Source organism: Scyliorhinus canicula, chromosome 5 (genome assembly GCF_902713615.1).
Source record: "Scyliorhinus canicula chromosome 5, sScyCan1.1, whole genome shotgun sequence".
Lineage (NCBI taxonomy): Eukaryota > Metazoa > Chordata > Chondrichthyes > Carcharhiniformes > Scyliorhinidae > Scyliorhinus > Scyliorhinus canicula.
In genome coordinates this window covers 76,211,688-76,355,866 of record NC_052150.1, presented here as the reverse complement: position 1 = coordinate 76,355,866, position 144,179 = coordinate 76,211,688, and the positions used below count along the sequence as shown (strand labels likewise).

The 144,179-nt window shown below is 45.8% G+C and overlaps 1 protein-coding gene and 1 non-coding gene across 6 annotated transcripts; both read right to left on the bottom strand.

The window, feature by feature from the left end:
- Positions 1 to 31,678: 31,678 nt before the first annotated feature.
- snx10b (sorting nexin 10b) lies at positions 31,679 to 114,203 on the bottom strand. Of its 5 annotated transcripts, none has more exons than XM_038797249.1 (7): positions 113,873 to 114,041; positions 62,893 to 62,938; positions 52,020 to 52,106; positions 50,698 to 50,798; positions 48,391 to 48,489; positions 34,423 to 34,630; positions 31,679 to 34,041 (listed from the first exon to the last, which is right to left on the bottom strand). In XM_038797249.1, the coding sequence occupies exons 2-6, from the start codon at positions 62,920 to 62,922 to the stop codon at positions 34,456 to 34,458; spliced, it is 492 nt and encodes a 163-aa protein (XP_038653177.1). In that variant the 5' UTR covers positions 62,923 to 62,938; positions 113,873 to 114,041; the 3' UTR covers positions 31,679 to 34,041; positions 34,423 to 34,455. The 5 variants fall into 5 exon arrangements, with proteins under 5 accessions (XP_038653177.1, XP_038653179.1, XP_038653178.1 ...); XM_038797251.1 differs by lacking the exon at positions 113,873 to 114,041 and adding an exon at positions 112,287 to 112,304; XM_038797250.1 differs by lacking the exon at positions 113,873 to 114,041 and adding an exon at positions 70,209 to 70,227.
- trnav-cac lies at positions 90,728 to 90,800 on the bottom strand. Its single transcript has one exon. It is a non-coding gene; the product is annotated as a tRNA-Val (tRNA).
- Positions 114,204 to 144,179: the final 29,976 nt, after the last annotated feature.

Below are 144,179 nucleotides of genomic sequence, written 5' to 3'. Positions count from 1 at the left end.
AAAGAGGACCTGAAGGGTGAACATACCAACCACACTATGGGTTGGATTTCATAGGGGCAACTGGTGTCTCACCTGCTGACTGTAGAGAGCCAGCAAGAGCTCAAAATTACCACTTTTTGGAAAGGCCTACCGAATGAAATGCAATGAATGCTGGCCTAGTCAGTAAGGTCTGCACCCCTTGAATGAATTTTGAAAAATTAAGATTAATTGCCACCCAGGCACTTAATTGGGCAGCAGGGACCCTCCCTGGAATCACACTTACAGAGTTGCCAACCAATCAGAAGCCGGCAGCTCTATTGAACAGCAGCACCATGAGGGAGGCAGTGACTGCTGTCAGTGCTATACCCATCTAAGGCCGAGGTTTGCTTCCCTTGCTCCCTGCATGCCACCAGCCATTGGATTAATACCCAAGGTGCGATAAGGCCCTTAATTGTCCACTAATTGTCCATTTAAGGCCTCAATTGGCAGCAGGGCTGGAAGGCCATATATTCATTGTTCCAGCATGGCTTAATATAGGAATGCAGCCGGGGACACAGCTGCCACCCTCATGCTTGATTAAATACCTCCTCCACCAAACTCACCCCAGGGAAGGGCATTAAATTACAGCCTGAAACTAGGGGCAGTGGCGAGCACTTCTCTCAACTTTAAAGCCATAGGATCCATTCATGTACCCAGAAGCACGTATTTTACAACCCCAAACAGTATTAACCAAAGTCCCACAAAAGCATTCATCCAGCTAAATATATTTCAAGATTATCAAGCAGCTGATTAGCCATTGCAGATCAGGTAAAAGGTATAAGGAAATTCCTGCCCAGTCCTTCTAGTGAACTCAGCAACTTTATTACTTCCTGTTGGACATTTTTTACAATGGTAGTGCAATCTTTTGCTTTACCTGTACATGCCTGCAGAACACATGTTCTTTTGAACTTACTTTTGAAAGGAACACTCTTGAACGGTAGATTTTACATTTGGGTAAGGTCCTTTACATTCTTGTGATGTCCCAAAGTGCTTCACAGCCAGTGGATCCGATTTTACAGTGAACAACAAATGACCAACACTGTGGCAAGCACTGCTACCTCACAGCGCCAGGGACCCTGGTTCGATTCCGGCCTTGGGTGGCGTTGTGTGGAGTTTGCACATTCTCCCTACATTTGTGTGGGTGTCCACCAGGTTCTCCTGTTTCTTCTCACAGACCAAAGATGTGCAGGTTAGCTGGGGTTACAGGGGGAGGGTGGGGGAGTGGGCCTGGTTAGGGTGCTCTTTCGGAGGCTCGGTGCAGAGTCAATGGGCCAAATGGCCTCCTTTTGCACTGTCGGGATTCTATGAATTTGTTGGACCACTGCTAGCCTTTCAGTACACTTACACTTGTGCGCAGGTTTTCTGTGGCCTTTTGTATGGAGCATGCTGTAATTAGTAACCATTTCAGTGCAGTGCCCCCAGAGGGCACCTTGAATCTGTGTGAACCGAGGGAAGAACTTTGTATCTCCTTAAGAAGATTGAAGAATTGTTCATGAGGCACACAAAGTCTGAACCAGGAGGTTCCATTTAGAATTCAATATGAAGTCAGGTACGGAAAGCAAAATTCAGATAGGAGATGAAAGAATAAGAGGAGAGAGAGATCAAACAGAAAAAAAATTTAAATATTCATCTTTGTAAACTTTTTTAAAGCTCCACCAATAATTTAAAATCTCAAGGAATGCGACTCCACACTTATAAATATTAATTCTCTGTGCAAGAGAAGTTGTTTTATCAGAAAGGCTTTTCATGGCTTTAAAAATACACTTACACTGGCATGGTCAAGCTCTGCTTTATTTGATATTTGTATTGGGTAAGTATCACAACTTCATGCCCTTCATGTGCTTGACTGCTGATTCCCTTGGTGAGGTACGATTAGAGCGAAGCTTCTGGAGCAGCAGTACAACTCGGACAGTAACATCTGGATTTCCATGCTTAACTGCAAATGTACAATCATCATAAATTGCTGTCCAATTTATTCTTTAATAACCATGAGTAGTGAAGGCCTCACTGTTGTCTCCACAACAAATCTGAGCGATTGAATTATTTGCTGAAGCACCAGTTTCCACAAATGAAATAAACAAAGGTTTTACTTTTTGTACAGATTGAAAAAATAGACTCTGTTACAATTGTGGAGTTTATAAACTTGTTATATTTTGGTACTGAGTCATTACATTTAAGGGAAAATGAAGGGGGTCATATGACCTGTCTGATGCCAAGCCTGGGTGGTTTGAGTGTTAAAGATCAGAGGGAGGCTTAGATTGTATACTGGGAGGAAGAAGCAAGGTGTAGATGGTTGGAGGCAATGCAGGCAGCCTGTTTGTTAACAGTAGCGATGGAGCATCCCAAAATCCCAGAAAAGTGTTCCAAATCTCAGATTGCAAACAATAGTGCCATGAACTAATTATTGGTTCCAAGATAAAAGAGAGTTGGACTCTCAAGGATAGTTAATTGGCATTTCCACCTGGATATATGCCCAAGTGATACACACACTATGGGGAAGCCATCGTAAAGACCAGAGACTGAATTTTCCAGGCCTTCCCACCAGAGGGATTTCCTAGTCCCGCTGAGGATGTGACCCTTTCCCCGCATGGTGGGTTCCCCAGCAACGGATGGTGTGAGTCACACAAAATAGCGCAGACATCAACGGAACAGAGAGGTCCCCCCTGGCGACCAATGGGAAACTGCCTGTGCCACCAGAATACATGCCGGGGGATCTGAGAGGTACAGAATATCCCCCTCCAGGTTACAGGCTTTCTTAGAATATCACTGAATATGACACACATGTTTTGAGTCAGCCTGGATCCAGGAGAGAGGGCGCAATGAGAAGCCACAAAACAATCTCTATGATTTGCTGCACAGGAATGCAGATGGAAGTTGATGCTCACACTGAAAAGCCCAAATTTGTGGAGAGTTAAAACGAGGCTGGAATAACCACCCAGCTTGGGTTAGAGGGGGAATATTTGGGAAAAGGAAACCTAACTGTGAAAGACATTTTTAATATTGCAAGTTTCAGCCTGAGAAAAGAAGAGGACATGAATAAACCCTTGGGAGCCAAGAATGACTTTGGATTAATTCTGGGAAAATTGAGTGTCCATGTAAAGAACAGTGTAAAGTATACCCGTGTAGTGATTTTTTTTTCGGTTGGGCTAAGAATAAGGGGTATTCTCTTCGATAGTTTAATGTATAGGTTGCCCACAAAGATGGAGCGTTGTTAGTGGTATCTTTAGTCATTTGTTACACTAAGTGTCTTAAAATGTGAAATCTTGACATTACTCTCTTTTAGCTATTAACTGGAAATTTGAATTTCTTTTTATAGTTATCAATCTCTAAGGGATTGTAACAACTGCAAGGCAGAAGAGAAGTAAATACTTTTAATTTTATACCTCAGTTCATATGATATATATGTTTAGTTGTTTGGCAGTTGGATTTTCTTTTTTTTTATATATAGAGTACCCAATTAATTTTTTCCAATTAAGGGGCAATTTAGCGTGGCCAATCAACCTAAACTACACATCTTTGGGTTGTGGTTGTGGTGGGCAGCGAGCAGAACAGGGTGGCACGGCGCCACCTGGGACACCCAAGCAGCAGCCGGGCACATCCAGGCTAGGTCGTCCGAGAAGACGGCCGCCACAGGGGACCCAGGTTACAGGATGGGAATCATAGCAGGGTGGCTCCACTCCTGATGTGCTGTCTGGGGACCACCTAGACATAGTTAAGTACAGGTGCAGGGCATAGTTCAGCGATAGGGCTAGGGCACGTATCTGCATACATGTTTTCACATTAAACAGCTGGGCACAATGTTACAACTTTTCTCGGTGCTCTTTCGGAAGGGTGTGAGGGGTGGACTGGTCTGGGCTGGCAGCCCCCCCCCCCCCCCCCCCCCCCCCCGGTGGTTAATGAGCGGACATGGGGGTGGGCTTGGCCCCGGAACCGCAGGTCAGTCAGTGATCATAGTTCCAGTGCCCCGCCACCACACCCCGTGCTACCATTGTGAACCAGAGCTCAATGCGGAGCGGGTTGTCATCAGGTATGTATCACGGAGGAGGTTGCAAGCCAGGCGAGGGGGCTCTGGGGCTCTCCCCAACCCCCCCAACCACACCCCCACCCCACACAGTCAGCGAATCTGGAGAGGATTGTTGTTCATCCTCCTACTCCAGCACATCACTCCTCTGTTGCTCAATGTTGTGGAAGACCAGTAGGCCACTACGATGTGGGAGATCCACCCAGCGCTAACCTGGAGGGCTCCTCTTCAGGATACCAGAGCCCCTGTTCGCTGCATGGGCATCATTGTAGTGGGTCTCCACATCAGTCTGTGGCCTCAACAGCCACCACCCCAGTGGATAACCCAGGACCCAAACTCCCCAGCCATGGAGGGTGCCTCGAGGAGGCCAGGAACTATCGAGTGTGCCAGAGTGAAGGCATTGTGCACACTGCCCGGGTGTCTTGCGTTGACATGCATGATGCTCATCTGATGGTCACACACCAACTGCACATTCATCGAGTGGAACCCCTTTTGGTTTGTTAATAGCGGTCTGTCAACTGCAGGTACTCATATGGTGACATGCATTCTGTCGATCACCCCCTGGACCCGAAGCATCCCATCGATGGTGATGAACCCCACTGCCTGGGCATTGTTGTGGGCTTGGTCCACATTGAAATGGATGTATTATGCTGACTGGGCATGTAGGACCTCCTTGATGCATCTGTGCACCAGGCTCTGAGAGATTCCAGTCAGGTCCCCACTTGGAGCCTGGAAGGACCCCGTTGCGTAGAAGATCCAGTCAGCCGTCACCATGACGGCCACCAGGAGCAAATGTCCTCCCCCATTTCCCCGTGGTGCCATGTGCGCCATCATCCAGCAGATGTGTCGCTCTGTCCCCTGCTCAGCCGGAGCCTTCGACGGTATGCCCGGTCCGACAGGTCCCCGAATGACAGGCACTGCCGGTACACGCGGTGCCTTCTTTGCACCTCCTCCTCCTCGGCCTGTTGGACGGCCGGCTCTCCGTCCTCACTGGCTGCCTCATGTTCCTCTGGGGCAAGCTTCGCTGCTGCATCTTCCTCCTCCTCGAGGAGTTCCTGCTCGTGCAGCTGCAGGGCATCCCCAGGGCTGCGGCAACTATAAGGAAGGCCACTATTGCTGGTTGTATTCCAATATCTATTATCTGCAGGGGTGAAAAGCTGCCATGTTAGCATGGTGCGTATACCCATGCCCAACCAGGTCCACTGGGAACACGGTGACCCTGGACCCTGCCCAAGCATATCCCCCCCTCCCCTTCCCCATCCCTTCCCCATCACCCCATCCCTGGCCCTGTTGGTGCCCGGCCCCCTGGGGCCTTCTGGCTGTGGCGCCTATTCTTGTTGCCAGGGGTACTGTCAGCTGGCACTGCCCTTGCCAGCGGGATGCTCCACGCTTCTCCGTATGGGCTGTGGGTGGGCCATGTGATGCTCCTCCGGCGAGTGGCGGCAGGTTGGGTGGTGGCATGTGGGAGAGTGGTGCATGGGGCTGGGATGTGGTGATCGTGGGGTGGAGGTTGGGGGCTGGGTATGTGGATGGGGTCACCCATACAGCCAGTGGCACTGCACAGGACCATGGGCCAAGGTGGGTGGTCAGTGGGTGGTCAGCAAGCTGGCTGCCTTGCAGGCTGTGGTAATGGCAGTCTGTGCCTGGACACCGCCCCAGTCCCTTTGGGGGCCACCCAACGCCATGGCCCTTCCCCTCCATCACCCACCCAGGCCCTGACAGAGCCCTGCCACTCCAGCGAGTCCAGCCAGTGTCAGGACCGGCAGCCCACGGTCGCGCCTCTCCATGTCCTACCTCCTTTCTCTCCCTCATCAGCCATAGCGCCCATTTCCCGATTTCTAAAAGCACAAGTGAACCTCGCCGCTGAGAATCTCGGATTCCCCAGGGAATACCGAGTCAGGCCCACTAATGATATGCAAATGGCGTTTGATATGCAGAGTGGAATGCATTGACGGCGCTGTCAAGGCACCGGAGAATTGTGATTTGGCGTGAACCTAGCGGCCGCCACGATTTCGACATCGAACCCGATTCTCCGCCCAATCGCCTTTCCCGATTTCGGTGCCAGCTGATAGAGAATTCCGCTCTATGTGTTAGTTGTTGATGTGTCTGACTACAACAGGCTCAACTAATTGAAGAACAGAATCCATTACTTATTTCACTCTGAAACTGAGTTCAACCTTTGACTTTAAAACTGAACACCAGATCACTTGGATGGGGCGGCACGGTAGATCAGTGGTTAACACTGTTGCTTCATAGCACCAGGGACCCGGGTTCGATTCCCGGCTTGGGTCACTGTCTGTGTGGATTCTGCCCGTTCTCCCTGTAGGCGTGTGGGTTTCCTCCCATAGTCCAAAGATGTGCAGGTTAAGTGGATTGGCAATGCTACATTGCACATAGTGTCCAACTGTTAGATGGCGTTACGGTGATAGGGTCGATGTGTGGGCTTAAGTAGGGTGTTCATCCAAGGGCCGGTGTAGACTCAATGGGCCAAATGGCCTCCTTCTGAACTGTAAATTCTATGAATCTATGAAAATAATGTGATTTGGTCCAAGAAACCTTCTTCCCATGATGCAGTCTTTCCAATAAGGACATGCTAACTATTTTACATTTGTTTACTAATTTCACTCGCGCTTTACTCAAAATTATTTTGAAATTTTTCCACATAGGTGTTCTTTACATATCATACCAGAGAAACTGAAAGTGGAAAAATAGGCCATTTGGCCCATCGTGAGGTGTGGCCGACAAGGAGCCATCCATTCTAATCTGATTTTCTGTCTCTTAGTCCAAGTACTTTTTAAATCTTGAAGGTTTCTGCTTCTATCACCCTTTCAGGCAGTGATTTCCAGACCCCAACCACTCACCCTCTTCACCTCCTACCCTAAACCTATGCCTTTGGTTATGCCCTTGGGGTAATGGGGCCTATATATATACATTATATATATATATATATAATATATATTTAGGATCTACTGTCCTTCATTTCTTGTTCCGACCTATAGCTTCACAATAATATGATGGTTTGTCTTTGTTTGTGCTGCTTTTTTTTATATACATAAAATGCCTTCCAACTTTGATCACAGAAACAGACAGATTTGTCAACACAAAAGGGTAGATTTTAATTTTCCATTCTCCCAGCGCACACATGGCCCCCTCTCTCTCCCCCAAGGTTTTGTTCCATTAAAATTGATGGATGGAAAATCACGGGAGGCAGCTGGCCTAAATTCTCAATGTGCGATCCTGGCAGGCAAAGCTCAGCAGCAGTGGCATTGGAGGCAAAAAATAACCCCGCAGTACACCTTGTCTGTGACAGCCCGAAGATTGTGCTGTTTAATGAAGTTGACAAGGACACGTCGCGTATTACGGATAAAACAAGCTTTTCAGATTTGCTGCTCGGCCATGTCACCTAATTCCTGAGATCTTTACCATTCATGATATTTAAAGGGAATGGAAATTGCTCGGGAAGCATAAAGAATCATCAATGGAAAAATGTGATGCAGTGAGACACAGGCCAGACACAAAATCATTTAAATACAGAGGCGGGATTCTCTGTCGGCCGACGCCAAATTTGGGAAAGGCGATTGGGCGGAGAATCGGTTTTGACGCCGAAATCATGGCACATACAGTAAATGCCGTTTGCATATCATTAGCGGCCCTGATCCAGTATTTTCCAGGCCTCCGCGATTCTCCGCCTCCACCGGGGGGAATTCTCAACGGCGAGGTTCACTTGTGCTTTAAAAAATCATGAAACAGGCGCCGTGGCTGCTGCGGAGGAGAGAAGGGGTACGGAAAGTGTCCAACATCACCATAGTGTTCTGGCAGTTCTGCCGCTGGCTGGGGGGGCTTCTGGCAGGTCCGGTGAAGTAGCCAGGGGTGGCCAGGTGGGCTGTTCGGTCGGGGTGAACGGGCACGGGATACCATTGCCGCAGCATGCACGGCAGCTATGCACACGGTTGACTGCCCACTAGGAATCTAGCGCCACGGGTCCTATGGGGTCCCCACCAGGCCACCCTTCCTAGGTGCCCCTAGCCCAGGCCAACCCATCAACAGGGTGGGCACACTCCAGCGCAACCAGTGCCATATTGTTGGCTGGGAAGATGTGTGTGGGGAGTGAGTGTGTATATTCGTTGCAGCTTATCAGCCTCCTGAGTGTCAATCACGAATTCGGCGAATCGCACACCGTTTCGCATTGGAATCAGTTGTGTTCCATGTGGCACCGGTGCTAGCCCCTCAATGGTGCAGAACAGTTTTGCTGTCATACAAGTCCACAAATCCTGCCCCAGCATCAACACTTTGCCTCAGGAACGAAGAATCCTGCGGTAGGTCTATGATGAGAAACCAACAGAGAATTTCTGAGAAAGTAGAAAAACAAACTGCCGTGACAGTTCTGCTGGTGAGTGGAGCGAAATCTCCGCGGTGCAGTCAGCATCAAAGTGATGGCTGCCATTGCAAATTATGTTCTGGATGATAATTTTGACTCCGTGGTGCAGGTTTTTGGTGCTGACATTGGTCAACTGTGAAATACCCTTGAGAAAATAGTGGAAGCAGAGAAGAGAATTCTGTTGTTTGATAAAGCAATTTCCCTGGTGAAGGCACTCCTTCAGTCTTTGGAAATCCTGCTGCATGGCATGTCGTCTATCCTGGCTGACCCAGGAGTAGGGACTATACATGGAGTGTTTGTGCACCCTGTCTCTTGCAAGGAGTGGAGAGCGAGTTCTTGATTGATTCTGGGAGTTGGCTATCATGCTTCTAGAATCTTGATTTGAAGGTTGGACACTGCAGGTTCGACAGAGCACATTGTATTCAGTCTTCAAGACCTGGGGTCGTTTGGAGGCCCCAACCACTGGTCTCATGTTGTCCTGCCCTCAATGCTTGCCATGCGGGGTTGGAGATAACTGGTCAAGTCGAATCACCACTTCCAGCTCGCGCCTGGGTTCCTTGTTGCCTGTGCATTGGGGTGACAGCGTTGCGGAGGTGAAGATGCTTCTTCTGATGGAACTTTGGAAAAGTTCTGAGGGTTGCTCGACGATCCTGTTATGGTTTTGGCATGTTATTATCCTACAGTTCATGAATAATTCTGGACTTTATTTCCTTGTGATTATGCTGTCGATTTCATGTTATTGCATTTTCTCCTGACAAGTGTGTACGATATGCCAGCACAAGGGTGAAGATCACCTGTTATCCTGTTCTGGCAAAAACCATACTGAGTCAGTAATGTAACATGTGGTTTGTGCGTATGCTTGCATTTATGAGAAGGGAGTGCATTTTAGACACCCTTTACCTCGTTTATACAGGTGATGATGGAGCCACGGCAGGGCAGTAAGATTAGATAAGTCCTAACTTAGATTAAGGAAAACCTCTAGTGTCCAGTATTTTATTTTGCATTTTTATTACCTCAGTCTTGAGAATCCGTGCCTGTCTCCGACAAAGACCTGGATAGATCATTGTTCGGATACTGGACCAGATCCCAATTTTTGTTAAGATACTAGACGAGAAACCCCAAACAATTTGCAATTTGTAAAACTATGAGGAAAGGATCTTGACCCCAGGAGTGGTGACTCTGACCAATAGGTATCTTTTGTGTTAAAACAAACTTCAACTTAAACACAGAATTAACCACATTAACATCAAAGAAATAGCTTTACAATTAACAGTTGAGAAGTTATTAAAGAAAAGTAAACATTTTAAACTGACTATCTCCACCTGCCACTATATATATTCCAAGAAAACAACCCAATAAACAGCTCAAAATCCACTCATAAGTAAAGTTATCAATCGGGATTAATTGCTGCTCTCGTGCAGACCTTTGGAGAGAGACCTTTTCGGAAACAACCTGAAAATCTTTCTGTCTTGTCAGACTCAAATCCTATTAAAAAACTGCCAAAATAGAAACAGATTGGACTCCTTCCATTAATTACATTATCTGTATTCCACTAAGATGTCCCATGGCCTGCTTAGCTGAGACAAAACACCACACCCTCATATATTGGGCCTGATTTAATGACCAGGCTGCACCCGAAAAGCAGCTCACCAGGGTGCAACATGGCCGATAAAAGCTAGGGACCCGGCTCCTGGGATCTACCCAGCTCGCATTGCCTCATGAGATCTAACATGATCTCACGAGACGTTACGATGTGAATCCCCCCCATTGTGGACGGGATCACTTTTTAACAAATCTGCAAATTAAAGCGAGACAGCTATATCACGGAAATGTGTAGATTCCGGAGTTACCCGAAGCATGAGTTCAATCTCCCTTGCCTCAGAGATGTAGGGAGAGTGCTGTTTGGTACGGTTCTCCACAAACGGGGACCATACGTAACAACACATATGGGGGGCTTCTAGTGGATTGGAGGCCCACAATTGCTCTTTGGGAAGGGTGCCACCCTGGCACTGCTGGTGCCAACTGAGTGCCCTAATGTACCAGCCTGGCACACTGGCAGTGCCACCTGAAGCTGCCAAAGTTCCCGTGGCACTGCCAGGTGGCAAGGGGACTGCTAGGGTGGCAGGTTGGCACTGCCAAGATGCCAAGTTGGTATTTGAGTGGGTACAGTCATGCTGGGGGTGCCCTGCGGGTGGGGGTGCCCTGCGAGAGTGGGGGGCCTGGTGGGGGCTCAGGCGTCACTTCGGGGCCTCCAAGATCTGCAATTTAAAATGGCCTCTTGATCTCTCGCTGCACTGAGGAGCTCCGGCAAGCTGAACTCCTCAATGTACAAAACGGGGCCATGTGTGGCCATGGCCGCACATTCTCCGTTGAGGCCCCTTATCAAATGCGAGTCGTGCTTTCTCACCTTGTGTTTCCTGACCCTTGCAGCTAAACGCGTTTTCCATGGGACTTTGTTTCCATTTTGTTAAATCATGCCCATTACATACCCCAGGGAATCTCATTTCCATAAACAATATTCCATTAGCCATCTATATATAAACAAGTAAGTGGCTAAAATCAATTACTACCTCCCCTTCCATGACTCCTTAATCACAATTTTAGCAGACATACTGCCTATATGTATTTGAACCTAAGATTTTAATAACATTGCAACAAAATATAAAAAATATAATTTATAACAATTTATCACATCCTGTATCCCAGAAAGGACTGGGTACCTTGTGATTTTTCTTTGTGATTGGCATCTCTGGAGTTGTTGGAGTAGAGGGAAATGAGTAGTGGTGCATGCATAGATGTGGTTAGTTTGTCGGGATGCGCTGAGCACACTGACTATAATCCAAACCTATTGTATGAATATCTGTTGGCCCCTCCAGTATAATATGTAGAATGATGATTGTTCTGTAATGTTCCCAAGGTTGAGGTTTTGTTGCCTGTTGTGGTATATGTAAAATATCCTCGAAGAACTGGTGTTCTCGTGGATTTTAGAATCCTGAGAATGCAGAAGGAGGACATTTGGCCCATCGAGTCTACACCAAAAGAACGGGAATGGTACCATTTGGCCCCGCCATTTTGGCACCGATTTTGTGGCGCCGTCGTTTTGGCGCCATATGTTTTGGCGCCCATGCTTTTGGCATTCAACGATTTGGCGCCGCCAATATTCAGTGCTGACTAGCCCACTACAAATTTTAAGTTACGAAACCTGCACAAACAATTTAACAATTTAGCCCTTTTTGCACAAGTATTACTCTGGTGAATGTATGCCAATATTACCTAGTTAATGCTTATTAAGAGTATAGGAACTGCCTAGTTAGTACTAATCACCTAGTTCTGTAGCGCAACATACTGTTAGAATTTCACTTTTAGAATTTCACCGGTCAGAAGACTTGCCGTTAGAACTTCAATCGTTGCTTAACTGGTTTGAAGGTAATTACGTAGGGCGACCAATGAGAAGAGACAATGGCAGGCGGCCCCCTCTTTTTCCTTCAGAGATGTGGAACCAGTACAATCGAACAATCAACGGAGAGGACCGAACTAACAATCACGCAGAAGCAGCACATAGAAAGGTATATGCGGAATTAGGAGTTCACCACCCCATTATATGGAAATTTATTGATGGACTGAGAAAAATTCAAAAGAACCGAGATGCATATTATGAACAATTGGTTGCTAGCCATGCTCCAAAACAAAAACTTCTTAAGTATGTGAGAGCTGACGAGCGCATTTTGAATATTGTGCACCAGTTTGATGAGAGAGAACCATTAGAATATTTGCGTGGTATAGCCCACAATTACGAAATACATTAAATTACTGAGTTTTAATTATTATTTTCTTTTACATAAATATTTTAGGCCAGAATAAAGGTTTCGTATTTTTATCCTAGTTTCATTTAATCCATTTATTACATGCTTTAATTTTCATTTTGGCGCCAAACCGTGGTGGGCCAGGAAAATGAGCGCCATAACAACTGAGCGCCAAAACAACGGCGCCAAAAGATCGGGGCCACAAAGGCGGCGCCAAAAAGCACCCGACCCCAAAAGAACACCCTTTAATGCACACTCCCCCAATCTATCCCTGTAGCCCCATGCATTGATCATGGCCAATCCAACTAACTTGCACATCTTTGGGAGGAAATCAGAGCACCCATTGCAATTTTTTACTTCTGTTATTGTGGGATTAAAGAATCCATCACAGGCTTCTGCAAGGTTACAGACAGGTCTGATAGCTGAGAAGGACATTACAGTGTGTTATCAGTGTCTCTCGTGTTGCTGAAGTTGAGGGAGAAATGTTCTGGTGCCCGCCTGCATATGGCGCGAAGATCTTATCCTGAGTTCTCGTGGTTGTTGCGAACAATCGCAGGGTGAAAAGATGTGCACCATTTTACCATGTTTTCATGGCCTTAACATCCTCTCCCTTGTTCTCTGGTGTTGTGTATAGAGGTGCCAAGTCGAGTCTAATGTACTGAGCCAACGGCATTGTTGTTCTCCTGTCCTCCTCTATGTCTATGTATGTTAAGATATTTTTGCTATGCTGTATAATTCCTGTGGTGTTGTTGTGTATTTGTTAAAAGCGTAAAACTTCAATAAAAATATTTTTTTGTAAATAAATAAAAAATGGACAATTATGAATATTTACATATAGAAATAATTACATTGCAAAGTGTAGGTCTCCTTAATTTACAGAATTAAAATGAAAGGTCTATCACACTCTGCATTTTGTAGTAAAATCCTGAGATCACATGTTGTCAGGTGGAGTTGTTAAATTCGCCATGATATAGGTAGGGGTTGTCTCATAGTCTATTTGTTTGATATCTTGTTTGCGGGTGGTAACTTTTCTTTTTCATTCCATCGCAAGTCTATTGTGTGGTTGTTGAGAGATGGTGGCAATGGGAGATGGGATTCCTAATGCAAAACATCAAGGAATGATACAGCACAGAAGGAGGCCAATCAGCCCTATGTCAAAAATATGCATCGAAAATAGAGAAAAGTAAACCAAAATGGTGGCCTCTACATTATGTTAAACTTAAAACTGTATGAGGGATTGTGCAAGAGTACAGCACGATTTCATAAATGTTTACAATAGAGCGGCTGGTTTAGCACAGTGGGCTAAAGCGCTGTCTTGTAATGCAGAACACAGCCAGCAGTGTGGGTTCAATTCCCATACCAGTCTCCCCGAACAGGTGCCGGAAGATGGCAACTCGGGGCTTTTCACAATAACTTAATTGAAGCATACTTGTGACAATAAGTGATTATTATTATTATAAATATGAAGTTGCATGTCGAAATTCTCTCCTACTCCCTCACAGTTTTAATTAAATCGTTAATGCAAGGTTACGGAGTATGCCTACATTTACTTACGGTGCGAGTTCTTGGCCCTAAGTGAAAGCTTCCACATAATGAGATGGGGTAAATCAATTCCACAACTTGCCTCAGACAACCTTAATGCAACGTCCATTCGGCTGGTTCAAGACTGATATTATCCAAAGTCTGCAAAACCTGCTAATCCTTGCAAAAGTACCTAAAAAGTGAATACAGGGGAAAAAAACACATTCAAAACAAAGAGGGGGAAATAAATAAGCTGGTTGAAATATAGAAATGTATTTGTGTCACCTGAAAGTCATTCCAGAACTATTTGTTGTCTTTCGCAGCTATTCTGATTACAAGGTCAGTTTGTATGCAATCTCTATTTATAACACATTAATGGATATTTGATAATCATGGGCGAGATTCACCCCTATCCGGCGGGGCGGAGGGTCCCGGCGGGACGGAGTGGCGTGAACTACTCCGGCGTCGGGCCGCCCCAAGGGTGCGGAATCCTCCGCACCTTCAGGGGCTAGGCCCGCCCCGGCGTAGTTGGCGCCCCGCCAGCCAGCAGGAAAGGGGCATGGCGCCACGCCAACCGGCACCGAAGGGCCTCCGCCAGCCGGCGCAAGTTGACCCATGCGTGGGAGCACCAGCACGTGCTGGCGTCATCACCGTGCATGCGCGGAGGGATTCGCTTCCACACCGAGAATGGCGGAGGACCACAGCCTCCGTTGTGGAAGGATAGAGTGCCACCAAGGCACAGGCTCGCCCGCAGATCAGTGGGCCCCTTTTGCAGGCCTGCCCACCATTAGGGCACCTCCCGGGGCCAGATCGATCCCCCCGCATTCCCCCAAAAACCCCGGAGCCCGCCCGCGTGGGACGGGCAACAGACAGGTGGGACTTCGGCCCATCACAGGCCGGAGATTTCGGGCAGCGCCGGCGCCCATTGAGTCGCACCGGACCCCACAATTCTCAGAGGCGGGCGGCGCGACTCACAGCGAGCCGGTTTTTGTGGGGGCGGGAGAATTAGGAGGACAGCGGGGGGCGGGATTCACGCCAATCCCAGGTGATTTTTTTGGGGGGGGGGGGTTGGGTCGAAGAATCCCACCCCAAGTATTTTTACTAACTGCAGCAAACAAGATTCCATGGATAATCCATGTAAACAAGATTCCATGTGTAATCCATGTAAACAAGGTTCCATGTGTAATCCAGCCAAAGCATTTACTCAGCAAGATTTATAGGCAAAAGTTTTCACTTAGTGAAATGAAAGTAATTGATGCAAATAATTGTTTGATACAGTTAGTAAAAATACTTAATTATCAAATATCCATTAATGGATTATAAATAGAGGATATGCTGTGGGGCAATAAAATGAATTGTATTTCAATAAGTAAGTTATGCTTCATCTCAAGTGGGAATTAAAATCATATTTCACTGCTGGCCACCGCATATTCTATTTATAACATTCAAGTAATCTTATAATTAAATATTTTAGAATTCATTTAAGTTTTATTTAGTTTTAATGAAGCCCATTACAAGCACAGAGGTCACTTAATGCTTAATGTGTTGCAAGTTGCCTCCTCCCCCTCTCCAGAGACAGTTGTCTACAATATTCAAAATCCCCTTAACCAAGATTACATATTTCATCTATTGAAATGTCCTGGCACAGAATAACTCGTTCAACTTCTGAGTCGTGAAACCGATATGAAGAATTATATTTGCAATTTACAGCGTATTAGTGTACAGAAAGAAACTGGTGTCTCGCACCCCACAACACCCACCATGTAATACTTTGATTCATTTAGTGAGTCTCAGGACCATGAAGAAGCTAAAAACAAGCAGAAGGACTGCTGCAATGTTCAGTTACTGAATAGGCTGCTTCTTGAGGAAATGGCCTTGCTTTGTTGACTGATGATGTGATAACTGCTAAATGTAACTCCCATGTTTTGATTGGCAGACCACACATGCTGCGATCAATTTTAGCACTCTGAAAATACGGATAATAATTTGCTCTCCCTGAAGAGTTTACCTTCATAAAAACGTAATTGGAAGGTGATCTCAGAGTTTTATGTACCCACCAACATGCTACGATGTAACATTAACTCGGGGGGGGGGGGGGGGTGGGGGGGGGGGTTCACAAAAGCAAACAGATATCTTAACTATACAGCTCGTGATACCTTACATAGCCACAAAAATATAGAACAAATGAAAGAATTATATTTTACAAGCTTTTGACAACTTTATTTTTGATGTATAGACAAAGCATAATGTTAAAGAAACTGAGCAGCTACCAGTTAGTGGAATTCATAGTGAAAGGAGTGCATTGCAGCAGCCTGTGAATGACAGCCTGGAGTGGAACATCCTAAGTGATGTCATGTGCGGCAAGGTTCACACCAGGTACATTCTCCTGCTCAATTTTCGGAGCAGAATGAAGCTGTACATCCTGTCCCCTGACCTACGAATTGACTTCACACTTCACCAGTGAACCATACTGTCTTGCAGATATCTATCCATCACACATTAAAAGCCTGGTTATGTCACATGCTTTCTGTAATATTTCTCGGTAACACTTCTCAGTCACATTTAATCAGCCACGTATGATGTATCCGCACTTTCTTTAACTTCACTGGATCAAATAAAAATTTGTTGCAACATAATCAAGTTTCTTCCGTTGCTCTACTCATTTAACATACTATACAAAAGGGGGAAGCTGAGAGGGAGACTACCGGAGCACTTTTAGCAACTTATTCCAAAAACCTATAAAAGGTCCCACCAGCTTTGCTTTTCTCTAAAAAAAAATTCAGAATCTCAGATTAACCTTTAGGTTAGGTGATTCATCTACTGCATATTACATTTTTCTGATTAAGACAATTAAATTCTCAGTAAGATGGAATTTTGTGTTCTATTTATTGCTTCATTTTCCCCCTAAAGCATGGTCCTCTGCTGGAATCCACCAAAACAAACAGGTGCCGGAATATGGTGACTAGATGCTTTTCACAGTAACTTCATTGAAGCCTACTTGTGACAATAAGCGACTATTATTATTACAATTTGCCCTTGGCTCCAGTGTATCAGAAGTTTCTAAACTCTATTTTCCCCTTTTCAGTATACATGTGCACTATCTGTGTGCGCATATTTCCCCCATCATCACCCTCCTCCAGTTCTCCCACATCACTTTACACACTTCACGGCACACTTACTCTTTGATTCAAAGTTGATGTCCACAAAACCACACAGTCATAGAAACAATATTACTTAGTATTTGCTTCAATTGTGCAGGTACTATTGAGCCCAAGAATCCGTAATTCAACCATTCAATCAATTGTAACAATACTGAGAGAAGAGGACACACTGCAGCTGCATTTGATCGTTCCAAGCTAGTCGAAAACCTGATGCAAATCACTGAGTTAGTGATTTCCCTGTTGTTATCATCCCCTTTCTATCCTTTTCAGCTGTCCAATTCCCAATCCCATATTAATCACTTATTCTCTTAATGTCACTGCTCTTTTCCTCTTTCAGACATTCCTCGTCAACCGATCTCTCAGGTCCCACCACTTAAGCAGACAAGCTCTGGTCAGTGGTATCCTTGGAGTTTCGATCACCTGACCTTCAGCCCCCAACCAAGATTTGCTTTCCTATCCCAATAAAAGGTGTTTTTAAAACCCATTTTTAATGGCCCAATGAATTCCCTCCTGATCTGTTGGTAGTAGTGGTATCTGGGAGATTCAGTTCTACTTTCTGGAGACTGCCAGGTACTCTTGGATATTCAGCAACCCTCCCCCTCCTTATTTAAATCTTAAAATATCTCCATTCAGTATTAGAAACTGGCAACCAGCACAGATGGATAATAACATTAAAATATTAATTAATGCAACACAATTTATCCATTTAATTAATTTACAAACAGGCAAGAATCTCTTTCTCCAATTACATCCGATCTGCAGCATACACAACCCTCAGAATTGGAAACCATAGGCAACAAAGCCAAGCTTACAGCCACTTTTCTCAAACAACACTGCAATCATTCACATGTTAAACAGAAGCAAATATTTGTTTCTTCCAAAAGCTGTCCAAATAAAGTTTAATTTATAATAGTCATTAGCTCATGTTGATGATGTGCCATTGCTGATTGCAATGTGCTCAGTATTTTTCCCCTTTTTCCCTGTAAAGTTGATTCAGGAACCCAGCCACCACAAACACGCTGAGCACTAGATCTTTAGAATAACAACCTGAAGCAAATCAAGCATGGCTGGCATTAAATACTGTGGTAAAATACATGCCTGCAACAATTACATACATTCAATAATTTCAGGTAGGTTTGTTTTTGAAAATGATATGAAAATATAATTTTTCTTTCCCTCAGCTCTCCTAAAGGTGAATCACACTGATAAGTAGATGCATTGGCACTGTAGTTGTTCTCTCCCAAGTGGCCATTATTCATCCATAACACATTTGCAGTGACACTCGGTAGCCAACCATGCAATGGCCGGATAGTATCACAGCTAATTCAGTCCTAATTCTAGTTCCACAGGCACACTTTCTAGTAGGGGTCACTGGACACCAATCACAAGCAGGAACCTTGGTTGTTTTTCTTCTTCCTACACTGAGAAAATTGGGACCAATTGTGCCACCATTCCAGTTGACCCCAGCTAGCAATAATCAAATCTAGGACATTTAGAATCCCACAATTATATACATTTTAGTTGAAAAATACACAGGCCTCCAACTCTCCTTGGGTCTGCTGCAAATGTACGCTTACCTCATTCTCCAAAATTGCTTTTTACTACTTTACCAGAAGGATTATGCCATTCTAAATGAACTAATTAACACTCGTGCTAAAAGGGAATAGGGGAATTTCAGACAAATAAATATACATTAATACAATAGCATAGTTTAGGGCCATAGTTATTTTTCTCACAAATTGTAATTCAAAACAGGTCAACTCTGGACTTGTTTTGTTTCAAAGACAATCTGAAGTAACTGAAGTTAAAACAGAAAGAACTTGCACTTATGCAAGAGACTTTAATGACCTTTGGTTCTGAAGTGCTTCGGGATATCCTATGTGTTTCTTTTAAAATGTGATCACTGTTATTACATAAAGATATGCAACAGGCAGTTTGGACACAAGGTCCCACAAACACCAATATCTAAGCAAAGGGTTTTAAGAATATTGGATCAAAGTTAGCCAAGTCATCAGTAGAACTCCCCTGTTCATCTCAGAATAATACCATGGATTTTTTTACACCCATCTGAAAGGGAAGCTGGGACCTTGTTTTAAAATCTCCATTCAAAGGAAGCGCTGCATGTATCAATAATCAGTTTATTAAATTAACCACATGCACCCTGGACTCTAACCTCCATGCTAAACTGCCATCTTGATCTAATTAGCTGTCCAGCAAGTGTAAGATGATCATTTAGCTACACAGTATTTATGTGAACTTAGATTTTGTGAGACAATACATTATTTTACAAAATGTTCTAATTATGATGTTGCTGTTGGTCTCTTTGTTTTGTGTGCAATATTTTATATCCATGAAATTTCAAATTTAAAAAATGATTTTTTTGTTTCAGACAATGTCATGCCCCTGTTAAATTTTAGTATCAAGTCTTGACAGAGTGTGGGCAAAACTGTTTCCTGTTTAATACACTGATCATAACTAATTTAACCCTGAGGAAGTGCAGAGAAATCTATTCCAATCTGAGCTTAATTTCCCCCTGCACACAAAGCCAAAGGTTGACAGGAAAATGACAAAACAGTATAAATCTAATCTAGTGATAGGAAAATGTTCAAGGGTAATTCTGTTTTATACAGCAACACTTTATAATCAGTACCTGCTGATACTGGTCCATCATGTTATAATTTGCATAAAGCTAGGACGCAGCATGCAGTTAGTGAATGATGTATAATATGCAAGTAATATCAAGAAAAAAGCAGATACAGCATGCTCATCTTTCAGTTTTCTGTCTGGAGGCCTTAACTCTTGGTCTTGTCTCTTTGCCGAACTTCTGGTGTATTAATACTAAAAATTTGCTTTCCTTTGGTGGGGCTTTGTTGATATAGCCAAGTAATTCTGGAATAAAGTTTTGCTCAGATTTAGTTCAAATAGCAATATTTCCTCACTGGTACAACAATCTAAAAGAACTGTGACTACTATGCATGTCTATCTTTAGATTATGCACTGTCCGCTCCAAACAAAATGGATACATTTTTACTTGACAATTATAACATTTTCAAAACTCACATACTGCATTTTTTTTTAGAATAATGTAACATACTAAAGGATTGCTAACTAGAAATAAGAAGAGGGAAAAAAAACAGAAAATTAACTTCAGTTTCAGCATTGGTATGTTGTGTCTATTTTTTTCTAATTAGAAAGGCTTGGCGCAAGAGTTGATATGACCCTGCTGATTGCCTTGAGTAATGTTGTGATTAGCCTGTCAGGAATAGGGTACAGATCAACACTTCATTACTTACAAATCCTATTCATTTTAATATATAGCGAATACAGCATCACACTGCAAAAAAAATACAATCAGGACAAAAGTGGCAGCTGCCCTCTACTGGTCTACTTCCCCTTATTTTTAACATCAAGGAATTCTGTTATTATTTTCTGCCTTTTTCATTACCTTTTATTACCCAGCAGTGCTGATGATTACAGGCTAGGCAGCTATACACTGACACGGGGTCTTTTTCTGCTAAACCTCACTGTCATGTAAAATTCTAGCTGTTACAAAGAATGAGCGTTCCAATCCATTTTTGCCAGTCCTAATATGAAAACTGTCAGGATCCAAATTAATGAGTTCCAAATTCCTTACATCACAGTAACTATTTAAGACTGGTCAATTAATTACATAAAACCTTCTCGATTCATTGTGTATTTCCAGCCTAGACCCTACATATTCCATTACTTCATGACACAGTGTTTCAATGAGGCCTTTTGGCTTTTGTTATTGCACAAAAAGCACCACTTAAGGAAAGACCATCTGCTGCAGCAAATGGTAAATGTCAGTAAAGAATGTTGCCTTTTTCTATCATAACATACCTCCGATATTAACCTTTACAGCACTCGAACAAATGAAATAGTGATCATTCTTCAGGTTAGAAAACGCTTGAGATTCATTTCTCAAAAGTTATTGATTTACTGACTACACCATTTATTGTCATAAATAAGCTGCTTCATATTATTTTTAATCTGTCAAATTTGAATTTTGAAACTGCTGCAAACTTAAAGCTACACATTTCTTTCACAAGGAAGCATCCTTGATTAGAATTTATTTTTAGATTTTCCCATTACTGCATACTTTTTCTTGTTAAAAACAATCGTAGCCAGATGTATCACTTTATGTTGTTACTTGTAACGTCTCTTCCTTGGCTGAGGAGTGGTGTTAAGTTACAAAGAGGAGCTTTCACAACACTTTTTGGATGAATTTTATGCAAACTGACCTGTGCAAACCAGCAAAAAAGGGATGTCAACTAAAAACTAGACTAATCCCCTAAATTTTAAATGGGCCAGTTTTACCTGACGCATCAAATAGATTCATTAGCAAACCTAACTTCCTGACCTAGAGGTTAGAGTGCAAAGAGTAAGCAATGCTGTCTAATCATGCTTCTGCCTTGGTTCATTATGTAGTCAGTCATTTAGGTCTGAAAGTGACTATTGTGTTCAGCAGCTGGTATGTGTGGTACAGTATTTGAGTGAATTGATATATTATTCTTACAGGGTTTTTTTTTATAGCTGACAATGGCACTTTGGGAAAGAACAAAGGCCCAAGTTGTGTGAAGTTATCCAACAGGTAGTTTTAGAATACAGTGTAAATCTACTCTGTACCATGAGGAATCTATAGTCATTGGTCAAACTAAAGCGACTGAGTGACAATACATCAATTAAGAAGCAAACTTAGACCAGGTGCGCCATGACTGCTGCAATAACCTGCACCCAACTCTCAAGCCAGCACTGCTGGCTGCTTAATGGATCTGGATCTGCTTGACATACCAGGCGAAACTGGATAATTTCCTTTGTATCTCTCAGAACCACAGATCTTGTTTAAACAAGCATCATCTGAAGATGTGGTTCTTAGTAAATTTAGTATAACTTAAAATAAACTTAAACTAATCATAAGATGGGTGAAGAGTGTTTAAATTTTAAAACATTTTTAAAAAATACGGCAAATGCTACCAGTCCTCAAAGGATCAATAAAGAGAAAAGTGGACTATGAACAGCTGGTTGTTTTCATTAGTGTTTCATTAGGGAGGTAGTGCCTCAAAGCCAGTTTACATACCTACATCAATTTCAATAGGCTCATTTTCAACTGATTTAATTGACCAATTTAAATTAGTTTAAACACTCAAAATGCTGTAAATGTAAAGTTAAGGGCACAAATTCACACAGGCGGTTATACATTTTGGCGGTGCATTTCTGTAAAAGACGCCAGTTTTAGGCGTTTCCCTGTTTTCGCTGGCCCAGTTTTAGGTAATTGTGTTTCCTTTGTGCATTTTAGCCTAATGGCCTCGAATTTATGAAGCAACAATGTTCCGAAGAGATAGGAAATAAGACCTTGCATAATGTTATTCCACATGCAAGAAATTAAATTAAATCAGCTCAAATCCTTCATCAGGAAAACCGATTTTCCTCTCTTGATTTACAAGAGCCAAAATGCTCGCATGCACAACGTGATCCCCTCAGAGAAATCTTCATCAAATATATGGAGCTCTAATACAGGCCGTGATTCATATGATAGGAGCTATAAAAATGTAAAATCAATTATTAAAAACATGTATTAAGTGCTAATGCAATAACAATAATTTAAGAAAATCAATAACTGCTATGGTTATAACTTTGCTAGTAGCACAGAAAACCCCTCCGATTAATATATTATCTGAAATGATAAGGAAAATCGGAAATATTGTATTTTTCTAGGGAAACGGATACCTGAACATTACTGTAAACCCTACTTTTCCAACACAAAGGGTGCTGTGTGATCAATGATGTTTTACAGAAACTCGGATGTGAGACAGCGGTACTAGTGTATATCACTGAACTAGCGCCTCCAACAGGGGAAAGTTAGGTACATGCGGAAGATGAATGGCACTTCCAGATGTTTGCTGCGCGCCTTGAACTCACCGCTACCCCCCGCCAAGCAAATTCGGAATCTCTTAGCATTTGCTTCATGAAACAAGTAGTCAAATCTACAATATTTGCAACACATAGATAAATAACAACATAAGAGAATCTCAACCCACCCTTAATTACCCCACCATCGTTGCAGTCTATCCTGCTACATTCATTGTCAAGCAACTTTCATGTCAACTCTTGAGAAATCAACATTTAATTGTTTAAAACTAATCGAGACCAAGGTTTAACCTTTGCTTTATAGCTCTTTAAAATTAATGCACAATAAATTGATCCCTGTTTCTACATTGTAAATCCGCTGAACGCGCATTTTTTAAAAAAATGTTACATTCTTCCACCTAACGTGATACCCCTAAGGATGACGCGTTCAGCGAATGGAGGATTATCCAAGTATTTTCACATATCCACAAAATAATAAATCAATCTAAGAATAACAAATGGCTAATCTGTTTATGATAAATAGCGATCAGATGTTCGACAGAACCCAAGCAGAACGAAACGTGTCAATAATTAGGTTATCAAAGAATATCACATTATATAGTCTTACTGAACGTAATATCAGTGAAAGTATATTCCACATTCTTTTTCATATACACTTATACGTCAGATTAAATACCCAAATCTGGACAGATGGAGGTTTGTCTTGAAACGATAATGCGCAATGAGCATGTTTGAATGACTCAATGAATTGAATGTAACTGATTTTATATGCTTTTGATATTTTGCACGCTTAGCAATCTTACATCACACACATATATATACACATCATAGCATCTGTTGTTTTATTGGCAGTGTGCGAACTAAAATACTGCTTTTTCTGCTGTTAAGTAAACCCTTAGTGATCCGTAATATATATCAAACGAAGGCTAAAGATAAACCGTGTCTGTAAGCATTGGTTTGAGGTGCAAAGCTTAGTTCGGTTGACAACTTCCTTTTCTTTTCGGACGATATTATATAAGAACAAATTAAGGCTCTATGTGTTTATTTGTTAATACGTACAAAAGAAGATTGATTGAGTAAAAAATTGTATTCACGAGGGGAGAGGTGCAGGTCAGATATTATCCGTGACTATGAGATGGAACCAGAGATTGCCTTCCAGAGATTTTGCCTTGCAGATTGTGTCATGGGAATCCGAAGATATCGTATCGGCAAACAGAAAGCTGTTCACCTTATTTTTAAAAATACATCTTTTGAGGCTGACACGTGCACACAGTGCTCGCCGCTGGGGCATAATGTGTGAGATGGGTACGCAATACTGCTTAATAATGACCTTTCCACGTACAGTAGTTGGCACCTACTGTACCGTCACTGATAACAGGCTTACTCCCATAGCCCGATGCAGAGTGCTATTTTGAGTGGATCAAAAACTCGTCTCCACATAAGCGGCGGGTGTATGTAATCAACAATTCTGAAGACCCATTGTCTTTCTAAAAAATACAATTCAGGAAAATAACATATAGATGTAGCATAAACGTGTTTCCCCATTTTGCAGGTGAGTTAGAAAGAATATGCAAATCTATTTTTCAAGAAAGGAATCATTGTAACAAAAAGTTTAAAATGAAAAATGGTGTTGAAATAGATCAGCGATTTTAAATTACGTTGATTTATTTTAAACATTTATTTATTTTGAAATTTTTCTCTTTAACTCTGCCTTAATTATTGGTTGTGCCTAGTTGGAGGAACGCTTTAACAAAGGAGACTGATTTGTGGTTTCAAAGACAATCGCATACAGAGCGTGTGTGCACCTCCTTTGAATCCCAAGATCTGTCTCATTATAACAGGAGACGATAATAGAATAACAGAATAGCCGTTATACCAGATAATATAGAAAACGAGGGTGGTCTACAGCTTTATTCTGTAATCAATGGATACTATTCACAACATATAATAAAGGTACAATAAAGACTAATAGAAAGTGGGCTCAATAAATAGGTTGATTATATTAATGTGTAGATCTCGCCCCTGTCATATATCCCCAGTTACTTTCTCATATGCTCAGTGCTTCTGATTATTGAAAGAAACAGCCACAATCAAATAACGATCTTTTAAAAATACAGTATTCTGCAGTAATTTCGAAGAGCTTTTGTTTTGGTTCGGTGCAACTCTTGACCGAGATTTGATTTGCCCCCAAGAAGTGTTTTTAAAAAAAATCAACATGGTCAATGTATCTGATGTTTTTGTTAAATCGACAGAGGTGCTATTTATCTATATTAGTATAAATTGCTTGTGGCTAAATTTGCAAATGGGTATTTTTTTTGTTACTTTGTTGGATGAATTTATTAATATAGCTGGGTTTCGATTTTCCAGGCGCCTACATGATTGATTTGGTGTATACGGTACCAGAATTAAAACAAAGAGTCGCACTGATCCCTAGTTTATTTTTTTTTAAACTATAAAAGTAAGTGGTTGGAAGTTATTGCAGAGGAGGGGTTGTTATGTCTTGTGCCCCCCTCCCTGCCCCCCACCGCCGAGTGCTTGTTGTGTCTGGCTGGAGCTATGCTGACTGCTGCCTCTGGCTGGCTCTTACACGGTTGCTATGGGTTACCGGCGCCGGGTTACCGCTACCTGCCACTGAAAGAAACTGGCACAGAAAATACCACCAGCATTGACAAACAGCACTTTACTGCCAGAGAAAGCATTGCTGCAACAACAACAACAAAAAAAACACATTTAAAAAAAATAATAATCCGTATTTCCGAGAAAAGCCGGAACTTTTATTCATTAGCTCAAGTGTCCAGGCCTTGGCTGAGGTGAGAAGTATCTGGGATTTTATAGACAGGTACATTGCTCTGGTGCTATATTTTCCGGTGTTTTGTTTGTAGTGTGTTGCTGTGATCATAATTATAAAATTTTCATCTTAATTTAGCCGTCGTTGAGGAAAAATAATAATACTTTTTCTGGAGTGATTGTTCTTGTGCTGTTAAAAGGGTTGGTTGGGGTTTTGTTTTTGAGCCTTCGTGACATTGATTCAGAAAACAGCTCAAATACAAAACCTATTCTAGGAGTAATTTACAGTCTGTTTCTGCTATTTGTTTCGGACCACTGCATGGCCTAATCTGCTTCTTTTTTTAAAAAAAAGAGACGTACATTTAAAACCAATTAAGTTTGTTTCCAAAATGGGACGTGGTGAAAACCTATCATTCAAACCTTGCTCCAATTTTAAGTCGATTTTGGTGTTCAGAGTTTCTGGCTTTTTACCAAAATACGCAGTCCTAATTTTTTTAGGCGCCCACTGACGGCTGGGGCTGTGGAAAATCGCTTTAAATCTACAATGAGTGAAAGTATAATCGTTGCAAGTCTTTGGTCGTAAAATAAGTTTCTCTGAAAGTGGTGGGCAATTAAATCTTTAGCAAGTGCAGTGATTAAATTTGAAACTTCATCTCCTGTCTGATGTTAGTGTATGCTGAGTCTAATAATTAGCTTTGATCGTGCACAATTATGAATTGTTTTTATTTTTGTGTATTTTTTGCTGTTTAGTGTTTCAATTAGATGTTCTTCAGTAGGTCATGTTTATACTGTGCCTAATCCAAGAGAAAAGTACTCGAGTTTAAAGCCGTCAGGTACAAAAATAGCAAGTTAAGTGTTTTTATATAATTAACATAGCATCTGCCTTTAACAATGAGTAGGCAATTATCGTAAAATATTGCCATTGTTTTAGCCGTTCAAAATTGCCGCTTTCCGGCCACGAATTAAGAAGTCGGCTCTCTTCGAAAGTTTACTACAAGACAAAAATACTCCACTTCCAGCGTGAATGCTTTCAAATAAATCATTTTTAGCGTTATTCCCCATTATACATTTGTTTTATGTTCGGATCCAAAATATATTGCGACTTATCTCATTCACTACAATTCATCCACCATTAGAGTTAGGGACAGTGCAGTAGGTGAACTTCAGAGATCCCCAAAAGACCAACAAACACTCTACATCAACAGAGAAGTAGCTAACATCAAAGTAATAATTGTGTTATGGACCGATGAAATACACGAGGCTATAAAAGCTCTGGTCTTGTTAAAAAAAAGTTGTCCAAATGAAGGGATTCCTTCTGGGCTGCAAAAAATACTAGATGAATATTTTAAATTTAAGGATTAGTCTAAACTCTAAACAATAAATTCACACTTGAATTTTGGACTACCTCACCTTGATGCATTATCCTGGAGCGAGGGCTATTCTTTTTTTTTAAATGGCAAATCAGATCTAGGGGCAAATTTAGAGCCTTACTAATAGGCATGGAGCCTTGTAAAACTGGAGAACTTCAAAACCATGGCCACACAGATATTCAACATTGGTGGCTTGTTCACCTTTGGTTCATCCCTTTCCCGTTAACTATTTCCATTAACTATTGCAATATTTCATACTAAATACAAAAACTGTGATATTTAATTTTTCATATATTTTATAGACAGAATATGGATTATGGATGCATTGACATTTGAGACCAGATAAAGTTAAACAGATAACTAAAGATCAACTAAGTCACAACTGGGCTACAATCAGAAGTGTGTGTGGGGGGGGGGGGGGGGGGGGGGGGGGTGAGAGAGTCTATATCCTATGTTATCGCAGGATACTGTTTTAAACCAATTTAGTTACTGAGAAAACTACCCCGAAAACTACACACGATTTGCACTCAATCAAATTTACACTATAGTTAGGTCAAAGGAGAATGCCCTGTGGCAAACTCTAGGAAACATGGTTTCCTGAAAAAAAAATGTAAAAGTCAGCTCAGTTGTCATAATCAGGTGGTTATGAATACAAGATCAACAGTACTCTGCTCTCCACCAGTGCCTGCCTTTTTTGTTACTCCTCCAATCAGGTCTTCCCGCTATAGCACCATGAGCAAAATAGATATAATCTTCAAAAGAATACAGACTCCAAAAATTATACAGCAATCAGGCTCCACCCAAAATTGTAAATATAACATTAAAATGGTAAATTCACATTTGGTTCAAATGGCAAGAACCTGGCAAATGTTGTGTTAATCAAATTTGCCCAGTCTATTGTCAGTCAACCAAGATTGTTATCTGCTGCTTAATGAATTATATCCAAATGCACAGTGTACACACCTTTCATTTTGAGGGCTTGTAGAGAAAGGAGGAATATACTACAAATTGTCCATTTTCAGAAAACTTAAAACCAAATTTTCAGCTTTTCTATAGGCTACCATCATCCTCACCTGTGGATATTTTTCACCTTTAGCCATAACAGATGTTCTATGCGCTAAAGTAAAATTCATCATTGGTAAAGTTGTACAAAAAATTGCCTGGGTATTTGTCATGTTTCGTGCAGTGTTTAGTGCACAAATTTGCTTAACGTATATATATTAATAGAACGGCTAGATTTTGCCATACTAAATATAAGGGCAGCATGGTGGCGCAGTAGTTAGCACTGCTGCCTCACGGCACAAAGGACCCAGGTTTGATCCCGGCCCTGGGCCACTGTCCGTGTGGAGTTTCCACATTCTCCCCATGTCTGCGTGGGTCTCACCCTCACAACCCAAAGATGTACAGGGTAGGTGGATTGTCCCTTAAAAAAATATATAATAATACATTAGTCCTGGATAATAAAGCTAGAAATGTAATTAGTAGGGCAAATTACAGATAAGTAGGCCTTTGGATTATTTTAAGAAATAACATCTATGTATGTGTGTTTTCTGGTCATACGATGTTAAAAGATTTAATGCAAAGAATGATGGTGCTTTGCAATTGAATAAAAACAATGTATCTGAAAATTGTAGTTGTATAATCCTGGAACAATGCTTACTTTAGGTATTTGGTGACACGAAAATAATCTACTTCACAAAGATTTTTTTTATAATTTAGTGTACCCAATTAATTTTTTTTTCAATTAAGGGACAATTTAACGTGACCAATCCACCTACCCTGCACATCTTTCGGTTGTGGGGGCGAAACCCATTCAAAAACGGTGAGAATGTGCAAACTCCACTCAGACAATGTCCCAGAGCCGGGATCGAACCTGGGACCTTGGCGCCGTGAGGCAGCAATGCTAACCACTGTGCCACCGTGCTGCCCTACTTCATAAAGATTAATGTATGCCGGAAAAACACATTTATTGGCCGTAAGTTAATCAGCAACTGAAAGAGAAACCAGTTTTTCTACTCAGTTTGTTTAGCTCACTTTGCTTCTTCACTTAGAACATCACAACTTTATATTCTATAGATTGTATCTGAATCAGATACAATTTCTTAATTATTTCACTTAATTTCCCTAATTGGGTAACTCAAGTTACTAATACATAATAGGAGACAATTCAGATTACAGTCGTAGTTTTGCTAGTTATCTTTGAATGTTCCACTACAAAATATCCATCAATTGGTACAAGCCTAACAGCTACAATTGTTTTAAAGCTTATTCTTGACCACGGTGAATGAGTTTAAGATTGCAGTTTCTTGAATACCCATTGAAACAATCTTCAAAAATGATCTGGATACTGAAAGCAACTAATAAATTAGAACATATTCAGAGGTAGAAATTAGACAGGGTAGTAGCATCAGAGAATGCAGCAAATTATTTGCATTGGGATTCAAATTAATTATGCAACTGAACCGACAAATACCCTTTATTATTAAAGTATAACAGGTTAAAAACATATAAGAGATAAACAATGTGACTTGTGCTGAATTGGTGGGACCGGGAGAAAAAATAATTTTAATTGTTCAATGGATCGAAGCAATAAGAATCTACGTAGACAAACGTTACGTAGTCAAAATGCTGGAATAAAAGTTACAAAAAAGTTATGTTAAGGCTATGAAAATGTAGACACTGAACCACAGTTGAAACAAGTGCACCAGTTTTTGTTTTTGCACTAAAAATATGTAGATGCAAAAGAAAGAGTCTAATCCAAAGTGTAAAAGGAATGAGTAAAGATTGGGGGTCTGGAGTTTCCACTTGGGACACAAATGTCAATCCAGCAAAAACTGTGATAGTTTTCAGGAGTTGTGGTTCCAGTTTCGTTCCAACTTATTTCCATATTCACAAGCGTCAAATCTTTTATGAACCAGAACAATCAGGTAGTAAGTATTTTGGAAAGCAATTGATTTATTGTTTCCCTTTCACTAATAAACTTTACTTGATGCATTGGAGTGTTGATGCTGTTTTATTAGCACAACAAAAATGGGTATATAACAAAAAATAAGCATTTTAATCAGTGTACCTAGTCTACTACCTGGGAGTACCCGATTTTAAAAACTAAAAAGCAACTTTCAATACCTGTACAGAACCATTAATAGGTTCATTAATGTACACTTGATTAATATATTTAAGGTATACTTAAAACCTTTTTAAAAAGATACCTATTAGTATCATTGTGCCAAAATGAAATTAGGAGCCTCCTTATAGTGCTGCAGTCACAATTAGAAGAAACTCACTGGTGATTAATTTGATCTGGGGACATATCTATCCATCAACATTAAACCAGCGACAAAGATTAGTGATGGACATAACCTGCACTTGAAATTCCTCACCTTTTGCACTGGTTTATCAGAAATTCTACTCACAGTTTAGAAAGTCCTCAGTATGACCTCAAAGTATGAATATTAAAATAGTACAGATAAAGTAAACTAAGATTACTATAAAGCATCAAAACTATAAATTCAAAGTAAAAAGAAAGCAAAGCAAACAGCAAGTTCTAAATGGTTACCACAATAAACATCCACAAAATAAATGCACAGAACTCCTCAAACAAGGACATAAAGACCAACATTTCATTCACGTTATTAAAAATGCAATTAGATGCCATAGCATAGGAATCAGTGTCATAGAAGAGGAGATTGGAAAGATCAAATGTAGCTGCAGAAAGATTACATTTTCTCATTTGGGTGTTCTTATTAAAAATAAAACACCAGGGGCAGCACAGTGGTTAGCACTGCTGCCTCACAGCACCGAGGACTCAGGTACAATCCGACCCCGGGTCACTGTCCATGTGGAGTCTCTGTGTCTGTGTGGGTCGCACCCCACAACCCAAAGAGATGTGTAGGGTAGGTGAATTGGCCATGCTAAATTGCCCTTTAATTGGAAAATAAAGAATTGGCTACACTAAGTGAAAAAAGCCCACATATTTCAATGCAAGCATCTCTCCAAGTATGCAAGGAAAAATGATAAACCTCCTACAATTAAAGATGAAATTTCAGATTGTATCCTGATGGCTCCTGACAAAGCCACGGAAGTCTTCAAAATATTTTCTGCACCCCATCTGAAGTTTGCTTTTAGTTATTGTACAATACAACATTCTACAAATGTACCAACAGTTTTGGGTGAACCTAGAATCACTAAGATTTTTTAAATGGGTCAGCTTCCATGTTATTTCAACAAAAAAATCAGTGCTGAATAAAAAAATGTGGTGGCAATTTATAGTCGAGGAGCACCTTAAGTGCGCAACAGCATTTAGATTGCAATCTAAAGCCCACTAAGCTGTCAAGCAATGTATGGTGCAGTAGTACCAGAGTCCGTTAATTGGTCTAGACAAGCCAGAATGTCTTTCATAACCACCTAATGCCATATGGTCAGGGAAAACAGACCTCTTGACAAACTGGGTGCTAATGGCCTACAGCAGTGCTGAAAGATAAAGAAAGAGTCTGTATATATAACTTACAACGTTTCAGATTTGGTTTCCCTATCACTAAACATGTACATTTGTTAAATGTTTAAACCTTTGCACTTAATTTTGCCTCACAAAGCAATCCATCACTTCAGTCTCCAGAATAGTAAGAATTCCTGCAGGTTACCAGACCATAGGTTCATTTTACGCATCAGATTATCGATGATCTAACCTGTACGGTTTCGTCAATCAGAATATTTCACAAATCACATACATTTTGAGAAATTTATTAAAATAATAAAAAGTACAGTAGTGCACAATTCTGTAAACATTGACTTTTGAAAAAAAAGAGTCCATAGAGAAGAAACATTTAGACAAATCAAGTGAAGCAGAGCACACTATGAGCCATCTAGTGAAGTTCCAGCTTATTTTTTCACTGTCTAAACATTTTCCTACAAAACTAATCCAGATTGCAGTTTATTTGCCAGCTCTCACGGATTGCATTACCGTGGCCAACGGGCTAAACAAATAACAAATTGCAGCTATTGTTTTTGAAAAATCACCAAGACAGATCCAGATTCACAGCATCAAGGAGACAAATAATGAATCCTTTTCGTTACACATAGATCAGAGACGTACAGCTCCCAAAAGTTCTTTTTGCATTATTTAGTAGAATGGAAAATAATTATTTGAGCATTATTAAACCATACCCTTTTAGTAACAAGAGAAAATCCAATTCAGCACTAAACCCAGTGTCACGAGTCTAACTAGACTACTCATTTCAACCGTATATAGAGGCATCAATGTAACCAAAATAATCTCCATAGTAACTTGAATATGTAAATTTTCTTGATAAAATCAGGACGGAAAAGAAGTGCATAGCAGATTGTTTTCAGGACAAATAGTTAAATACTTAAGCTATTTGAGCGTATAATGGTTCACAGATGAAGATCCTTAGAACACAAGATATAAATAAGTAATTTTTTTTAAATATAGTTACATTTTTGGGTAGAATGTTAAAGTTGCACATTCGTTCACCATCTTCAACATAGTAAATTATGAATGCTGGTGGAATTTTGTTGTTTAACAAGCTGATTTCCAACACATTCCCAAATCAATCTTCTCCCTTCCATTAAGGTATTAGCTCCCTACTGGGTCAAGATTCCACTAGCAGTGGTGTCCCTCTGTTCCTTCAGCCTAGTGACCATTTTCATAAGAAAGCCTGGAACCAGTTATTGGCAGACTGGTTGTTCAGAAGGATATCAGAACAGGGCCTGATTCTGTCCTTATTCAATACCAACACGTGTATTCCTAGTAGCATTTGCTCACTAACAATCAGGAGCAGGGAGCCAGGCAACCTCAAGGGTCCTGTGACTAATTGCAGCACCCCCACCTCAGCCAAAACCAGGAATTGATCCTGCTAACTTCCTGTTATCTAAACTGGGCACTTAAGCAATTTGAAGACCAAAAATAATTGCTGGAAGGAGCAAGAATACATTTTTAAAAAAAATCAGAGTCAAACTAACAGCCAACACAACCAAAATGTCTTCTATACAGTTAAACCCACAGCCCAAAGATGTACAAGTTAGGTGGATTGGCCACGCTAAATTGCCCCTTCATTGGAAAAAAAATAATTGGGTATTTCTATACAGTTAAAATAACACTTCAGCTTACTAAATCAAATGAACAATTCTCTACCTTGTCAAGTACAAGTTTAATCTCAATGATATAACTCTGTTGTAAGTGCAGTAAACAGAGTGACGTTTACAGGTGTAAAGCTGTGTGCATAAAAAATTTTGAGTTTGGATTCTCCCAAAAATTACAAGCGGTTTTAATGGAGCACAGTGCACTGTTACTCAACACAAGATTAAGCTATAACTAAAGTTACTGCTTCGGTTTTTAACCAGTGAATTTTACTTTCCTGCTCGAACAACTATTAAATATACAGGTTAAAATCAAAAGTTTCTATGGCAAGCAAGTTACTAAGTCAAGACACAGTGATTCATGAGCATAAAATGAGCCCAAGTGTGATTTGTGAATGATTGGATGACATTTCCGCTCCCCCACCTCACAAGTGCATCACATTATTTCCTTCCAAGGAACAGCAGCTCTTGTATGACAGATCTCTGTTAACAGTGAGATTGGTGTGAATAGAGTGCATGTTGCTCCCTACAAACATAGATTTCAGTCAGAGCATCCAAAAGTTTTAGACTAGTTAGTGGTCAAGTTTAAAAAAAACATATTTTACTACTCTTAATAGTTTTTGTTTTTGAATCATTTATTCTGATGCTTCCTGCAATTGTATATATGTCCTACGCCCCTTCACCCCAGAAGCTGCAATTAAAAATACAGCATCTCACAATCAGAAAGTTACTGAACAATGTTCACTGACGGCACAAATAGGCATTATTTTTCTGTCCATGAAGAAAAACAAGTGCATCAATCTGGGCTTTCACAAATTTCTTTTGTGAATGAGGTCCATTTGGCGGTATACATTTGGATAATCAGCAATCTGGATGTAGATTCGGAACATATGCCCAAAGCAGAAAATGAGCCACAAAACAGATTCTCGCAATGTTCATCTTTTACAGCTTTGCGTTGTTGTCATTGCTGCCATTTCCAAGCCCCGAGGATGAAGTGCTGATGAAAATAAAATAATAAAGAGGAAATTGGTTTCTACAACACAGTTAAAGCCTGAGTAACAGAGGAGAACCTTAATTATCTCCAGTCACAGAGAGACAGGAAATTTGGTCTTTTAATTAGGTGTTTGGAGTAGAGTCTGATATTTTTTGCTAGATAATTTAAAAGGAAATAACCCAAGTCTAACAAAATGAAATTCAGATAATCAGAATGCAGATAATTGAATTTCCACTGCGTTCATTAATTCAGTGCGTAGGTGTGAGCAGCTTTCTATGATGAGCTGTCACAGCTCTATAAAAATTTGTTCAATTAACAATGCTTTTTTAAAAAATGATGTCCATGTTGAATTAAAATTACAAAGTAAGGCATCATATGAAATACCTTTCGTAGTTTAAATATAAACAACTCTACTTTCTATGCTTCCTCGACAGGGAACCTTCTGGTAGAAGTGGCATGCCTATGAACTGCATCAGCAACCGTGTATTCAGTCTGACCCGAGGCACAGGCCTCGATCTCCATAGGGTCTAGCTGTGTCTGCAAGAAGAGGTGCAATCTGCTATCAGAAAGAAGGATGTTGATCTTCAATACTCTGCAACACACCAAAACAAAATCACCTTAAGTGCCTTCTGCAAAATATACACAATGATAGTATGCAAAACGATAAAAGATCTCATATGTTAATACCTGTAGGAGTTGAACTGAAGATTTAGGAAGATTTCTAATTTCACACACTTCTTTACAAAAAAAATAGCTTACAATAGTGTGTTAAAAATATCAGTCAACAGCTCAGTCAGTTAAAGCAGTTAAGTAGCTGAGCCAGGAAGCAGGTTTATGCTGTCCCAGTTCCAGACATGGCAACAATATAATTGTGTCAGTACCCTTGCGTTAGTTTGGGGGGGGGGGGGGGGGGGGGGGTGCAGATTTGAAAAAGGCATGTTTTCAATTCTTGGATATAGCAGCCAAAGCTGGGAGTGCACTGCATGTGTATGTGTAAAGGTTAACAATGACTTGGTTCGGCAGTGAAATTCTCCTTTGTATGATGTTCTCTGACGATGCATATCCCACCAACACTCACTCATACCCTAGGGTTGAATAATTAAGAGGGATGCCAAAAGAAAATCAAAAAACGATAAAATTCACATTCATTGGTCAGTTTAACATTTGGAAGTTGCATGTAGGGTGGCACAGTGGTTAGCACTGCTGCATCACGGCGTCGAGGACCCGGGTTCGATTCCGGACCCGGGTCACTATCCGTGTGGAGTTTGCACATTCTCTCCGTGTCTGCATGGGTCTCACCCTCACAACCGAAAAAGATGTGCCGGGTAGGTGAATTGGCCACATTAAATTGACCCTGAATTGGGGAAAAAAAAGAATTGTGTAATGTAATTTTTTTTAAAAAAAGAATTTGTATGTTACTGAAAACTGGAAGGATGCGAGCGGTGGGGGGAGGGGGGGGGGGGGGGGGGGGGAGGAACCTTCTGTTCTAAAGTTTCAAAACAAAGGAGAACAAGATCACATCAATTAACTTATTACACAGTAACAGAAACCTACAGTCAGGATTGAGGCAGAAGAAAATAACAAAACAAGCTTCATTTTTAAAATTGAAGGGAGATGCATAAATTAATTACTATTGCTTTGCCTTCAAAATAATGCAATTTTCCAAACAGACTTTTTTTGGCAACCTAAACCAAGGTCATATCACTAGGAAGCAAGTTTTGACTGTAGATTTTTTATTAATACAGGTATAAATTAATTTTTGTACTCAAAATCAGGAATATCATTGCTGGCGGGATAGACCCAGATGCATTCACGTCAAACACAAATTAGAGTAAACATTTCCTCCATTTCCATTCTTTCTCCCCAAAATCAATAAACGTTGCATCGTCAACGGCAAAAGCACATAATGCTGGGAACTAGTGAGTTTAATGTAACCCATCCCAGGCCACAGTGACTAATAAGACATAACTTTCATTTCCTACAGAAAGATGCATGGTTCCTTTGCTCACAGTGGTCATGAAAGTGTATTAATCATTGCATAATAATAATTCTGGCATATCAGTGAAAACTTATTTCACTCCTATATTGAGTAAAGCAAACACTTGCTTTCACAAAGCACAATATTATTTTAAAAAGCACAATATTATTTTTAAAAGAAGTGATTAGTGAAGACATTACATTCTTAATTCAGCCAGGGGTACCTGTTGACATTTACAGCAGGCAGGAGCTTCCAGCTCCTGGTATTCTTGGAGGTTTTGACACTAGATTTTGCTAGAAGAGTTGTTATCACAGAAACCCTACAGTGTAGGAGACGACAATTTGGCCCATCGAGTCTGCACCGGCCCTCCGAAGGGGCACCCCATCTTAGCCCACCCCCGTAACCCCACATAACCTGCACATCTTTGCACTGAGACACGAAATCCGAGCATCCGGAGAAAACTCATGCAGGCACAGGGAGAACATGCAGACTCCACACAGTCACAGGCCAGAATCAAACCCGAGTCCCTGGCGCTGTGAAGCAGCAGTGCTAATCAGTGTGCTACCATGCCGTTATATTTAGGAAATAACCTGAAATTCTCCAGTAAAGTCTGCTTTTTGCAGAAAGAACGATTATTTTTTAAAATAAATTCAGAGTCCCCAATTATCTTTTTCCAATTAAGGGGTAATTTAGCATGGCCAATCCACCTACCCTGCACATCTTTGGGTTGTGGGGGTGAAACCCATGCAGACACGGGGAAAACGTGCAAACTTCACAAGGACAGTGACCCGGAGCCAGGATTGAACCCGGGTCCTCAGCACCGTAGGCAGCAGTGCTAACCACTGTGCCATGCCGCCTCAGGAAGAACAATTCTTTCAGGTATTGTTAAAATAATGGTAAACTAATTTACTGAGGGCACCATCGTATCAGCATTAATTAAGCAGCAGCACCCAGGACTGGGCAGATTTGGAGTTGATTGTCAGTATTTGATTTTAGGTAGGATAGAATGGCTTGGAGATAGTAGGTTACAACCACTGATACTTATATCCCACTTTTACCGTAATAAAACATCCCAAGGTGCTTCATAGGAGCAACATTAGCCACCAAACTATCATAAAATGGTACTGTGACAGACGGTCATAAGCTTGGTCAAAGAGGTAGATTTTACAGAGTACCTTAAAGGAGGAAACAGGGAATAGAGGCAGAGAGGTTTGGGGGTGGGAAGAATTCCAGAGCTTAATGCCTAGGAAGATGAAGGTACAACAACCAATGGTAGAGCAATTAAAATCAGGGATGCTCAAAAGAGGCCAGAATTAGAGGAGCCAAGGTAACTTTGAGGATTGTGGGCTTGAAGGAGATTAGAGAGATAGGGAGGTTATGGATGGACTAGAAAGCAATTTTAAAATCAATGCTAATTTTCTTATCAACAATTAATGAATATATAGAACATAGAACAGCACAGAACAGGCCCTTCGGCCCTCGATGTTGTGCCGAGCAATGATCACCCTACTTAAACCCACGTAACCCGTATACCCGTAACCCAACAATCCCCCCATTAACCTTACACTACGGGCAATTTAGCATGGCCAATCCACCTAACCCGCACATCTTTGGACTGTGGGAGGAAACCGGAGCACCCGGAGGAAACCCACGCACACACGGGGAGGACGTGCAGACTCCACACAGACAGTGACCCAGCCGGGAATCGAACCTGGGACCCTGGAGCTGTGAAGCATTGATGCTAACCACCATGCTACCGTGAGGCCCCCCATGCTACCGTGAGGGAGGAGTAAATAAAGGGAGGAGAAAAGAATGAGCATAACAGGTTTCAAGTGTGTGCTCACAAAACATTCCTGACAATGCAAATTTCACAGGCAAGTGGGCTGTATGAATCTGCAGCACAGACACTATGGACTGAATGGCCTCCTTCTGTTCCAGACATTTCTGTGCATATAAAGCAGTGAAAATAGATGCAAGAAAAGTGAAAATGTATCCCTTAAATGCTGCCATATGGTTTCAGCCATTTATTCATATTTGGCTATGTCCAATATGTATACAACTTTAGGTTTGCTGGTCACACCGCTGCTAGGAAGATGACAGTATCGTATGGATAACATACAGCACCAGGATGAACACTTAGCTTACTAAACATTGTTTATTATTCCTGACATATACTTTCCTGTCATCTCAACTTTTGAGGAGCATCTTTGTAGTGCAACCAAAAAAGTAAATGTAGCAAAAAACATTAACTATTCCCTTCATCATTTGAGATAAAGAGATATCAATGATGTAACATTGTCATTTTTGAGATTTAACAAGCTATTAAGAAATCAGAATCCGGAATCCTTATGCTAAAATTGCCGGTGCATTATATTTGTAGTCATGTAATAAGTATTCTACCTCAAGTGGCTGTGGAACTTGCTTCTACTGATGTGCTCTTGTATTTAGAAATTCCTTTAGTGTTAGCTTTCCAACTTGTACACAACAACTAAGAACAGTGAATGTCTAAAAGAGATTTTAGGACTTCACATTGATGGGTCACTAAAATTATTAGTGAGCTGCAAAAACAAATGATTAATGAAATGTTAGATTTAATAGCTAATGAGTATAAAGGGGAGAAAACTTTCCTGTACAAAACTATGGTTAGGCTGATCTGGAATACAGTGTACAGTTTTGGGCCTGCACCTTAGAAAGAATCTATTGGCCTCAGAAGGAGTGTAGAATGATATCAGGATTCCACTGGTTAAATTATAATGAGACATTGTATAAATTAAGATTGTAGTTTCTGGTGCTTAGGTAGTTAATGGGGGGATTTATTTGAGGCTTTTAGAATTTAGAAAGGAATTGATGAGGAAATTGAGAATCCTTTCCCACTTGTAGGGGAGTCTGGGACAAGGAAACATAAAAAGTTCAGAGCCCAGTCATTCAGGAAACACTTCTACAAGCAAAGGGTCGGAGGAGTGTGGAGCTCTCTCACACAAAAAGCAGTAGATGCTTGCTCAACGAACTTTAAATCTGAGATCGAAAGTTTTTTTTGAACCAATGTATTAAGATGTGGAGCTAAGTCAGGTGGAGCAAGCTAGGATACAAATCAATCATGCTCACACATGGCAGATCAGGCTGGAGGGGCTGAATGGCTCACAGGTGCTCTTTTGTTGTTAACGCAAACTGAAGTAACGTTTATCCACCATCCTGGCTGTAATTTAAGGTATGCATTTTAGGCATTGGAGGAATTGAGAAGGATGTAGATAACTAATTCTCAGCTGTTAAATGGCGCCACTTAGAGGCCATATGATGACAGTCACTGCTGCAGGAACAGGGTTAGGACAATGAACCTCAAGTTTCACTGCAAAAAGTGATTGGAACAATTGTTTCCCAAAATGCTAATGATAAAAGTAGAGCTTAAACACTATCCATGATCCGAAATGAATGTTTCAAACATGTTGCTTTCTTGAGCATTCACCTTATTAGTTAAAAGCTAAAAATGATTTCAAGTGATAAAAAGATTTAGAAGATTTAGAACAGTACAGCACAGAACAGGCCCTTCGGCCCTCGATGTTGTGCCGAGCAATGATCACCCTACTCAAACTCACGTATCCACCCTATACCCGTAACCCAACAACTCCCCCTTAACCTTACTTTTTTTTAGGACACTACGGGCAATTTAGCATGGCCAATCCACCTAACCCGCACATCTTTGGACTGTGGGAGGAAACCCACGCACACACGGGGAGGACGTGCAGACTCCGCACAGACAGTGACCCAGCCGGGAACCGAACCTGGGACCCTGGAGCTGTGAAGCATTGATGCTAACCACTATGCTACCGTGCTGGCTTTAACGTCCCCTCCTATAAATTTCTGAATGCTTTAAGGAAATGGTTTCTTTTAATGAGGGAATGCACATGTTTTCTCCTGATTATGAAGTTCATCAATCACTATATGCCCAAAGATCTTTTTCTCAGTGTACAGTTTCAGATAAAACATTCATGACAAATTGATTGAAAATTTGTCTTTAATAATACCTTTGTGGTCCCTGTTCACAGTGATCACAGTACTGTTCCTGTTCAAACATATGCAAACTATGTGTATCTACATATCAAAAAATCTGTAGTTAAATATCCAAAGGCATCTGGAACTCACCATTCTCAAGCAAGAGAGGCAGGTTTACAAATATGAGCCATAGTTCGTACCCCAAAATGCATTTATTTAAATAAATATTCAAAAGCAAAAATCTAAATAATGACCCTAATTGGACTGCAAGAGTATCGCGTCAACATTTAATAAAACTACAAAAGAATATCCTTGTTGAAAAGTATGATTTGTTTCTAATTGTAAATTACCTGGGAGGAAGGTCAAAAAGCAGCAGGTGAGGCTAGCCGTTTCACGCTGCAACTATGCAGTAGCAACACAAATGGTGTTCACCATTAACTGCCGTCAAGTCAAAAAGACATTCTGCCTATTACACAAATGAGTAATGTGGTAAATCAATTTCAGTGCATGTGTGATACTAGGTAAGTAGGCCATACATCCCAAAGACTGGCAGATTGTATCAAATAGCATGACCCTTTGGCTATTCATAGTAAGCAAAATACTTACTGTACCTAACCAGCTCGTGCTTGCAAAAGTATGAACATTGATTCTAACATTAGATGTAATTCTACCATTTGACAGCACTTGCTACACAATCCTGAGTGTGCTGATAATTACACTGACAATCATTTTAAGTTTCAGTTCTGCCCTGTTTTTTCAGACAAATTACACTTTTTTTCACCAAAACAGAATAGGCAACAGCCATTCTCTCATTCATTCCCCAGGGAAATGTTTTGACCAGAGTGAATCTGTCTGGTTTTAACTGGGTGCATTCTCCGTGGCAACGCCTCTACCAGAGTCCACTTGCCAACCAATCAGCACTCTCTTCACATGCAGTATAAATTGTTCCCTTTACAATTTGGTATTCTTGTGAATTGTCCTGATGAATGCATGACAAAAAGCTTTGACAACATGCATCTCTTTTCAGCAATATTCAAATTAGTAGTCAATGAAAGCTAGCTTCCTAATTCTGGTGCAATTTCTGATTGCAAATGTCATGATTACAATTTTGGAATTAATTTCTCTGTCAATGTTTGTCTTGCCAGTCCCAAGATTTTTGGAAGGTGGATTAAATATTTGAAACAGAACTGCATGCTGTTGGAAAAACTAGTAATGTCGCTCAGACTTTAGTGATGCATAATGGCATTTGAACTCAGCTGAGGTGTAAGCAGGGTTATGATAAAATGTGACAGTGAGCAGGTGAAAATTTCAAGGTGGACGTAGGTTATAGATTTAATCATTCCAGATTTACCATTCTATCAAGAGCAAACAAGAAGCATATTTCTAAAACATTAATATGTACAATTTTCCTATGACATAGACATAGAACAGTACAGCACAGAACAGGCCCTTCGGCCCTCGATGTTGTGCCGAGCAATGATCACCCTACTTTAAACCCACGTAACCCGTATACCCGTAACCCAACAATCCCCCCATTAACCTTATGTTAATATCAATAGCTAAATAAGACAACCAGCACTACTAAAACAAATTGTTACAGGGAAAAAGAACTGATTTATTACAAACATAATTTTTGGTACTGTGATGTTTAAATTGACATTAAGAAATGTTTTGCTCATGGCAATGCATCGGAAATGGGAACTGAAAAAATTCAAATTAAATAATCATGTGCAGCATTTTCACCAAAGACGTGGCCCATCCAGGTAAGGTATGGCCGCGATTTGGGGGGGGGGGGGCTCAAAAAGGAGTCATAAGGGCATGAAGATTGTTATGTTTAATTCATTGTTTTAAAAGGGGGAGAATTATGTTAGCAAGAACTGGCAACAGCAGGAGGAGTAAATGTTATTCAAAGTGCCCTTTCACGATATTAAAAAAAAATAGATACCTGCCAACAAGTATAATTTCTCACATCTTGGAAACACAATTGGAAAAACTCCTCACTACTTGTGCACTTGGTGTCATTCTTTTTTTAAAATAAATTGAGAGTATCCAATTCTTTGTTTTCCCAATTAAGGGACAATTTAGCAAGGCCAATTCACCTATCCTGCGCATCTTTTTGGGTTGTAGAGGTGAGACCCATGCAGGCATGGGGCAAATGTGAAAACTTCACACGGACAGCGACCCGGACCTGGGATTGAACCCGGGTCCTCGGCGCTGTGAGGAGCAGTGCCAACCACTGCGCCACCGTGCTGCCCCCACTTGGTGTCATTTTTGCTCTATTTTCACAAACCATGCCCATATGTTCATCCATGGTTATGCTCAACAAGGTAATGCAGTGGTTTGCCGTTGCCTTCTTCAAGTTCTGGCCAAACTGAAAACCCTCCCTCTCTTACCCCATGCTACAGGGGCATTGAAAGGATTATGCACCTTTGCACCCAGTGCTTCTAGCTCTGGGGCAAAGACACTGCCCACATTACCACAAGGCCTCCTTTGGTGTCACCATTGACAGGAAAACATCCTAGAGCAGCGTGCCCAATTGGAGTGGATGCTGTGACTTGATACCAGCATGGGAGATAATCAGTAGCTGTCCCACATTACCAGCTGGATGTTTAGCACTTACTCATTTGATTTACTTCTCAACGTTCCCATTAAGAAACTTACAGTAAAGAATACTCACCTGAAATAAATACAGGAGACCTAAAAAGGCACAGTTCTAGTAGATGAGTCGTATACCAGAGAATGGATTGAATCATCCAGTAAAGGTTGCTGTTGCAACCTTCAGGATTGAGATCCAACATTATTATGATTCAGATCATTATTCAAACTAAGAGGCTGTGATTTGTTTTGAAACACCAGCCAGGAGATTTTCCAGCCATAATCCATTCAGTGTGCCATCTGGAAATCAAGAGATCCATATCTTACTGGTACTGCAGTACTTTCAGTCAAATAAAGCCAGATCCTGACTGTGTTAAATGAGGTGTAACATACACTCTACACTGCCTAATAAACATGGCACTAGCAAGAATCACTTGCTGAGCAATAGGGCACAGGTATTTATCCCCCCAAAAAATTTCTGGACAAGGCTTGACGGGGTTCACAAATGCTAGGTTATCTCCAATGCCCATTATATTTAGAGTATACGTATCAGATTCTGAATATTGTCTAGCGCATATATTAAATTAAAAACCAGTTTAGCCAGTTTCAAGCCTGGGGCGGTAATTTCTGCACAATAATTTACCAGTATTCTTTTGATAGGTTTAATTAACCTAGACTGTTGTTTGAATTCAAAGTGAAAAAACTGTTTGTTTAGTGAATAAAACACAGGTGCCAAAAGTAGCAGGCTGGTTGAGTGGATTCCAAATTCTGACTCTTGGCTCAGAACCAATTCACAGTAAGTCCTGTACTCTGGTGTGACTTTGTGCTGGATGCAGAATTGCTCATACACTATAAAGGGTATAATTTGCCTGCACAGCCAAGTGTTTAAGCTCAGACAATCATAGGGAACTTAAATCTGTATAAATTTGAGATCAAAGTGGCTATTAACAGTGTCAAAGAAATTGGCTAACAATGACAATTTGCCAAAAATGTCAGCATTACAGATTACATTGTATGGACCTAATTGTGCTGTGCAGACTAGAAAACTCCTTAATTTGATTGTTTGAATTTTTTCTTGTTTTATAAACCAAGGCTTTAACAAATTTGAGATAAATGCTTTATTTAAATAGCAAGAGGGGGAATTTCATACCACTATAAACACATTCATTACTAGCACTGCACATCATGACCAACCATTGCACCGTCCTCTCCATACAGGCATTTTTGGACCTGTGCATTTGTAATTTATTGGATTAGCTGTTCAAACAAAAATAGATTTTATCACAGGTGCCTCAATAAAACAGCACCACTGACAATTCTAAGGTAAAATGGCCCCACGTTCTTGCTAAAAGTAGTGGGAATGAACAATTTCTATTTGCGGCACTGACTAAAAGCGCCAGCGACACAAAACAGCTTCCATCAGCAGCACCTGCCACTTTGGATCTGGTCTCAAGGCTTTCAAACTGTCTGCAGAGGCCAGCCTTGTGTTTTAGTGTGGCTTATTGCACATGTCTTCCAACATTAGCAAAGAACTACAGGTGCAAAAAGACATAAATGTGACTTTGTATTAACATAATCATGCACACGCACCAAGCTGTAATCAAAGCATTCAGAGGGCAGCACGGTGGCGCAATGGTTTAGCCCTGCAGCCTCAAGGTCCCAGGTTCAATCTCGGTTCTGGGTCACTGTCTATGTGGAGTTTGCACATTCTCCCCGTTTTTGCGTGGGTTTCTCCCCCACAACCCAAAAGATGTGCAGACTAGGTGGATTGGCCATGCTAAATTGCCCCTTAATTGGAAAAAATGAATTGGGTACTCTAAAAAAATTTTTAAATCAAAGCATTCAGGTAGCTGCATGCATACATTTAATGTTCAGACATTTTGGTGTTATCAACCCACCCCACAATATAAAATAGAAGAACAGGAAGAGTTTACTTCCTCATTACAAGGAAATACCATCTTAAAATGAAATAATTCTCAACAACAAACCAGAACGTCATCTACAAATTTACTGCAGTACAAATCTGCAACCACAAGATGGCAGTGGCCATTAAAACGTTTTGTGACTGTCCACAGGACAAAAACTCAATCAAGCGGAGCAAAGTGCAATTTTGTATTGGCATTTGGAGATATTTACAGATTTTGATTTAAATATAGCTCATCATGGAAAGTCCTGGCCAAACTAAAGGCAAATATAAAACAAAATATAACTATTGACCCAAAACAACTTTTTGGAGGCTTACATTTTTAAGTTAATTCTTTTAAAACGCTGATTTCAATTTCTGCCTTTTTAATTCCATTACACTGAATTCTCCAGTCAGCAGTAAAGTGACAGCACTCGCTACTGACTGCAAAGAACAGTGCCCACAAAGGTCTAGCAATTTCTGCAGCCTGGATTTCACCTTTCCCATGGTTAATTTCATTCCTGTGCCACCTTAAGGGGGAACAGCCAGCACCCAGCAAGGGATGTCATTAAGCAGGCTAAACAGCCAATTACATTTTTTAAAATAAATAAATTTAGATTACCCAATTATTTTTTCCAATTAAGGGGCAATTTAGCGTGGCCAATCCACCTACTCTGCACATTTTTGGGTTGTGGGGGCGAAACCCATGCAGACACAGGGAGAATGTGCAAACTCCACACGGACAGTGACCCAGAGCTGGGATGGAACCTGGGACCTCAGCGCCGTGAGGCAGCAGGGCTAACCACTAGGCCACCGTGCTGCCCAGACAGCCAATTACATGAGGGAATTTTCATTCAGCAAACCAGCAAGTAAAAACACTGATTATCTTTCACTTTTTAATCATTTTACATAGAGTGATATAAAGGTCAGCCCACCTTATGAACTAATTATTACAGTTCAATCTTCAGGATCAAGTACTTAAATTACACCTTGTAAATGGGGCATGCTCAGTCCAGCAGCATCAAAATCTCGTTTAAATGTAGATCATAAATGGTTGCACATCAGTATGATCCAATCCTAACCTCAACTAAACTGCTGACCACACAACTTCTCCATGTTAACGGACCTCTCATTTTAAGCACTGTCCCTCTCCTTTACTCAATGGCAATGATCTGTCTCGTAAGACAATGGTTTATACTGTGGTGGCAAATTCTGTTTTTGGTTTTGCCCATGTCTCAGGAGTCCCACTCTGGCACAGCAATCTCTGGCACATTTGCTGCTGAAGTGGACAGTGGGCTAGACCGTACTGTTTTCCTTTGGCTCACTTCTTGACTAGCTGATCTTCCTCATCACTATCAGCCCTCTCTCAAAAACAACAATGAGCCCACCCTCTTTGCAAAAGACCGTCCCACCTCTGTCCTCCCTTTCCTCTCCAAAGTCTTTGAATGTTGTCACTTCCCAAATTCATACCCAATTTTTCCCAAACCTTCCATGATTGAATCCCTCTAATCAGGTTTCTGCCCCGCCAAAGGACCAAAACAGCTCTTATCAAAGTCACAAAGGGCATCCTATGACACTGTGACAAAGGTAAATATTTCCTTCTCGACCGGTCTTCAGCCTTTGACATGACTAACTTCCTCAAATGCCTCTCCATTGTCGTTCAGATGGATGGGAGTTCTATCGGCTGGTCCCATTTCTTATCCAAGCTTAACCAGATAACACTTGCAATAACTGGTCTTCCTTCTGCACCATTACCTCTGCCCGGGCACCCCACCCCCTCAAAACCTCCTTGACGTCCTATTTTTTAAATCTACATGTTGCCCCTCAGTAGTGCCGTACTTGATCCTGAGATGAACTTCCACGCCATCACAAACATCTTGTAAATGATCCATCACTGTAGAATTACCTGACCACCCCTAGCTTGGCTGACAATCAAGAGTAGACTGATGGGGCAGTGATTGTCCGAGTTGGATTTGTCCTGGATTTTGTAGGCAGGAAATATCTGGGCAATTTTCCACATTGCTGGTAGATGCCAGTGCTGTAGCTGTACTGGAACAGCTTGGCTAGGGGAAAACAAGTTCCAAAACACAAGTCTTCAGTACTATTGTCAGGACCCAAAATCTTTGCAGTATCCAGTGCCTTTAGCAGTTTCTTGATATCACGTGAAGTGATTTGAAGTAACTGAAGACTGGCATCTATGATACTAGGGACCTCAGGAGGATCCCGAGATTAATCATCCACTTGACCCTGCTGACTGATGATTTTTGCAAAAGTTTCAACCTTGTCTTTTGCACTCAAGTGTTGAGCTCTGCCATCATTGAGGATGAGGTGGTTTGTGGAGCCTTTTGTCTCCATTACATTTTTTTTTATTCTTTCATGGGATGTGGGTGGGTCAGCATTTATTGCCCATCCTTAATTACCCTTGAGGGGGCAGTTAGAGTCAACCACATTGCTGCGGGTCTGGAGTCACATGAAAGCCAGACATGATAAAGACAGCAGATTTCCTTCCCTAAAGGATATTAGCAAACCAGATAGGTTTTCTATGACAATCGAATATGGTTTCATGGTGATCATTAATTCCAGATTTTTACTGAATTTCACCATCTGCTGTGGTGGGATTCAAATCCTGGGCCTCAGAGCAATAATATCTGGGGTCCCTGGATTATTAGTCCAGTGACAATACCACTAGACCACTTGCTTAATTGTCCATTACCAGTCTGGATGTAGCAGAGCTCTGATCTGACGGTTGTGAAAATGCTTCACACTATTGCATGCCACTTCTGCCAAGATGCCAGGTGTTGAATACATTTAGCAACACCCTGCTTAGCAATGTTCAGCTCCAGGACATTACTGCAGGATTTCCTCAGTGTAGAATCCTCGGCTCAACGATCTTCAACTACTCCACCAATGAACTAACGACCATCATAAGGTCAGAGGTTGGATGACTGAACAGTGTTCAGTTGCCCTGGCAAGTAACATTCATGCCTCAAAGTGCCAGACAATGACCAACTCCAACAAGAGAAGAAACCAACTATTGCCCCTGGACATTCATTGGCATTGTTGTCATGGGGACCACCAGTGACCAGTAACTGAACTGGAGCAGCCATATAAATACCGTGTTTATGAGCAGGTCAGAGGCTGGGAATTCTGCCACGAGTAACTCACCTCCTGGCTCCCAAAAGCCTGTCCACCATCTATAAGGCACAAATCAGGGGTGATTAAATACTCTCCACTAGCCTGGATGATTCCAGCTGCAACAACACGAAGCTCAACACCATCCAGGGGGGGGGAAAAAATCAGTCCACTTGATTGCCTCCCCATCAAACATTCACTCTCCACCATTGGCATACAATGGCAGCACTGCACCATCTGGAATATGCACTGCAGCAACTTGCCAAAGTGTCTTTGACAAGACCTCCCAAACCCATGACCTATACCAACTAGGACAAGGGCAGCAGATGTATGGGAACACCACCACCTGCAAGTTCCCCTTCAAGTCACACACTATCCTGACTTGAAACTAAATCGCCGTTCTTTCACTGTTGCTGGGTCAAAATAGTAGAACACCCTCCCCAGTAGGACTGTGGGTCCTACTTCACATGGACTGTAGCAATTCAAGAAGGCACCACCACCATCTTCTCACAGTCAATTCGGGATGAGTAAGAAATGCTGACTTTTACAGTGACGCTCTTATTCCATGAACGCATCTTAAAGTGCCAAATTTTAATCGGACATGCCGAGAAGGGCAAGGATTATGGTTGTACGTTAATTAAAGTTAAAGCTGGCTGCAACAAAAAGGTTCAATTCATTTATTGTCTCAATACAAAACATGGTTAGGGTTATTTGCTGTGACAAATAAAAATTAAGCTGTGCAGCAGGTACTTACTTCTCTAGAAATTCTTGGAGACCTTGACGACGCTGCTCAACATGTTGGCCATTATTGGCACTAAAAAAAGGGTTTTTAGAAGGAAACTCTGGTAAACTTCTGCAAAGAGAATAATAATGAGCGTTCAATGATCAGATCAGTTGGTCATCAACAGTGACTTCCAAAATTTTAATATTGTGCAATCACTGGGAAATATTACATCAATAAACCTCAAAAATAATTAAGCAACATTACTCTAAAACCCACAGAATGTAACAAGAAGGGTTTATGCAAACAAGCTATATATGGCAAAGCTTTCAGAATTGAAGACCAAATAGCCTGCATTGCTCAGTCATTAATTAACTGATATATTACAATTTTAAAAGTCTCATGCTTTTACTATTTTTATCCCCAGAAAGCTCCAATTATATCCACGGGCCCTGTGGATAAATGCAAAGCGCAAAACAGTTAATTAGTGGTGCTACACTGAGTACGACTTATCAGAAAAGGTCCCTGTCTCAAATCGGTCAAGCTCAGCCAGTACAGCATTAGGAGTAAGTCTTGCTCACTCAGACATGCAAAGGACAGGGGTGGGGGCATGCGCAACAGAAAAAGGAGTAGGTGTAAACTTCCATCTCAGCATCCACATTTGAGTGTTTATATATGCATGAGGATGGCAGACTGTATTATGACACTTTACAAAACAGCAAAGAGGTCTTTAAATCATGATACTATAATATATTGAGCAGTTTTGCATCACTCCCATGCATTTATGGACTTACTTTTTATAACCAAGGCTGTACAAGATTTCAAACAGCTGACCCACGAGAACACACGCCAAGAACATCTTTCAGAGTGTGCCCCATTCTGTGCCAGTCTAACTAATGTTTGGCTACTACTAAAGGAAAAACTGCAGATGCTGACAATCTGAAACAAAAACACAACATGCTGAAAATGCTCAGCAGGTCAGGGGCCTGACCACAATTTCTGTCCATGCTGCAAAGATCCTTACAGACAATGGACGACATTTGCTAAATTCAAGGTCACGTGATGTTTCAGAGCGATTTTAAAAGTTGTTCACTTTCTCCATTAGATATAGCAAACGGAGCATGCCATAGTTTTAAAGGCAATGCTCCTCTGTTTCTCCTACCCTGGGTTCAACCAAAACATTTCTGTTCCATACTGAAACATTTTATTACAGAGTAAGCTAGCCAACCTAAACTACTAACCAGTGCAAATTCTAAATTGGATACTCGAAAAGCAGAGAGCAGAGAAAAGGCAAGCTTAGAGACAGACTGGGTAAATTTTACTTTTAATATGTGCGCAAAAAAGCAATAAAAAGTAGTCACTATTCAACTCAAACAAGAAATTCAGGAGGAATGCTTTTACCCAGATGTTTTTTTTTAATGCGTTCATAGGACATGGGTCGCAGGCTCTGCCAGCATTTATTGCCCATCCCTAATTGCCCTAGAGGGGGCAGCTAAGAGCCAACCACATTGCATGTAGACTAGATCAGGGGCGAGATGCTCTGTTTTGCCGGCGCCCGGGGGTTTCCCGACGGCATGGGGCTGCCCCACAATGGGAAACCCCATTGATCGGGCGGCGTAACGGAGTATCCCGCCGGCGTGGTGAGGCAGAAATGTGGCGCAGCAGGGCGGAGAATCCAGCCGCTGGTAAGGACAACATATTTCCTTCCCTAAAGGGCATTAGTGAACCAGATGGGATTTTATGACAATCGACAATGGTTTCATGGTCATCATTAGACTTTAATTCCAACTTTTTACTGAATTAAAATTTCACCATCTGGAGTGGCGGGATTTGAATTTGGGTCTCCAGAGCATTACTCTGGGTCCCTAGTTTACTTGTCCAGTGACGATACCACTACGCCACCAAACTCACTAGTGAGGCAAATCAGAGATGCATTTATAGGGGAAACACGTGGGAAAAATAAATAAAGGGGTAAGATGTTCATAAGGAGCATAAACACCACATGTTCTACATTCGACCAGTTGGGCCGAATGGCTCGTTTGTGTTCTACATTTTGTGCAATACATTCTTGAGTGTTTAACTTTAAACATCAGACTCAGCATATTTCTACTGGCATGCAGAGGCAACAATTTTCCACTGTTTCCCACAACTACTGGAGATTGAGCAATGGCTGGGCACTTTACCACAAAGGGAGAGAGAACATGTACAAGGTATGTTTTTGTGCTACACATCAGGACATCCAATTACAAGTTGTACTATTATTTTGACATGTCTTCTTTCCGTCCTGAGGTTGCACAAGACAGACTGGTTTTAAAAATAGAAGTAAAAATAAAACCGTACATCAATACAGCATTGTCTTGAAGTCGCTGCCTGAGCCAAGCAAATTCTCTGTAACGTCTTCGAACACAGGAAGTCTTCTTTGTGAAACACATACTATTAGTCTGGAAGAGAAAAATCAATTAAAAAGTGAGAAGTGAATGCTCCAAAAGTTAAAAGCAGGAAATTGAAGATTGAACATTTAGTGTTGAAATATCAATGGAATTGGTATCTTGATCATTGTCATTTTTACACTACTAGCTTTACACATGCCTAAGAATAAATGTATGTTATGAACCACGAGTAGCTTTGTTAATTCAAAGTTTTTAAAGTGTGGGTCCAGAATGTGTTCCTCTACTTTAGAACAATCTACTTTATCCTAAAGATGAAAAGGAGTGTTTTGTGGGTTAAAATTTCAATTTGACAGTAAAGTTTTAAAATCCTGCCTTTCTGAAAAGCTCTAGAGTTGCATATTACAGTGTAAACTTCCCTTTTTGGCCAGGGTCATAGCTCAAATTCTCACAAACTTTAAAAAAAAAATGGAAGCAATGTTAAAACAGAACGCACACCACATTAAAACAATGGTAAAGATTCCCTGCAATCACTTTGCATTAGCACTTCAAAAATAGTAGATTACTTTCTGCCATTTCAAATGCAATGAATCAAGTTTGTGATTTCAATGTTTATGTTACTAAGCATATAATGGCAAGAGGAAGATTAATGACCAATTGGGGCAGGCAATTTTGGAAATAGGCTCATACGACCAATAATTAAGAAATTCTTTACGTCAATGAACAAATGTAAAAAATTAAGCATGTTGTGGTAACAAGTGTTCACAAAATGAACATTAGTTACTTGGAGTGCAATGTTGCATCCCATAAGTGCACAGCATCAAAAAAGGACCTGTATGTGGGATTAAATGTATATCTTCCTAAATAACCCATTATTGAACAGGCACAAGGAAAGGGGCAAGAACACTTACTTTCTCAGGATGAGAAAAGGTTTCCAAAATCCCCAAGCGGGCCAATGGATAATTTGATTTTTTTTTTTTTTTTTAAAAGATAACTGCAGCAGTCTAAATTTCATGCAGTGGTCTCACATTGCCTGTTATCATGCTTGGAGGGCTGATTGTCAATTTGAAATTGTCACATTTTAATAAGTAACTGTATAACAGCATATTTATTCTACAACAGTTAATTGTGCGACAACTAATCTTGAGACAATCACAATATTTAAGCACAAAAATCATAAGTGTTTGAATGATACTTAATTTTATCTTTCAGTCAAAATATTCCTAAAATTGTGTTATTCCCAGAAATGGGTATGACGAAAAGTAATACACTTACATGAACACAAATTTCATAATCTACATAAGAGTGCCATGAATCTTCTTTCTTGATTCTTGGATCTCGCACCCAAACAGTGATGAATTCCTGATTTGGCATAGTAGAGAAGATCAGAAGTGGTCACTGTACAGCAATGAATATGAAAGCTAGTATGAAATGAAGTGCTTATTACGCAAGTATCTAGAACATGTGACAGCATCACGGAACTCAGATGTTTTGAGTCATAATGGAAATTCCTTTCAACATAACAACCAGCAGATTCACAGCACAAGTTAGAATTATTCTTAGTTCAAGCTTCCAGGCAACAGCAACTTTGAATAACGTACACATGTTCATTATGTGAAGTGAAGCAGTGTACAGTGATCTAATGGCTACTATTCTGGAATGAGTTGAAATCCCAAAGTTCTGAAAATCTGGTAATTTATGGCACTGGATAAAATGTTCAGCAGGCTCAACTAGTTCACCAATGTCCTTTGGAAGAGGACATGCCATCCCTACATGGCTGACTCAGTGCCCTCAGAGTTAGTAGAAATGAACAATAAATACCGCCTTTCCAGGCAAATAATAAAAAGGTGAAAACTGAATGTACATATTGCTGAGATCGGAGTTAATAAATTGGCTGATAATTCAAGTGAAAAGTTTAAAAGAATAGCAAGTAGATGAAGAGAAACAGCTGCATGGATAGGCCTACAATGTTCTGAATGAAGCTTAGAAGACACCAAGGGATTGATCCATTGGCCACAGAAAGATACTTTTCACTGTACTTCGATACATGTAACAATAAATATCAATCTTCCCACCCATTCCTTCCTCTCACCCACCTTAATGCTGGACTACAGTTTCACCAGCAACAACCTTCTGGTATCTTGTGCAAATAACCTGGGGCTGGATTCTCCAGCCCGCCGCGCCACATTTCTGCCCCGACAAGCCAGCGGGATTCTCCGTTACGCCGGCCGGTCAATGGGGTTTCCCATTGTGGGGCAGCTCCACGCCGTCGGGAAACCCCCGTGCGCCGGCAAAACGGGAGAATCACGCCCAGGATCTTTGAAATCCATCAGTTTATTCATTTATACAATCCATCAATTTTCGTTTCAATGCTGTCCTTAAAACAAAGTAAGGATTTCCAGTACGGGTATGCTGGAAAGCCAAGGAACTATTTGACAAGCTTATGAAATTACTGCTTCCATTCAGTCAAGTCAGGTTAAGCAAGCAAAAACTTCTTTTAAAAAAGTTAAGCAAAAGAAAAGTTAAATAGTCTTGAAAAATAACATCTCATTTTGTGAATGTAAATTGAAATAAAAATCTCAGGTCTGTCTACTGCCCCCTCTCCCTCCCCCCCCCCCCCCCCCCCCCCCCCCCCCAACCACCATATCTCACCCATGTCGGCAGGGGAGAACAGAGAGGACAAGTAAGAAGATGTAAACTTGTTATTTATAGTTATGTATAAATTTTAATCACGTTAACAGGTTATTGCACAAAACCTCAAACGTTAGCTGTCTAATGCGTGTTGCTTTCACTCTTTCAGCCAATTCATTATTAGGTTTGATGTTGGATTCCCAGTCTTATCCTTCTACAGCAGCTTTTCACATCAAATTTTATCAACGGCCTAGTAATCCAACAGGACTTTGTAACATCCATTTGGTTTAAGATTTTCTCAAAAAAGTCAAGATATTTGGTGAGGCAAAATTTGTTCCTTCCAAAATATAATGACTCCCACTTGTTTGAGTATCTGTATTTGTTATTTGCAGTCATTTATTTTGGGGGGTCGTTACCAATTTAAAAATAATGGCCTTATAGTGTCTGGCTTTTAGGAATACAAGACCTAGAACAGGTGCAGGCCAGTCAGCCCTTCAAGCCTGCTCTGCCACTCAATGAGATCAAAGCTGATCTGGTCATGGTCTCAACTCCAGTGATGGAATTGAAGCCCACTGCCCTCTATCCCTGTGAGTCCATGTCTGCCATAAAGTGAATATGCCATCCAGCTGTGGCAAAGAAGAAATCAGAGACCAACAAAGTGCAGTAATTGTACAACCGCTTGTGATGTGACACTAAGTGCTGCAGCTGGTCATTGGAAGGCACCAGAGGATCAGGGCCACAAATTAACTTTGGCAACTACTGGCAGGTATAGCAACCAGTGCTACCAGGTCTTTGCAGGCAAGGGTACAGATGTTGATGACCATCCAGCTGAAGGGCCACAGTCTCCTGCAGCACTGTTTCTCGTAACCTCAAGGCAGCTCCTCTTTGGCAGTTGAGGGTTTGGCCTCTGTTGACTTCCTACCTTTTTCCCATGTCTGTGCCTCCCAATTCCCTCCATTCTCCTGCAAATGGGCTGCCCTCATCACCACAGTGCCTAAAATCTGACACTCCTGCCCCATTGCCAGTTGGAGCCTTTCCTATGTGTAAGTAGTTGTCCTTGGCAGTTTTGCCCTCTGATCTTCTACCTCCATGATGCCAGGAGTTGTTGAGTCTGCTCAAAGTCCAGGCACTGAACACCGACCTTTCCCTCCAACCTCTGGCAGCGTCAAGGGCACCCCCTTACCAAGCATCCAGTTCCCCTTTGCCCTCCTAACATACTTATGGGTTAGGGTGATGACCTAGGGCAGCCATGACTGGTTCCTACAGTGTATGCACCTCCTCTTGGTTGTTCTGAAACTGACAATTTTGAAAGCCTATTACATACCCCACTCTTTCTTTTCCAGAAGTTCAAGAAAACTCGTTTAAGTATAATGAGCCTTCATGAGGATGAGAGTGGGACTCCCATCCTGCCCTGCACTGCTCATGATTTCCAAAGTCATGATCGGTGCCTTGGCACTGAAATGTCAACTGGCACCAGTATTTTCCGGGGGGGGGGGGGGGGGGGCTTCAATCATTCCTAGGATAGGGAATGGTTAGAATTCAGCTCTGTGGTTTCTACAATTAAACAAAGCAAGGTTCAATTAGAAAAAAAACATTGGATTTTTGTCTGTTCAGTGAGGAGGCTCTTTCTGACCAATAGTTTATTGTATTTACATTCAAGCATTTAGATGAGTACTTGAAATGCTATAGGATACAAGGTTATGGAGCAAGACAGTGCAGAGGGGTTTCACTAAAGAAAAATGTGGGTTGTTTAGAAAGTGCCAGCAAGGATTTCTAAAGGGAAAATTGTGTTTAATTAACTTGCGAGTTTTTTGATAAGGTAACAGATAAGGCTGCAATGCTATTGATGTGGCGTACATGGGGCGGAATTCTCCCATTCAGCTGCAGTGTGTCCACGCCGTCGGAAACGCTGTCGTGTTTCATGGCGGCGTGAACGGGCCGCTGGGAGTACCGATTCTGGCCCCTACTGAGAGGGCCAGCACGGCGCTGGAGCGGTTCACGCTGCTCCAGCCTCCCATTCCGGTGTGAACTCTGCGCCGCGCCGACCCGCGCATGCGCGGTGACCTCCCTCAACATGCCAGCCCCGACGCAACATGGCGCGGGAGTTCAGGGGCCGGTGCGTAAGAAAATAGGCCCGGGGAGCGAGAGGCCGGCCCGCCGATCGGTTGGCCCGATTGCGGGCCAGGCTCAATTGGAGGCACCCCCGGGGTCGGAGCCCCCCTCCCCCCCCCACAGGCTGCCCCCCGACCCTGCGCGCAGAGTTCCCGCCAGCTGGTGTGGATGGCCGCCTGCGGGAATATGCCTTTTCAGAGCATCCGCTCGGCCCCTCCGGCCGGAGAATCGGCGGCCCGGCCACGTCAAGCGGCCCGCAACCGGCGCCACGCCAAATGCGCTGGCGCCAATGTCCCCGATTCTCCGCTCCAAGGAGAATCGTGTGCCGGCGTCGGGGCGGTGTGGCGCAGTTGCGGGGATTCTCCGGCCCGGGCCTGGGAGAATCCCACCCATGGACTTTCATAAAACCACAAGAAACAGAAATGGGAGGCCATTCAGCCCTTCAAGCCTGCTCTGCCATTTAATAAGATCATGGCTGATGTAATACTCACCAAGTCCACTTTCCTGCCTTCTCACTGGAACCCTTAATTCCCCCACTGATTAAAAACCTGTCGATCTCAGCATTGAAAACGTTCAAGGATTTGGTCTCCACAGCTTCCTGAGGTAAAGGTTCCAAAGATTGACTGCTATTTTGAGAGAAGAAATTCTTCCTCAAATCCGTCTGAAATGAGCACCGCCTTGTTCTGCAACTATGCCTTTGGTAGTACACTTTCCCATGATTGGAAATATCCTCCCAACATTTATCCTGTCTAATCCCCCAAGAATCCCTGTGTATAACATTCATTAGGACACAGCTAGAGTACTGTGTGCAATTCTGGTCACCACACTATAGGAAGGAAATGATTGCACCAGAAAGGGAGCAGAGGAGATTCACTAGGTTGTTGCCTCAGCTGGAGCATTTCAGCAATGAAGAGACACCGGTTAGGCTGTGGTCATATTCCTTAGAGCAGAGGAGGCCGAGGGTGGACCTGACTGAGATATACACAACTATGAAGGACGTAGATAGGGAGAAACTTTTCCCCTGGGTAGAGTGGTCAATAACCAGGAGCCATAGATTTACGGTAATGGGCAGGAGATTTAAGCGGGGATTTGAGGAAAAACCTTTTCACCCAGTGGGTGGTGGGAATCTGGAACTCGTTGCCTGAAAGGGTGATAGAGGCGGGAACCCTCATAACAATTCTTTTTTTTTTGATATAAATTTAGATTACACAATTATTTTTTCCAATTAAGGGGCAATTTAGTGTGGCCAATCCACCTACTCTGCACATTTTTGTTTGTGGGGGTGAAACCCACGCAGACACGGGGAGAATGTGCAAACTCCACACGGACAGTGACCCAGAGCCGGGATCGAACCTGGGACCTCAGACCCTCATAACGATTAAGAAGCATTTAGATGAGCACCTGAAATGCCATAGGATTCAAGGCTATGGAGCAAGTTCTGAAAAATGGAATTAGAATATTTTAGGTGCTTGATGGCCAAAGGGCCTCGTTCAGTGCTATATGACTCCAAGATTCAAATCTTTACTTTTATACTCCAGCCCTCTTGAAATAAAGGCCAGCATTCCATTTGCCTACCCTATTATCTTCTGCACCTGTATGCGAGCTTTATGGGTTTCATGACCCCCAAGTCCCTTTGCACGACAGTGTTCTGCTGTCTCTCCATTTTAATAATAATCTTTATTGTCACAAGTCGTCACAATCTTTATTGTCACTGTGAAAATCCCCTAGTCGCCACACTGCGGCGCCTGTTCGGGTTTCTGGTTTAAATAATAATCCATCTTCTCATTCTTTCTTCCAAAATGAACCGTCTCACATTTTCCCACATTGAATTCCATTTGTAATCTTCTGCCCACTCCCTTAACTGGTCAGTATTGCTCTGTAAACTATTGATATCTTCCTTCCAACCTGCCCTCCCTCCCACCTTTGCATCATCCACAAATTTGGCCAAAATGTTGTTCCTTCCTCGAACTCATTAATATATACGAAGTTCCAGCACTAATTCCTGAGGCACTTCACTGATTACTGCCCTCCAACCTGAAAAAGTCCCCTGTTTCACTACTTGCTGCTTCCAGTTAGTTAGCCAATCCTCTATCCATGCCAGAATATTAACTCCAATACCATGATCTTTAGCCTTTTGTGTAGCACCTTAACAATGTCTTTTGAAAATCCAAATAGACAACATTGACTGCTTCTCCTCTATCAATACTGGCCAATACCTCCACAAAGAACTCCAGGGTATTTGTCAGACGTGGGACACAATTTAGTGACCACGTTGTGCTCGAGCGAGACCTCAACGCAGCAAGGAGATCCAGGGTGAAACCGCCCAACAGCCTTCACCCAAGTCCCGCGAGACATCGGAATTGGAACTCTGCCCAAAAGGGGCAGGACGAAACGGCGCTCATCGAGTAGGTCTTAAACCTACTTAAAGCCTACCTATCTGTGACCTACCACCTACTTCAAACTACCAGCCTCCTCAGGGAGGCTGCAGCCAGGCACCAGTCAGTACTGGTCCACAAGAATGTGGACCAGGAGGAACGGCATCCGGGGAGGGGGCGGGGGGTCTCCTGGGCCACTGGAGGCCCCCCCAAGTGGTCAGGGATATTGCAGGGTGGCCTCCTGGCCCTTCCCCTGAAACATGGGCACCTTGGCACTCCCCAGCTGCCACTGACACTCTGTCACTGCCAAAGTGCCTGGGTGCCACTGCCAAGCGTCATGGCCCGAGGGGGGCCATGCCCAGGAAAGGAGGGTGGAGGGGGAGTTTGAAGGGAGGGGGTGTGCAGGGCAGATAAGTAGGGGCCTCTGAGGACAGCAGGGTGAAGCAGTGGTTCGCACTGCTGCCTCATGGCACCGAGGTCCCAGGTTTCGATCCCGGATCTGGGTCACTGTCCTTGTGGAGTTTGCATGGGTTTCGCACCCACAACCCAAAGATGTGCAGGGTAGGTGGATTGGCCATGCTAAATTGCCCCTTAATAGTTAAAAATGAATTGGGTACTCTAAATTTATTTTTGAAAAAGTAGGGGCCTCTGGAAGGTTTGGGTGATGGTGGGTGCTGTAAGGAGGGGCAATAGCAGGGTGTCTTGCTTGGAGGGGTGTGGGGTAGTGCCCATGTGTGTGGGTGTGACATTGTGAGGGGGTGGGGGACCCACAAGCTCACAGAGATTGGGGCACCCTTTTAAAATGGCAGCCCAATCTCCTGGTTCAGATCCCCAGTGCTGAAAAAAGATCTAAGTGTGGGCCATACCAGTGAGAAACTCCCCACGGCCCAAAAAGTCACTAAGTGTCATTGGAGAATGATGGGAACTCACCGTCTGAAAACTCCCTGGAAAAACCCGCCACAAATGAACTTAGAAATCTTTCCATTGGATTCTGTCCACGATTTCCCCTCCATGAAACCTTGCTGGCTCGGCTTGGTCCAGCCAGTCTTCCGATCTATTATTAACTGTTGCTACCTTATAGGCTTTCGCTTTAAATTTAACACCCTTAAGTTCCTTGGTTATCCATGTTCCACCTCTCCTTAAGTTTCGTTCCACCTCAATGGGATGTATTCTTGTTGGAAGTCATGAATTATCTCCATCACTGCTCTTCTACTTTCTTACTTACCAATGATGGTCAATTCCATCCTCATACCTTCACAATTCTCCTTCTTAAAGTTCAACACTGATATTTCAGTCCCAATGTTCTCCCACTCAAGTTGTATGCTAAATTCTATCAGACGGTGACACTACATGAAATGAAATGAAAATCGCTTATTGTCACAAGTAGGCTTCAAATGAAGTTACTGTGAATCGACCATGATTAATGCAGTGCTCTTTTTAGATGCATTTAGAATTTCTTGATTTAATCACATTCCTACAGTGTGGCTACTTTTCCGGGGCCTATACAATACACCCACCATTTTGCTTTCTTCCTTTGGTATTTGTCACTTCAACCCACATTGACTCCACATCCTCAGAGCCGGGATCATCCCTCAGAATTGTACCTATTTCCTCAGAGCTACATACATACATACATACATACAGAGAACATACAGTGCAGAAGGAGGCCATTTGGCCCATCAAGTCTTCACCAACCCACTTAAGCCCTCACTTCCACCCTATCCCAATAACCCCTCCTAACCTTTTTGGACACTACCTCACTGCCTTTTGCTTCCCACCTGTCTCCACCAGTCCTTCTTAAAAGTCAAATAACCCCGAGTATTGATTTCCCAAATTTAATCTCCTTGCAACCATGTCTTAGTAATGACTATCATATCATACCCATTTAACTCTATTTGCGCCATCAGTTCATCTATCTGTTTTGATATGCTATGTGCACCAAGATGCAGAACTCTCAGTTTTGGTTTTAAAACATAGAACATAGAACAGTACAGCACAGAACAGGCCCTTCAGCCCTCGATGTTGTGCCGAGCCATGATCACCCTACTCAAACCCAACAACCCCCCCCTTAACCTTACTTTTTAGGACACTACGGGCAATTTAGCATGGCCAATCCACCTAACCCGCACATCTTTGGACTGTGGGAGGAAACCGGAGCACCCGGAGGAAACCCACGCACACACGGGGAGGACGTGCAGACTCCGCACAGACAGTGACCCAGCCGGGAACTGAACCTGGGACCCTGGAGCTGTGAAGCATTTATGCTAACACTAAGCTCATCTCTAGAGACAATAGAGCCACTGTTTGTATTTTTGATTTTTTTTTTTGCCATGTCTTCCTCCTTTGCTTTCACTTTTTCTGTATTTTGCTTCTAAACCAGTTTCCATTTCCTCTAACTCCCTGCTCAGGTACCCAGCCCTCTGCCATACAAGAAGTCATTCGATACGGCGCCACACAACAGACTTTTGAGAAATGTTGTAGCTCGTGAATAAAAGGGACAGTAACAACGTGGAAAAAGGTGGACTGAATAAAAAAGGAGAGTGTAATGGTCAATGGATATTTGTTAGGCAGGAGGAAGGTTTGTAGTGATGTTCCCCAGGGGCTCTTGCATTTCTTGATATATATATATTAATAATCAAGATCTTGCCGTGCAGGGGACAATTTCAAAGTTTGCGGTTGACACAATGTGGAAGTATGGTAAACTGTGAAGAAGACAGAGTAGAATTTCAAAAGGATAGAGACAAGTTATTGAAGTGCGTAGATAGGTGGCAGACAAAGTTCAATGCGGAGAAGTGCGAGGTAATGCATTTTGGGAGGAAGAATATTGCTATGACAACCTGAGCAAGTGTGCAGTCAATCCATGCCCCTTATGCCCCAGAGTCACAATACAAGTGAATTAACCAATAATTCCTATTTTAAAAATGTAAATGAAAGAGAAAAGAGCCTTTGCTTCAGATGATGAGTCCTTTGCAAGCTTGCTCCCCAGTAGCTCGAGAATCATAGTCCTTGTTTACAGCCTGTATTCACAATTTTCCTGGTGAGACAGATTTCCAGTTTTATCACTTTGCTCTCGGTTCGTGGCCTGCCTTCAGGCCCCGTCTTCAGGAATCCAACACCCACAGACTTAATGGAGAGAGCGAGTTAGCTGGATCTTTTTTTGAAGAGGCTTCGCAGCCGTTTTTTGGAGAGGATCTCTCACCTCCTCTGCCAGAACCAAAAGTGAAACTAAAATGGAACCTCATGGCTCTGAGAAACATTCCAGAGGAATAATATCCAATCACCACCTGTTACCGGGCAGAGCACAACCTTCTGGGCTCAGTCGTTGGCCACAAGCCAAAACAATCCAACAGATTCCCAGCCAATCTTGATCATTGGTGTTGGCGCGCGATTTAAATCTGCATAGCCTTCCAAATTCGGCTTGTTTGAATTTAAGGCTGCTTCGTGCAGGCTGCTTTGCCTTAAAGTTACAGGACCATTAAATATCCATGGATCAAAATTGTAACAGTAAGAGTAAAAAAAAGGGACAAGGGAATAGACAGGGAAGAAACAGGAAGGAACAGAAAGGATCCTGGATAGACAATGTAAAATAAGGCATACCAAAGAGAAAATGCTGGAAAATCTCAGCTGGTCTGGCAGCATCTGTAGGGAGAGAAAAGAGCTAATGTTTCTAGTCCAGGGGACCCTTTATCAAAGCTTTGACAAAGGGTCATCTGGACTTGAAACGTTAGTTCTTTTCTCTCCCTACAGATGCTGCCAGACCAGCTGAGATTTTCCAGCATTTTCTCTTTCGTTTCAGATTCCAGCATCTGCAGTAATTTGCTTTTATAAAAAAAGGGATACATTCTTAAAGGTGTGCAGGAGCAGAGAGACCTGGGCGTTTATGTGCAGAAGTCATTGAAGATGGCAAGGCAAGTGGAGAGAGCAGTTAATAAAGCATATAGCATTCTGGGCTTTATTAATAGGGCTTAGAGTACAGCAGCAAGGAAGTTATGTGGAACTTACACAAAACGCTAGTTAGACCTCAGTTTGAATATTGTGTACAGTTCCGTTCTGGGTACTGGGCTATAGGAAGGATGTGAATGCATTGGAGAGAGTGCAGAGGAGGTTTACAAGAATGGTTTCAGGGTTGAGAAACTTCAGTTTTGAAGATAGATTGGAGAGGTTGGGACTATTCTTCTTGGACATAAGGCGGCCAAGAGAAGATTTGATAGAGATGTTCAAAATCGCAAAGGGGTTGGACAGAGTGGATAGGGAGAAACTATTCCTGCTTGTAAAATAATCAAGAATAAGAGGCATGGATCTCAAATAATTTGCAAAAGAAGCAAACGTGATGAGAAAAAAAAACTTATTCTCACAGTAAGCGAGTCAGGTCTGGACTGCACTGCCTGGAAGTGTGGTAGAGGCAGGTTGAATCGAGATATTGAAGAGAACACAGACATTACTTGAATAGAAACAGTTGTGCAGGGAGGCCTCCTTCTGAATAATCAACTCGTCTTGCTCTGCCCCAGCCAAAGGAGCTGAAGAAAGGATAGGCATGACAACCAACACAAATTGTGAAGTGCTACGAAACCCACTGGTGCAAAAGTGCCTTCTGGAATTTGGCCAACTGGCCATTAGACATAAATTCTATAATTGAACAAACGTTTGTTTGCTTGCAGAGACAATAAAAGATAACAATTTGTGATGTAGCCAACAGACATTATAAATGAATGCGGACAAAGCTTTGGTGGGGCTGTTAGCACTAGATATTTCAAACTAATTTCCCCAAAAGCAGCAGAAAGACAGAGAATCCCATGATGTGCCTTAAATGCAACTTGCTTCTGGGGACTTGCATCCAGAGGAGTAAACAGGAATCTTGCCTGCAAATTTCATCCTATTAGGTGTCATAAACAACCTGTAAAATTCCTATTCATTCTGAAGATTATACACAAAACAGTGAGTACAATTTATACTTCAGAAAAATTTCACAAACCTGCCAAGATATCAAAGCCATTGAAATAAAGAAATTTGGTAACATTCACACTACTTACATTTTTTTTATCCTTTACTGGTTCATCCATTGTTCCTCATAGAAGTCTAGATGAGAATACATACACAATTATTTTAATTCCAGGTATGTTACATAGAATAAAAAAGACTAAATGCACATAACCCTTCAATATTTAGCTGGACTACAATAAAGCTACTTTACCACTATTATTGTTGCTTTACTAAAGTTATTTTACATCAACTCAGCATAAAAATACAAGTTAGCCTAGATAAAGGGAACTGTAGCGACATGTATGACCGACTGGTAGAAAGGGCCGACACCGTACTGGACGCAACAAGAAAGAAATGGGAGGAGGACCTGAGGATTGAGATAGGGTGGGGACTCTGGAGCGAGGCACTGCATAGGGTCAACTCCACCGCCACGTGCGCAAGGCTCAGCCTGACGCAACTAAAAGTGGTACATAGAGCCCACTTAACAACAACCAGTATGAATAGGTTCTTCCCGGGGAGGACAGATGTGAACGGTGCCAAAGAGTCCTGGCCAACCACGCCCACATGTTCTGGTCTCGCCCCAGACTCGTGGAGTGCTGGACAGCCTTCTTCGAGGCCATGTCCAAAGTGGTGAGGGTGGAGCCATGCCCGAAAGTGGCGGTCTTCGGGGTATCAGACCAGCCAGATCTATTCCTGGGGAGGAGGGCGGACGCCCTTGCCTTTGCCTCCCTGATCGCCCGCCGTAGAATTCTGTTTGGCTGGCGGTCAGCAGCATCACCCAGAGCTGCAGACTGGCTGTCCGACCTCTCGGAATCTCTCCAAATGGAGAAAATCAAATTTGCCATCCGAGGGTCGGACGACGGCTTCCACAGAACGTGGGAGCCATTCACGCAACTGTTCCGGGACCTGTTTGTGGCCAACGAACAAGAGGCAGAATAGCCGGGTGGCCACAAATCAGAGGAAAATGGTCGGGAATTGGGGGAAGGTAGCCGAGGCATGGAGGGGAGAGATGGACTGGGAGGGGGAGGGGACGGCTAAACCTGAGGAGGGAGGGGCGAACCACGGGGGGGGGGGGGGGGGGGGAGGAAGACAGATAAACCTGGGGAGAGAGAGGCGAACCATGGAGGGGGGGGGGGGCGGGACGGGAGAGGAAGGGAGGGCATGGGATGCCAAAATGTGCATGACACCTCCAGGAGCGGGGAACGAGGAAAATGGAGATGGAGGACGGGAGGAGCGGCAGAAGCGGGAGATGGCAGCGAGACCCGTCCGGGAAGGGCAGACGACACCAACACAGCACAGCCAAATATCGCACGCTGTGATTTTCTCCCCGGCACCCAAATGCGTGTGCGCCCCCCCCCAGTCCCCGCCTCCCCCCCGGCCCGGTCCCCACCACCCCTGCCCCCCCCCCCCCCCCCCCCCCCCCGGCAGGCAGTCGCCTAATTACGTGGTGTGGGTAATTTTGCCAGATGTACAGATCTGCCGCTGTCAAACTGGTGCACAATACCCCACCAGTTATTCTATTTCATATTTTATTATATTTTTTAATGTTGGGGTGTGCCTTTCTCCTCTAAATATGTGTGTGTATATATATATGTTTCTTATTCTGTGTACATAACAGTAATTATACCTTGTTCAAAAACCCAATAAAAACATTTATTTAAAAAAACTTCAACTGCAACCCGGGGGGGCGGGGGCGGGGGCGGGGGGGGGGGGGGGGGGGTGGGGCTACGGGTCCGTTATGGGGGTTTGTTCTCATGGTTTTATGCTTATTTCTTTTTCTTGTTAATTTATTGTTTTTGTATCAGAGGGGAGGGGTTACTGTTTTTCTCTATTGTGATAAAATTTGTTGTTGAAAACTTGAATAAAAATTATTTAAAAAAAAAATCCAAGTTAGGTCAAAATTGTGCTAGTTCACTGCAACAGTTGCTTATGATGCATTGGTGATTTGACAAACTGAGAACTCTTTTATTGGAAGTCCAAGGAGTGATGAACATAAAATGTACACACTAGGCTTGGATTACGTATCCGAATCACATGTTCTAATCCCTCCATGGCCTTATATCACTCTTTCTTTAATTTCCTCCAGCCCTTCAAGGACAGGAGTGTTACTGCAAGTCTGGCCTCTTGTGCATTCCAGATTATTTCTGCCCTTCTTTTCATGGCCAGGCCTTCAGCTCCGAAATTCTGTCCTTTAACCTCTCTCCACGTCAAACTCTCAAGACTTAACTCTGATCAAACCTTTGGTCACCTTTCCTAATACCTAGTGGTTCAATTTCCATTAACACTCCGATGAAATGCCTTAGGGTGTTTTCCAATGTTAAAGTTGCTATTAAATACAAGTTGCTGTTTCTGGAATCCAATGCCCCTCCAGATTGCAACTCTTATGCTTCTATTTCCATGTTTCATGGCATCAATGGAATATTCCTGCCCAATTTCATCTCCGAAAAGTTCTCTAAAATTTAAACAAAGAGCCAAGATGAGTTCCTGTAGCGCACCTTGTAGATGGTGCACACGGCTGCTACACGGCTGCACATGTCCTCAGAATGCGTCGGTGGTGCAGGGAGTGAATGTTTGTGGGTGGGGTGCCAATCACGCGGCTGCTTTGTCATTTTTATACTTTTAAAGGATTTTGGGATATCCTGAGGATGTGAAAGGCACTAAATATGTACAAACCCTACATTAGCATGTTGTTTCTGTATGCTATTAATTACCACAATAATAGGGTTTTTTTGGTAGTTTCCGTCTTTGAGGTTAGGGCAGTGCAAATTCAAGAGTAGGGTAGTATTTACTGGAAGTTCACCACTGAGAAACGTTTGAAAATCATCTAAGTGATAAAAAAAAATGTACTCCATAAATTTAACTGGCTTTGACCTTGGGTGGGGTGCTCTTTCCAAGAGCCGGTGCAGACTCGATGGGCCGAATGGCCTCCTTCTGCACTGTAAATTCTATGAAAATTCTATGATTAATGTGAAAAGGACAATACGTGTGTTAATTATATGATAATCATTTTTAATTTATTGTTGTAGCAGATTTTATTCTATTACCTCCACAATCAGTGCTATTTATAATGCCAGCATCAGTGATTACGAACAAGACTGCATTGGCAGCAGTGGTTAGCACGGCTGCCTCACGGTGCCAAGGTCCCAGATTCGATCCCGGCTCTAGGTCACTGTCCAGGTGGACTTTGCACGTTCTCCCCGTGTTTGCATTGGTTTCACCCCCACAACCCAAAGATGTGCCGGCTAGGCGGATTGGCCATGCTAAACTGCCCCTTAATTGGAAAAAATGAATTAGGTACGCTAAAAAAAATTTTTAAAATAAGACTGCACTACAAAAGAATGAACCATCAAAACACACATTGATATCAGAGGCTTAAACAAATGGTCTGTTTCCAACAATAGAAAGCTTTGCCCATATCCAAAGTATCCAGATCTGCAATATTTCAAATTGTGATTGTCAACCTTGGCCAAAGATTGGGTGATCTTCTGTGATGTTGCTCAAAAACAATTTTAAGTTTGCATACATAATAGATAGATTTCATGTGAAAAAGAGTGTTCACTTTGTCATCATGCTGGATAACTGCAATTTATACTGTAATAATTTTCAGATAACACAAGCACTGACCATGCATTGTGGGCGGCACAATGGTTAGCACTGCTGCCTCACAGCTACAGGTTCAATTATGACCTCGGGTGACTGCCTTTGTGGAATTTGTACTTTCTCCCCGTGCCTGCCTGCTCCGGTTTCCTCGCACAGTCCAAAGGTGTGCAGATTAGCTGAATTGGCCATGCTAAATTGCCCCTTAGATGTCCAACGGTTAGGTGGGGTTACGGGGATGGGGTGGAGGCTGGGCTTACGTGGGATGCTCTTTCCGGAGGGTGGTGCGGACTCGATGGGCTGAATGGCCTCCTGCACTGTAAATTCTATGATTATAAATCAGCTGACGTGTTGCTGTGTTTTCATAATGTAAGCTAATATCAAATGGCAGGGGCAGCATGGTGGCGCAGTGGTTAGCACTGCTGCCTCACGGCGCCGAGGGCCCGGTTTTGATCCCGGCCTCGGGTCACTGTCCGTGTGGAGTTTGCACATTCTCCCCATGCTTGCGTGGGTCTCCACCACCACAACCCAAAAAGGTGTGCAGGGTAGGTGGATTGGCCATGCTAAATTGCCCAATTGGAAAAAAATAATTGGGTACACTAAATTTATTTTAAAAAGGAAAAAGAAAAAAAAGAGTGGAAATGTCTTCCCAGTGTATATCGTACCAAACCCTTTCATAATCTTAACGGCCTCTTTCAGGTCACTCCTTGGGTTTCTCTCTACTGGAGAAAAGAGCTCCGATTGGTTCAATCTTTCAATCTTTCCTGATCAGTAACCTCTCGGGTTGTGGTATCGCTCTGGTAAATCTTTTTCTACATGATCTCAAGTGGCTACATATCCGAATGGATATGAGTAGCACATTAAAAGATCTATTCTTTCATAAACTTAATTCTATGGCAGTATGGTTGAAAATCATGTCTAATAGATTTTATCTAGATAATATGGATTCCATTGTTTGAAAGGACAATTTACAGCAGGCAGAAGAGGCTACAGCTGTTAAATCATTTTCTTTTGCTGCTGTGATAATCAGCACAAGCTGTGTCTTGTTATTGATTCTGCTGATAAAAGGGAGATATGAAAACATTCTGTTAGATTGCATTTCAAGATATTCTGGTTTTGTCTGAGCCAATACATGGAGTTGATGTCTCTTAGCATCAAGATATCCCAAGTAAATTTTCTAACAGTTCATTGTACTGATGAGGATTTACAACGCTAGACTATTGAATGTTGCAGTAATGTCCTTCAGGAATGGAAATCTGCCATCCTTACCCAGCCTGATCTATATGTGACTCCAGATCCACAGCAATGTGGTTGAATCGCAACTGCTCTCCGAAATGGTCAATTAGGCCATTCAATTCAATGGGGCAACAAATGCTAACCTTTCCAGCACCGGTCACATCCCATGAAATAATAAATTTTCAACAAAAAAAAAAGTTCCGTCACTGCCTTACAACAAAATTCTACTCCATCGGTTCATAAAGACACCCTATCTTCTCCAGAACAGGACACTACACCCCACCAAACTGCTCAGTTTCAGAGACACGAGAGTAGATTTTGATCAGAAGAACTAAAACACCAGCTTGGAGTAGCAAAAGTGTTATTCTGAAATTGGGTATAAACTCAATTATCCATTAAAGTTAATCAAAGGAATACTGTAAATACTTGCACTCAATATTTTTAATAATGGTCACTGTTGGAATGAAATCAAAGCAGCAGTTGGTTTTCAGCCTTGCAGCAAACATTTGTAGCTTTTTATCACGTTAAATAATCAACTGAGTAATCACTCTCTCCAAGTGTACCACAAAATATCCACTGGGCACCTTGAATCTTATTGAAACACAGAAGAATTATTTAAAGTTACATGATTTTCTCAAGTGTTAGTTTACGGCATTTTGGCAATATTTTCATTTCATTCTCCCACTAAAGTCCTCATAGTCCCAGATGACCATAGGCTGCTTTCCCCTTTTGAGGATGAAAGCTGACTGGTTGTGATTTAATCTGAGGATCACCACACCTTAGGTGAAGGGCAAGGTTGAAAAGGTGGTTATTCGCCTTCACAAATAACCTCAAATGGTACAGGAATTGAACCCATGCTGCTGGCCTCGCTCTGCATCACGAACCAACTGTCCAGTACCCAACTGAGGTAACTGGCCCCCCACAACTAAGATGTTGCAGCTCCAAAATAGTATGCTGTTAAAAAGGAATTATAGTAGGTTTCAAAGTAAAATACCTATGTATAGTGTATATATATATTGGCGGAATTCTCCGCAACCGGAAAAAAATCGGCAAAGCCATCGTGAACTCGGCCAAGTTTCACGACGGCCTCGGAGGCCGATCCTCGCCCCCTATTCTCCCCTACCAGCGGGGATAGGAGGGCCGTGCCGGGAAACACGGCTGCAGGGCCTTGTCCCTGGCGTGAAGGCCTGGCGCGCCAAGAATGATGTCAGCCGCGCATGCGCGGGTTGGGCAGCTCAAACCCGCGCATGCGCGGTTGCCGTCTTTCCCCTCAGCCGCCCCGCAAGACGTGGCAGCTTGATCTTGTGGGGCGGCGGAGGGGAAAGAGTGCGTCTCTTAGAGACGTCAGCCCGATGATCGGTGGGCGCCGATTGCAGGCCAGTCCCCTCCCGAGCACGGTTGTGGTGCTCGATCCCCGATCCGCCTCCCACAGGCCCCACACGACCAGGTGTGGTTGCCGCCGCCGTCGTGAACAGGTCGGGAACGGCAGGCCGCTCGGCCCATCCGGGCCGGAGAATAGCTGGGGTGCTGGAGAGTCGCCATTCTGCCTCCGTCGGGCGACTCTCCATGGATTTCCGCAAGTATGCCGACCACGGACAATTGGTCGGTGGGGAGAACAGCAGGAGCGCGTCGGACCGGCGTCGCGGGAAAAAACTGCGTGGCCCGCTATTCTCCCACCCATCATGGTTGCGGAGAATCGCGCCCATTATACCTCGGTTCCTGTACAAGGCAATATTTCCCAGCTGTCAAAGGTGCACTATCCATAGGTCTTGGGACGGCGCTGAGGACCCAGATTCGATCACGACCCGGGTCACTGTCCGTGTGGAGTTTGCACATTCTTCCAGTGTCTGTCTGGGTCTCACCCCCACAACCCAAAAAGATGTGTAGTGTAGGTGAATTGACCACACTAAATTGCTCCTTAATGGGAAAAGAGAGAGAATTGGATACTCTCAATGTTTTTTTAAAATCCATAGGTCTTGGTGTAGATTTGTCCAGGACTGAACTACAGCGAAGCATTAGAGAAAAGCAAAAAACAACTAATATTGGGATTCTTAGGGTTACATCAGCCCATAATCTACCATCAGAATAGAAACAAGTCTAATAGCATTCATTGTTATTTGTGTGCAAATTCTATATCGTCACTTGGGGTGATGGCAGATGCACAGTTAAACACTGAAACACAGAAGTTGCAATTGGTCCACCATAAACTATGCAAAAACAGCATTGCATCATTTGGGTACCATTTAAAATTATATTGATTGTCTTAATATTGCTAAATTTGGATGGTAGATACAAACTAAACCCATCACTATGCCATGCCCAGTACAGGCACAAATAAATTCCAAATGTTAAAGCTGTATATATATAAAACAGTTTTTAACATGGCTGGCAATATCAGCTCCAGGCAGACCTGAAATTCAAGCAAATGCCTTATTAACATATGGACAATCACAGCCTACTGTGAAATTCACAAGTCCCTTTGTTAAGCATGCACTGTAAACAGAATAAGACTATCACATGTCAGCCCACTCACCTTTCTACTTCACCCTGGACCACAAAGACATCAAAACTCAATGTTCTTCCTAAAAAGGTGTTCAAAAGGGTAATGTAAATAGAATGGGTCATTCAATTACAAAGAGCCTGACAGTCACAAAACTCTCAGTGTGAAAGACTACAATACAAGATGTGTATTTTGGAAGGTTAACTTTGGATGCCTCACACTTTACATGGTTGGACAGCCATGTTTGTTACCTGTTCTTTTGAAAAATAACAGCTGATGCTATTCTGATCAGAAACACCTTGCCAGATACCATCAAAAACCATCCAAACCATCAAACCAGCTGCAAGACAACTACATAGCCAAATATACAATGATACCTTGAAAATAGGAGTAGGCATCTCCCCACCCCAACCTGTTCTATTTTCAAGTTCAGTGAGAGCAGACCTGTTGCCAATTCAACTACAAGAAGCCTCATCTGAGAATCCTCTGCTTTGTAAGACCTCCACATCAGGCAAAGCATCAATTCATTGAAGAAACTACAGGCCTGAAATAATGACTACTTGTAATTGCATTGTTTTTTTCTGCTTCTTCATCTAATTTTGTGTATATGGTAATGTGTGTGTGACATTGCATTAAAACCTCCCGGACAAGTATGTGATGATAATAAATAATCTTTATTTTGAAATTCACAAAAGCTGGAAAGTATTTAAATTGGAACAAATCACTGAGGGCAAGAGATCACACGAGCTTCACAGATAAAAACACCGATCATGAGCAATAACGCACAAACTTTGTGAGAACTGAAAGCCATATTTTGATCGAAGTACCTTTTTAATAACATGATCATTTTTATTACTGCCAATCAATCTCTCTGGCATGCAGTCTCATTCCTTTTTTTGGGAGCTATTTTTATTTAAATTGTAACCTTTTTTAAATCAACATTTACACAACTACCCAACACATAATAACAGAAATAATACCCCCAAACCCCCTCCCCCACACCACTATAAACTAAGCCCCCCACCATATCCCACCCCCACCCCCCCCCAAACAGCTAACAGTGACCAACTCTTTAAAGTACATTATAAAAGGCCACCATCTACGGTAAAACCCATCCACCGACCCTCTCACGGTGAACATGACTCCATTAGGTCACCCAGCCACGCCGAGGAGCTTGGCGGTGTAGTCGACCTCCAACCAAGGAGGATCCGCCTCCTTGTCAAAAGTGAGACAAAGGCCAGAGTATCTGCTCCTGCCCCCATCCAGAGCTCAGACACATCTGCAACCTCAAAAATTGCTACCAGTGGTCACAGCTCCAACTGAATGTTCTGGATTGCCGGCATGATATCAAAAAAGGACCTTCAGAAGACCACCAGCTTTGGACTTCCGGTGGCGGCAATGAGGAGCTAAGCCGCACATTCGGCAGCTCCCGGCTGAGAACGGACTTTGGGGCTCTTTTCAGGGCCCCCAACGGAGCTGTGGCGGCAAATGCCGACGTGGGAAGAGGTCAGGAGTCGACCCCAACGGTCCTGTGGTCCGGACCAGGAGTGGGGTAAGGAGAAAACCGGAGAAAGCACCGCCGAAAAAGCGGGGGAAGGAAGACAAAATGGCGGCCGGCGGAGGCCTTGAGGAGCTGAGGCAGTGGGCTCAGGAGCAGCAGGCGACTCTGCTGCGCTGCTTCCAGGAGCTTAAGTTGGAGCTGCTGGAATCGCTGAAGGTAACCAACAGGGAGCTGATGGAGACCCAGACAGCCCAGGGGGCTGCGATCCGGGAGCTGCAGCAGCAGGCCTCCGAAAGGGAGGTTGAGGTCGTGGCCGTGGCGGGGAAGGTGGAGATGCACGAGGCACTCCATAAAAGATGGCAGGAGCGGTTTGAGGAGCTGGACAACCGGTCGAGGAGGAAGAATTTGCGGATCCTGGGCCTCACGGAGGGGCTGGAGGGGTCGGACCTAGCGGCCTATGTGGTGACTATGTTAAACTCGCTGATGGGGGCTGGGTCCTTCCAGGGGCCCCTGGAGTTAGAGGGGGCCCACAGAATTCTGGCTAGGAGGCCCAAGCCGAACGAGCCGCCGCGGGCGGTGTTGGTGCGGTTTCATCGGTTCGTGAATCGTGAGTGTGTGCTCCGGTGGGCCAAGAAGCAGCGGAGCAGCAAGTGGGAGAACACGGAGGTGCGGATCTTCCAGGACTGGAGTGCGGAGGGGGCGAGGCGGAGGGCCGGGTTTAACCGGACGAAGGCGGTGCTCCACAGACGGAGCGTGAAGTTCGGCATGTTGCAGCCGGCGCGTCTGTGGGTCACCTATAAGGATCGGCACCATTATTTTGAGTCCCCGGAGGAGGCGTGGGCCTTTCTGCAGGCCGAGAAATTGGACTCAAACTGAGGGCCTAAGATGGGGGATGCTGTATAATACTGTATTTGTATTTGCTTGGTTTAATGTAAGATGTGGGTTGGCCTTAGGGTGGGTGGGGTGATGTTGATTTGTCTTTTCTATATGGGTTTTTCTGCAGGGGTCTGGTGGACGGTTCGGGCAGGGGGGGGTAAACGGGGAGTTCGGGGAGCTGGTGGGGGGGGACTGACAATGGGAGTAGCCCTGGAGGAGGCGGGGCCAGGCAGGGCGAAAGCGCGGGCTTTCTGCGGGTTTCCCGCGCTGGGAGATGGTGGGGGCGGGGTCGGGGCTGAGAAGCGCGGGTCGTTGCTGGCTGTTTTCTTTTCCCGCGCAAGAGCGGGTGGGGGGGAGGAGGACCCGTTGACGGGCACGATGGAGGATGGGGAGTCCCACGTGGGGAGGAGTCGGCGGTAGGGCGGGAGTCGCCGGGGTCAGCTGAAGTTAGCTGGCTCACGGGAGTGCTATGGAGGGAGGGGCGCGGCTAGGAGGGGTCCTAGCCTTGGGGGGGGGGAGGTGGGGGGGGGGTACCGGGTTGCTGCTGAAACGGTCTTGAAGGAGCTGGAGGACGCAGGGGGTGCTGGAGGGGGGAGGGGGGGGGGGAGTTGCCGCCGTGGGAAACTGGCAGAGCGGGGGACGCTGGCCGGGGGTGGGCAAGGGGGCAAGGGATGGGGTATGGCTAAATCGGCAGGGGAGGGGGGCAGGGAGCCCTCGGATCCGGCTGATAACCTGGAATGTGAGGGGGCTGAATGGGCCGGTCAAACAGGCCCGGGTATTTGCGCACCTGAAGGGGCTGAAGGCGGATGTGGCTATGCTCCAGGAGACACACCTGAGAGTGGTGGACCAGGTTCGGCTGAGGAAGGGATGGGTGGGTCAAGTATTTCACTCAGGGCATGATGAGAAGAGTAGGGGGGTGGCGATCCTGGTGGGGAAGAAGGTGTCGTTTCAGGCGTTAAATGTGGTGGCTGACAGTGGCCGGAGATATGTGATAGTGTGTGGCAAGCTGCAGGGGGAGGGGGTGGTGTTGGTGAATGTTTACGCCCCAAATTGGGACGATGCGGGGTTTATGCGGCGTATGCTGGGCCGCATTCCGGACCTGGAGGTGGGGGGGCCTGATCATGGGGGGGGGGGGACCTCAACACGGTACTGGATCCCCCATTGGATCGATCCAAGTCCCGGACGGGTAGGAGGCCGGCGGCGGCTAAGGTGCTGAGGGGATTTATGGACCAGATGGGGGGGTGGACCCCTGGAGGTTTGCGAGGCCAAGGGCCAGGGATTACTCGTTTTTATCCCACGTACATAAGGCCTACTCGAGGATTGATTTTTTTTGTCCTGAGTAGGGGGTTGGTGTCGAGGGTGGAGGATGTGGAATACTCCGCCATTGCCATTTCAGATCATGCCCCGCACTGGGTGGACCTCAGGCTGGGGGAAGAGAGGGACCAACGTCCGCTCTAGCGCTTGGAGATGGGGCTGCTGGCAGATGACGAGGTGGCCGAGAGGGTTTGAGGGTGTATCGAGAGGTACCTTGAGGCCAATGACAATGGGGAGGTCGGAGTGGGGACGGTCTGGGAGGCATTGAAGGCGGTGATGAGGGGGGAATTGATCTCCATCCGAACCCATAGGGAGAGGGGGGAGCAGAGGGAGAGGGAGAGACTGATAGGGGAGATGGTGCGGGTGGATAGGAGATATGCGGAGGCTCCAGAGGAGGGATTGCTGGGGGAGAGGCGTAGCCTTCAGGCCAGATTCGACCTATTGACTACCAGAAAGGCGGAAGCTCAGTGGAGGAAAGCACAGGGGGCGGTGTATGAATACGGGGAGAAGGCGAGCAGGATGCTGGCACACCAGCTCCGAAAGCCAGTGAGATTGGGGGAGTGACGGATAAGGCTGGGAAGGTGGTGCGGAGGGGAGTAGATGTTAATGGGGTCTTCAGAGACTTCTATGGGGAACTGTACCGGTCGGAGCCCCCGGTGGAGGGGGGTGGAATGGGGCGCTTCTTGGACAAGCTGCGATTCCCGAGGGTGGAGGAGGAGCAGGTGGAGGGACTGGGGGCGCCGATCATGCTGGAGGAAGTGGTCAAAGGGATAGGGAGCATGCAGTCGGGGAAGGCGCCGGGGCCGGATGGGTTTCCGGCGGAACTTTATAAAAGGTATTTGGGCCCGTTGGGCCCCCTGTTGGTCCGGACCTTTAACGAGGCAAGGGAGGGGGGGGCTTTGCCCCCAACTATGTCACAGGCGCTGATTTCCTTGATCCTGAAGCGGGACAAGGACCCTCTGCAGTGCGGGTCACATAGGCCGATTTCGCTGCTGAACGCCGACGCTAAGCTGCTGGCAAAGATCCTGGCCACTAGAATAGAAGATTGCGTGCCCGGGGTCATTCACGAGGACCAGACGGGGTTTGTGAAGGGAAGGCAGTTGAATACGAACGTGCGAAGGCTCCTCAATGTCATTATGATGCCGGCCATGGAAGGGGAGGCAGAGATAGTGGTGGCAATGGATGCAGAGAAGGCCTTTGATAGGGTTGAGTGGGAGTATTTGTGGGAGGTGTTGGATAGGTTTGGGTTTGGGGAGGGGTTTATCCGATGGGTGAGGCTGCTCTACGAGGCCCCGATGGCGAGTGTAGCCACAAATAGGAGGAAGTCGGAGTACTTTCGGCTGTACCGTGGGACGAGACAGGGGTGCCCCCTGTCCCCCTTGCTCTTCGCGTTGACGATTGAGCCCCTGGCCATGGCATTGAGGGAGTCAGGGAACTGGAGGGGCCTGGTGCGGGGTGGGGAGGAGTATCGAATGTCGCTGTATGCGGACGACCTGTTGCTGTATGTGGCGGACCCGGTGGGGGGGGGGATGCCGGAGGTGATGAGGATTCTTAGTGAATTCAGGGGTTTCTCGGGGTATAAGTTGAACCTGGGCAAGAGTGAGTTGTTTGTGGTGCATCCGGGGGATCAAGAGGAGGGGATTGGTAGGCTCCCATTGAAGCAGGCAGGGAAGAGCTTCAGGTACCTAGGAGTCCAGGTGGCTGGGAGCTGGGGGGCCCTGCACAAGCTCAACCTCACAAGGTTGGTGGAGCAGATGGAGGCGTTTAAGAGGTGGGATATGTTGCCGCTATCACTGGCGGGGAGGGTGCAGTCCGTTAAGATGACGGTGCGCCCGAGGTTTTTGTTCCTGTTCCAGTGCCTCCCCATCCTTATCCTGAAGGCCTTTTTTAGGAGGGTCAACAGGAGTATCACGGGATTTGTGTGGGCGCATGGGACTCCGAGGGTGAGAAGAGTGTTCCTGGAACGAGGCAGGGATAGGGAGGGGCTGGCGTTGCCCAACCTCTGTGGGTATTACTGGGTGGCCAACACAGCGATGGTGCGTAAGTGGGTAATGGACGAGGAAGGGGCAGCATGGAAGAGGATGGAGGCGGCATCATGTGTGGGCACAAGCCTGGAGGCGCTGGTAACGGCGCCGTGGCCGCTCCCTCCAACGAGGTATACCACAAGCCCGGTGGTGGCAGCTACCCTCAAAATTTTGGGGCAATGGAGACGGCATAGGGGAGAAGTGGGGGGCTCGATGGAAGCCCCGATATGGGGGAACCATCGGTTTGTCCCAGGGAGCATTGATGGCGGATTTCTGGGCTGGCACAGGGCAGGGGTTAGGAGGTTGAGGGACCTGTTTGTGGAGGGGAGGTTCGTGAGCTTGGGGGAGTTAGAGGGGAAGTTTGGGCTCCCCCCGGGGAACATGTTTAGGTACATGCAGGTGAGGGCGTTTGCCAGGCAGCAGGTGGAGGGGTTCCCCTTGCCTCCCCCACGAGGGATGCGGGATCAGTTGCTCTTGGGGGTGTGGGTTGGAGGAGGGAAGATTTCGGACATATACTGGGTGATGCAGGAGGTAGACGAGGCCTCGGTGGAGGAACTGAAGGGTAAATGGGAAGAGGAGCTGGGCGAGGAGATTGAGGAGGGGACGTGGGCGGATGCCCTGGAGAGAGTGAATTCCTCCTCTTCCTGTGCGAGGCTTAGTCTCATACAGTTCAAGGTGCTGCATAGGGCCCACATGACTGGGACGAGGATGAGTAGGTTTTTCAGGGGCGAGGACAGGTGTGCTAGATGCTCGGGGAGCCCAGCGAACCACGCCCATATGTTTTGGGCGTGCCCAGCGCTGGGGGAGTTTTGGAAGGGGGTAGCAAGGACGGTGTCGAGGGTGGTGGGATCCAGGGTCGAGCCAGGCTGGGGACTCGCAATTTTTGGGGTTGCAGTGGAGCCGGGAGTGCAGGAGGCGCAAGAGGCCGGTGTTCTGGCCTTTGCGTCCCTAGTAGAAGGGAAGGATGCGAGGCCCCCAAGCGTGGAGGCCTGGATCAATGATATGGCGGGGTTCATTAAATTGGAGAAGGTGAAATTTGCCCTGAGGGGATCAGTACAAGGGTTCTTTAGGCGGTGGCAGCCTTTCCTGGACTTCCTGGCAGAACGGTAGGGAAATAGGCCGGCAGCAGCAGCAACCCGGGGCGGGGCGGGGCGGGGCGGGGGGGGGGGTTTGGACTGGGGGGAGGGAGAACTGTGTACATGGGTTTGTGGGATGTGGCAGGTGTTATCTCTTTCCCTTTTGTCGTTGGGTGTTCTTTTGGTTTTTTTTCTCTTGTTTGTAGTTGCTTTTGAAGTTGGGTGGGAATTGTTCTTGGGGTGTTACCGCGGTTGTTTTGTTAATAGAGTTGAGCTGTTTATATTTTGTACAAATTTCAATAAAAAATTTTTTTTTTTTTTTTTTAAAAGACCACCAGCTTTGAGCACGGCCAGAACATGTGAAAATGAAAAATGAAAATCGCTTATTGTCACGAGTAGGCTTCAATGAAGTTACTGTGAAAAGCCCCTAGTCGCCACATTCCGGCGCCTGTCCGGGGAGGCTGGTACAAGAATCGAACCGTGCTGCTGGCCTGCTTTAAAAGCCAGCAATTTAGCTGAGTGAGCTAAACCAGCCCCTTGTGCGCATGGTGTGCTCGCTCCCTCATCTATATTCCACCGCATCAGAAAATTGGCTCATTCTAGCCTTTGTGAGGTGCGTTCAAAACACTATTTTTAGTTGAATGAAACTCTGCCTCGCACAGGTGTTGTTGGAGGTCTTGTTCACCTGCCTCCGTGCTCACACCAAACCTTCTCCCTGGCCCTAGCTCTTCTATCCACTTTACCTTCACCCCCTCAACCGAGCCAGTTTCCTCCCCCACTATCCACTGGTATATGCTTGACGCAGAGCTGCCAATCTTTCCCAACAGAAATCATTATTCCAGATACCAAAAATCTGCATTTTGACAGTAAAATCCAGATTTTCATTTTAAAGGAAAAATGGCCACCAAACTTTACACCTTTATTGCACAAATCTAAAACACAAATGGAAAATGCAAATCCTGTGCTTCATACATGTACATCATCATGAGTGGGTGTTTTCAAATTAAGTTTCAAACATTCAGTAAATCTAAGAATGAAAAATGTGAACAAAACATTTGCCTTTTTGCATGAAGTTCAAAATTGTCCTGAACGTTTGATTAACTTCATTGACTTCTTACAAGAAACTGTATACAAGACAAAAGGAATCCTGTGCATTTATTTGTTTCAAAAAAATATTTTCAGGAAGTCATAAAAGGTAAAAGAGCACAAAGAAAAGAATGACCACAAAAAGTAGAAAGCAGAAGTTATGGTTAAATAGATGCATGATCTCAGGGCAGCAAAAAATTGGAGGGGGATCCGAAGGGGAGGCAGAGAGCACAGAGTCTCACTCTATGCTGATGATCTGCTCCTCTATATCTCGGACCCACAAAGCAGCATGGACGGAATCATCGCGCTCCTGAAAGAGTTTGGAGCCTTCTCGGGCTACAAACTCAACATGAGCAAAAGGGATCCACAAATGGAACCTCACCAGCCTGACGGAGGAAGTAAAAAAGGACCTGCAAAGATGGAACACACTCCCACTCTCCCTCGCGGGGAGAGTCCAGACGATCAAAATGAACGTACTGCCCAGGTTCCTCTTCCTGTTTAGATCCATTCCGATCTACATCCCCAAGGCCTTTTTCAAAGTGCTGGGCAAACTTATCATGCCATTCGTATGGGGTGGGGGGGGGGGGGGGGGGGGGGGGGGGGGGGGTAAAAATGCTAGGATCCCAAAGAAGGTCCTACAAAAAACAAAATCCAGGGGGGGGCTAGCCCTCCCGAACCTACAATTCTACCACTGGGCGGCAACAGCCGAGCGAGTAAGGGGATGGATCCAGGAGCCAGAAGCCGAGTGGGTACGTGCGGAGGAGGTCTCCTGCATTGGGACCTCCCTCCGGGCCCTCGCCACGGCAGCACTCCCATCCCCACCCAAAAAACACTCCAGCAGCCCAGTGGTGACAGCCACCCTCCAATCCTGGAACCAACTGCGGCAGCAATTTGGCCTGTACAAAATGTCGAACAGGGCTCCCATCTGCAACAACCATAGGTTCACACCAGCACTGACTGACGCCACCTTCAAAAGGTGGAGGCAGGACGGAGGGACACTGCCAGTCAGGGACCTATACACGGACGGCAGGATCGCAACCCTGGACGAACTGACAAGAGAAATTTTGGCTAGCCAGGGGGAACGAGCTACGGTACTTGCAGCTCAAAAACTTCTTATGAAAGGAGACAAGGACGTACCCACAAGCGCCACGACAGACACTACTGGAAGACCTACTGGACGCAAGTATCCTAGAGAAAGGGAACTGTAGCGACATGTATGACTGGTAGAAAGGGACGACGCCGTACTGGACGCAACAAGAAAGAAATGGGAGGATGACCTGGGGATTGAGATAGGGTGGGAACACTGGAGCGAAGCACTGCATAGGGTCAACTCCACCGCCACGTGCGCAAGGCTCAGCCTGACACAACTAAAAGTGGTACATAGAGCCCACTTAACAAGAAACCGTACGAGTAGGTTCTTCCCGGAGGTGGAGGACAGATGTGAACGGTGCCAAAGAGGCCCGGCCAACCACGCCCACATGTTCTGGTCTTGCCCCAGACTTGTGGAGTACTGGACAGCCTTCTTCGAGGCTATGTCCAAAGTGGTGGGGGTGAGGTTGGAGCCCGATAGTGGCGGTCTTCAGGGTTTCAGACCAGCCAGATCTATTCCTGGGGAGGAGGGCGGACGCCCTTGCCTTTGCGTCCCTGATCGCCCGTTGTAGAAACCTGTTTGGCTGGCGGTCAGCAGCATCACCCAGAGCTGCAGACTGGCTGTCCGACCTCTCGGAATCTCTCCAAATGGAGAAAATCAAATTCGCCATCCGAGGGTCAGACGGCGGCTTCCACAGAACGTGGGAGCCATTCATGCAACTGTTCCGGGACCTGTTTGTGGCCAACGAACAAGAGGAAGAATAGCCGGGTGGCCAAGAATCAGGGGAAAATGGACGGGAATCGGGGGAAGGTAGCCGGGGGGGGGGGGGCTACGGGTTCTTTATGGGGGTTTGACGGCAAGCTAAGGCCCAAAACCAAATTGTAAATAAATGCCTATAAACATGTGCCTCGGCCATATTGGGGAATGTAAAATATGTATGCCGGTTAAAGGGGGCGGCCACAGTTGTTATTATGAAGATGCTTACCTGTAAATATACTTGTTAATTTTTGCGTGTTTTTTTTTCTAATAATTTGTAATTTGTTGGATATAAAATATGAAAACTCAATAAAAAACATTTCCAACGGGCAGCACGGTGGCCTAGTAGTTAGCACAACCGCCTCACGGTGCTGAGGTCCCAGGTTCGATCCCGGCTCTGGGTCACTGTCCGTGTGGAGTTTGCACATTCTCCCCGTGTCTGCGTGGGTTTCGCCCCCACAACCCAAAAATGTGCACATTAGGTGGATTGGCCACGCTAAATTGCCCCTTAATTGGAAAAAATAATTGGGTAATCTGAATTTATTAAAAAAAAGAAAAACAAAATTTTTTTTTTTTTTTAAAAACATTTCCAAAAAAAAATAGATGCATGATGATTCAGGTTTACTTTTCAGCATTTTGTTTCATGCTCACATCAAAAAGCGAAATTTCCACAAGTAAAACAAAGATTTGCTGAATCCTGCTGAAACTTAATAACATACAACGTATTATCAGCTGCACTCCATCAGTATAGAGAGGGAAGTAGAGTTAACATTTCAGATCAATGACCATTCAACAATTCATAAATGTTAACTCTGCTTCTCTCCCCGTTGATGCTGCCTGACCCCAGAATTTCCACACTTTCTTTTCTTTCAATACATAGGAGTGCTCTACAAAGATCAGTGATAGAGCTAGTGTTGAGTCTACTTACTGTAGTCTACCCTCCCTCGACATGCATTTTTTTATCCCAATAAAATCCAGGCACCTCGATGCCACAGAGACCGCGACAATGTCAGGTGATCCTGACTGGCCCACAGTCTCGCACACGAGGCATCAAGGTGCGTATTGGTTTCCTTGGCGACAGGGCCCGCCCCCTCCTGTCCACCATGCACACCAACAGAGCATGCGTGCAGGGCGGAGAGGAGCAGGGCCTCTGCGCGGGGTCCTGTCGCCAAGGAAACCAAATGAAGCATTTTGGGAGGTGGCTTACAAATCAGCTGCCTTCTTTTGCTTATTGCAATGAGAGAAAACGTACTTCCGTATTCGAATGGGTTTTCCATTATAAAATACGGAAAATCCATGCTAGTTGGCAACTCTTGACATACTGGGCACCTCCGGCCCCGAGCAAGATAGAACCCGCTCAAGAAAATGCTTCACCGAGATGGCAGGAAAGTACTTTTTAATCCAGCTACTCACCTGGAGATACCTGAACCCATCAGCGTCCATAAGCCCATATTTCTCCTTCAGCTCCCCCAGGCTCGCAAACAGACCTTCTAGAAATAAATCCCCCACCTTGTCCAACCCCTTCTCCTTCCACTCTCTAAACCTCACATCCAGCCTAGCAGGTTTGAATAACTGGTTTGCACAGATGGGAGCTTGCCTTGAGGCAGCCTTCAAATTGAAATGTTGATGAAGCCGTCTCCACATTTTTAATGCGGCTACTACCACCAGGTTGGTCAAGTGTTTCTTCAGCACCACTGGGAGCGGAGACATTACCAAAGCCCCCAGGCTTTCCCCCCTCAGAGACTCCACCCGGACCCACAGCTCCTCACCCCGCACCACCGTTTCAACATTAACCACCCAATAGTAATATTGAATGTGGCGAGGCCAAGTGCCTTGTTCGTCTCTCCCTCTGTAGCACCCTCCTCCTGATCCTCGGGCCCTTACCCACCCAAATAAACCCAGTCACCAGCTGGTCAAACTCTGAAAAACGCTTTGGACAGGAACGCCACGAGGCACTGGAATAAAAATTTAAATCTTGGCAAGATATTCATCTTAAGTGATTGTACTCAGTCCGCCAGGAATAGTGGGAGACCATCCCATCTTTGCAGGTCTGCCTTGACCTTCCCCATCAGATTTGTGTAGTAGAGTCTCCGGAGTCCACCCCTGTCCCTTGCTATCTGGACCCTCAGATAGCGAAAATTACTTCCAGATAACCGCCCCGGTGCCCCAACACAGTCTGATTCCTTCAAGTTGTGAATCGTTGGAAATTAAAATATATATACATTTTTTTTAAACGTTTCCTTTGTCTTTTTCCCCTCTCTTAATCCAGTATTTCTGTCCTTCTCTATTGCTTTTTCTGTACAGTACCAAAGTTGACAGTGACGTTATCCACTCAAAGTTACATTCTCGCCAACCCTAGCACCAATCATTTAACAATCCTTCAATTAAATTGGTTCTGGAAATACCCAGCTTCTTGCCCTGTTTGCTCGGGCCATTCTCCCTGACTGCAACATTATCAGCTCACACTTTCAGAACCTTGCCATGCAAGAGTTTCAAAAAAAAGCTAAAAATGCAAGCGTGACTAAAAGTGAATATCGTTAGATGCCTCACCACAGCAAATGACATGCCCAATATTACAAGACTTCGGGAGGAGTAATAAGACAATGAGCAGCCAACAGCAGGGAGATAAAGCTAATTTATAATCTCTGATGAAATAAAAACAGAATTCTGAACTTACCCAAGACAGAAAATGGAAACAAACTAAAACGTCAAAATGTGCTTTCACACTAAAAGGAGTGCCGTTGACCCCAAGTACACAGCTCTCCACAGTATAAACATCTCCATGTTGCGATCAGTTTAGGAATCTGGCATCAAGTTAAGGCACCTGATCAATATAAACACAGGGAGCATTTCCTGTGTACTTACACAGTAGCTCCCAGCTCAGAGCTAAGTAGTTTATAGTGTTTACTTTTCTAAAAATGAACTAGCCTTTGGACAGAATTATTTTAAAGAATCACGGCAAGAGAGAAAAGAAATGTGCATTGCTCAATTGTGCGAGATAGATATATGCTGAAAGATCTTCCTGATCTTACCTTATTAATGTATGGCATCGGTGGAATTCTGTTCACAAACCATCAGCAAACCCCTCCATGCACAGTACATCATACAAACACACAATCACATCAGGTCTGGTGTAGAATTGGGAGTTTTAGAACACTTGCATCATAGATAAGCAGAAGGAAAAGAGGAGGAAGCAGTTTTCTGAAGGGCATGCAATAATAATAAAGTGAACAATTTCTTATTTTATTTTAGAATACCCAATTCATTTTTTCCAATTAAGGGGCAATTTATCGTGGCCAATCCACCTCCCCTGCACATCTTTGGGTTGTGGGGGCGAAACCCACGCAAACACGGGGAGAATGTGCAAACTCCACACCAAGAGAGCCGGGATCGAACCTGGGACCTCGGTGCTGTGAGGCATCAGGGCTAACCCACTGCGCCACCGTGCTGTCCTAGTGGACAAATTTGAGGAATGCATTACATCAAAGACGATGACATGCTGATGGCAGATGTTCAAGCCAGACTTCAACTCAAGGAGAAAATACTGTTTAATATTTAAAAGCAGTGAGCAGCAGCCTTGTTAAAGGTAGAAGCTTAGCTGAGACAATTCTCAGAACCAGACTAGTAAACACAACGGATTACTTGTTTACATTTACGGGGTGTGGACGTTGCTGGTTAGGCCAGCATTTATGGGGCAGCACGGTGGCACAGTGGTTAGCATTGCTGCCTACGGCGCTGAGGACCCGGGTTCGAATCACGGCCCTGGGTCACTGTCCGTGTGGAGTTTGCACATTCTCCCCGTGTCTGCGTGGGTTTCACCCCCACAACCCAAAGATGTGAAGGATAGGTAGATTGAACACTCTAAATTGCCCCTTAATTGGAAAAAATTATTGGGTACTCAAAATAACAGAAAAAATAGGCCAGCATTTATTGCCCATCCCTTGTTGCCCTTCAGAAGGTGGTGGTGAATTGCCTTCTTGAACCGCTGCAGTCCTTGAGGTGTAGGTACACCCACTATGCAGTTAGGGAGGACGTTCCAGGATTTTTGCTCCAGCGACAGCGAAGGAACGGGAATATATTTCCAAGTCAGGATGATGAGTGACTTGGAGGGGAACCTCCAGGTCGTGGGGTTCCCAGGTATCTGCTGCTCTTGTCCTTCTAGATGGCAGTGGTTGTGCGTTTGGAAGGTGCTGCCAAAGGAACCTTGGTGAGTTACTGCAGTGCATACGTCTACAAAAAGCAGTCAAAGCTGACGGAAAGACATATACTGTGCAATCAATGCAGAAAAAGAAATCTTTAAGTTAGCCATGCAGAGTTCATTGCAACGCTGTGCCAGGGTTCATTTACAAGAAGCCAAGGATACAACCTAGGGGTTACAGGGACAGGGGCGGGGGATTGGGTCTGGGTAGGGTGCTATATTGGAGCAAGGGCCGATGCAGACTCGATGGGCCAAATGGCCTTCTTCTGCACTGCAGGGTTTCAATCATTTTACAACTAGAGAGTCTGGAATTTAAATTTCTGGAACAAGTTGAACCAGTTTCAAGAATTTAGTATGTCAGCAGTTAGGACTTATGAAAAGAACTGATGCGATCACGTACAATAAATGTTAAAAGTGACAGACATATTTAAGGGTTTGAGATGCTGGCCTCAGCTCCGCCCCAAACTTTTTATAAAACTTTACTGGGAACCCGTTCGGCCCCAGGGCCTTCCCTGCATGCATCGCACCTATGCCATCCATCACTTCCTCAACCGGGGCCCCAGGCCCTGAACCAGCCCCTCCTCCACCTTGGAAAGAACCGATCCAGGAAACGCCGCATCCCTTCCTCCCCCTCGGGGCTCTGACTCATACAGCCCCTTATAAAAGGGTTCAAATGTCCCATCACCCCTGCCGAATCAGTCACCACCGTACCCCTCTCGTCCCTCATCCTACTGATCTCCCTCATTGCTGCCTACTTCCTCAACTGGTGGGTCAGCATCCTGCTCACCTTCTCCCTGTAATAATAATCACAATAATAATATTATTGCTGGTGAGGATGTATAATAAGGTGAAGGAGAGGGAGCATCTTCCCCTACTTTGTCGCAGGCTTTCACAACCCTGATTTTAAAGAAGGATAAGGACCCAGAGCGTGTGGTTGTACCGCTCGATATTGCTGCTGAATGTTGATGGTAAGCTGTTGGTGAAGGTACTTCCGTTGCGAATTGATGACTGTGCCGAGGGTGATAGGTTCAGACGGGATTTGTGAAGGGACGGCAGTTGTCGGCGAAACTGCAGAGTTTACTTAATGTGTTTATGATGCATTCGGTGGAGCAGGGGTTGGAGTTGGCGATGGAAGCGGAGAAGGCTTTTTTTAATAAATTGAGAGTGCCCAATTCATTTTTCCAATTAAGGGGCAATTTAGCGTGGCCAATCCACCGAGCCTGCACATCTTTGTGTTGTGGGGACGAAATCCACGCAAACATGGGGAGACTGTGCAAACTCCACACGGACAGTGACCCAGAGCCAGAATGAAACCTGGGACGTCGGCGCTGTGAGACAGCAGTGCTAACCACTGTGCCACAGTGCTGCCCTGCAGAGGAGGCTTTTGATTGGGTGGAGTGGATGTACGTATTGGAGGTGCTGGGTGGTTTGGATTAGGGCAGGGGTTTGTGGATTGGGTCCAGCTGTTGTACAAGACGCCGGTAGCGTGCATTCAGCCAAACGGAGCGAGTTTGGGGTACTCTGGGCTACATTGTGGGATGAGACAGGTTTGCCTGCTCGCCCCGATGCTTTTTGCCTTGGGAGGCGAGGGATTGAGGAGGGGGTGCTGTGCAGAGGACTTTGTTGTACGCGGATGATTTATTATTATATATCTCGGACCCGCCACAACCCAAAGATGTGCAGGGTAGGTGGATTGGCCACACTAAATTGCCTCTTAATTGGAAAAAATTAATTAGGTATTCTAAATTTTTTTATTTTTAAAAACAAATTGTTTAATTATATATCTTGAACCCGACGGGTAGCATTGGAGGGGTATTGGAGATTTGGGGAGAATTTGGTCAGTTTTCAGGATATAAATATAGAACATAGGAAAGAGTGAGGTGTTCCTGATTAATGCCAGAGGGCAGGAAAGGAGATTAGCCGAGTTGTCATTTAGGGTGCTGGGGACAAGCTTTCGGTACTTAGGGATTCAAGTGGCGCGGAGCTGGGCCCAGTAGCACAGATTGAACTTGGCTCGATTGGTGGAGGGGATGAAGGTGGATTTTAAGAGGTGGGACGTTTTGCTGCTGTTACTGGCTTGGTGGGTACAGACAGTGAAAATGATGATGCTGCCCAGGTTTCTGTTTGTGTTTCAGAACCTCCCTATCTTTGTCCCCAAGTCATATTTTACGTCAGTAGGATAATTTGGGGGTTTGTGTGGGCGCGGAAGGCCCTGTGGATGAGGCGGATATTTTTGGAAGATGGGGCTGGCATTGCCGAATTTGATACATTATTGTTTGGCGGCGAATTTTGCGATGATACGGAAATGGGCTGTGGAGGAGAGATCGATCTGGGAGCGGGGGAGGAGGCGTTGTGTATGGAAATGGGCTTGAGGGCTTGGTTGTTGGCGCCTCTGCCATTCTTGCTGGCCGGTACTCCGTAAACCCAGTGGTGGTGTCGGCAATAAAGGTGTGGGGGTAGGGCAGGCAACATTTTGGGCTGGAGGGTATGTCGCTGTGGGCACCGATTTGCGACAACCATAGGTTTGTGCCCGTGGGGCTAGATGCGTGGTTTCGGGGAGGGCAGGTGGGGATTGAATATTTCAGGGGCTTTAATAATAATCTTTATTGTCACAAGAAGGCTTACATTAACACTGCAATGAAGTTACTGTGAAAATTCCCTAGTTGCCACATTCTGGGGCCTGTTCTAGAACACAGAGGGAGAATTCAGAATGTCCAATTCACCGAATAGCATTTCCTTCGGGACTTGTGGGAGGAAACCGGAGCACCCAGAGGAAACCCACGCAGACACGGAGAGAACGTGCAGAATCCGCACAGACAGTGACCCAAGCCGGGTATCGAACCCAGGACCCTGGCGCTGTAAAGCAACACCGTGCTACCGTGCCGTCCTTGTTAGAGCGGGACTGCAGGGGATGAAGGAATTGTATGAGTTGCCCAAGGGAAATGGCTTTAGGTTCCTGCAGCTACTGGATTTTGTGAGGCATGAGTTGCCTTCCTTCCTGGGGCTGCCGCCCCTGGTGTTCCAGGATGAGCTGATTTCGGAGGATGAAATAGGGATGGGGAAGGTGTCGGATATTCATAAGGAATTGATGGAGAGGGAGGGCACCCGGTGAGGATATTAAGCGCAAGTGGGAGGAGGAGCTGGGAGGGGAGGTGGGGGCTAGGACATGGGCAGAGTCCTTGCGGAGATTGAACGTGTCCATTGTGTGAGAGGTTGAGCCTCCTCCAGTTTTAAGAGGTGCACAGGGCCCATATGATGCTGGCGAGGATGAGCAGGTTCTTTGCAGGGGTGGAGAATAGATGTGGGTGGTGCATGGGGGGGGGACCGCAAATCACAGCCACATATTCTAGGCAAGTCCAAGACTGAGCGGGTTCTGGCAGGGGTTTTCGGATATGATGTACGAGGTGTTGGGTGTGCGGTGGTTTGGAGGTGGTGATATTTTGTGGCGGAAGACCCGGGGATCCGCGGGGGGGAGAGAGGGGTTTATCCGGAGATGGAAACTGTTCATTGATTTCTTTCAGAATTGTCAGGTCAGGGACGGGGAGGGGGGAGAAGGAGTGTAAGGGGGTTAAAATAGAGAAGGCGGTGTGTGGTGGGGTGTTGGTATCGGGGGGGGTTTGGAGATTTGTGGTTGTCCATTGGGTTGGTGTGTTCTTCTGATATTCTGCGTATATATGTATTTTCAACAAAAAAAATGACAGCCATTCCTCGGAGGTATTTCCATCTTTTTTTTAAATTTAGAGTACCCAATTCATTTTTTCAAATTAAGGGGCAATTTAGCATGTTCAATCCACCTACCTTGCACATCTTTGGGTTGTGGGGGCGAAACCTACGCAAACACGGGGAGAATGTGCAAACTCTACGCGGACAGTGACCCAGAGCCAGGATCGAACCTGGGACCTCGGCGCCGTGAGACTGCAGTGCTACCACTGCGCCACCGTGCTGACCCTTGGGTATTTCCATCTTTGATCTTACTCCTCAAGACAGCAAGTTTTGAAATGTTGTTTTAGAACGATTCACAAACTTGTCCTTTATCAACAAACATCTCCTCTCCTCTACCGACCTGCTTTTCAGCTACTACTGCCAGGAGATCTGCTATCATCGAATGTCACGCTCTACTACCACCAGACCTGCTACTGAGGCTAAAAACAATGAGTCAGTCTTAAATGAGTTACATGCAATCATTAGAAGCATACTAAATGATTTATTTAATTATTTGAGAACTAATGTACTGATTCAGCATTTTCCAGAACCTTCTTAGAATTAGACACTAATACCTTTACTCTAGAAAGTATTCAATGGAGCATACACTAAGTAACAAGTTCTGTAAAAACCAAGTTGTTGCCGAAAAAGTCCTGTTGATTAAAAAATAAATTTGAAGTTGCTGTTATTCATCCGTGGAAATTAGCACACTAATGGATAAACTGTTCTAATTTAGAAGAAAGTAACTAATCAATTAAGTATTCAATTAGTAAATCTTCAATTGCACCCATCCTAACCTAAGATTTGCTTAGCGGTTCTGAAGTTCATGGATGGTTGCTATTTGTCAAATCTTTACAATAGTTAAGAACACAGAACATACAGTGCAGAAGAAGGCCATTCAGCCCATCAAGTCTGCACCAACATATTTAAGCTCTCACTTCCACCATACCCCCGTAACCCAATAACCCCTCCTAACCTTTTTTGGTCACCAAGGGCAATTTATCATGGCCAATCCACCTAACCTGCACGTCTTTGGACTGTGGGAGGAAACCCACGTAGACAGAGGGAGAACGTGCAAACTCCGCACAGTGACCCAGCAGGGAATCGAACCTGGGACCCTGGCACTGTGAAGCCACAGAGCTATCCACTTGTGCTACCGTGCTCTCCTGTGAGATTAAGGGCCATGTGAGATTTGACGGTATACAATAATGGCCAACAGATCACATGCAGTTCTTTGAAAGGTCATCTTGGTTGGTTTGACAATTATTCACAGGGGTGCATTAGGAATTTTATGTTTTAAAGTACTGCATTCCAGTTTATTATTGTGCTGAATGTCTTGCTGAAACAATTCACCATGTGTTTATTTATATTACGCTATTGCCCATGTGGGCTCCACCATGGACCTCCTGGTTCCGTGTGAATTGATGGTCGCATCAATTTAATCAACTACAACGCCACTATGGAATTGGCCCTCAAATCTGACCGACTGGAACTCGATCCGCAGGCCGCGGAGGTGAAAGAGATTTTTTCGCACTGGCTCCGCTGTTTCAAGGCCTACCTCGCCGCCTCCTCCTCGCCTTCCACCTCCGACGAACAGAAGCTGAGTCTCCTCCACGCACAGGTGAGCCATCGAATCTCTGTTCAACCTCGAGGAAGCCTCCACCTACACAGACACCCTCGCGATGCTAGAGCGCCTCTACGTAAGACCCACGAACGAGGTATACGCGCGACATCTCCTCACCACTCGCCGCCAGCGTCCCAGGGAATCGCTGGAAGAGTACCTACGTGACCTCAAAGTCCTTGCACGAAGCTGCAATTACCAGGCCGGTACGGCCACTCAACATATGGACCTCACCATCTGGGACACCTACGTGGCTGGAGTCAGGTCCAACTACGTGAGACAGCACCTACTCGAAAAAGGTGCCCTCGACCTGGAAGAGACGGTAAACTTAGCCTCCTCTCTGGAAGTAGCGTTCCAAAGCCTTAACGCGTTCCCGCCCGATCACGCGGCCCCCCTCGTGGACCCCCGACCAAAGAATACCCCAGGCCTGTGCCGCACGGCAGCCTGCCCACCATGGAGGGGCTACCCTGTTATTTTTGCGGCCAGCCTCAACACCCCAGGCAACGCTGCCCAGCCTGGAACGCGAACTGCAGTGATGGGAGAAAAGGATATTTTCCTAAAGTTTGCCTGGCCAGGTCCAAAATCTCTAAATCGGAGGCCCGACCCTCGGACTCACAGGCCCGCAGATCCCGCAGCATGGCAGCGTGTCTGCCAGCTCCTCCACCCCCAGGACACATCATCGGCCTCGTGTTGTCCGTGGGGGCAGCCATCTCCAAGCCCGCACAACACGTGCAACCCAGTCGAAAGGGAGGCCCAAGCCATCGTGGAAGCCGTGCGGCACTGGAGGCACTACCTCGCTGATATGAGGTTTACCCTCGTCACCGACCAACGATCGGTAGCCTTCATGTTCGATAATATGCAGCGGGGCAAAATCAAGAATGGTAAGATCTTGAGGTGGAGGATCGAACTCTCCACCTATAATTACGATATAGCATATCGCCCTGGGAAGCTCAACGAGCCCCCAGATGCCCTGTCCCGCGGCACATACGCCAGCGCGCAAGATGACAGACTACATGCTATCCACGATGACCTCTGCCACCCGGCTTCTCTACTACATCAAGGCCCGCAACCAGCCCTACTCCACTGAGGAGGTCAGAGCCATGACCAGGGCCTGCCAGATCTGCGCGGAGTGTAAACCGCACTTCTACCGACCGGATAAGGCCCACCTGGTAAAGGCATCCCGGCCCTTTGAGTGCCTCAGTATCGATTTCAAAGGGCCCCTCCCCTCCAACAACCGCAACACAAATTTCCTCAACATCATCGACGCGTTCTCCCGCTTCCCCTTTGCAATCCCTTGCCCCGACATAATGTTTCTGCCCGGTTTCGAACCGGGGACCTGTCGCGTGTGAGGCGAACGTGATAACCATTATACTACAGAAACCACTCCCTTGCCCCGACATGACCGCGGCCACTGTCATTAAAGCCCTACATAGTGTCTTCACGCTGTTCGGTTTCCCCACATGCGTCCACAGTGACCTGGGCTCATCGTTCATGAGCGACGAACTGCGTCAGTACCTGTTCAGCAAAGGCATCGCCTCGAGCAGGACTACCAGTTATAACCCCCGGGGAAACAGGCAGGTAGAAAGGGAGAACGCGACGGTCTTGAAGACCGTCCTCCTGGCCCTACGGTCTAGGAATCTCCTGGTCTCCTACTGGCAGGAGGTCCTCCCCGACGCACTCCACTCTATTAGGTTCCTCCTTTGCACGGCCACAAACGGGACCCCTCATGACCGCCTGTTTGTTTTCCCCAGGAGATCCACCTCAGGGGCCTCGCTTCCGCCCTGGCTGAAGAAACCGGGGCCCGTCCTGCTCCGCAAGCACGTCAGGAGCCATAAGTCCGATCCCTGGTCGAGAGGGTCCAGCTTCTACACTCCAACCCCCAGTACGCATACATCGAACACCCCGACGGCCGACAGGATACGGTCTCCCTCCGGGACGTGGCACCCGCAGGTTCCGCTACCGCCGCAACCCCATCTTACCCTGCCCAACCTACACTGACCAGCGCCCCCGCCCCTACGTGGCACCCGCACCCCCTCCCGCCTGCCATTCCCCCTTCACCAACCCACAGGAATGAAGCTCCAGAAGACACGCTCCCAGAGTCCACGTCTGTACCCGCACCGGCAACTTCACTATCGATGCCAGCGCGGATGGGTTCGACGCCCGGGCCAGCGGCGACACCAGAGCTTCGGCATTCACAGCGCACAATCCGTGCACCGGATAGGCTGAACATATGAACCCGTCACCCCCACCGGACTTCATTGTTTTAAACAGGGGGTGAATGTGGTGAATGTATTGCTGTAACAATTCACCATGTGCTTATCTGTATTACGCTGTTGCCCATGTGGGCTCCACCTATGGACCATTGTATGGTATTACCTATAATGTAGCATATTGGGGCCTGTGTGGGCTCCGCCTCTGACTCCACCCCTTGAGGGGAGGTATAAAGAGCAGTCGTCCTGTAGGCAGCTCCCACTAACAAACCAGTCGCAGGCAGGCACTGTTCTAGTTGATTAAAGCCACAGTTTACTTCTACTCCTGGTTTCGTGTGAATTGATGGTCGCATCAATTATATCCAATATTTTTCTGTATAATCAGGGATGCACTACGTCAGGTGGAACTTAAACTCAATTCCAAAAAAAGTCCAAGAGGCAAGATGGCAAAGTTAGCAAATTTACGAAAAAAAGAGTCAGAACTTTTCAAGTCAATTTTTACTTCCGATTTGAAAACCTGGGATTTTGCTTTTTTCAACAACCCATAATCTATACAGACGTCAGGGGCATGAGATTAGAGCCAAAAAACTGAGGTAATTGGTGAAAATCACTTTTAAAAAGTTACATTAAACATCACTAAAATGTAGTATAGAAGGGTATGTGTGCATGCACTGCAATGTAGTGGAAAAGGGTACGTGGGTGTGCACTGTAATTCAAGTTTCCTTATTCACATATCCTCAGTAATGTGGTCTTAATAGGTTTATTACCAGGTTTCTCATCCAGAGACCTGCATTAATAACCCAAACAGCAGAGCAGTTTTTTAAAAATTGTAAATAAAAAGTTGGTATTAGTTCACAAAAAGTGGCCATGAAGCTCTCAGATTTCCATAAAAACCCAAACACTTCACCAAATGTCCATTAAGTCAACTCAAATGAATAAGAAAGTGGGTTCAATGTTCAACACATTGACAATTTCCTGTTGTTCTATTTTGCGCTACTGCCATTGACCAATTTCATATCCCATGATTGACCAAAGTTCAACTGATAAATCAGTTTACTCTTTCCCGATTTTAGCTGTCGCTGTGCTACATTGAGGAACCAGATCACAGTCGGTAAAATAGAAAACTAGATCCAAATCAGTGGATGGAATTCTGCAATCTCAATTTCAAATGTTAATTGTGGATCATTTGGTGCTCTTATTCCAGAAATCAAAGCTGATCCTGCAGTGCAGTGCTAAGGGAGTGTCACACTGTCCGATGTCACCTTTCAGATGTGATGTTAAACTAAGTTGGTCTGCCTGTTTTTAAAGAGCGGGGGAGTTACGCTCTTGTGTCCTGACCAACATTTATTCCTCATCGTCATCACAAAGGAACAGACTTGGTCATTATCATGTTGTTGGCTATGGAAACTTGTACACCGGTGGGCTGGGGGTCCTACATTATTCCAGTGATAGCACTGGCTGTAAAGCTCTTTGGGCCATCTGGGGTGGGATTCTCTCAACCCGGGGCCGGGGCGGAGAATCACCGCAACTGACTTGAATCTCACCACTCCACCCCGACGCCGGGACGCAATTCTCCGCAGGGTGGAGAATAGGCGCCATTAGCGCCGGCGTGGTTGGTGCAACGCCGGTTGGGGGCCGCTCTACAGGCCCCCCCCCCTCCCCGGCGATTCGCCACCCGGGATGGGCCGAGTGGCCGTAACAGAAAACCCGAGTCCCGCCGGTGCCATTCACACCTGATCTTAGCTGGCGGGACCTGGGGACCTGGATGGGTCCTGGGGCAGCCTGTGTGTGTGTTTGGGGGGGGGAAGGGGGGTTCGACCCCGGGGGGGGGGCATCCGTTGTGGCTTCGCCCGCGATCGGGGCCCACCGATCGGCGGACCGGCTTCTCCAGCTGGGGGCCTCCTTTCTTCTGCGCCGGCCCCTTTAGCCCTACGCCATGTTGCATCAGGGCCGGCGCGGAGAAGGGAGCCACTGCGCATGTTGGAAACGTGCCACAGCGCATGCGTGGACCCCAGGGCGCCCGGTAGATGCCAGGATCAGCAGCTGGAGCAACAAGGGTCGCTCCAATGCCGTGCTGGCCCCCTGTAGGGGCCAGAATTACTGATCCTGAGGCCATGTTGACGCCGTTAGGAAACACGACGGCGTTTACGACGCGTCAGCACTAAGCATCAGGATCAGAGAATCCCACCCTAGTTGTCATGAAAGATGTTTTATACATCATACCCAAAGTACCTTTTTCTTTCATCCATACTATAGACAAAGACTATTTTAATCTCTTCAATCAATATAGTGCTGGAACATAAAAGGGGTCACGCAGGTCAACACCACATAATAATTACAGATGACAATTTCGTGGGATTAGTCACAAGAAAAGAGCTCTAAAAAACTGAGATGGAATATTTATTTGTGGTCTGCTAATTATTACACAAATGGGAAACAAACCCGCCAAAGTCTGCAATACTTTGAGTTCAAGCATCCACAGCAGTTTAAAAACAGCAAACAACGGGCGGCATGGTGGCGCCGTGGTGGGACTGCGGCACTGAGGACCCGGGTTCAATCCTGGCCCCGGGTCACTGTCCGTGTGGAGTTTGCACATTCTCCCCGTGTCTGCATAGGTTTCACCCCCACAACCCAAAGATGTACAGGTTAGGTGGGTTGGCCACGCTAAATTGTCCCTTAATTGGGAAAGAAAATAATTGGGTACTATCAATTTTTTTTTTTAAAGCCCTCATGAAGGATATTAGAAGAAGTGGATGAAGGGAATACATTCCAAAATTAGTTGCAAGTAACATTTCTACTATTCTCCATCAACACTTTGCAAACTCATTCGGTGAATAACTAGTTATACAAACCTGAAATGTCCAATGTTTGAACCAGTCTGTTTTACACTCATTTGCACATAAAAGGGATACAGCAACTCCTGATGGCTATCCAAAAACCTCTGCTTGAAAGTTACATTTGTCAACACATATTGTAGACAGAAATCAGATCAGTTATGGTGTCCTTCATGTTTAATAAACAAACATGAACTGAACACAGTGAACAAGTGGACAAAGCAACAGACAGTAGTCAGCGGAATGGAAGAATACACCAGGTAAGAGTGTATTGCGGTGCCATTATGCCTGGTCCACATTTTGCGTGGACCAGCGCTAAATGGCACCATGGCGAGAGCTCCCAGATGCGGGCGTTCGATCCCAGACTTTGGGAGACTCCAGCGCAGACATATTTATGTGAGGCTAACTCCTCACTTCAATATGCAAGTCTGGATCCCACCCAATGAGGGCGAGATCCAGGTTGTGACGTCTCACGAGACCTCATTATATCGCGAGGCGTCTCGTGAGATTTAACGGCTTCGCTACATTCCGAGTCGGACACAACGAGGCTGTATGATCGGACTCCAGATATGGATATCTGCCTACAAGTTATTTTCTAAGCTAACATACAAAGACGAATTGTGCAGGTTATCCAAGAGCTGTTTGCATTAGTGGAACTGGACCTCAGTCGGAATTTCCAGCAGCGGAGAACAAAAAAAGGATTGAAGATAATAAGAAGGAAGCAGTGGGAACAAAGTGATCAGTGGGCCCCGGATTAAAGTGTTAACATTTAGTTGCCACCTCTTCTATTTTAAAAATTCCAAATAATTACAACAGATGAGAAAGTCCCTTATTGCGAAAGCCTTAAAACTTACTCGAATCATCTGATTAGTTCTTAGGCATATAATAATCTTCATTATTGTCACAAGTAGGCTTACATTAACACTGCAATGAAGATACTGTGAAAATCCCCTAGTTGCCACACTACGGTGCTTGTTCGAGTACAGAGGAAGAATTCAGAATGTTCAATTTACCCAACAAGCACGTCTTTCGGGACTTGTGGGAGAAAACCGGAAGAAGCCCACGCAGACATGGGGAGAACGTGCAGACTCCGCACAGACAATGCTGTGAAGCAACAGTGCTAACCACTGTGCTACTGTAACTTGAAGCATATTTTCACAGATATTGTGTGTTTTATGAGGAACTTCAGTTACATGAATAGGTTGAAGGTTAAGAAGGGATTTGATAGAGTTCAAAATGAAAAGGGTCCGGACAGAGAAGAAAGGGAGAAACCTTCCTGCTGGCAGAAGAATTGAGAATCAGAGTATATTAAGTTAAGCTGATGTTGCCTGAAGATTTTTTTTTATTTTTTAAATGCAGCGAGTGGTTAAGATCTAGAATGCAGGCAGCACAATGTCACAGTGGTTAGCATAGCTGCCTCATGACGCTGAGGTCCCAGGTTCGATCCCGGCTCTGGGTCACTGTCTGTGTGGAGTGTGCGCATTCTCCCCGTGTTTGCGTGGGTTTCGCCCCCACAACCCAAGAGATGTGCAGGGTAGGTGGGTTGGCCACACTAAATTGCCCCTTAATTGGAAAAAAAAATGAATTGGGGACACTAAATTTATACAAAAATCTTTTTTAAAAGATCTAGAATGCATCACCTGACAGTCTGGTGTAGGCAGATTTGACCATGGCTTTCTAAAGGGAACTGGCTAATTATCCTGGGGAAAATAAATTGCAGTGCTATGGAAAAAAGGCAGCTGAGCGGGACTCGGTGAGATATACTTGGCAGACAGCTGGCAAGGATACAACAGGTCAAATAGTCATCTTTGATATTAAATCATTTTAATCATTCTATCAACTTTTTTAATAATAAGATTTTATTAAAGTATTTGAAAATTTTTATAACAGTAACAAAAACAATGACATCAACATGGCAAAATAAACATTTCGCCTCCCCAGCCCAATCCTTACGCATCTCAACCATACAACAACAATCCGATCCCCCCCCCCCCCCCCTTGGAATTCTGCATCTGCTGAAATTTTTAATTTTCCCCGAGAAAGTCGACGAACGGCTGCCACCTCCGGGAGAACCCTACTATTGACCCTCTTAAGGCAAACTTTATTTTTTCGAGACTGAGAAACCCAGCCATGTCACTAACCCAGGTCTCTACACTCGGGGGGGCTTCAAGTCCCTCCACATTAATAAGATCAGTCTCCAGGATACCAGAGAGGCAAAGGCCAAGACGTCGGCCTCTCTTGCCCCCTGAACTCCCGGAACTTCCGACACTCCAAAGATTGCTACCTCCAGACTCGGCACCACCCATGTTTTTAGCACCGTGGGCATTGCCATAGCAAAACCCTGCCAAAACCCTCTAAGCTTTGGGCATGCCCAAAACATGTGGACTTTATTTGCTGGGCTTCCCTCGCACCTTGCACACCTATCCACTACTCCGAAGAACTTACTCATCCTAGCCGCTGTCATGTGTGCCCGGTGGGCTACCTTTAAATTGTATCAGGCTAAGCCTGGCACACGATGAGGAGGTATTAACCCTGCTTTGGGCATCCGCACTTAGAACCGCCTCTATCTCTCCTCCTAGTTCGTCCTCCCACTTGCCCTTAAGCTCCTCCACCGGAGTTTCTTCCACCTCTGAAAGCTCCTGGTAAATATCCGATGCCTTCCCCTCTCCCACCCAGCTACTGGAGACTACTCTATCCTGTATCCCCCGTGGCTGCAGCAGTGGAAAGGCCGGCACCTGTTTTCTCAGGAAGTCTCACACCTGCAAATACCTAAAACCAATCCCTGCTGGCAATTTAAATTTATGCTCCAAAGCTTTCAAGCATTTTGCTTTCATACCCACATGGATGTCCTTGACCTGCTGCAATGCTCCATGAAGGCCAATGCAAACTGGAGGAACATTTCATCTTCCAATTAGGCACATTACAGTCTTCTGGATTCGACATTGAGATCAACAAGTTCAGAGTATGACATTTCTCCCCATCATAACCGCGCGTTTTGTTTTCTTGGTTGGTTCCAACACAAACACCCCCCCCCCCCCCCCCCCCCCCCCCCACAGGGCCTTCTGTCATTTGTTCTTTAGTTTTGCTTTCATTGAGCACTGGCCTTTGTTCTCCTACTAACACATTCTATCTAACCTTTATGCCACCATTCCGCACCTTCTTTAGTCCTGATGTGGCGATGCCGGCATTGGACTGGGGTGGGCACAGTAAGAAGTTTTACAACACCAGATTAAAGTCCAACAGCTTTGTTTCGATTGACTAGCTTTCGGAGCACTGCTCCTTTCTCAGGAGAATGAAGAGGTGAGTTCCAGAAACATATATATCGACAAAGATGCAATACGATACTTTGGATGCGAGACTTTGCAGGTAATTAAGTCTTTACCGGTCCAGATGGAGCAACTGGAGAGAGGGATACTGACAGGTTAAAGTGCTGTGAATAGGATTTTGCAAGACCAGGCCAGATGGTGGGGGATGAATGTAATGCGACATGAATCCAAGATCCCGGTTGAGGCCATACTCATGTGTGCGGAACTTGGCTACAAATGTCTGCTTGGCGATTCTGCATTGTCGCGGGTCCTGAAGGCCGCCTTGGAGAACGCTTACCCGGAGATCAAAGGCTGAATGCCCTTGACTGCTGAAGTGCTCCCCGACTGGAAGGGAACATTCCTGCCTGGCAATTGTCACGCGATGTCAATTCATCCATTGTCGCAGCGTCTGCATGGTCTCGCCCATGTACCACACTTCCTGCAGCGTACGAGGTAGACAACGTTGGCCGAGTCACACGAGTATGTACCACGTACCTGGTGGGTGGCATTCGCACGTGTAATAGTGGGTACCCATGTCGATGATCTGGCACGTCTTGCAGAGATTGCCGTGGCAGGGTTTGTCTCGTGTCCATGGCATTTTTTTCAATCTCTCCTTAGCTCTGACCTATCTGACCTTCTACTCTGCTCCACCGTCTCCACCCCACTCTCCCACTATATAGTCCATCACATTTCTACCCTCTTCAGCTCTGAAGAGGAGCCACATGACTTGAAATGTCAATTCTGTTTCTCGCTCCACAGAAGCTGCCAAACCTCTTGAGTTCATCCAGCATTTCCTGTTTTGATTATAAGTAAAACCACTTTGTCTGAGTAGTGTTAAGTCATTATCTAGAATAAACTAAACTTTAGTGTTCTAAGTATGAATTACATTTATTTCAGGTTCTCTGCTCCAATTATCTCCTTCACCATGGGTATACAAGCACTTTATACTTCTATGACTATCCAGGGTGCTCTCCAGAATCATCATTTCTTATTTGAACTGACATGCAGGAACCATTCAACATTGCCCCCCATTTTGCTGAAATTGTTCCTATACTCCACTCATTTCCTCATAAAAGATATTGGGCGCAATTCTCCCAAAGAATGTCCCAGGAGGCAGCAGCATTACATTTCAATCTCACTAATGGGATTAGGGCTACCGGCCCCAGAGAATCACTCCCATTTTTACAGTGAGGACCCACATAGGTCTCAGCTATGTGGAACATGCTATTCCAATCCTACTTGCATACCCTCTTCCTCTGTTACACCCAAGTGCCTCACTCTTATTGAGAATTTCAATTACTATGTCTCCCATCCCTCACCCCTACATGGTCCACCTCTAATTCTTAATTTCTTGAACTTCTCCCACCATGACTCTGGCAATGGGATAACTACATGCATCTATACCAAGCCACCAATTATATTACCTGGATTATGTGTCTCCTCATTTCACTTCCTGTGTAGGTTTCACTCTTTTATCCCATTTGTTCTGGTAAATCTGTTCTGATAACCCTACTTTCTTAATGACCTTAGCTTTTCCTCACTAATGGTTAAGGTGCCTGCCTCTGGAAAAGCCTACAGTGCAGGGTTGTGCTGAAGGACAACGTGAATACTTCTGAGCACCGTGTACAGAGAAATAGTGCAGGAGGAAGGACTTCAGACTCCTGAGTAATTGGACCAGTTCGGGAGTCGAAGGAACTTGTTCAAATGGACAGCTGGAGCCTCAACACAACTAGCACATTAACCTCAAGGGAAAAGGAACCAGTGCCATGGCTGGCATTCAACCCAGGTCAAGGAGAAGGCAGTAGTGCTAACCACTGTACCACCCCAAGGCAGTCTAAAATTGGTTTTCAGTAGGTTCATAAATGCACATAGCATAGTAAATAAACTTAGGGAGCTGCAGGCATAAGTCACCATACAGGACTATGATTGAGTGGCAACAGAGACCTTACTCGAAGAAGAGGATTGGAAATTTTAAAAAACAGAGGCGAAAAAGAAAGGAGATAGCTGTATGGACCAAATAAACTATGAGAGCACTGAAAAGAGATTATGTAGTGGAGGGATTGAGGACACTATTTACTTGGTTAGAATTAAAGAGCAATGGAAGAGCTATTATGTTACTGGGTGTATCTTGCAGGCCAGGAAATTGTGGAAAGGAGTTGGGACAATAATTTGCAGACAAGTTACAGGAAAACGTAAGCAGTGATAACGAGGAACTTCAATAATCCTAATAAAGATTGAGATAGTAACAGTGCAAAGAACGAGGGTGAGGAATTCCCAAAATGTGTACAAGAGAACTTTTTTGTTCAGTCGAACCCAACGAATGAGGCAATGGTCAATCCAGTCTTGGGGGGAAAAAGTGGGCTAAGAGGAGTATGTTTAAGTGGGAGGGTACAAGGGGAACAGTGAGCATCACATATCAGATTTAGAATAGTTTTTATAGGCGGCACGGTGGCGCAGTGGTTAGCACTGCTGCCTACTGTGCTGAGGAGCCGGGTTCGATTACAGCCAGTCCTTGTCCGTGTGGAGTTTGCACATTGTCCCCGTGCTTGGATGGGTTTCACCCCCACAACCCAAAGATGCGCAGGCTTGGCCACACTAAATTGCCCCTTAATTGGGAAACAAAATAATTGGGCACTCAAAAATTTTTTTAAAAGGAAAATTTTTAAAAAAAGATTTCGAATGTTTGACAGAGGGAAAAGCAACAAACCAGTTTAAAAATACTTAACAAGAAGCAGTTAATTTCAGTGAGTTGAAAAGAAATCTGGTCCAAGAGGGTTGGTATCAAACATTGGTAGGCAAAACACCACCACCTTCTGAAGGACAACTAGGGATGGGCAATAAATGATGGCCTAACCAGTGACACCACATCCCGAAAATGAAAAAAAAAATACATTTTAGCAGGAAAATGAGAGGCTGTAAAAAAATAAAGAATTCAATTTTAAAAGTGGTCCGTAAATGGAGAGACCTGGGAGCTGCAGGTACACAAATCTTTGAAGGTGGCAGAAGTTGAGGCAGCTGTTAAAAAAGCAAAAGAGTACAAAATAACGGGGAAGTTATTTGAAACCTTTATCAAACTCGAGGTAGGCCTCAACTGGAGTAGCGTGTGCAATTCCAGGCACCATAATTTAGGACGGTTGACAAGTCCCCAGGGCGTGATGGGATCTACACCAAAATACTGAGGGAGGCAAGGGAGGAAATTGCTGGGGCCTTGACAGAAATCTTTGTTTCCACGTTGGTTACAGGTGAGGTCCCAAAGAACAGGAGAGTAGCCAATGTTGTTTCTTTGTTTAAGAAGGGTAGCAAGACTATTTGTGTGGAATTTGCACATTCTCCTTAGGTCTATGTGGGTTTCGCCCCCACAAGCCAAAGATGTGCAGGTTAGGTGAATTGGCCACGCTAAAACTGCCCCTTTTGGAAAATTGGAAATAGATAATTGGGTACTCTAAATTTTTTTTTTTTTTTAAAGGAAGGGTAGTAAGGATAATCCAGGAAATAAAGGCAAATGAGTCTTACTCAGTGCTAGGGAAATTATTGGAGAGGATTCTTCCCGAAAAGATTTACTCTAATTTGGAAACAAATGGACTCATTAGCGAAGGTGCACGGCTTTGTGAAGGGGAGGTTGTATCTCACTATCTTAGATCATAGATCATAGAATTTACAGTGCAGAAGGAGGCCATTCAGCCCATCGAGTCTGCACCGGCTCCTGGAAAGAGCACCCTACCCAAGGTTAACACCTCCACCCTATCCCCATAACCCAGTAACCCCACCCAACACCAAGGGACACTAAGGGCAATTTAGCATGGCCAATCCACCTAACCTGCACATCTTTGGACTGTGGGAGGAAACCGGAGCACCCGGAGGAAACCCACGCACACACGGGGAGGATGTGCAGACTCCGCACAGACAGTGACCCAAGCCGGAATCGAACCTGGGACCCTGGAGCTGTGAAGCGATTGTGCTATCCACAATGCTACCGTGCTGCCCCTTGATTGAGTTTTTTGAGGAAGTGACGAAGAAGGAAGAGCTGTGGGTATTGTCTACATGGACTTCAGTAAAGCCTTTGACAAGGTCCCTCATGGCAGAGTGGTACAAAAGGTTAAGTCACACGGGATCAGAGGTGAGCTGACAAGATAGATACAGAACTGGTTTGGTCCTAGAAGGCAGACGGTAGCAGTGGAAGGGTGCTTTTCTGAATGGAGAGCTGTGACTAATGGTGTTCCGCAGGAATCAGTGCTGGGACCTTTGCTGTTTGTAGTATACATAAATGATTTGGAGGAAAACGTAACTGGACTGATTAGTAAGTTTGTGGATAATACAAAAGGTGGTGGAATTGCGGATAGCGATGAGGACTGTCAGAGGATACAGCAGGATATAGATCGGTTGGAGACTTAGGCTTAGAGATGGAAGGTGGAGTCTAATCTGGACAAAGGTGAGGTAATGTATTTTGAAAGGTCTAATACAGGTGGGAAGTATACAGTAAATGGCAGAACCCTTTAGAGTATTGACAGGCAGAGTGATCTGGTGTACAGGTCCACAGGTCAATAAAGTGGCAACGTAGGTGGAGTAGGCAGTCAAGAAGGCATCAGTTGGGGCATTGAGTATAAAAATTGGCAAGTCATGTGGCAGGTTTACAGAACCTGCTTGGCCACACTCGGAATATTGAGTACAATTCTGGTTGCCACACTACCAGAAGGATGCTGCGACTTTGGAGAGGGTGCAGAAGATGTTTACCGGGATGTTGCCTGGTCTGAAGGGTATTAGCTATGAGGAGAGGTTGGATAAACCCGGATTGTTTTCACTAGAATGACAGAGGTTGAGGGGCGACCTGATTGAAGTTTACAAACTTAAGTGTGGCATGGACAGAGTGGATAGTCAGAAGCTTTTTCCAAGGATGGAAAAGCAAATTACTAGGGGACATAGGTTTAAGGTGCAAGGAGCAAAGTTTAGGAGAGGTGTGAGTCAGGTTCTTTACACAGAGGGTGGTGAGTGCCTGGAACACACTGCTGGGGGAGGTGGTGGAAGCAGGTCCGATAGTAACAGTTAAGGGGCATCTTGACAAATACGTGAATAAGATGGAAATAGAGAGAATGGCACAGTGACGCATTGGTCGGCACTACTGCCTTACAACGCTGAGGACCCGGGTTCGATCCCGGCCCTGGGTCCCGGTCCTTGTGGAGTTTACGCATTCTCCCCGTGACTGCGTGGGTCTTACCCCCACAACCCAAAGACGTGTAGGATAGGTAGATTGGCGATGCTAAATTTCCCTTAAAAAATAAGGATGGGAATAAAGGGATACGGACTCTGGAAGTGCAGAAGGTTTAGATTAGACATGCATCATAATCGCCATAGGCTTGGAGGACCAACGGGCTTGTTCCCGTGCTGTACTGTTCTTTGGATGTCAAGGCGTTAGAGAGAGTGCAGAAGAGATTTATTTGGAATAGGAATCTAGTTTTATGAATAGCGTGGAGAAGCTGAGGTTGTTTTCCTTAGAGAAGAGAAGAGATGTGTTTGAGGTGTTCAAAATCATGAAGGGTTTTTCATAGAATTTACAGTACAGAAGGAGGCCGTTCGGCCTATTAAGTCTGTACTGACCCTTGGAAAGAGCACCCCACCCAAGTCCACACCTCCACCCTGTCCCTGCAACCCAGTAACCCCACCCAACCTTTTTGGACACCAAGGGCAATTCAGCATGGCCAATCCACCTAACCTGCACATCTATGGACTGTGGGAGGAAACCGGAGCACCCGGAGGAAACCCACACAGACACAGGGTGAACGTGCAGACTCCGCACAGATAGTGACCCAGCTGGGAATCGAACCTGGGACCTTGTGAAGCAATTGTGCTACCGTGCTGCCCCAATTATTTAATAGAGTAAATAAGGGGACCCTGATTCCAGTGGCACAAGGTCACAACCAGAGGGCAAAGATTAAAGACGTTGGCAAATGAACCAGAGACAACATGAGGAAATTCTATTAAAAAAACACAATTAATTGCTTTGATCTGGAATGCAGTCTGACAGGGTGGAGGAAGTAGATTCAATAGTGACATTTAAAAAAAGGAATGGAACAATATTTGAAAGATAAATATTTGAGGGTTACTGGGAAATAGGAGGAGAATGTGATAATTGAATAGCTCTCCAAAGAACCAGCACAGCCGCAATGGGCAAAAAAGGCCTCCTTGCCTGTTCTGCCATTCTATGATTATATATCCTGGCTGCTACCATGAGTTGACGTCCTTTGTGTAACAAGGCTAACATGCTTCCTTATCACTACTATGATTAGACATCCTTGTATAACAGGACTAACACACTTCCTTATCTCTACCTTTGCAAGCCTGTCTCATTGGGTCTGTGGTACTAGCTCGTGATGTGATTAACCACAGACCAGATTATCAACTCTTAACATTATCTTTCTGTGTGAACTATCTTGACAATCTTTGCATTTATCCTATCTTTCCTGACCATCTGACTTTGTTATAAAAAAAAGCACAGGTTCTCAGGGGCCTTTGGGGTAATGGCGGTGGAGCATGGGGGGAGAATTTTTGTGTTGAACTACAGCTAGTAGTTAGCACTTTCATGGAGTCAAATGTTTGAAGGTTTGTGTTCCATACCAGGACCGGGCAAACAAAAACCAAGGTTGACAATTCAGTGCAATATTGAGGGACTGCTGCATTGAGGGAGGTGGTGCCTTTCTGGTGAGAGTTTAACCAAGGCCCCAGCGGCCTGCTCGGGTCGAAGTAAATGGACCCACGGCACTATTTCGAACAGCCTGGGAGTTATCCGATGCCCTGGTCAATATTTATCCATCGATCAGAATTGTAAAAACAGATTTTTCTTTGTAAAAGCTTGCTGTAAGTAATATCCGCGGCAAGGTAGCACAGTGTTTAGCACTGTTGCCTCACAGCGCCAGGGACCCAGGTTCGATTCCCAGCTTGGGTCACTGTCTGTGCCGAGTTGCACATTCTCTCCGTGTCTGCGTGGGTTTCCTCCGGTTTCCTCCCACAAGTCCTGAAAGACGTGTTGTTAGGTGAATTGGACATTCTGAATTCTCCCTCTTTGTACCTGAACAGGCGCCGTAGCGTGGCGACTAGGGGATTTTCACACTAACTTCATTGCTGTGTTAATGAAAGCCGACTTGTGACTCTAATAAAGATTATCATTAAATAAAGTTACGAAGCAGACAACACATTCACCAGTACATACAAGCAAACAGCATATTCGCATAAAAAATTAAAATGCTGTTCAGGTCAGGTAGCATCTGTGGAGAGAATGTGAATAAATGTTTCAGGTTGAGCTGACCTTATAAAAGTTCTGATGAACAGTCATCTTGACTTCTGTTTGACATTACGTAAAGTAAGTCGACCGATGATGCCAGAGTACAAATCTGATTGCGCTAAAGATATCTTGCAGCAATTCACATGTACTTCCTCCAAATGTAGGGTGTGATTCTCCTGCCGCAATGTGCTCTGTGGCAGTGCAATGATGCCAAAGGCCAGGGATCGAGGAAGCCATGCACATGAAATGAAGGTGTTGGGGGGGTTTGAAGGAGGGGGTCCTAGAAGGTAGGGGGTGCTGGAAGGGGGCTTGGGAGGCCTTAAGAGGGGGACCCTCAGGGACCCCATAACAGGGTGTCCTCACCCTATGAGTGTGGGGTAGAGTCCATGTGTGTGGGGGTGACATTGCCCATGGGTGGGGTGAGTGGGGGACTCACAAGCTCACTGAGAGATCGGAGTAGCCTTCCTTTCAAAATGGCGGCCCGAGAGTTCAGCTCCCCAGTGCTAAAAATAAATTCTAAGTGTGTGCTAAACCGGTGAGAAACTCCTCAGGGCCCAAACAAGTGTCATTGAATAGTGGGAGGGAAATCACCGGCAGATCCGACGGGAAACTCCCTGAAAAACCCGCCACAAATTAACTTAGAAATTTTTGGGGAGTATCGCGCCGGTAGTATGCAACAATCATTATTCACCACTGTTGTAACTACAAGTATAGTACTCTTTGTAGCTGACCACCAATATCTATCTCCATTTCCACCCTCATATGTTTTATTCTATTTAGGATTTCAGTCCTGAAGCAGATACCCTAAAATTTGCAAAAGCAAAATGCTGCAATTGCCGGAAATCTGAACTATTTTTAAAAAATATAAATTGAGAGTATCCAATTCATTTTTTCCAATTAAGGGGCAATTTAATATGTTCAATCTACCTACCCTGCACATCTTTGGGTTGTGGGGGCGAAGCCCATGTAAACACGGGGAGAATAGGGCAGCACGATGATGCAGTGTTTAGCACTGCTGTCTCATGGCGCCGAGGTCCCAGGTTCGATCCCGGCTCTGGGTCACTGACCGTGTGGAGTTTGCACATTCTCCCCGTGTTTACGTGGGTTTCACCCCCACAACCCAAAGATGTGCAGGTAGGTGGATTGGCTATGCTAAATGGCCCCTTATTTGGAAAAAAAGAATTGGGTACTATTGAAAAAAAAACACGGATACAAATTGCAAACTCCACACGGACAGTGATCCAGAGCCAGGAGCAAACCTGTGACCTTGGCGGCATGAGGCAGCAGTGCTAATCACTGCACCACCGTGCTGCCCCAGCAATCTATTAATTGGAACTATTAATGGAAAATGCTCGAACTACTCTGGTCAGGCATGAAATGTGGAGAGAGACAGTGTTAAAGTTTTGGGTTGATGAACATTGTCAAAGCATGGGGCGGGATTCTCCGGTCACCGACGCCGAAATCGCGTTCGGCAATTGGCCGGAGAATCCCCGCGGAGTACGCCGTACGCAGTCGGGACATCTGCAGGCCACTGCCGTGCATATGTGCGGCCACTGACACGGAAATTCTCTGGGCGCAACAATAGGTAAGCCAGAGGCTTTAAGCTGCGCGGCTGCTAGACCCCACAGGGTGGAAGATCAGTGCCTGCTTTTGCGCTGTTTTTTCTGGTGTAAAACGCCACGGTTCCCACGCCGGTATCAGCACTTAGCTTAGTCTGCAAATTTCCACACTCATATGTCTTTATTCTATATAGGATTTCAGTCCTGAAGCAGATACCCTAAAGGTTACAAAAGCAAAATGCTGCAATTGACGGAAATCTGAACTTTTTTTAAATATAAATTTAGAGTACCCAATTCTTTTTTTTCAATTAAGTGGAAATTTAGCATGACCAATCCACCGACCCTGCACATCTTTGTGTTGTGGGGGAGAAAGCCACGCATACACGGCGAGAATGTGCAAACTCCACACGGACAGTTTCCCAGAGCCGGGATCGAACCTGGGACCTCGGCACCATGAGGCAGCAATGCTAACCACCGTGCCGTCCCTATCTTTCATCTTTCTGATGAAAGCTCAACGCCCTGACATGTTAGCTTAGTTTCTATCTCTCTCCACAGTGCTGACAAATCTGGTGTGTACTTCTCATATTTTTTATTTTGATGTCACTCAAGAAGCGAAGCGGTTTTCTTCCTTAAATGTTGTACAGGGAAGACGAGGATGTCATTATTGGGGACTGAAACTCTTTCCATTTCAGCACTCCATATTAGCTTCTAGCACTCCCAGGTCAGGAACAGTATAGGCAAATGTCAAGTAAAGCTCATTTTATTCTGCCCCAATGCCACAGCCTCATTCCAGAAATACTTTCTACAGAACCAGCAAATTCCACTGATTAGCCACAGCAGCCATTCTGTGGAGTCTCCAAACGCAATTGCCGATTTGTACCAATTAGGATGTATAGGCCATCTGAGCAGCCTGAACTCATTTGGCACAGGACGCTTACAATCAGCTAGCAGAGCTGACTTGCATCCATTAGTCTGATTTGGATTTAAATCTAGGTTAGAGGTAAATCCACAATGCCACCTAATTCTGCGCTTTCTCTTCTACAACTGTTGACAGGTGTTTTCAGCATTGACTATTCCTAAAATATGCCAAGCGAGCAACAAAAACGTTGCTCAGAATTTGTTAATATGACTCTTCTCTGAAACTCAAGAGGTTATAACCTAGTTACAGGTTGTATTAGAAATAAGAATTCTACTGTAACACCAAAATAGACTTATAACAGAGTATGGATATTCCACAAGTTTAATTTGAGATAGAGTTGTATTTAGATGATTTGAGCAGCACTGTGAGAGCTGTAGGTCCCCTTTTTGAACTTCTTAGTGTCATTCATTTTGGTTTAAAATTATAACATATTTTCAAGAATGGTGCACCAAATAACAAGTTGCCAGCTTGTCTAAGCTATGTAGGCCCATGGCTCAATTGCCAGCTAAAAAAATCATGGCCACAGCATTGGTAGAACACAGTAATTGGGTGCCACTAGACCAGGATGGAAAAAGGGAAAATAAGTCAGTATAACTTATTTCATTTCTAATCCCATGAAGAGAGTGCACAACACGAATGCCAGGTGGTGGACAGATCAATTGGCAATGATGGCCTTTCCTTTTGCCATCTAAACTGTGGTTTCATTCTTATTGATCTAGTCACAGCCAGACAAAGGAAGTAACAGTGTCTCTTTTCAATTAAACACCATTATCTCTGGTGTTCCAAAATAACCTATCCTTGGGCTCTTTCTGTTTCTCCTCTACATGCTGCCCCTAGGTAACATCAACCAAAAACCAAACCTCCATTTCTATGTTGACGATGGCCAGCTCTATCTCACCACCACCTCTCAAACATCAGGCTGCTTGACTGACATCCAGTACATACTTGACTCTATAAAGAGCTTCCGATTGCATTCACATGCCATCATCAAGATTTCCATCTTTGCAAGGTCACCCAATTCCACCTGTACCTCAGATCATATTCCGGAACACTCTTGACTGACTTCCCATGTTCTACTGTCCATAAACCTCATCCAAATATGGGCTGCCCACAGCACAACTCACACCAAGTCCCATCAGCCCATCACCCTTGTGCTCGCTGATCTACACTGATTCCTGGTTAAGCATCGCTTCAAATTTAAAACTGTCATTTTTGTTTTCAATTTTCTCCAAGGCCTTGCCACTCCTTACCTCTAATATCCTCCAGCCCCACAAAACTGCCACAATATCTGCAAGTCACTGATTTTAGTCACTGATTTTAGTCACTCCAATACTGGGAATAGAGACAGCCGGACTTGCGAGGAATAACTCTACTGGGACAGGAGGCAGAGTTTGAAAAAGAATGCAGGAGCCCCATCACAGGAAAGGGGTAAATTAATTGGTTGATGAGAAGTTGCTATTAGGAATTGTGTTTAAATAACTTTAACTAGAAAAACGGATCTTTTTTTAAAATTTAGAGCACCCAATTCTTATCTTTCCAATTAAGAGTAATTTAGCGTGGCCAAACAACCTACCCTGCTCATCTTTGGGCTGTGTGGGTGAGACGCACACAGACACGGTGAGAATGTGCAAACTCCACATGGACAGTGACCCGGGGCTGGGATTGAACCTGGGTCCTCGGCACCATGAGGCAGCAGTGCTAACCACTGCACCACTACAGAATCAGAATTACTGCGACATGGGGCAATTGGAATCAGCTGAATGGATGAGTACGGTTGTGTAAGCATTTACTACTTTTATCACTTATAGTTTGTAAGATCTATATTGTGTGGTCTATATTTGTAAGGACTATATTCTGGAGTACCAAGGACCAGGGAAGAAGGGCCCTAGAATAATTGCTATTATTTGATTTTAATTATCTTCCAAAAAGTTTCATTTACAGGGGTAAGTCACGGCAGGAGAGCACAATGTCACGGTGTGCGCCTCCAGCTCAATGTGGGAAACTGGGAACATTTCCAGTGCATGTGTGCAGGAAGTGTTTCCAGCTGCAGCTCCTGGAAGGCTGGGTTTTAGAGCTGGAGCAGCAGGTGGAGACACTGTGGAGCATCCCCGGCGAAGAGAGTATTGTGGCTAGCGCGTATAAAATGAGAGTCACATTGCAGGCAATGACTCCACAGGCAGGAAAGAAAACGGTGACTAACAGGCAGACTAGGAGGGGGGCAGTGCGGTTCAGGAGGTCCGGCTAATCATCGGCAGGCAGTGCAGGAGTCTCCTGTGGCCATTCTCCTGCAAAGCATATATACTTATTTGGTCCTGTAGGGGGGGGAAATGGCCTCCCAAGAGAAAACAGCAACAGACAAATTCATTGCACCACAGTTGGCACTGCCACACAGAGGAGGAGTAAAAAGTGTGGAAATGCAATAGTTATAGGGGATCCAATTGTAAGGAAAATAGGTCGGAGTTTATGTGGCCACAAATGAGACAGCAGCACATTATGTTGCCTACCTGGTGCTATGGTCAAGGATATCTCGGTTGCAGGATGATTTGGAAGGGGAGGGTAAACAGCCATTGGTCATGGCACACATTTACACCCGTGCCTCCATGTGGCTGGGGGATCTGATGGAGTTCTTGGGCTGGATTCTACGCCCTGCCGCGCCACTTTTCTGCCACAACCGGCGGGATTCTCCGTTACTCCGGCCGGTCAATGGGGTTGCCCATTGTTGGGCAGGCCCATGCCATCGAGAAACCCCCGGGCCGGGTCGGCAAAACTGAGAATCACGCTGACGGAGAATTCCGCTCCTTATACCTCAAGAAAGTTAAGTACACCGTGAGGGAAGAAATCGAGGGGTTCTATGGAAGATGGCAGTCTTTTGTTGTTTAATTCAAGGAATTGCTCACCATTAGTTGTTGGGGGTGGGAGTCAGATTTTGTGAATGGTTGTTTTATGCATGTAAATGTGTTTATTTTTCCCTGTTATTCTGTATATTATAAAGTGAAAATCCCCATAACCCAGTAACCCCACCTAATCTTTTGGACACTAAGGGGCAATTTAGCATGGCCACCCCACCTAACCTGCACATCTTTGGACTGTGGGAGAAAACCAGAGCACCCGGAGGACACCCACGCAGACACAGAGAGAATGTGCAAACTCCACACAGACGGTCACGCAAGTTCAGAATGAAACCTGGATCCCTGGTGCTGTGAGGCAGCAGTGCTAATCATTGTGACACTTTGCCACCCTTAATGCACAGAGCATTCGCAATAAAGTGGATGAACTAATCACACAGATGTAAATGGGTATGATATAGTCGGAATTATGGAGACATGGCTGCAGGGTGATCACGGGGGGGGGATTGAACATCCACCCAATTCGGTATTTAGGAAGGACAGACGAAAAGGAAAAGATGGTGGGGTTGCATTGCTGGTTAAAGAGGAAATTAACCCGATAGCAAGGGAGGACATTAGCACCGACAATGTGGCATCTGTATGGGTAGAGCTGAGAAACATCAAGGGGCAAAAAACATTAGTGGGGATTGTAATCGACCACCAAACTGCAGTGATTTTGGGATGGCATCACACAGGAAATTAGAGATGCATGTGATAAAGGAACATCAGGAATTATGGGTGACTTTAATCTGCATGTAAACCAGGGGCTGGTTTTGTACAGTGGGCTAAATAGCTGGCTTGTAAAGCAGACCAAGGCCAGCAGCGCGGGTTCAATTCCCTTACGAGCCACCCCGAACAGGTGCCGGAATGTGGCAACTAGGGGCTTTTCACAGTAACTTCATTTGAAGCCTACTTGCGACAATAAGCAATTTTCAAATTGGACAAATTGCATTAGTAACAATACCATAAAGGAAGAATTCCTGGAGTGTATACAGGATTATTTTCTGGTCTAATACATTGAGGAACCAACTAGAGAACAGGTCATCCAAGGAAAAGGGAATTATTGACCATCTAGTTGTGCGAGGCCCCTTGGGGATGAGCAACCATAATGTGATAGAATTCCTCATCAAGATGGAAAGTGATGTAGTTAATTCTGAGGTTGTCATGATTCTGTAATGGGATGAGGCACGAGGTGGCTATTATGGATTGGGAATCATTACTTAAAAGGATGACAGTAGATAGGTAATGGCAAACAGTCAAAAGTGCGCATGGATGAACTGCAACCATTGTTCATTCCTGTCAGGTGCAAACATATAACGGGAAAGGTGGCTAAATAATGGGTAACAAGGGAAATTAGAGATAGAATTAAATCCAAGGAAGAGGCATATAAATTGGCCAGAAAAAATAGCAGACCCAAGGATTGGGAGCAGTTTAAAATTCAGCATAGGACAAAGGGATTGATTAAGAAGGGGAAAAGTAAGAGAGTAAGCTTGCGGGAGCATAAAAACTGACTGCAAAGACTTCCATTGGTATATGAAAAGAAAAAGATCGGTGAAGACAAATGTAGGTACCTTACAGTCAGAAACAGGAGGATTAGGGCAGCACGGTAGCACAGTGGGTTAGCACTGCGGCCTCACAGCGCTGAGGTCCCAGGTTCAATCCTGGCTCTGGGTCACTGTCCGTGTGGAGTTTGCACATTCTCCCCGTGTCTGCGTGAGTTTCGCCCCCACAACCCAAAAATGTGCAAGCTGGGTGGATTGGCCACGCTAAAACTGCCCCTCAATTGGAAAAAATTAATTGGGTACTCTAAATTTATTTAAAAAAGGGAACAAGAGGATTTATAATGGGGAACAAAGAAATGGCTAAGCAACTAAATACATACTTTGGTTCTGTCTTCACAAAGGAGGACACAAATAACCTGCAGAAATGTTGGGGAACACAAATCAGTATTAGTGTACTGTTGGTGATGACTGAACACAGTAAACTTGAGTTGAAGAAGTCAAGACTTTTTAAATTTTAATTTTAAAAAAAATCTTTATCGTCACAAGGGCAACACGGTAGCATGGTGGTTAGCATAAATGCTTCACAGCTCCAGGGTCCCAGGTTCGATTCCCAGCTGGGTCACTGTCTGTGCGGAGTCTGCACGTCCTCCCTGTGTGTGCGTGGGTTTCCTCCGGGTGCTCCGGTTTCCTCCCACAGTCCAAAGATGTGTGGGTTAGGTGGATTGGCCATGCTAAAAATTGCCCGTAGTGTCCTAAAAAGTACGGTTAAGGGTTGTTGGGTTACAGGTATAGGGTGGATACGTGGGTTTGAGTCGGGTGATCATGGCTCGGCACAACATCGAGGGCCGAAGGGCCTGTTCTGTGCTGTACTGTTGTATATCTAGTAGGGAAATGGTGTTGGTGAAATTGATGGGATTGAAGGCTGATAAATCCCACGGCCTGAATCTACATCCCGGAGTACTTAAGGAAGTGGCCGTAGAAATAGTGGATGCGTTGGTGGTCATCTTCCAAGATTCCCTAGCCTCTGGAACAGTTCAAACACTATTCAAAAAAGAAGGTAGAGTGAAAACAGGGAATTATAGGCCAGTCAGCCTGACGTCGGTGAGGGAGGATGCTAAGGTCCATCAGTCATGATCATAATAAATGGTTCAGCAGGGCCGATTGGTCTCCTCTTGTTCCTATTTTCTATGTTTCATATATTTTACACAAATCATGTTACTCCATTTGATCACTGGGGTTGTTACCCTCACTATTTCACAGACCGGAAAGAAACATATTTTCCACATTTATTGCCCAAACTGATCGAATTGTGTGTGAGGTTGACTCAGGGCCGTGGTCACATACGCCTTCCCGCAATGCTGGTTTGTCAACATAGTTTCAAAACTACCGCACATAAGAGAAGTGAATGTCTGGATTCCAGTCACTTTCAGTCAACTTCTACATTTACTTCAGTTTTGATTTTTTTTGTTGGATGTGCTGTAAGCAGTAAAATCGAAAGAACCCGATTGTTAGCTAACAACATAAACAACTTTCCCAATTGTGAATGGTTTGTTCCTGCACACACTCCAGCAGAGCCGTGTATGAACCTTTTTAGTTGTGGCACTTCAATCAGTGCCCAGCCTGGGACACGGCACATTTTTTAAGCAGGGCGACGACCGGCAAACAGAAACCAAAAGGCCACAGGAGCCGGAGCCAAAGGGAGAATGGAAATGAGGAAACTCTCCGATTTGACACTACAGGGATTGCTTAAAAGGGGAGAAACAGACGGGAATTCAAAAGCTCTGCCAAATTATATTCATTGATACCAAACATCGGTTCTCTTTTTTTATCCAAAAGACGGCTGTCCCGTGAGGTTCGCATGTTGCAACTTTCATCCCCGGCGAGGAATTGTTACCGTTGCAACATTGTAATGGCAGCCTGTCAATTGGAGCCAGCACCGCCGCAGCCCACCCTGCCTGTCACTCACCTGTCCAGAGCACCAAGACACCGAGGGAGTGGACACAACACCAGCTCCTTCCCACTTAGTGCAGAGACTGGATTACCCCGGTCACCTGACACGGACCAACTTCTCAGCTCTGCTGCTTCTGCTTCCGCCCTTACAGCCACATCGTTAAAGGGCACCGCATCGCTGTGGAGGCTAAAAGAAAACCAGCCCTCAAAGATGGAAATCCCCCAAAACGCATCCCGTCTGATGCCACAATCCATGTGCAACAGCAGCAATCCAGTTCTTCGTTTGTAATAATAATAATCTTTATTGTCACAAGTAGGTTTACATTAACACTGCAATGAAGTTACTCCAAAATAATGAAAATAAATTGGACTGCAATTATTTATTTTTTTAAAAATAATTTTTATTGGAATTTTTTACAGAAAATATAAAAATAACAACAAGTATAGCAAAAAGCAGTAATATGCAACTAACAGCCCCATAACACCCACAATTCCCCCCATACCGTAACATCAAATGTATCACACTCCCCCCCACCCCCCCCCCCAAACAAGAGAACTTAACCATAAATTAAAATTAAATAAATCAAATTTAAATAAAATAAGCCAACATAATCAACGTCCCCCCACCCCCCCCCCCACCCCCCGGGTTGCTGCTGCTACTGTCCCAGTACCTTATCGTTGAGCCAGAAAGTCGAGGAAAGGTTGCCACCGTTTAAAGAACCCTTGCACCGATCCTCTCAGAACCGCAATTATTTATGATGGCACAATTATAATGACAACGTGTAATTATATAGCAGCTTTAACAGTAAAACATCCACAGAGGGAATTCCAGAGCTTTTAGCCTTGACACCTGATGGAAGGGCGACCCATGGTGTAGCAATTTTTAAAAAGGGAATCCTCAAAAGGCAGGATTTGAGGGGCAGCACGGTGGCCTAGTGGTTAGCACAGCAGCCTCGGGGCGCTGAGGTCCCAGGTTTGATCCCGGCTCTGGGTCACTGTCCGTGTGGAGTTTGCACATTCTCCCCGTGTCTGCGTGGGTTTCGCCCCCACAACCCCAAAAAAATGTGCAGAGTAGGTGGATTGGACACACTAAATTGCCCCTTAATTGGAAAAAATAATTGGGTAATCTAATTTTTTTTTTAAAAGGCAGGATTTGGAGAAGGGCAGATTGCGAAAGAGACAGATGTCTGGAGGGCAAGGCTGTGGAAAATTTGAAGATAAGGATGAGAATTTGAAAATCGAGGCCTTGCTTAATCGGACTGCTGTACACATAATTCTTATGTATGTTCAGTAAAATATGTTCATATGTTTCTATTTATGCATATATAGAGACTAAAATGAAGATAATATTTCTATAAAGTCCTTACAGTGCAGGAGGAGGCCATTCAGCCCTTCAAATCTGTACCAATCGTCCGAAAGAGCACTCAACCTAGGTCTACTCCCCCGCCTTATGCCCGTAACCCTGCACGTGCATTGATCATAGCCAATCCATGTACCCTGTACATCTTTAGATACTAAGGGGAAATTTTATACCATTGGAATATAAGAAATAAGAGCAGGTATAGACCACAGCCCTCAAATCTGCTCTACTATTTAGCAGCTGACCTCGACCTCAACTCCAATTTCCCTGCCAAATTCCCCTATCCCTTATTTCCTTAGAGTCCAAACCCTTATCAATCTCAGTCTTGAGTATACTTTAAAAAAAATCATTATTAGGATGTGGGTATCACTGGCTAGACTAGCATTTGTTGCCTGTCCCTAATTGCCCTTGAGAAGGTGGTGGGGGGGGCTGCCTTCTTGAACCGCTGCAGTCCATCTGGTGTAAGTACACCCACTGTGCTGTTAGGGAGGGTGTTCCAGAAATTTGACCCAGCGAAAGTGAAGGAACGGCGAGTCAGGATGGTGAGTGGCCTTGGAGGGGAACTTGCTGGTGGTGGTGCTTTCACACACCTGCTGCCCTTGTCCTTCTAGGTGATAGAGGTCACGAGTTTGGAAGGTGCTGTTGAAGAACCTTTGGTGAGATATTCAATGATTGAGCATCTCCAGCCCTCTGGAGCAGAGAAACTTAAAATCCACTGAGTGAAGAAAATTCTCCTGATATCAGTCCAAAATCATTCTCCTTTAATGTTGAGACTAAAAAGGCTGCAAATGTTGAAAATCTGCACTCTTAATAGCATATGCTGAAAATTCATTGCAATGAAGGGCAGAAATAACATTGTTCACGTACTTCCTTCTCAACCTTGCCCCTCGCCTCAGGTCTGGTGATCCTCAGGTTAAATCACCACCAATCAGTTCTCCCCCTCAAACGGGAAAGCAGCCTATGGTCATCTGGGACTGTGGCAACTTTGCCTTATTTGTTTGCATATCAGTAATGGGCTTTTCTTCCTTCCCTCAAACAGTTATCAATGCTGTCCCCCAAGTATTGAGCCTTTTTTCCCACCAGCATTCTGTTTTATAGTGTTGCAAGTTTCTTTTCCTCTGTCTTTTCCTCTGGCTCTGTTCCAATTATGGCAATCAGTGGGTTTGCCCTTCTTCCTTTTGATATCTATGTTCTAATGCTCAGAGTTGCCAGGTATCAAATGATACCACCACAAGGTTCAACCGGCTATCAGTCAAAGAGCCAAACACCAGTTAGTTAGTTCAAGGTCAAGGGTACTTTATTAACACACAATTAGTCATGCAACATAAACACTACTAGTTAACTACACCTATCGACTAAGACAACCTGTACTTAACTTCGGGCACCCGGCTTAGATCAGAGAAACAGTGGCCGCTCTTCGATTCTGGATCTCTCGAGTTCGAAGTAGTAACTGCTGCTCAGCTAGGCTCATCCGTCTGGTAGCAGTTTTAAACAAACACAGGACAGCATTTGGCAGTCACCGGCATGACTGCGGCAGAATGACTGGACAAGTTCACGTTACCAGACCTGACCCCCGACCACAGAAACAGTACAGATTTCCCCTAGAAGCAGAGGGAGAAATAGGGAAAGTAATAGATAGCTTATTGGAGCAAGGGGTACTTAGAACAGTAGCCTCGACCAATAATGCTCCTATTTGGCCAGTGAGAAAGCCCGACAGGTCATGGCGTCTGACCATTGATTATCGGGAGCTCAATAAAGTAACCCCAGCAGTAGCCCCCACGGTAGCAACAAGTCCCGAGACCATGCTCAAACAGGGACTCCACTCCAAACATTTCACGGTATTGGACATTAGCAATGGCTTCTGGTCAATCCCATTGGCAAAGGCGTGCCAGTACAAATTTGCCTTCACATTCAAAGCACAGCAGTATACGTGGACATGCCTCCCACAAGGATTCCACAATTCACCCTCCATTTTCCACCGACAGCTGGCGAATGGTTTAGAAAAACCCCAGCAGTTTTTTGGCACCAAAATTTTCAGGCCCGTATTCAATTTCGGACAAAAGTAGCCCCTCAGTTTACAGGATAAAATACCCCAATGGAAAGACTGCGTGGTTCCATATTAACCAACTGAAGGCATATGGAACACAGTCTGACCACGCACACCATGTCCTGCTAGATGCAGCAGAACATCTCGCCCTGCCCACTAGAGACACGTTTCCACCATCCCCTTCACAGTCCAGTTCATCATCATTGTTAGTTATTGTGCCTCTGTGGGTAAAGACACAAATTTATGGTCAGTCCTGATTTCCTAATAGTTTACTGGGTAAAGTTGATATTCGGTTATTTGCTTACAGAATATTCCTCACCATTGCTCAAAACAAAAGGCAAGGAAATGTTTCGTCTGTATTCCAGGAGGAACTTCACACCATATGAGCTATTAACTCAAAAGGAAGCTGCATGGAAAGGGACAATTGCATTTATATTGCACTTTTCTCATCTCAGGATCTCCCAAAGTGTTTTGGAGCTAATTAAATTCCTTTAAAGCGCAGTCACATGTAACACAGCAAGGTCCCACAAACAGCAATCAGGTATAGTAAATCGTTAGATAAGTAGATTATTGCTTTAGGGACAAATGCTGGCACATAGTAGGCCACCTGGGATTGGATTGGATTGGATTTGTTTATTGTCACGTGTACCGAGGTACAGTGAAAAGTATTTTTCTGCAAGCAGCTCAACAGACCATTCAGTACATAGAAGAAAAGGGAATTAAACAAATTTCAAGAAAATACATGAGAATACATAATAGGGCAACACAAGATATACAATGTAACCACATAAGCATTGGCATCGGTTGAAGCATACAGGGTGTAGTGTTAATGAGGTCAGTCAATAAGAGGGTCATTTAGGAGTCTGGTAGGATGCTTTCCATAGTGCATCTGTAAAAGTTGGTAAGGGTTAATGTGGACATGCCTAATTTCCTTAGTTTCCTGAGGAAGTATAGGCGCTGTTGTGCTTTCTTGGTGATAGCGTCGACGTAAGTGGACCAGGATAGATTTTTGGTGATGTGCACCCCTAGGAATTTGAAACTGCTAACCATCTCCACCTCGGCCCCGTTGATGCTGACAGGGGTGTGTACAGTACTTTGCTTCCTGAAGTCGATGACCAGCTCTTTAGTTTTGCTGGCATTGAGGGAGAGATTGTTGTCGTTACACCACTCCACTAGGTTCTCTATCTCCTTCCTGTATTCGGACTCGTTGTTATTCGAGATCCGGCCCATTATGGTCGTATCGTCAGCAAACTTGTAGATGGAGTTGGAACCAAGTTTTGCCACGCAGTCATGTGTGCACAGGGAGTAGAGTAGGGGGCTAAGTACGCAGCCTTGCGGGGCACCGGTATTGAGGACTATTGTGGAGGAGGTGTTGGTGTTCATTCTTACTGATTGTGGTCTGTTGGTCAGAAAGTCAAGGATCCAGTTGCAGAGTGGAGAGCCAAGTCCTAGGTTTTGGAGCTTTGATATGAGTTTGGCTGGGATTATGGTGTTGAAGGCGGAGCTGTAGTCAATAAATAGGAGTCTGATGTAGGAGTCCTTGTTTTCGAGATGCTCTAGGGATGAGTGTAGGGCCAGGGAATGGCGTCTGATGTGGACCGGTTTCGACGGTATGCGAATTGAAGTGGGTCAAGGTGTTCTGGGAGTATGGAGGTGATGCGCTTCATGATCAGCCTCTCGAAGCACTTCATTACAACTGACGTCAGGGCCACCGGACGGTAGTCATTGAGGCATGTTGCCTGGTTCTTCTTTGGTACCGGTATGATGGTGGTCTTCTTGAAGCAGGTGGGGACCTCGGAGTGGAGTAGGGATAGGTTAAAGATGTCTGTGAATACCTCTGCCAGCTGGTATGCGCAGGCTCTGAGTGCACGACCAGGGATCCCGTCCAGGCCCATCGCCTTCCGTGGGTTCACTTTCAGGAAGGCCGATCTGACTTCGGAAACTGTGATGGTGGGTATGGGTGAATTATGGGCTGCTGGGGCACTCGACAGCCTATTGTTGGTTACCTGCTCAAACCGAGCATAGAATGCATTAAGTTCATCGGGGAGGGGTGCACTGCTGCCAGAGATACTGCTCGGCTTCGCTTTGTAGCCCGTTATGTTGTTTAGTCCTTGCCACAACCGCCGAGAGTCTGTCTGTGACTCTAGCTTAGTTTGATATTCTCTCTTGGCATCTCGGATGGCTTTGCGGAGATTGTACCTGGATTTCTTGTATAGGACAGGGTCGTCTGCCTTGAATGCCTCAGATCTGTCCTTCAGTAGGGAGTCAATCTCGCGGTTGAGCCATGGTTGGGGAACGTACGTACTGCTTTCTTTGGCACGCAGTCGTCCACACATTTGCTGATGAAGTCTTCAGGTAGTATCTGCATTGCCTGTGCGTAGTACAGTACCTTGCAAGATCTGAGCATTTTGTTATGATGCCCTCTCTGTTGGGGAGGTGTAAATAAAGTTAACTTAATAATAAAAAAACGAGAGCAGCACGGTGGCGCAGTGGTTAACATTGCTGCCTCATGGCAGCGTGGTCCCAGGTTTGATCCTGGTTTTGGGTCACTGTCCATGTGGATTTTGCACATTCTCCCCGTGTTTGCGTGGGTTTCACCCCCACAACCCAAAGATGTGCAGGGTAGGGGAATTGGCCATACTAAGTTGCCCCTTAATCGGAAAAATTGAATTGGGTACCCTAGATTTAAAAATAAATAAATAAATAAATAAATAAAACAAAGGTTGTCTGTTGTTGAGCATGCATTGTCTTCCTTGGTACAAAATACATAGAAACGTAGAAAATAGGAGCAGGAAGAGGCCATTCGGCCCTTTGAGCCTGCTCCACAATTGATTATGATCATGGCTGATCATCCAACTCAATTGTCTGATCCCGCCTTTTCCCCATATCCTTTGATCCCCTTTGCCCCAAGTGCTATATCTAAATGTTTCTTGAAAACATACTGAGTTTTAGCCTCAACTGCTTTCTGCGGGAGCAAATTCCATAGGCCGACCATTCTCTGGGTGAAGAAATTTCTTCTCCTCTCAGTCTTAAATGGTCTAACCCGTATTCTCAGATTGTGACCCCTAGTTCTAGATACCCCACCATCGGGAACATCCTTCTTGCATCTACCCTATCTGGTCTTGTTAGAATTTTATAGGTTTCTATGAGAGCCTCCCTCATTCTTCTAAACATCAGCGAATACAATCCTAACCAACTCAATTTCTCCTCATACGTCAGTCCTGCCATCCCAGGAATCAGTCTGGTGAACCTTCGCTGCACTCCTTCTATAGCAAGAACATTCTTCCTCAGATAAAGATACCAAAACTGCGAACAATATGCCAGGTGTGGCCTCACCAAGGCCCTGTATAATTGCAGCAAGACATCCCTGCTCCTGTACTCCAATCTTCTCACAATGAAGGCCACATGCCATTTGCCTTCTTACCGCTTGCTGCACCTGTATGTTTACCCTCCATGACTGGTTTACGAAGACTCCCAGGTCTCGTTGCACATTCCCCTTTCCTAATTTATGGCCATTCTTATAACAATCTGTCTTTTTGTTTTTGCTAGCAAAGTGGATGACTTCATAGTTCCGATATTTGGGGATTCAGGTGGCACGGGACTGGGGCAAGTTGCATAAGCTCAACCTGTCCCGACTGGTGGAATGAGTGAGGGAGGCGATCTGGAGGTGGGATGTGCTCCCGCTGTCATTGGTGAGGAGGGTGCAGACTGTTAAGATCACGATTCTCCCGCGGTTCTTGTTTGTTTTTCAGTGTCTCCCCATCTTTATCCTGTGGTCCTTCTTTAAGAGGCTGAATAAAATTATTCTGGGATTTGTATGGGCAGGGAAGTCCCCGCGGGTGAAGAGGGTGATGCCTGAAAGGAACATAGAAGAAGGGGGGCTGGCGTTGCCGAACGTCAACAACTATTCCTGGGCGGCCAACATAGCGATGATAAGGAAATGGATGGTGGGTGCGGGGTCGGTTTGGGAGGGGATGGAGGCTGCTTCGTGCGGGGCACTAGCTTAGCTGCCCTGGTCACGGAGCCTCTGCCGCTTCCGTCGGCACGGTACTCCACCAGCCCGATAGTGGTGACGGCTCTTTGGATCTGGGGCCAGTGGAGGAGGCATGTAGGGGAGGTAAGAGCATCGGTGTGGACCCCAATCTGCGGCAACCACTGATTTGCTCTGGGGAACATGTACGGGGGGTATCGACTGTGGAGGAGGGCGGGGATTGTGAGGGTGGGGGATCTGTTCCTGGAAGGGAGCTTTCCGAGCATAAGGGCGCTGGAGGAGAAGTTTGGGCTGGCGAGAGGGAACGACTTTAGATACTTACAGGTGCGGGATTTTGTACGCAGACTGATGCCTTCCTTTCCACGTCTTCCGCCGAAGGGGAGGCAAGACAGGGTAGTTTCTAGGGGAGAGGTGGGAGAGGGTAGAGTCTCAGATGTCTACAAGGAACTAATGGGAGCTGAGGATACTCAGACCGAGGACCTGAAGCTGAAGTGGGAAGAGGAGCTGGGGGAAGATGGAGGACAGTATCTGGGCAGAAGCCCTGAGCAGACTGAACATGACCTCAACAGGCTCGGCCTGATCCAGTTTAAGGCCGTGCACCGGGCCCACATGACGGTGGCCCGGATGAGCAGATTCTTCGGGCTGGAGGACAAGTGTGTTCGATGCGCCGGAGGGCCAGCTAACCATGTACACATGTTCTGGTCGTGCCCTAAACTCAGGGGGTATTGGCAGGAATTCGCAGATGTCATGTTCCGGGTATTGAAAACTGGGGTGGTAATGAGCCCTGAGGTGGCAATCTTTGGGGTTTTGGAGGACCCGGGAGTCCAGGAAGAGAGAGAGAGGTCGACGTTCTAGCATGGAGGGACTCAAAGCCCCCGAGGGCTAAGGTATGGCTATCGGATGTGTCGAGCTTTCTTTGCCTGGAGAAAGTCAAGTTCGCCTTGAGAGGTTCGCTATTCGGGTTCGCCCGAAGGTGGCAGCCATTTATTGACTTCTTCGCAGAGGAGTAAGCGTCGGGGGGGGGGGGGGGGGGGGGGGGGGGGGGGGGCTAGGATAGAGTAGAGTAGAGTAGGGGGATATGTTTAATTTGTGTCTTGACTTCTTTTCTTTTGTACTGTACAATGTCACTTTTTCTATGTGCCCAAAATACCTCAATAAAATTGTTTGTTAAAAAAAAATCATACTCTTTGGGCTGGATTCTCCGGTCGCCGATGCCGAAATCACGCTCGGCAGCTGGCCGGAGAATCCAAGTTTATGACAGAATTGGGGGCGGTGCCGCCTTTGCGATGCTCCGCCCCCTCCAAAGCGGCGTACTCTCTTTGTATCGACGGCCTCAGGACAATGCCTGAGGCCCGCCCCCGGATGCTCCGCCCCGACTGGCTGAGTTCCCGACGGCATGAGTCTCTCATGGTCTCACCCGTTGGGAACTCAGCATGGCTGCTGCTGACTCAGTCCAGTGCCACCACAGTCGGGGGAGGGCCTATCCACGGGCACGGTAGGAGATTATGCGGGGCTGGGGGGACTGTGAGGGCCGTGGTCTGGGGTGCGCGAGCAGGTCTAAGCGGACTGTTTTGCGGGCCCGGTCCGCGAGCAGCCTCCACCACGAAGCATGGCACGGCCGCTGCAGACCGTCGCCGTGCGCATGCGTGGCCACGGACCCAGCAATTCTCCGGGGCGCATTGCCAGCTAGAGCCAGGTGCTGGGAAATGGTGGCCATTTTGCACCTGTTTTCCTGCCGTTCCCATGCTGGCATGGGGACATAGCCCCAGAATCGGAGAATCCAGCCCCATGTTTCCTGTCTGTCATCCAATTTTCTATCTATCTCAATACTCTACCCCCAATCCCATGTGTTTTAACATTACACGTTAAACTTATGTGAGGCTTCGTCAAAAGCCTTCTGAAACTCCAAATAAACCACATCCACTGGCTCCCCTTGTCAACTCTACTGGTTGCATACTCAAAGAATTCCAGTAGATTTGTCAAGCATGAGTTCCCTTTCATAAATCCATACTGACTCTGTCCGATGCTGCCACTGTTTTCCAAATGTTTTCCCCACGACCGATGTCAAGATTATTGGTTTATAGCTCTCTGTTTTCTCTCTACCTCCCTTTTTAAATAGTGGAGTGACATTAGCTACCCTCCAATCTGCAGGAACACTTCCAGAGTCTGTAAAATCTTGGAAGATAATCACCAATGCTGCCATTATTTCTACAGCCACTTCCTCAAGTACTCTGGGATGTTGTTAATCAGGCCCTGGGGATTGAACGGCCTTTGGGCCCATCAATTTCCCCAATACCATCTCTCTACTAATACTGATCTTCAGTTCCTCCTTTTCACTAAACCATGGGCGCGATTCTCCCAGACAGGGAGAAATCGTAAGGCTGGCATCAAAACCGGGCGGGTTTGACGCCAGCCTCCCCCTCCCCGACCGGGAACCGATTCTGGTCCCCGGTTGGGGCTAGTATGCCGCGGCCGTGAACTCCGGCATCGCGGGCTTAACGAAATTCGTTAAGCCCGCTTGCCAGAGTTTGCGCCGGCTGACGCGTCACATGACGTCAGCCGCGCATGCGCGGATTGGAAGACTCCAATCCGCGCATGCGCGGATGACGTCATCGCGCATTTGCGCAAAACCTGCGCATGCGCGGGCCGGGATGCCCCTCAGCCGCCCCGCGAAGTGATACAGCGGGGCGGCGGAAGGACAAAGAGTGCGCGGGAATCGGACCCGCTGTGGTACTGCTGTGCCAATCAGTGCCATGGTTGCCAAGATCGGGACTTTACGGCCGTTTTTACGAACGGCCAGATCAGGTGTGTTTGCCGTTCATAAAAACGACCGTAAAGGGCTTGGAATTCGGCCCATCGGCCAGCTGAGAATCGCTGCTGGCCGTAGAAAAACGGCGGCAGCGATTCGTGTCGGGAGTTGGGCGTGGGGGGGGGGGGGGGGGAGAATAGCGGGAGGGCGTCGGACTAGCGTGGCCGTAAAAATTTACGACCCCCGCTATTCTCCGCACCATCGTGAGTGCGGAGAATTGCGCCCCATGTGTTCCCAACTCTGGGCTACATGGTTATACTGCTGTGATAAAGACTTGTTGCTGCTGTGGTGTTGAGAACAAGGAGATATGAACAATTGTGCTGGTTTCCATGCAGCAGGTAGATCTGAAAAGCTGCATTCTTATCTGTGCTTATTTATCTAAATTTATGTCCACCCGCTTATGAATAGCAAGAAAGCAGTGGCTGATAGTGTTATAGAGTTTCTCACAAAGAAGGGCATATTCAGACTATTTTCATTCTTTGTGATATTGTTACAGACACACGAAAGAAAGAATAGTGTGTAATACTTAATAATAACAGAATACATAAAGAATATTAGGGCGGCACACTGGAACAGTGGTTAGCACTGCTGCCTCAAAGTGCCAAAGACCCGGGTTCGATTCTGATCTTGGGTGACTGTCTGTTTGGAGTCTGCATGGGTTCCCTCCGGGTGCTCCGGTTTCCTCCCACAGTCCAAAGATGTGCAGGTTAGATGGATTGGTCATGCTGAATTGCTTCTGGGTGTCCAAAGGTGAGGTGGGATTACCGCAGGGGCATAGGCCTGGGTAGATGCCTGTTTGGAGGGTCGGTGCACACTCAATGGACCAAATGCCTCCCTTCTACACTGTAGGGATTCTGTGAATATGAATAGATCCAAGGAGAAAATCTGAAGCCGAAAATCGGAAATAAAAACAGAAAATGCTGTGTTTGTTATGTCTAACAGCCATATTCCCCATTAACGGATTTTGACCTAAAATTTAGATTATACTAAATTCCCTACCATTCATGGTTATCAATATGAATGTCTTTGGACGACAGATCTCAGCCAATTATCTTAAAATCTTCTAAAGATGCTGCAAGGTCTGCAAAATTATCAAAACATTTTATCATTATATCTAGCTTTATAACACCAATATTTTGCTTTGAAACAATCCATGACTGAAACAAGAAAATGATTAACCTCTGATGACTGAATGAGTCAATGCAATACATGGAGTGTGCTGCTTTTAGACAGTGAGCCAGAGAGACTTTTGAATTAGCCTCACTAGCCCTGAAGGAAGAATAAATATTAGCTGTGGTTCCTGTTCCTGATTGTTAGCGAGTGGTTCCTGTTGATGACAACCAAGGACAAACTCAGGCTGTAATGTCTCCCTCCTCTTACTCATCAATACCTAGCATGACTCACTGTCTTGCTGTGCGGAAGGATAAGGTCAGAACATATATTTTGAAGGAATTGAAATGATTATACTTTGAATTAAAGATATTCAGAGGAGTAAAATAAAAACATTTCTTAACCAGGAGCTAATGTATATGTAATTCTTCTGTATGCACCATAAAATGCAAAATGTCTGTGTGTGAAGTTAGAAATACATTCTTGAACTAATGTACATGTACTTTTATTTTTTTAAATGTATTTTATGACAAACATGTATCAAAACAGGTTACAGCGAAATCAACACCCCAGGAAACATACTTCCCAACAATCAACTATACAGTCTGTACAGATTATTCCCCTTTTTTAACCCCGCCCAGTGATGAACAGCCCCTCAAAGACGGCCACAAATATCCCTCACCTTTCCTCAAACCCCCCTGAAGAGCCCCTTAACTCATACTTTATCTTCTCCAATCACAGGAAGTCATACAGGTCACCCAGCCAAGCCGCTCCTCCGAGTGGCGATGCCGACCGCCACTCCAGTAAAATTTGTCGTCGTGCAATCAAAGAGACGAAGGCTTCTCTGAAACCCCAAATATCGCCACCAAAGGGTCCAGGCCCACCTCCTCCTCCACTATCCTGGCGAAGACCACGAACACTCCCGCCGAGAATCTTCCCAATCTTTCACAACCCCAAAACATGTGCACGTGATTCGCTGGCCCCCGCCCATACCTCTCACACTCATCGGCTACCCCCTGAAAGAATCCACTCATTCTCGCCCGAGTCATATGCACTCTGTGCACAAACTTAAAGCTTCTTCCTCACCTTTGAATTACCTTCGGGAGATGAAAGACATGAATTAAAAATTACCTTGGGGAAGGGTTCATTGAAGGTCTACTTTGTGTATGTCGTGGCATTTCAGCTAGTGGTGAGAGTAACTCAACACGAGTAATTATTATGTGCCAAGTAGCTGTGTGATATCTAATTCCGTCATCAGGTATGTGGGAGATCCCCCATCTCTCCATTACCTACACCAATGGATAATGCCACCCTGCCTATAATCAACATCTCCTCTTCTGCAATGGTGAGGGCATCTGTGACAAGAGGGTCGCCCCCTGGTTCTCTGCCTCTTCCTGTAGTTGCGTAGTCTCTTCTCCTGCATTGAGAGAAAGTGGGGGGGTGATAATTGGGCTGTGTGGGGAAGACGGATTGACAAATGTTGTGAAGCATCACTGTGAGCGATGGGTGTGATCTTGCACCAAGATGAGTGTGAGTCTGAATTTTGGGTGTCTAAATGGGGATGTGATGAAGGGCCTTTAATGAGAGGAGTGAAAAGAATGACATGTTGTTCTGAGGTGTGATGGGCAGTTTCATGCTGGGGAAGTGGGAGAGTGTGGTACACCTGAAGGTGGGACACTGTTTATCTTAAATTCTGATGTCAGCGAATCTCTTTTGACACTGAATCCAGCTGCAAGGCCACACTCGTCCTTGCTTCAGAAACTTCCAGATATACCTGCTAAGTTTACATGGTTGACCTCTTCCTCCCATCCATTGGAAGTAACATTTCCCATTTGGGCCTCCTGTATCACCTCCAGGGAAATGTGGAAGATCTGGGGGTGGTCCAGCAGGGGCAGCTTTCCCACCCATCATATTTCCATCCTTCTTTCTGCAGCTCTGAAAAACAATGTTGAATGCAACCATTTTGACTCCTGTTGGGGACCCCTGAAATAAAAATTGGCAGACGTGGGTCGTCATCATGCTTGCACACTAATTGGTCAGGAAACCTGGAAGTGGGATGCGAATGCTGTGGCTGAGTTAAACACCCATGGCAAGGCCTGAGACAGCAACTTGCTCAGCCCCATCCCCCGCCACAACCTGACACGGTGGAGCAGTGGTTAGTACTGCTGCCTCACAGCACCAGGGACCCCAGGCTCTATTCCAGCCTTGGGGGACTATGTGGAGTTTGCACGTTTTGCCCATGTCTGCGTGGCTTTCCTCTGGATGCTCCAGTGTTCTCCCACAGTCCAAAGATGTGCAGGTTAGGTGGACTGGCCATTCTAAATTGCCTCTCAGTGCCCAAAAGGTTATTTGGGGTTTCTGGGTTACAGGAATAGGGTGGGATAGCCTATGTAGGGTGCTCTTTCGGAGGGTCGGTGTAGACTGGATGAGCCGAATGGCCTCCTGCACTGTAGCGATTCTATGATTCTAACCTCCCCCCCGCACCCTGCTCTCCCACTACCATGAGCTGGCCACTTCCATTAAAATTACACCTGAAGCTTTCTCACTGGAAGTCAAGTTTCCATGGAAACCATGATATCATATAACTTTAATTATTCACAATAAGTTTGTCAGTGGCAAGGGTTTCTTCGTGAGTGAACAGACAAACTGGAGTGAAATGTACAGAGGGGCAGCAAGTGTTCTCTGCCAGCAGAGTTCAAAGAGACAGTACTGGATGGGCTGAGAGAGACGGGATAGCTGTTAGTGAGATTACAGGCCAACAGTGCACTTGATGGAAGGTTGATGAGTTTGGGATGGAGCTATTGGGGTTGCTACTCAGAAAGAGGCAGCAACGGGGCAGCATGGTGGTGCAGTGGGTTAGCCCTGCGGTTTCACGGCGCCGAGGTGCCAGATTCGATCCCGGCTCTGGGTCACTGTCCGTGTGGAGTTTGCACATTCTCCCCGTGTTTATGTGGGTCTCGCCCCACACACCCAAAGATGTGGCAGGCTAGGTGGATTGGCCACGCAAAATTGCCCCTTAATTGGAAAAAAATTATTGGGTACTCTGAATTTATATAAAAACGGAAGAGGCAAAACTTCCGGTAGCGACCATGTCCGAATAGGTCGCACACACGGCAGCTCCCGCTGGGATCGGAGTTAGGGCCTTTAAAATGGAGTGGCAATGGCACTTGTGGCGGTGATTCCTGGCGTGGCAAAGGGGCTGGAGAGGTTCCCCCCCACTGCTGCATGGAGGGAACCAGGAGCGGGGCCATTAAAAGAGCGATTGCGGGGAAGCGAGTGGAGCGGGTCCGGGAGGACAAAATGGCGGCTGGCACAGACCAAGCAGCGTGGGCCCAGTTGGTCGACAGAGAAGCAAGAGTTTTTAAAAATAAATTTAGAGTACCCAATTATTTTTTCCAATTAAGGGGCAATTTAGCATGGCCAATCCACCTACCCTGCACATCTTTGGGTTGTGGGGGTTGAAACCCATGCAGACACGGGGAGAATGTGCAAACTCCACCACGGACAGTGACCCAGGGCCGGGATTTGAACCCAGGTCCTCAGCGCCGTAGGCAGCAATGCTAACCACTGTGCCACCGTGCTGCCCAGCAGCAAGAGTTTTTGAAAAGCTGCTTCACAGAGCTGAAGACGGAGATGCTGGCCCTTATGAAGGCCTCCATGGAAAAGATGGTGGAGACTCAGAAGGTCCAGGAGAAGGCGATTAAAGAGGTGGAGAGGAAGGTATCTGATAATGAGGATGAGATCCTGGGCCTGGCGGTCAGAGTGGAGGCACACAAGGCCAGTATAGGTCCAAGAGTCATAACCTGCAAATTCTGGACTTCCCTGAAGGTGCGGAGGGGGCGGACGCGAGCACGTATGTGACTACAATGCTGGGGACGCTGATGGGCTCGGGGGCCTTCCAGCGGCCCTTGGAGCTGGACATGGCGCATAGAGTCAAGCCTATGGCGAATGAACCGCTGAGGGCGATGGTGATAAGTTTCCATCGCTTCACAGACAGGGAGCGTGTCTTGCGTTGGGCAAAGAAGGAACGGAGCAGTAAGTGGGAGAACGCCGAGATTCGCATATACCAGGACTTGGGAGCTGAACTGCTGAGGAGACGTGCGGGTTTCAACCGGTCTAAGGTGGTCCTCCACAGCAAAGGGGTGAAGTTCGGGCTCCTGCATCCGGCGAGACTTTGGGTAACGTACCAGGACAGGCACTATTATTTTGATACGCCGGACGAGGCGTGGACATTTATTAAACATGAAAAGCTGGACTCGAACTAAGGGCAGCTGCACGTGGGTGAAACACTCTGGCGGGGATGTGTGATAGGTTGTTGGCCTGATGTAAGATTCACAGTAGAATTTAAGTTGTTCGCTTTTATTTTTCTGGGGTTTTCCCCTTTTTTATTCTGTGTTTCTCTCAGGGCGCGGGGTAACTCCCGGGTTGTGTTTTTTGTTGCACGAGAAGAATCTGGATGGCTCTTGCCCTCTTACCCTGTGGGGGAGGGGGGATTGAGGGCCCAAAGGAGGGGACAATAGTACGTTTTGAGATAGAGGCGGGAGCGGCCGGGGTCAGCATGGGTCAGCTGACTTATGGAAGCGTAATGGGGGGGAAATCAGTGCTAAGTGGTGCTTGGCAAGGGGGGGTTGGGATTAGGGGGTTGGGGGGGGGGGGGGGGATGGGGCGTTGCTTTGCTGACTGAAGGGGAGCCAACTGCTGTGGACGAACGGAGAGTGGGGTTGGGGGCCTCCGGCGGGAGGGCTGGATCAAGCGGGGGGCGCGGGCACATGGCTGGCCGAAAAAGGGAGATGGCTAGTCGGCTGGGTGGGGTTAACCCCCTCATCCAGGCTGATCACGTGGAATGTGAGGGGTCTGAACGGGCCGGTCTAAAGGGCCCACGTGTTCTTTAAATGGATTAAAGGCAGATGGGGCCATGCTTCAGGAGATGCACTTAGAACTCACTGAACAAACAAGGTTAAGGAGGGGATGGGTGGGCCAGGTGTTCCATTGGGGACTAGACTCTAAGACCAGAGGGTTGGTAATTCTGGTTAGTAAACGGGTGGCATTCGAAGCAGGGAGTATTGTGGCAGACAAGGGGGGTAGGTACATAATGGTGAGTGGCAAGCTGCAGGAGGCCCTGGTGGTGTAAGTGAACGCCTATGCCCTGAACTGGGATGACATGGAATTCATGAAGCGCATGTTGGGTAAAATCCCGGACTTGGAGTCAAGTAACTTGATCATGAGGGTGGATTTTTACACTGTCCTGGATCCGGCACTGGACTGCTCTAAGTCCAGGTCGGGAAAGAGACCGGCGGGTGATTCTATGGGGGAGTTCATGGATCAGATGGGGGGCATAGACCCATGGCGATTCGCACGGCCAAGGGCGAAGGAGTTCTCTTTTTCTCCCACGTCCACAAAGTCTACTCGCGGATTGACTTTTTTGTGTTGAGCAGGGCGTTAATCCTGAAGGTGGAGGGGGTCGAGTATCCAGCCACTGCGGTCTCGGACCATGCCCCGTACTGGGTGGACCTGCGACTGGGGGCGGAGTGAGGGCAGCGCCCTCTCTGGAGACTGGATGTGGGACTGCTAGCGGATGAGGAGTTGTGTGGGCGGATAAGGAGGAGCATCCAGAACTATGTGACAACAACTGACACAGGGGAGATAACAGTAACAACGGTCTGGGAGGCTATGAAGGCAGTTATTAGAGGGGAGTTAATTTCTATTAGATCCCACAGAGAAAAGAGGGAGAGGCAGAGGCTGGTGGGAGAGATACTTAGAGTAGACAGGAAGTACGCGGAGGCCCCCAAGGAGAGGCTACTAAAGGAGCGCCGGAGATTGCAGGCGGTGTTTGATTTGCTGACCACTGGGAAGGCGGAGGCACAGCTGAGGAAGGTTGAAGGGGGCAGTCTACGAGTATGGGGAGAAAGCAAGTAGGATGCTGGCGCACCAACTTCGCAAGAGAGGCAGCCAGGGAGATCGGGGGAGTGAGGGATAAGGAAGGTAACACGGTCTTGGGCCCAGAGAAGATCAACAAAGTCTTCAAGGAGTTTTATTGTAAACTGTATGAGTCAGAACCCCCGAGGGGAGGGGAAGGGATGAAGCAATTTATGGATCAATTGATGTTCCCAAGGGTGGACGAAGGTCTGGTGGAGGGACTGGGGACCCCGATTGAGTTGGAGGAGATAGTTAAGGGCCTAGCAAGTATGCAGTCGGGCAAGGCCCCGGGTCTAGACAGATTTCCTGTAGGATTCTATAAGAAATTCTCGGAGCTACTGAGCCCACTCCTGCTAAGAACCTTTAACGCGGCAAAGGAGAGAGGAACCCTCCCCCCGACGATGTCGCAGACATTGATCTCGCTCATTTTGAAGAGGGAGGAGGATCCGTTTCATTGTGGGTCCTACAAGCCGATATCGCTCCTGTATGTGGATGCCAAACTGCTGGCTAAAGTTTTGGCTACCAGAATAGAGGACTGCGTCCCGGGAGTGATTGAGGAGGATCAGACGGGTTTTGTCAAGGGCAGGCAACTGAACACAAATGTGAGGAGGCTCCTGAATATCATTATGATGCCCTCAGAAGGAGGGGATGCAGAAGTAGTGGCTGCAATGGATGCAGAGAAGGCCTTTGACAGGGTGGAGTGGGAGTACCTGTGGGAAGTGTTAAGCAGGTTTGGATTTGGTGAGGGATTCATAGGGTGGGTCAAGTTACTGTATCAGGCCCCCGTAGCAAGTGTATCCACGAACCAGCTGAGGTTTGGAGTATTTAGGCTGCACCGCGGGACAAGGCAGGGGTGCCCCCTATCCCCGTTACTATTTGCCCTGACAATTGAGCCATTGGCCATAGCGCCTGAGGACTTTAAGGAATTGGAGGGGGCTGGTCCGGGGGGGGGGGGGTGGGGGGGGGGGGGGGGGAGCACCGGGTTTCCCTCTACGCAGATGACCTGCTATTGTATATTTCGGACCCTATAGAGGGGATGGAGGAGGTCATTCAGATCCTAAGGGACTTTGGGAGCTTCTCGGGGTACATGCTGAACGTGGGGAAAAGTGAGCTATTTGTAATCCATGCTAGGGGTCAGGAGGAGAGACTGGGGGAGCTCCCGCTCAATATAGTGGAGAGAAGTTTTCGTTACCTAGGTATACAGGTAGCTAGGAACTGGGATGCCCTACACAGGCTCAATTTATCGCGGCTTGTAGAGCAGATGGAGGGCGACTTTAAAAGGTGGGACATGCTCCCACTTTCCCTGGCGGGAAGGGTGCAGACTGTGAAGATGACGGTCCTCCCCAGATTCCTGTTCGTTTTTCAGTGCCTTCCCATCTTCATCCCCAAATCCTTCTTCAAGCGGGTGAACAGGATTATCACGGGATTTGTATGGGCAAACAAGACTCTGCGAGTTAGAAGGCTGTTTTGGAGCGTAGTTGGGCAGGGGGGGGTGTTTTGGCACTGCAGAACTTCTGTAGCTACTATCGGGCGACTAACGTAGCCATGATTAGGGAATGGGTAATGGAGGAGGGGTCAGCGTGGGGGCGGCTAGAGACGGCGTCATGCAAAGGCACCAGCCTAGTGGCACTGGTAACGACACTGCTGCCGTTCTCACTGGCACGATACACCACAAGCCTGGTGGTGGCATCGGCACTGAGGGTCTGGGGTCAGTGGAGAAGACACAGGAAGGAGGAGGGGGCCTCAGTTTGGACCCCAATACGGAACAACCATAGATTTACTCCGGACAGGATAGACGGGGGGTTCCAAGGCTGATTTAGGGCAGGCATTAGAAGGATGGGGGAACCTGTTTATAGATGGGACTTTCCCCAGCTTGAAGGCGCTGGAGGAGAAGTTCGGCTTGCTCCCGGGAAATGCCTTCAGATACCTCCAAATCCGTGACTTTCTCTAAAAACAGGTGGGGACATCTAGGGACACGAGGTGTCGGACATCTACCAAGTGCTGCAGGAGGCGGAGGAAGCCTCAGTGGAGGAACTGAAGGGCAAGTGGGAGGAGGAGCTGGGTGAGGAGCTAGATGAGGGCCTGTGGGCTGATGCCCTAGGCAGGGTGAATTTGTCCACATCATGTGCCAGGCTCAGCTTAATTCAGTTTGAGGTGGTACACTGGGCTCACATTGCGATGGCAAGAATGAGCAAGTTTTTTGGGGTGGAGGACAGGTGTGCTAGGTGCTCAGGGAGCCCGGCAAACCATGTCCATATGTTCTGGGCATGGCCGGCGCTTAAAGAATTCTGGCAGGCCTTTGCGAGGGCAATGTCCAAGTTTGGGGCCTCACGGTAGCATGGTGGTTAGCATCAATGCTTCACAGCTCCAAGGTCCCAGGTTCGATTCCCGGCTGGGTCACTGTCTGTGTGGAGTCTGCACGTCCTCCCCGTGTGCGCGTGGGTTTCCTCCGGGTGCTCCGGTTTCCTCCCACAGTCCAAAGATGTGCGGGTTAGGTGGATTGGCCATGCTAAATTGCCCGTAGTGTAAGGTTAATGGGGGGATTGTTGGGTTACGGGTATACGGGTTACGTGGGTTTAAGTGGGGTGATCATTGTTCGGCACAACATCGAGGGCCGAAGGGCCTGTTCTGTGCTGTACTGTTCTATGTTCTATGTTCTATCTTGGACACGCGGGTGAAGCCGAGCCCAACAATAGCGATCTTTGGGGTGTCAGAGGATCCGGGAGTGCAGGAAGCGAAAGAAGCCGAGGTGTTGGCCTTTACCTCCCTGGTAGCCCGGAGACTGATCTTGCTAATGTGGAGAGACTCAAAATCCCCTAGTGTGGAGACCTGGATTAGTGACATGGCTGGGTTCCTCAGCATGGAGCAAATGAAGTTTGCCTTGAGAGGGTCCTTGCTGGGGTTCTCCTGGTAGTCGCAACCTTTCCTTGACTTTCCAGGGGAGCGGTAAAATGTCAGCAGCAGCAGCAAGTGGGGGGGTTGGGAAGGTGGGGTTGGGGGGGGGGGGGGGGGTGGGTTCAGGTGGGGGAACTGTCTATTTAATGTATATTTTCTTTTTGTATAATGACAATAGCCACCTAGTTTTGTTAAATATTTTTACGTTTATTTTTCTGTTATTAGTTATGTAAAAATTCTGTTTGAAAAAGCTTTAATAAAAACATTTAAAATGTAGCCATCTGGGATGGCCACTTCCAGAATACAAAATGGACCCTCGCAAATAATATAGGGAACTGTGGACAATGCTAGAAAACAAGAAGTCTGAATGTATATTTGGGGAAACAGCTCCCAGACGGAATTGAATCGATAGGTTGATTAGCATATTGATGGCCCATCTCCGGGAAACAAAGGATGACACTCAGGTAACTGATACTATTGCAGACGTCCCGCGGCAGTTCCCCAACCGAAAAGACACAAACAAAGCAAGGCCAACGGCCACCTAAGACACGCCCAGCCATCAGGGTACCCACCCCTTTTTTGGTCAAGATCGATAGCAATGATCGAGAAGCGGCCCAATTAATTAGGACCAAATGTAAGGCCCGCCTAAAAGCGTGCAAAGCCCCTCCAGGAAGAAGAAGGAACCCCCATGAGAGATTCACTCTCTTGGACTTGGCTCTCAGGCGGAGAGACCCATCCACCAGCATCACCAGAAGCAAGTAAGTTCAAGGTCAATGCTCGCTACCAGACGGACGACCTCAGCTGTTCTCCTGTATCTCTTCAAACCCAACACCCTCATTTCTGAACAACGGCCATTGTTCCTCTGACTAAGTGGGCACCCAAAGTTAAGTATAGGCATTAGCGTTAGAGATAGTTTAGTTTGTAGTGCTGTTGTGCATGAGTAGATCTTACTGTGTGCGTAAATAAATAGTATTGACTTTGAACTAACTAACTGGTGTATTGGCTCTTTGATCAGTATTCGGGTTTGAACACTGTGGCGGTATCGGGAGATACCTGGCGACTCTAAGTGTAAAGATAATTAGGATTAAGGAAGGCGACCATATTCACTGCTATATTTATAGCAAGTAAACAGAGCAACATTACTGGTGACATCTGACGGGACTCGACCTGGAAGTGGCTTTGTCACTCCGAGAGAACCCAAATTTGAATTAGAATCCAATTGGAAAAAAAAACCACATGTGTAAGACCGGTACTGATCAAACCACCAAAATTCGGAAGTGTGTTATTTGCATGCATACTAACAGGGATATAAGTTAAACCTGAGAGATTTTTTTGCGTAAAACTGTCGGGAGTTTTGTAGGCCGGAAAATAGCGTAAGCCGTACCCGTGTTTACTTCACCACTTTATTCCCCCCTGTTCCAAATTCGGTAGAAACCCCAGAGATAGCGAAAGAAATGGCAATAAAGGCAATGGAACGCCTTATGAACCCCCAAGAATTCGAGGTTGCAGCGACTAGTAGAGTAGGACAGTGTCCCGTATGGGAAGAGGAGATTAGAAAATACCTCAAAGGGAAAGGATGGCCCCTTTGCAGTGAATTTTGAGCGAATGATGAAACAGGTCCCGGAAGTATAGGACATACTTGGTGGGAGAACCTGACAGAGATTCATAAGAGCTTAGGGAAAGCTCGCAAGCCGATGGAAATCGTGTCCTGCTTGGCACAATTGCGAGGCACAGAGGAGGTCGTGAGGACGCTCCACAGAGAGATTGAAGAGAGAGATAAGAATAGTGAGGGAGATGTGAGTGAGTATGAGAAAGCAAATAAGGAACTTAGAGAGCAGTTAGCGGCGAAGGACAAGGAGATGGCGGATGTCAAACGGGCACACCAATCTTGTCTCGCCTATTTAAGCAGCTTTCAGTCGCAATATGACAAGGCCTACCAAGACACGCAATGCGCGGTGTTGGTAAGTGAAGAAACAGAACACCAAGTTGAGCAATTAAAGAAACAATATAACGGTTTAAAAGCAGCCCTAAGAGCACTCCACAGTTCCACGACAGAACAAAGGCAGAGCTCGGTAGACAAAGCTAAATGCTAAAAGCAAATTGCAGACCTGCAATCTCTGCTTTCTGTACAAAAGGGATTCCAGAACACATTTGGACCCCAGTTAGACCAAGAAAATGGCCCTGATTGGCAGGAGTTAAATGAGACTGCCCATCGATTATGTACATGGCACATGTACACAGGACAAACCACAGAAAAGGAAAGCACCCCCACCCCCGACTGCACAGGCAGAGCACAATCCTATGAACCTTGTTACGACACAGCACAGGGCCACAACAGACAGAGACCCAGACTTTCTGCACACCACCCCATTGACCGTCACTTAGTTAAGGGATGCATGCGATAAGATAACACCGTTCCTACCCACAGCGGACCCACATCATTATTTCGCAAGCATAAAACAACAGGCGACCATGTACGGCCTGGATGAAAGAGAGCATGTGAAGCTCACAGTTTTGAGCCTCGACCCCTCAGTCGTGGCAGCCCTTCCCGATCCACAGAATGTAGGAGGAGGTACCCTCCAAGAAATGCATGCAGCGATCCTAGATGCAATCGGCTACAAGAAGGGAGGCCCCGTAGAAGGCCTAAACAAATGTAGGCAGAGCACCCCACAGCGTTTGCTGGACGCCTGTGGACTCATTTCACAGCGGTATTTGGAGAGTTAGCCGCGCCCATTTGACCCCAGACAATATGGCCAAAGGGACTCGAATCCTAGTCTCTCACGTAACAGAAGCAGGACAGAGAGCTTGCGCAAATTACGACCCCTCAGATGATAAGAAATGGGTACTAAAGAGACTGTCCCGAGCTTGGGAACAATCCATGCAGGGAAAATCAGCTTACGGTGAAGCAGAGGAAGAGTATGCAGATGCTAACATGCATCCAGTTAGGACGCACCAGAACCCCGCATGGGTAAATGAGGGAAGAAACCGCCCACAGCAGCCTAAATCCCAAGAACGTTACAATTGCGGACAATTAGGACTCTACGCATGAGAGTGCATTGCGCCCCAGAAACAGCAGTGAAACCCGCAGACACGCACCCTGAATAAGAATAGAGCCAAGCCAATCCATAGTGTTAGCGCCTGTTCTGAGAACGCAGATATGAATGGCACCGATTGACGGCGTTCGGACTCCTCAACTTGGGTCTGCGACACCCTTTGGGACAGGTCCGGGAGACCGGTAGTTGCAGGCACAGTCCGGGGACACCCCGTAGAATTTCTTTGGGACACAGGAGGGTCCCGCACCATGATATACCCCTCCACAATGTTTCAGCGAGACACATGGCCCACCACAGACACCATTACTCTCAGCGGTTTTACAGGGCATTTGCAGCAGGGACACATCACAGCCCCTGTAGCGATTCAGATAGGGAACATTAAAACCAAACACCCCGTAGTTCTTGTCGACCTACCCCAGGCAGCCGGCCACATTTTAGGCATAGATTTTATGAGCTCTCACAATCTATCATTCGACCCCGTAAACAAGTGTGTGTGGAGACTGGCAAAGGCAGCATGAGCCCCCCCATACTCACAGCTGGAGACTACGAAAACAGAATTAGCGCAGTAGAAGACTTAGTCAGGATAGAGACGTGAGGAACATTTTGCAGCGACACAAAGCAGCTTTCGTCCAGCACAAGCACGACTGTGGCAAGATCGCTGGCTTAGTGAACATTACAAGACGCGGCCCCAAACCCCAAAAGCAATACAGTTTTCCCCAAGTAGCAGAGGGAGAAATCTCAAAGGTTATCCAGAGTCTGCTTGACCAAGGTGTACTCTGTTCAGTAGCCTCAACAAACAATGCACCGATTTGGCCCATCGGGAAACCCGATGGATCATGGCGACTGACCATCGGTAGCGGGTACGAAATGAAGTAACCCCCGTAGCAGCCCCCGCTGTAGCCACGGGTCCTGAGACAATGCTAAAACAGGGACTCCAGTCAAAAACAAATTTGGTTTTGGACATTAGCAATGGCTTTTGGTCCATTCCATTGGATTAAGCGGCCAATATAAATTTGCTTTCACCTTCCAGGGACAGCAATACATGTGGACGTACCTTCCACAAGGCTTCCACATCTCCCCGTCCATTTTCCACCGACAGCTGGCGAATGGTTTAGCCAAATTTTCCCGACCCGATTGCCTTGTCCAGTATGTAGACGACTTACTTCTACAGACAGACACTAAGAAAGAGCACATTTTGCTTCTCGACGAATTATTAGGACTCCTTCAACATATTGGATATAAAGTGAACCCCAAAAAGGCCCAGATCCTACAAGAATAAGTAGTTTATTTAGGAACAGTCATCACCCATGGCAAACGCGAGATTGAGCAGAAACGCATCGACTCCATTGTAAAATTACCCCTGCCCCATAATGTCACAGCCCTCCAGTCATTTCTAGGACTGGTTGGCTACTGTAGGAATCACATTGACGGTTTTGCCACAAAGGCAACGCCTCTTTCCGAACTCCTAAAGAAGCAAGCACCATGGGAATGGCTTCCACAGCACATGGATGCCGTGGATACATTAAAAAGAGCCCTCAGCACAGCCCAGCGTTACAGGTACCAGATCCACTCTCCCCGTACGCAATTGAAGTTGCAAGCACCGACCGAACCATAGAGCCATAGAGCCATAGAACAGTACAGCACAGAACAGGCCCTTCGGCCCTCGATGTTGTGCCGAGCAATGATCACCCTACTCAAACCCACATATCCACCCTATACCTGTAACCCAACAACCCCTCCCCTCCTTTATACTTACTATTTAGGACGCTACGGGAAATTTAGCATGGCCAATCCACCTAACCCGCACATCTTTGGACTGTGGGAGGAAACCGGAGCACCCGGAGGAAACCCACGCACACACGGGGAGGACGTGCAGACTCCGCACAGACAGTGACCCAGCCGGGAACCAAACCTGGGACCCTGGAGCTGTGAAGCATTTATGCTAACCACCATGCTACCATGCTGCCCCTACCCTTCGGGGCAGCCCTTTCGGCCGTGCTCCTCCAAGAATGACATGATCGTTTAGGCCCCGTATCATACGCCTCACGAGTACTCGATCCAGTCGAACAAGGATTTTATGCCTGCGAAAGGCACCTGCTTGCAGTTGTTTGGGCAGTTCAATACTTCGCCTACATAACAGGACTCAACCCCATCACCATTTTAACTGAGCACACTCCAACAAAACTTCTACTAGATGGTAGACTAAAGGACGGCCCAGTCAGCCAAATTAGCACCGCACGTTGGACCCTTCTCTTACAAGGACGGGACATTACAGTAAAAAGGACAAAAACACACACTCCTCCTCGCGGACAATTACATTACGCAGGCACCCCACATGAGTGTGAAATCATCTCCACCAAACACAATACATGAGCCTTTGTACCAAAGTCAGCTCCCCAAAACCAGGTACTACACCCCAGAGACCCCAGCTCACAGACTCGTACGCACCCCTAAGGATTTATGTGGATGGCTCCTCCACAGTTTTAAACGGAAAAAGGTTGTGGTATGTATGTAGAGGAAGCGTTAGAGGAGATATCCTTGAAATTGCCCAGACATTTAGGCTCACAGGCAGCAGAACTAGCAGCCGTAGTGTATATTGTAGAGCACCCCGATTCGTTCCCGACCCCAGCCGACATATATTCCGACAGTCTACATGTCTGTAATAGTTTGACAGAATTCCTACCCCTGTGGGAATCTAGAGGATTTGTTTCCGCAGACGGAAAACCCCTACCCTCAGCCCCATTACTCCCGCATATCCTAAAGACAGCAAAAAATCGAAAATATAGTATTATTAAAGTTCGTAGCCACCATCGTTCCTTCCCCCCCCCCCCCCCCCCCCCCCCCCCCCCCCCCCCCCCCCCCCCCCCCCCCCCCCCCCCCCCCCCCCCCCCCCCCCCCCCCCCCCCCCCCGGTAACGTTAAGGCAGACGCCCAAGCAAAGGCAGGCTCCAGATACGGTCACTTTTGGAATCCCCCCGAGAGTGGCCCAGTGCACGCGGTTCAGGTTTCACAGACCAACATTCAGGATTTAGCACAGGCCCAAAAGGAAGATGAGAAGCTCAGGGAAGTTTTAAAAGGAAACTTCCCAACCCCTACGATAAATACAAGAACACGTTGACGACACATGATCGCACCCCATTCGGAACTTTTGGTTCAAAACTCTTTTGTTTGTTTTACGCCGACCCTTAGGTTGCTCTCCATATGCTATTTACATCCTCAAACACTGGGATGTTACACTCACCTCATTGATCACACAGGCTGCGAGACTGCTCGTGCTGTGACAGTATTTTCTTCTCCAATACCTTGTTCCAAATATTTGGGTTTTTTTTAAATGAGGGAGTCACAGATGGTGACCAATTATAATGTGTAATTGGTAATAAAAGGACAGACATACGAGATTTTAAGCAAGATAATAACAGATATTATGCTTGTGTCCACAGGAAATTCAGAACAACAGAAGCCACAGGAAGCCCAAGAAGGAAGAAGAGAATTTGAAGACAGACATCATGGTCTACATTTGGATCTTCGCGGGACCCCTACAGTTGCGCACAGACGCGACCCCACTGATCCCTACCCCACAGGCCGTGAATGTTTCCCATCCCTGCCACACACCACACCCAGAGACAGCAACTGATACACCAACCTGGTGTGACAAGTTCATCACCTGGTATTCCCTGTCCTACGTTGTAGAGGCACTGATAGTCATTGCGATACTCTGCAGTGTCATTCAGACACTGAGACTTAGGAAATGGCAGAGGAAAGCCTCCCGTACTCCGGTATGTAACTTCAGACTCCCTATTTTCGGACTTCAGCAAACCCCCCACTCTCTTTAAGTGAATTGAAGTGCATCGATTTTTTTCGTTTGTTTGTTCTAATAAAAAGATGTAAAACTCTGTCTTTGACTGCCAAGCCACAGAGACATGTATTGCTGCTACTGTATAGTTTATAATCCAATAAGTTCCAATCCATAGGACAGAGTAGAGTAGAGCCTGTCCTTGCTTACGGGTGCTCGACTTAGGAGGAGAACAAAGAAGATGCAGTAATATGATCCTTCACGCTTCATGTTGAGGATCACAAGGAGGGAGCGTAGCAATCTGGGATGTCCACTTCCAGAATACAAAATGGATGCTCGCAAACAATATAGGGAACTGTGGACAATGCTAGAAAACAAGCAGGCACAGAAGCCTGAATGTATTGTGGTAGTAACCACTGCTGTATATATTAGGGTACGTATGGTAAGGCCCTGTACTACAGGTACGGGGTTAGTCCCTGCCTGCTGGCTCCGCCTAGTAGGCGGAGTATAAATATGTGTGCTCCCCGTACAGCAGCTATTTCACCAGCTGCTGTAGGAGGCCACACATCTTAGTGTAATAAAGCCTCAGTTGTATTCAACTCTCGTCTTTGTACAATTGATCGTGCATCAATTTATTAAACTAAAGTTTTCAGAAGATGGACTTCCGCATCAAGCCGGATCGTCTGCTGCTGGATCCACAATCAAGCAATGCCAAAAAGGACTTTGAACACTGGCTAGCTTGTTTCGAAGCTTACATCAGGTCTGCACCAGACCCAATTCCGGAAGCTCAGAAGATCCAGATCCTCTATATACGGCTGAGCTCCAGCGTTTTTCCGCTTATCCAGGACACGCCGACCTACGATGAAGCCATGGCACTACTGAAAGAGAATTACGCTCAGCGGACTAACACACTTTACGCCAGGCACGTCCTCTCAACTCATAGTCAACTCCCTGGTGAGTCAATAGAAGATTTCTGGTGTGCCCTAATTCTCCTGGTCAGAGACTGTGACTGTCAGGCCGTCACGGCCACGGAACACTCGAATTTACTCATGCGGGATGCTTTCGTTACGGGGATTGCGTCAGATCACATCCGCCAGCAACTTTTAGAGGGGGCCACACTCGACCTCGCGGCAACCAAAAAGCTGGCGCTATCGATGACGGTTGCCTCGCGCAGTATCCAGGCCTACAACCCTGGCCGCGCGGCCCACCCCTCTTACGCATCGTGGACCCCGCAGACGGCCGCCCCGTCGGGGATCCCACTCAGCCAACCCTCCGCCTGTGCCACGCGCCAACCAGTCAACCCCGGGGGCCCCAGATGCTACTTCTATGGGCAGCGAAAACACCCCTGCCAACGCTGCCCAGCCCGGAGCGCCCTTTGCAAGGCCTGTGGCAAAAAGGGCACTTCCCTGTGGTGTGCCAGGCTCGCTCAGTCGCCGCTATCGCTCCGGCCCCCCCCGCTTACGGACAGTGGGCGCCGACATATTCCCGGCCTGGACTTCCAGTGTCACCTCCAGAGCCTCACATTGAAATTTGGCGGGCCCCTACCACCCCTTACTGTGTGCGGCCTTGTGGCCCTAAAGGTCTACCCACCTTCCCGATTCGCAAACCTAACCCTGGATTGCAAACTCGTCGCCACCAGGAGCAGACGGTACAGCACCCAGGACAGGACCTTCATCAGGTCCGAGGTCCAGCGGCTGCTTCGGGAAGGCATCATCGAGGCCAGCAACAGCCCCTGGAGAGCCCAAGTGGTAGTGGTGAAAATGGGGGAGAAACACAGAATGGTCGTGGACTACAGCCAGACCATCAATCGGTACACGCAGCTCGACGTGTACCCCCTCCCACGCATATCTGATATGGTCAATCAGATTGCACAGTATCGGGTCTTCTCAACTGTAGGCCTAAAATCCGCCTACCTCCAGCTCCCCATCCGTAAGGCGGACCACCCATACACTGCCTTCGAGGCAGATGGCCGCCTCTACCATTTTCTTAGGGTTCCCTTTGGCGTCACAATAGGGTCTCGGTCTTCCAAAGGGAGATGGACCGAATGATCGACCGGTACGGACTGCAGGCCACTTTCCCGTACCTAGACAATGTCACCATCTGCGGCCACGATCAGCAGGACCATGACGCCAACCTTGCCAGAATTCTCCGCACAGCCACTCTCCTGAACCTCACTTATAACAAGGAGAAGTGCTTAGCCATCCTCGGCTATGTGGTCCAGAAGGGATTTCTGGGGCCCGACCCCGACCGCATGTGCCCCCTCATGGAACTCCCCCTTCCCCACTGCCCAAAGCCCTCAAACGCTGCCTGGGGTTCTTTTCTTACTGCGCCCAGTGGGTTCCAAATTATGCAGACAAGACCCACCCACTCATCCAGTCCACCCTTTACTCCCTGACAGCCGAGGCTCAACAGGCCTTCAATCGTATTAGGGCTGACATCGCCAAGGCCGCGATGCACGCAGTCGACGGGACGTTATCCTTTCAAGTGGAGAGCGACGTATAAGATGTCGCTCTAGCCACCACCCTCAACCAGGCAGGCAGGCCCATGGCATTCTTTTCACGAACCCTTCATGCCTCCGAAATTCGACAATCTTCCATCGAAAAAGAGGCCCAGGTCATCGTTGAAGCTGTGCGGCATTGGAGGCACTGGCCGGCAGGAGATTCACTCTCCTCACTGACCAACGGTTGGTTGCCTTCATGTTTAACAACACATAGCGGGGCAAGAACAAAAACGATAAAATCTTGAGGTGGAGGATCGAGCTCTCCACCTATTTACGAGATTTTGTATCGCCCCGGTAAACTCAATAAGCCCCCCGATGCCCTATCCCGAGGTACATGTGCCAGTGCACAGGTGGACTGACTCCGGACTCTGCACGACAACCTTTGTCGCCCGAGAGTCACACGGTTGTACCACTTCATTAAGGACCGCAATCTGCCCTACTCTGTCGAAGAAGTCAGGGCCATCACCAGAGACTGCCAGGTCTGTGCGGAGTGCAAACCACACTTCTACCGGCCAGACCATGCGTGCCTGGTGAAGGCCTCCCGCCCCTTTGAATGCCTCAGTGTGGACTTCAAAGGGCCCCTCCCCTCCACCGACCGCAACACGTATTTCCTCAGTGTGGTCGACGAGTACTCGAGATTCCCCTTCGCCATCCCATGCCCCGATATGACGTCTGCCACCGTCATCAAAGCCCTCAACACCATCTTCGCTCTGTTCGGCTTCCCCGCCTACATCCACAGTGACAGGGGATCCCCATTCAAGAGCGGTGAACTGCGTCAGTTCCTGCTCCACAAGGGTATCGCCTCGAGCAGGATGACCAGCTATAACCTCCGGGGAAACGGACAGTTGGA

What these genes read in the sequence shown, in the direction of transcription:
- snx10b (XM_038797249.1), bottom strand. Translation starts at nt 62,922, where the DNA reads ATGGATGAACCAGTAAAGGATAAAAAAAAT. An exon ending in CAGTAAAGGATAAAAAAAAT is followed by an intron (nt 52,107 to 62,892) that starts GTAAGTAGTGTG and finishes ATGCCAAATCAG; the next exon opens with GAATTCATCACTGTTTGGGT. An exon ending in ATTATGAAATTTGTGTTCAT is followed by an intron (nt 50,799 to 52,019) that starts GTAAGTGTATTA and finishes TTTCTCTTCCAG; the next exon opens with ACTAATAGTATGTGTTTCAC.